The 103104-nt window shown below is 42.6% G+C and overlaps 3 protein-coding genes across 5 annotated transcripts in view; 2 read left to right on the plus strand and 1 right to left on the minus strand.

Annotated features, from left to right (window-relative positions):
• The window catches only part of rgs7a (regulator of G protein signaling 7a), a 94030-nt gene extending 93043 nt beyond the window's left edge, over positions 1–987 (minus strand). Inside the window, exon 1 of the mRNA XM_080450187.1 lies at positions 874–987. Within this exon, the coding sequence (XP_080306313.1) occupies positions 874–951 (78 nt within the window). The 5' untranslated portion in view covers positions 952–987. The remainder of the gene's footprint in view (positions 1–873) is intronic.
• A 7343-nt stretch (positions 988–8330) lies between these two features.
• On the plus strand, positions 8331–11823 carry LOC308101078 (ubiquitin-conjugating enzyme E2 D4-like). Its single transcript, XM_080450398.1, has 7 exons — positions 8331–8486; positions 9276–9339; positions 9560–9591; positions 10326–10403; positions 10538–10643; positions 10758–10851; positions 10944–11823. The coding sequence occupies exons 1-7, from the start codon at positions 8463–8465 to the stop codon at positions 10987–10989; spliced, it is 444 nt and encodes a 147-aa protein (XP_080306524.1). The 5' UTR covers positions 8331–8462; the 3' UTR covers positions 10990–11823.
• Positions 11824–13473: 1650 nt separating this feature from the next.
• On the plus strand, positions 13474–98152 carry bicc1a (BicC family RNA binding protein 1a). 3 transcript variants are annotated; one of them, XM_080449886.1, is made up of 23 exons: positions 13474–13916; positions 34626–34672; positions 45942–46011; positions 61621–61700; positions 62917–63075; positions 65914–65967; positions 71647–71829; positions 74968–75219; positions 77257–77388; positions 79046–79259; positions 79645–79722; positions 80934–81095; positions 82890–83086; positions 83992–84133; positions 85583–85728; positions 86362–86387; positions 87379–87526; positions 87644–87683; positions 88743–88897; positions 89452–89605; positions 90573–90742; positions 91804–91903; positions 94709–98152. In XM_080449886.1, exons 1-23 carry the CDS (start codon positions 13724–13726, stop codon positions 94846–94848), a joined length of 3042 nt encoding a protein of 1013 aa, XP_080306012.1. In that variant the 5' UTR covers positions 13474–13723; the 3' UTR covers positions 94849–98152. The 3 variants fall into 3 exon arrangements, with proteins under 3 accessions (XP_080306012.1, XP_080306011.1, XP_080306013.1); XM_080449885.1 differs by lacking the exon at positions 86362–86387 and having other exon boundaries at positions 85583–85760; XM_080449887.1 differs by lacking the exons at positions 79645–79722; positions 86362–86387 and having other exon boundaries at positions 85583–85760.
• Positions 98153–103104: the final 4952 nt, after the last annotated feature.

Genomic DNA, 103104 nt, shown 5'->3' on the forward strand with positions numbered 1-103104 from the left:
TTCAAACCCCTGTAACTCATTTTGCATCCATTAATGTCAAATGGTTAAAACCTTATCCTGAAACATGCTTGAAATAGCATTCGGGGTGTGTGTTTGCACGCTCGTGTGTGTGTGTGTGTGTGTGTGTGTGTGTGTGTGTGTGTGTGTGTGTGTGTGTGTGTGTGTGTGTGTGTGTGGGAAGGGGGGGGAGGTCGGGGGGTGCTGTACTTTTGCATTTCATGAATGTTGTAATGCACATATTTTTTCCACTCACACAAAGCTCACATTGCATTGCATTGTATGGTACATGAACACTAACTGCCGTTCAGTCATACACTTTCATCAAGATAAACCATTTTTGCAATGATATTGCATTACATTTGCCGGTGTGTGTCCTGTGATACAACAGATTTATCTGCGCAAGCATGACACAGAATCTGTGAGATCACAAACCCCCCCTGAAGCAGAGCCTAAAATTTACAGTAAAACACACAGTTAACCCTTCAAGGGCATAACTTAAGATACACAGATATAACATAATACAATCCACAGAAATCCATACAATTAACATACTGACATAGTGAAGCACTAAATACCACAAGGAGGAGGAGGCTGGGGAGGCAGAGGTTTGATCACTGACAAGCTACAGAAGAGGTGCTATGACCTATGCTGCTGAGCGTGTAGTATGGAGAGTGGCCGGTGTTCTGCTTAAGAAAGATCGCCTAGAATGAGTGTGTATGTGCTAGCGAATGAGATTAGAGGGTGACTAATGAGCGTGGGGAGTAGCCTGACTGCCTGAACTTTAACGATGCTCGATTCTACGCACCTCTCGTCTTTATGGACAACAAACACATAGAGGGTTTGACCCCAGAAATGTCTGATTCATTTACTTACCTTTCTGTACACTAACATGTTGGGTGACTCATCAGCTACCCCGTTGGTACCCTGTCCAACAGTGTTGGTCTGTGCCATGATCCAGAAGTTTAATCTGCTGCAGCAAATATCAGGTGCTCCTATGGACAGTAGGGACACATCCAAAAATCAGACAAATAATACAACTTCAACATGAATTGCCCCAATTTTGCCAAGAACTTGGCCTGGCGGCAAAGAAGATCAACGCTCAACACATTTGACATTTCCATGCTGTGCACGGACATGCCATGTTCCAGTCTGTGCACACATGTTCACACATCTGCCAAGGTCTGTGCAAGGACATTATTTTGAAACAAGGTGCAAAAAGGGGGCTGGCACCTCAAATGGATACAGGCACCTTGTCGGATCCAGTTATTAGCAATGAATGAACTACACACGGAATAGTCTATGGCGGGATTAGGACTGTTTTAATATTAGCTATTGTACAAGCAATGGCTGTTACAAAGTGTAGAGGTATGTTGTTTATTACCATTTTCTCTGTTGGATTCCGCATGTCAAAATAGCGGCTGTTAAATCCAGAGCTAAGCATGCAGGGTCATCTCCTTGGATCAGTGAGAATATCCACAATTTTAAAAGACAATGTAGGAGTGCTGAACGTAGGTGGAGGAACACAGGGCTTCAGTTTCACTAGTAGGCTACTAACAACCGTTGAAGGTCTTAATGGACTCTTACAATAAGTTAGTTAAGAATATGCGAGCTATAAGTATTTTTCTGTTCTAATTTGTCCCAATATTTATATGGTCCTAGATTTGTCTCTTAACCACTTATACTTCACTGACCGTGACCAGGGTCTCCCAGGGGTGTGTACTTGGCCCCCTTTTCCCCCGTCTATTGAAATCTTTTCACCGAAAATAGCCGATCTACAAGCTCACAACAGTGAGTTTGTAGATCTGCTATTTTTTGCAGAATATTTGCCTCTTTTCTCCAAGCGTTCACCTATTATGTCATGCTCAGGGTTGTGGTTAAATTCAATTTTAATTTTAATGTGTGTACATCTTCAAGTGAATATGTCTTCAGTGTTGATCCTTTTTTTTTACTTTAGGCTGACAGGATCTCTGCTCCGATATCATTCACTGAAACCTTCTTCTTGCCCTGTTGATATTATACCCCTCAACATTTCATGCACATGTGTTGTGTATTCTGGCAGCTGGGAAAGACAATATTACCTATTTGGAAAACACACACGCACACACGCACGCACGCACGCACGCACGCACGCACGCGCACACACACACATTCTGTCAGGGTTTTGACAACACCATAAGAACAAACAATCTTTTAATGAATTCTGACACTGGTGATGGGTCCATAATTGTGTTGTTGGATTGAGTGCAGCATTTGACTAAACCTCTCCAGCCTGTACCCAGTCTGAGGTCCACAGGCAGGATCGGAACCAGCTGGTTGTTCCTGAGTAGAGGCTGGAGACAAAGGGTGTTTTTGTTTTGTTGTAAAGCACTTTGTATTATTATCCTCATTATTATTATTATCATCACAAAGGATTCAAAACCAAGCTTGATTTCCATGGCCCCAACTAAGAACTTTGGGGGAGAGGTATTGACAAGGCAAGGTGAGGAGGACCCAGACACTAAAACAACAAATACCTCAAATGAACACAAAACCCCTCCAGCAGACACACTCATCCAGGATGCAGTGCAGAAGAGTATGCATTCAGTTGAAGGTGCACACACAGTCAAAGCCTGTAAGACGCTGGAAGTGTAAGGAATTTTATATAATATGTTATCCTATAGGTACCTAATCATCCTGTCTTCACTTCATGCCACCACAGGACATTCTCACAAGGATTATCATACAACACTGAATAGCCTGTATAGCCTAAAACGGATACCTGATAGGTGCACTAGAGACATCTGGGCTATAATGTCCAAAATGTAAAAAAAATAAATCAAATCAAATCAAACATTTTAGAAAAATGAAGTAATGTAAAGTAGGTACACATGATGTGAACATGCACAGTAGGCTACATCATTATCAGACACAAATGTATCCTTCAACTTCTTGTTTATGCCCCAAAATGGTTTTGTAGCAATTTGTAACAATTGTAGAAATATTAGAGTCTAATATTTCTACAAATGCTTAAACATTCGACAATTAAGGTCCGATGATTAGACCTTAATTGTCGAATGTATGTATGTAATGTCTAATCATGTATACTTTACTTTAAAACATTTTCTAAATGTTTTATTTTTTAACATTTTGGACAAAATAGCCAATTTTACATCGAGGTGCCCAGATGTCCCTAGTGCCCACCTATCCTGTTACCCTGCAAACAGCGAAGTCATCTCACCTTCTCGTTCTCGACATGAGCACTACAACACACGTTTTTTTTGTTTTCCCATCCGCGCGGCTCTATCATTTCAGCACCATGGACAGCTCAGCTGCGGTATACAGCAAAACGCCCGCACTCGTATAGTAGCCTAATCAATCGCTCCCGTCCGTCGCCAGCATGCAACACTACAGCAATGTCGTTCATTGATGATTTACCTGAAAGAAATGCCCGCAGCCCACGATCGGACTCCTGATTCCTTCCTTGCAGAACAGTTGTGTGTGCCTTGCGTGCGCTACGTCAACTGGCAGACATAGGAATGTGAGGTTAAGTCATTTGCAATTGCAACGAGAAGAAGCAATAAGCATTCGATGCAGACTTCACTTGGTACTGTTCTCTCCTCCTCCCCCTGGTAAAATGATGCTCAAAAGCTCGGGAGCGCGGCACTCGGTGTGTGTGTGGACGCGCAAAGGTTTAAGCTATACGACCTGTTTGGGTAACATGCCGTCAAAACTTCTTCTTCTTATGAATTCAATAATGCTGTTGTGACGGTTCTGAGGCCTGGGGGCTTGTTCGGCGTAATTCAATCGACGAATCTAAACCTTTATTTATGCAGGGAAGCCTTGTTGTTACGCTGATCATATTGAGAAATAACCCCCAACGATTGGACCTTGATGCGAAGCGGTTTGATTGATTGATTGAATACTTTATTAACAGTTTGCAAAAACGCACAGAAAGTACAGTTTAATTCAAGGTCTGCTAAAAGGATTAAACCCAAGAAAGCACTATGGCTTGTTTCCATTGGGGTCCATGTGTATTCAATAATTCATCGACACATTTAATGACATTTACAATATACAATATGCAAAAACATCATATGAATGAGTAAATCAAAAACAATTGGGGGGGGTTTTCTGGTCCTGATAGTGAAGGGGTTTATTTCTCAATAATGACCAGCTGCCCGTCGATTATACCGTTTATTAAAGGGCTACTTGATAAATAAATTAATACATTTATTGACCCAAAAGTAAAACACAATGTGTAGTGATTGTAGTGAAGATTTGATTTCTTACGTAATGAAAGTAGGCTGATAGGCTAGTCCATTCATTTATGCCAGGTGCGTCAAGTGCAACATGGTCGACTACTCGGCTTGGAAAACACCTGTAGGAACTATAAAGTGTTCAAATACACTATGAATCTAATATTCTGTTACTGCATTGTCTACATTTCTCACCTCAAATGTTTTCAAAAACATTCTTCAGTGTAGGCCTACTGCTGTTAGCTGTAATTTAAAATAGCCTGTGTCTATTTTACATGTTACTGGATAGGCTACCAATCAGAATAAAGCATTCAACCAAGTCAAATTACAATTAATAGGTTGACAGCAAAATAAAAAAAACAATCCAATACAAAAATACTGTGAATTGAAATGGATGAGGGCACTGTGGTTGATGTGTGTTGACAGTTAAGTGCCTTTCATGTCATGTCATGTCATGTCATGTCATGTCATGCCATGGCATGGCATGGCATGGCATGGCATGGCATGGCATGGCATGGCATGGCATGGCATATGCCATGCCATGCAATAACATGCCATAATATCTGGACTGCCATGCAAACTGACTAAAAGCCACCCATATGCAGCAGTGGCTGAGACACCAGTGTTATTTTTACTGTGTTCTGGTGTATTAATTTCCTGTTATTGCCCCAAATTGTAGTTTGTAGCTTGCGTAGTTAAATTATGAAAAAGTTACACACAACACAAATATGAATGTAGTTGAACTACCAGCAAGCTACAGCAAAATGTAGTTAAACTATGTAGTTCAACTACATGTGGTTTAATGCTCCCCAACACGGCTTGTGTCTCTGGCTTGTTACACTGTGTTGAGCCAGAAGAATATTTAATGAAGTAAGAGCATAGGAGTTACAAAAAGGCGAGTGTCCACTATTAGGCTATATAATATTATGAAGAAAAATAATAAACCTGCACACTCATCTGCTCCAATGTAATTTAACGTTTCGAGCCAAGACTCTTCATCGGGTCAAACTCTGCGTTTGACCCCGATGAAGAGCCTTGGCTCGAAACGTTGTCATTAAATCAGGCTACATTGGAGCAGATGAGGGTGCGGTTTATTCTTTTTCTTCATGATACTTTCCAACCAAGTGATGTGCATTTTCTATTCGTTTTTATATGATATTATGATATACATTCTATATAATGTGTAAAAGCGTGAGAAACCATTTTTCTTAACACATTATTGGAGTTAGATGTCACTTCTCCTGGCTGTCATCCACAAATGCAAGCCCTTGACAGAATTTAGATGATATTGATGTAGCCCAGATAGAAGATTTAAATTTAAATAACTAAAATGATGTACAAAATGTGGGTTGGGAAGAGGGTGTGTTGAGGGCTGTAATGTTTATGTGCTTTGTTTGTTTTGTTATATGTTGGTGACTGTGTTTTGTTAACTGTATGTCAGTGGTTCTCAAACTTTTTCATGTCAAGGACCCCCAAATGAATATGCATTTTGCCACGGACCCACATCTGAAAAGATGTTGTGCCAGGGACCCCCATACAAGATTTGTGTTGTCAAATATGTTTCTCATTTTTCCAAGATTTTATGAAAATAGCAGATATACAAGCTCACAACGCATCGCAATGTGTTATGAGCTTGTTGGCTATTTTCAAATAGCCGATGTACATATGGTTCAAGTGGTTAAACTGATTTTCATGCTATATTTACTAATTTTGCTGGGGAGTGGGGACCCCATGGAACCTCCTGAAACCCTCTCAATGACCCCTGGGGGTCCCAGGGCTTTGAGACACTGCTGTATATTTGGTTGCCTTGTATTTGGAAAAAAGAAAAGGGAAAAAATGAGAAAATTATTTTGGTGGTATTTGGTTGCAATTATGCAAATGTTTTGTGTGCATAAGTGTCAACCTGGCTGGCAACCTTTCCTGACACAATGTTATGCATTGTCCTTTTAGAACAGAAGTGTCAAAAACATTCTACTATGCAGAAGTCTGTGTCACACAAACAGTATAATTTACCCTGTTTGACTAGTGTCATGTCCAACCATCTGTGTAGGCAAGTGTGTCCAAAACTGTGGTGATTTTTAAAAGCCTCTTATGCGTGCCAGCCAGATTAATTAGACCAGTGATATGTAATCATGTTGGTTTCTTCTCCCTTTGACCTCTGTTAATCAAATTGAATTTAGCTCATCAAACTGGTGTGCTATGATGTATAGCTTCAAGGATGGGCTTAAAATAAAAATGCTTGGCAGATGTGAAAATCCAATTAGCAGGCATGGTGATAGAAATTGGTTAACTACACAACCATCACAGCAGGTGTTAAGAGTTAAAAATTTCAGTTTTCTGTATAAGATATTTGCTCACTAATGTCAGAAGGGAAGGGAGTTATATGTATCCGCCAGACTGAAGTGAAGTCACTTTAGCAAGACAAATATACCATCATTTTGTGCTACAGTAAATGTGTCATCCTACTCACTGTGACCTCTTTTAACTCACTGCTGACCCCTCAAAGTGCTCCTCTATTACACACCCTCCTTAAGTCCAATAATAACCACTACAGGGAACCCAGTCCATGTATTTTAATGCCTTTCCTTCTAGATGATGGCAGTTACAGCACACAATGCAGTATTGACAACCAATCAGTAGGGAGCTTTTAGATATTGAATGTATCATAAGTGGAGTTCCGAGTGAGGCTTGGACAATTCAGCCAAGGAGGGCTCTGGGAACTATACAGTCCAGTGAGTCCATGTGGACTTCACATACAGTACAGTACCAATCCAATATTGAATGGTCAGGTCAGATCTATCCCTTATGTCAAATAGCAGCTAGCAATTTCAGGAGGTTTCATTAGTACATTTTCAATGAGGTGAGGTGATCTGAGGCAATCTCTGAATGTGGCGGTGAACAATATAGCCCTTACATACATGTGTTATAATGAAAGACTTGAAAATGTGCTGCATTTGTGCATTGTGCAATTGGTAATAATACTGTGGGTGGACTTACCCGGTAAGTATAGGCTATCAGAGGGATTTGTCATTATTAATTAATTATTCAATTATTAATTTCAATGGTAAGCCTGTAGTACATACATTAATATTAGAGTTCATTAAAATACCAATCACACACACACACACACACACACACACACACACACACACACACACACACACACACACACACACACACACACACACACACACACACACTCACACTCACACTCACACACACATATATGTTATTTTCTTTTACTTTTTTTAAGATACTGTCTGATAGCATTCAATTTTGGAGATAAACATTCATTATTCTGATTCAGTAAAAGTAGCACTATAAAATTGATGCTCACTTGCCTATACAGTAATTTCTGTGTCCATAAAGTAAAACTGCATTCCGTCAAACGTTGCCAGCAAGCTGCAGGCTACATCCGATCATATTTCTACCTTTATCCAAATTTCGTAGCAGTAGGCTTGTAGTAATGAAGTAGAAGTTGTTTGTTTGTGCTCCATGTGGCTTTCCTGAGGTGGAGGTGGAGGAATAAAACTGAGTGATCAAGAACAGCAGAGCCCTCTGGTGGTTTTATACTGCCGTCTGTGCCTTTCTTTCTTTCTTTTTTAAATCAGTGGTTCTCAACCTTTTCAGGCCGCTATGGGCGCTACCCCCCAAAAATATCATATTTGAACTCCCCCCCCCCCCAATTTGACTCAGTTCCACAGATAAATATTGTGAAAATAGCAGATCTACAAGCGTTGTGTGCTTGTATATCAGCTATTTTCACAAATGTATATATTAGGCTGACAATTTTCTATAGTATTGTTTGTTGATTACTTGTGATGCAGTAATGATCTTTTTTCATTTCATTTCTTTTTCCTTTTTGTTCTGGCATTAAAAAGGTCTTAAAAGTCCTTAAATTGTCACTTTACTGTCATCTGGGGACCCCCCAATAAAAATAAATCACGTGGGGACCCCCCTGGGCTCTATGGGTCCCGACCCACTGGTTGAGAACCACTGTTTTTAAAAGATGAACTGTCCCTTTAAATGCCGGAAACGCACTAGAAAACTCCATATCCCACAATGCTCCGCGCGCGCTCCGTCGTCGAACAAATAGCGGAAACAAAAGAAATCACCGATTTCTCAAAACAAAACAACACCGAGCCGAGTCCAAAAATTCAAGTAAAGCGGTGACTGACAGCTGTCAAACCTCACACTACAACTACGTACAATTCGACGGGGGCTGACATGGCTTTGAAAAGAATACAGAAGGTAAGTGTATTCCGTTTTTTAACGTAATGTAGCGTAATGTTGGGCTGACGGGAAAAAAACACAGACACACAGTAGCATCGTAATCATAAGTCCTTCGGTTAATGTTAAGCTAACTGGTTGTTTATCACAAGTTGGTAACATTTTGTACATGTTGACAACATCGGTTGACTTTAATGTACTTAATGAAACGCTGTTGCCATTTGTGACGATTAAAGAGCCAGCTAACTTTGGGCGTATTGGCTACCACACAAGATAGGCCCCTGAATCAAAGGTTTCTGGAATGGGCTGTTTGTGTGTTATACGCTTCCACTCTGTTTAACATTACATGTTGTTGTAACGCCCTGAAAGCATGAAGACACATGAAACACCCAGTGATACAACAAACACACTACAGCTATTAAACCACAAAAAAACTAAAACAAAAAACAACCCATCAGTGGGGACATATCATATGTTTTTTATTCAAAGAGTTATTCAAATAGCTCTTGATATAACTCTAGACAACAGTTATGAGATTATGAGAATTGTGGGCTTGAAATAGATTTATGTTGCTAGTATTTTTTTAATTGGCGTGAAGCAATTCCAAGTGGAATATTTTCCATCCACAAATCAAACTCTTTTAATAATGTATATAACCTTAATTTATGTTCTAAACATTAGATGGGATGCTCATTCAGAATACTTAATGCCGTAGTTCATATATTACTTCACACAACAGAGCTGGACAGTGTGTGATATGTGTATTCCACACATTTCTAATTTGTTATTCTGTTTGTTTGACATTAACAGGAGCTACATGATTTGCAAAGGGACCCGCCAGCTCAGTGTTCAGCTGGTCCAGTCGGAGAGGACTGTAAGTCGGTTCTTTGAATGATGGAGCCCGTGAGAATACTAAGACTGATTGTGTGGAAATTATGACACGGAAAGGAAATGCCAATGTTTGTCTGTAGACCTCACATTTTGCTTATTGTTCACCTAATTCGGGCATTTTGCTGCTGAAGCAGTGTTGTCTTAAAAGATAGATTTATCTGAAGCTTAAACAGTCATTGTATTTTTCTCCTTTCTTTCTGCAGTATTTCACTGGCAAGCTACCATCATGGGACCGGTGAGCCCTTTTTCTGGATTTTTGTTTTGTTCCAAGTTGCTTCTGGAGCTTTTAGACAATAGTGTTTTATTTTGACTGACAGCTACCCTACCTGTGCTGCGCAGAGAGCATAGAGTGGTGCAGTCTATCTGAGTGATTACAAGCTCAAGCCTGTAGCATCACAAAGACACTTATCACTCAACTTTCTGTCTACAGTTCCAGTCTTGTACCTTTTTTAGTATAGTTCCAATAGAAGTGCCCAGTAGTTCCTCAACTCTAGGCTTCATTTGTCCCCTTGTGTAATGTCCTCTAATATAAACTAGTGACCGGCAAATAAGTCTTTTTGTCATTTTATGCTTTATTTCAAATAGGGTAGTTTAGAGCGGTGGTTCTCAACCTTCACATTTGAACTGGGGACCCCCCTGACAATACTTGGAATTGGAGTTGAGGCATTACATTTTGTTTGACTCGGTTCCACAGATAAATATTACTTGTATAAATTACCATTATAAATATACCCTGTATAGACTTATACTGTGTGAAGTTTTGAAACCAAGGGCAGAGAGACGACAGACAAAACGGGAGTTGGATTCGAACTTGGGTCTCCATGCTCACAAGGAGCATATAATCTATGCGATAACTGGCTGAGCCACAAAGCGCCCTGGCAAATAACATTTTTAATCTGGTAGCTTATTTATTGTGTGTGGTTCCATCAGCCCTGTAGAGTTGATTTCACAAATGCACTTCTCTTCCAGACCGACAGCCCGTATCAAGGAGGGGTGTTCTTCCTTGCTATCCACTTCCCCACTGACTATCCCTTTAAACCGCCAAAGGTGACACCATTTACATCACAGATTATGATTGGCCAGAGAAAAAAGTTTGCACAAATTCTCATTAGACATATGCCTTTCTTTCCGTTTTAATCATTTTTACTTTTGTCCCATTTAATGTCATGTTCTGTCCACAGGTAGCCTTCACGACACGAATCTATCACCCAAACATAAACAGCAATGGTAGCATCTGCCTCGACATCTTAAGGTCACAGTGGTCACCTGCACTTACAATATCAAAGGGTAACGAAACACGATCTGTGCTACGTTGTTCAGCATGTGGTTTAAAACATTCAAGAGTGTTTTGAATTTATATACAAAGGATTATGTGATTATGATTGATCTTTATTTTTCCAGTGTTATTATCCATATGCTCTTTGCTATGCGATCCAAACCCAGATGACCCTCTTGTCCCAGACATTGCACACATCTATAAATCTGACAAACAAAAGTGAGTATGTAAGCATGAAGATTATGCCATTTGAACCTTTATTCAGTGATCTAGTCCTCTAAAATGTTTCTCCCACTACCTCCCCTCTCCAGGTACAACAGATTAGCCAGAGAATGGACTCAAAAGTACGCAATGTGAACGACTGTGAAGACTTGGCAATAATGGAAATGGTTTGGGCGCATATCTTGCTGGACTTCTCCAAAATACTGCAGTACTGTTGCATCTTCTCCAACACTGGTTCTAGATAACGTGTTTTTTTTTATATGGGAAGCACTTTCTCTACCCAGACTGAACTGATTTTATCCTTGAATTCATTGTTTTCCTCTTTTGCCTTTGGTTTGGTATTATTATTATTGCTATTATTATTAATTATTATTGGTGAGATGCCCTGCAAAAAAGAGACCAATTGTGATTTAATTTTCCAAAGTTATACTTTCCCCCCTCCATGTTAGAGATTTATATTGTATGGTATAAAACTATACAGAATCTATTTTTATTATTTTGCATTAAAAAGCCAGTCAAAAATGTTATCTGTGATTGTATATAAGTGAAATGTGTTATATTACTTGCCTGCCTACATAATTACAATTTATCATGAAAAAAATAGATGCTCTTTCAGTATAGATTGTATTTAATATCCATCTACCTTTTTAGAAGTACAGAAGGGTAGTATTCTTAAATGCAGAGAGAGAATGCAGTGGTTTATTTCAGAACATTAGTTTACTGGTGATTCTGGGATCCTGAAATCTTGTGATGATCAGGGATTGTCTCACTGCTTATTTGTTTGGCCACTAGATGGCAGCATTTGTTCTTCACAACCTGAGATTTTACAGTATGGAAGCAGCTTATTTTCTCAAATTCTACCAACTTCTTGTACTTATCTGGGACCCTCAGGTAGTGGTGGAATTCTGTGTAATTTCTCTAAACAAGTTTGTTTACATCTGGATTAAACGCCTTTTTGCTTTAGTCATGTTTTTGAGTGCAAACCTTCAAACTGGTTGTACTGTGTTTACCTATTTCAATGTGACATAATTCCAAGATCCTCAAAAAGACAACCACCAGGATTAGTTTAAATATATTTGGGGAATTGTTCTGATACTGTACATGTATGCTATCAAATCTTGCATTTGAGAATTAAACAAAAGTGTCAGGTACATGGCAGTTCCCACCAATGATGCCAGATTCAGAATTGTTAGAACTCATGATATAACTTTGAGAAGTCCAGTATTATTATAGCAAAATTGATTAAATTGCGATTAGAAGAGACAAAAGACCCTAAATAACGCTGTGTGTGAGCTAAAGGAGTCTGATATAACTTGTACTAATAGGACCACACAATGCAAGATATATGTAGAGACCTTTATTGATTCTGTTGGGGAAATTAAGTTTTATGTCAATAATGTTCTGTTTATAGATTATAATTAACCAAAATAAGCTATCATTCCAAAATATCGGCCTGAATAGGCCCGGGAACTGAAATTGCTTGAATATCAAGAGTGTGTCTTTAATTTACTTTGGATGAACTTGTGAGCACTTCATTTAGTTTCCCTTTCCTGTATTGCTTCCCATAGTCGCCTACAGGAAGTGTATTACTTCCTCAATAAAAACAATACATTTGTTTGGCAGTTAGATTATGAGAAGGGCAACGTGCTCAACCACCTCACATTAATATTGTTAGTTGGGTGCCTTCAACCAAAGTATTTGTCACAAAAAAATTAAGAATAAGTTCACACTCACAAAATGTGTCCATTTGGCATTGTGATAAATTACTTAAATAAAGAGATGGCACACAACCCATACATATAGTTCCACTCAAACACAAAGTGAATGGACAGTTACAAAGTACATTTACATGAGTTGGGTACTGTATGAGTATTTGTCTTTTTTGATACTTATGAGTTATGACTTTCACTCTACATTGTAAAGACAAATATTGAACCTTTGACTTCACTATACATTTCTAGGAAGGTAAAAAGTACATTATAAATGAACCACTAAAGCCCTATTTCAAATGTAGTAAAAATAGCACAACTACAAGGTCACAATGCATCGTGATGTGAAGCGATGAGAGCTTGCAGATCTGTTATTTTCACAATTTATATTTTGAAAATGAATGGAAAATCTTGTACAGCAATGTGTTCATTTACTTTGTAATTTGTACTTTTAAATACTTAAGTATTTTTAAAAGCAAGTACTCCAGTAGCCTACTTTAACTCAAGTACAAGTTCTTTGACTGAGCAACATGACTAATATTTGACTAGGCATGAGTATGTATGGGGTCCACCGGTCCAGGGACCCTCAGGGTTCCTTTAGGGAACCCTGAGGGTCCAAATGTGCCCTTACAAGTCTGTAACTCAAAACAAGTTTGTAAACAGAGTTATGGGGGTCCTTGAAATTCAAAAGTTTGAGAACCACTGATCTATATAGTATAGATTCTATGCTTTTGACACCACTGGTCTATTGTTTGTAGCCTTCACAGAAACCAGGGGGAGGTAGATGCTAAGGGGAAAAAATGAGATTTGGGAGGAGCCCCTTTTTTTTTGCACGATGACACGTGAAACTTTCCCGAGGAGTTGGTTGGTATGTTTTAAGTGCAGTTGCTTTGTGTGAGCTGCTCTGAAGACTCAGCAGAGAACTTAGAGAGAGCGAGTCTGCCTATTTTTAGAGCTCTGCTCGATGGGGAAAACAGAGGGGCTTGAAGAAACGGTTGGGGAAGAAGGTCTTACTGCGGCCGAAATGAGCACGAACAACACTGGAAAGTGACGGAACAAAAGTTAACGCAGAAAAAGTTTTACTAAAAGTTTTAACACTTACATAGCTCCAATCAAGCTTTACAACGCAGTGGCCACTGGAAAGGTTGCTGTGCAGCGCCATGGCTGCCCAATGCGACCCTCTGAGCGGATACTTGCAGCAGTCGGACCAGGGCTCCAACAGCGGACGCAGCACCGACTCACCCGTCCCGGGATCCGAGGATGACCTGAGTGGACCTCATCCGTTACCGGACCCCGAGTGGACCGAGGAGAGGTTCCGCGTGGACCGTAAGAAACTGGAAGTCATGCTACTTGGTAAATAATTATGATCATTTTTCATTCCATGATTGAATCACGCCTTTTTGTAAAAAAATATAAAAATAAAAAGGAAGAAAAGTAAAAAAGTTAACGTCCTAAATCAGGAACTTTTATTTTATTTTTTTTCTGGAAGGATTCGAACGATGCGGATGCATGATCACGACGTATAATGTCGTGATCATGCATCCAACTTGCCCTTCCAGTTCTCTCGAACTGTGTCATTTTGTACTGGTTGTTGTTGTTTAATGTTTACTGAGAATGTGTGCTTAGTTTCACGATAAATAAGCGAAATGGAGATAAAAGTAGGCTAATCCAATTAGGTCAATTGAGTAGCTACTGCAATTGAGCTCCCTAATTAGTTTAGGCGCCTAAATAAATGCCCTGTCACAGCAAGTTTAACCTTTGAGACGTTTATGGCGATTATAGTCAATTTCAGAGTTTGTGATCCATATATATATTAAAGGCTGAATTGAAATCGAATGTTGGATGGGCTGACGGGGTCAATCAAAGCCATAGGACCAGCATGCATCATCTAAGGTGCGAAGGTAGTAACTTGAGTTGACCGAAAGGGGGAGCTATACTTAAAGTGCCCGCCTGAAATGAGAGTAACAAAACCTGCTGTAGTGTCCTAGGTCAGTGGTTCTCAACCTGTGCCCCCCCCCCCCCCCACAGGATTGGGGGGGAGGGGTCCCCTGATGATAGTTAAGTGACAATTAAAGTTAAGTGACTTTTAATATCTAATACCTAAAAATTTGAAATTAAATGAAAAAAGACCATTACTGCATCAAAAGTAATAAACAAACTATTCTAAAGAAACTGGTCAATGGCCAAATTGTCTAATAATATAAGAAAGAGGGGGGAAAAAATGAAAATAGCCGATCTTCAAGCTCACAGCGTTGTGATCTTGTAGAGCTGCTATTTTCACAATATTTATCTGTGGAACCGAGTCAAACAAAATGTAATGCCTGCATTCCAAGTGATAGTCACGGTGGGGGGTCCCCAGTTCAAATATGATTATCTTGGGGGGGTCGCGGCCTGAAAAGGTTGAGAACCACTGGGCCAGGTTACCTCATACTTCAATTTGCTGTGATCCAACAAGTTCACAGCAAACCCTGCACCGATATGTGGCTAGATAGATTAGTGGGTAATTTGTTCTTTTTTCTTCACTCGGAGAACAATATAATTGCTGAAACCATCCCAGTTTGAGCCAACACTAAGGGTTGGGGTTTTTTTTGTCCAAAAAATGAGGCAATAATCTGTTAATAACCCAGTTATTACTCAATTTATGTGCAACTCTACTTGTTGAGTCTGTCTTTTGTTTTGTTCCAACTTCTGAGGTGGAGATAAAGCTGTATCTCTCTCTTCCCTCACGCATATCTCTTCCCTCACACGCATGTTGCATTGAACAGTTAAACAAAATTATGTCAGACTTGAAAAGAGAGACCAGGAAGTCTCCAAGGAAGGGTCCCTTGTAACTGAGACATTGAGGTCATTTATCAGATACCCCAAAACATCAGAGTGCAAAGAGGAGTTTTTTTTAATGTTACGTAAGGGTGAATTCTTTATCAATCCCACAGGAAAACAGTGAGTCGCCATCAGCTGTAGGGGCAGCTAAACCGGGCCTGGCAGGAACATGAACAATCTGTTATGAAGATATGATGAAACAAGCAGGATATGAAATCTTTAAATTAGTCTACTACAAGAAAACAAGTTGTCACAGTAACACACATCACTTTGGATAGGCTGTTTCCTGTCCATTAAAGAGAGAATATGTATTAAACCCAATTCTCTCAAACTTTCCATCATTGTCAACACCTTTACAAAACCGTGTTGATTAGATTGGCTCTACTTTTTATTTATGTATCTTGCTCGAGGTCCTATGACCACGTTTATGTGTAAAGCGCATGATAGCCCCCAGATGTAGGCCAACGTATATGTGGGCGCTTTACTCACCGATGACTACAGAAACGGAGTCCAAGCTACTAGCGAGTTTTCCTTTCAAATTTGGTAAATGTGTTTCTCCTTTAGAGAGATCTTCAGCTAGCAGCTGGATTGTAAGTTACTTTACCACCCCCCCCCCCACACACACACACACACACACACACACACACACACACACATGCTCTCACACACACTCACACACACACACACACACACACACACACACACACACACACACACACACACACACACACACACACACACACACACACAGATGCACCAATATAGAGTTCCCCTTGAGCATGTCCTGGTTGTGGGCCCGGTGCTGCCTCGCTTCTCAGTACATTCCTCAAAGCTCCATGTCATCTCTGCCTCTTCCAGGAAAACAACTTAACCAGAGACCGGCCCTAAAACCAAGTCTCCCGGACATACCATGCGCCACGTCACTTTGTGTGTGTGTGTGTGTGTGTGTGTGTGTGTGAGACTACAGTAGATGTGCGTGGCATGCTCATTTATATTTCCTATCCAAAATGCAGCACTTTTTTGCTTTTGGGTTGGTTTGAGCAACAGTTTGTTTAGTTTCGTCTTCCATCTCTTAAACATCTTGTTTCCTGATGGTGGCTTTATGAGATCATGGCTGACGTTGTTCGTGTTGACATTTCAACTGGAGTGTGGAGCAGAAGTTGCTGCCGTGTTCTCCTGACACCTGGCCTTTCTGGTCAGTCCTAGGTTCAGGGTGAGAGAACGCATAATCTCAACCGTGAAACAGCTTCCACCCTTGACCCCTAGTCTTCTGAAAGGTTCCAGAATGTGTCTGATTGCATCCCTTAGTTTCAGCTTGTATAAATTGACATTGATTGAAGTTCCTAGAAACATACTCAGTGTGGTCCTAGCATGTGTACCGTTTCTCAGTAATCCTATTCAACCTTGAATGTTGAATCCAGTTTGACCCCGGTGTTGACTGGAATGTGTGCTGCTCCTCACATTTAGCCGTTCTCTTGTCGGGTTGCAACTATCGATTATTCTATCGATTAATCTAATAATCGAGAAGTGTTTTTTTATACATCAATTTGACACAGAACAATTCGAATAGATTTTTTAAATAATAAATGCATTTTATTATAATTTCTTTCTAAATCAATGAAACTGATTATCCACCTAAGCCCTATTTTATACTTGCATTTGGTGCATAAAAATAGTGAAAATAGCCGATCTACAACCTCACAACACATTGTGACTTGTTGTGAGCCTGTAAATTTACCATTTTAAAAACTTTCCAAAAATAAATTACATTTTTCTAAATGTTTGGAAATATTACGATTGCCGATTATTTTATTTAAATTCATTATTTTTTTATAATTGATTAAACCAATTAGTTCAATTGACTGTTGCACCCCTACACTCACATTTCATTGGTGGCTATGATTCATGCACAATGTTCCTATTGGCTGCCATCAAGTCATTGCTGCAACATCTGGCTGTGTTTTTACTGGATAAGACATGGATTTTGATGTGGGACGTCATGTCCTGAAAGCCAATGTGTGTTAGGTCCATAGTGAAATCATTGTGGCGGAACTTCGGTATATTTGTATTTTATATTTTATTGTCTGTGACGGTATCGCTGGCCCTCTGCCTTGGAAAATTGAGTAACCTTGACCTCCGGTAAAAGGCCAAGGGTGGTATCATGGTGAAATCACTTCAAAAACAACAATGGCTGCCCTCCCTTTTCCCTGTTTTCAGGTGGTATGTAACTATGTCTGCAGTAGAGCACACTTTCAGGTGGAGCTCCAGAATAAACAGTGTAAAGTTTATTTTTTCTTTTTTTTGCAAAGGCAGACATAAACATTAATATGAATAATGTAATTGGAAAGTCATAAAAGCCCTGGCTTTGTTGAAACATTTTTCATAGCTACCTTTCTTAAGACCCATTATTTAAGCAAATTATCCTTTAGGAAACTGATGAGGCATCAAGGCAAGGTGACAGATGAGCTCTTGTCTGTTTTGCTGTGCACACTCGCTTTCTCATTATGAATATGAATCACACATCAGAGGATTCCATGTGAAAGATGGAAAATGTCTGGACTAAAGAAATTGTATCCTCCTTGTAAATATATCTGCTTGTACAGTTTGTGAAGTCTATGGCCGTAATAGCTGTGATTTGATATTTGATATTTGAACTGTCGTTTTTTCTTCTTCTTTTTCTTCAACTTCTTTTTGGGATTATAGAGATCGGAGAAAACATGAGCTGTAAAGTTTACAAAAGCAAATGGTGACTATAATAGATGTCATGTGTGACTCTTTAGTACTTCACCACATCAGAAGGAAGTCCCACTCAAAATCTTGTTTGGATCAGACATAATTTTCCTTCCAGTTCCCTGGCATTATTTGCATCAGAAGAGAATGGAAATTATTAAATGATTAGATTAGGAAAGATGCCTTTACAATCACTAACATTGAAGTGAAATCAAGGCTTCTAAGCTTAGATCAGCTCAATGTTTATAAGGTGACAACAAAATTGTGCAGCCCTGACATTGTGCTAGGTTTACTGTTGGACTGTTGGCACAGTAGAATAGAATTCTTAATTCTACGGCCTGGAGACCTTGGCTCATGCAAGAAAGCCTGAAAGAAAGTTTTATGTGTACACACACACTGCACAGTAAAAGAACTCCCATTCCTTTTTACATCCATTATGAAGTTAAGAGATTGAGGCTGGTGTGGGAAAATAGTAACATTTTCTGCTATACTTGTTATCCAAAGTGTGTGTGTGTGTGTGTGTGTGTGTGGGGGGGGGGGGGTGAGAGTGAGTGAGTGAGCTTGTGCCGTTTCCATGGATTTTAAGCACACATTACGTATTTTATAAGGGTTTATTTGGAGTTGCAAAACCTTTGGTCAAAGGTGTCCCTGTTCACAGAATACATTTTGAGAGTTCACAGTTTGTGTAGCCTCCTGGTGGGCCTGTGTGAGTATACAGTATATCCCAACAACATGTTTGCTGACTAACTGCTGCAATAACCTACAATTAGGTTAAGTGAATCTTTTTTTCTTCTTTTTTTTCATTGAAGTGATTTGTGTTCCTTCTTTCAATACCACAGACCATTATTGGCTAGCTTTGTCCTGTACCAGAAAAAACTATTTCCCCAAGGCAGCTGGCAAGAAGCAAGTTTCACAGAGGTGTTATTTAGGCAAGCATTTTCAATATAGAGTGCCAGTGTTTTCAATCAAATAGACGATGCTAGAGACCACTCAATATCCTTAACTGTGCAATGCCAACAAAGCTACAACGGTTATAGCCAGGGTTCGATTTACCACGGACGGTAGACGTCACAAACACGAGTCAACATGCCCATACATGGAGTCTGGTGGACGTCACAAACGTAACATGTACTGATGTCAAACACAACAGAAAAATCTTTGCCTAACAAACAATGCAGATTTGCACATGTGGCCCCTAGGGGCCCCTGATCAGCCGAGTGACGTAGATGTAGTAAATTAGAAGCCCTCACAAGATAAGTCAAAACACAATAAAACACTGGCTGATAATTCAGCAGTCTGAAAGCAGGATACATGTCATTAAGTCAACATTAGAGGCTTTTATCCTTAGACAAACTATCAGTACTTATCCGCCTGCATGCAGTACTTCTTCCTCAAATATGCTTTAACCCATTCAATCCGGGTAACGCATCTCGTGTCATTTTAGAGCGCACCGCTCATAGCGCGGCACCATGTGCCGTGCTATGAGCTTGTAGATCTGCTATTTATGAAAGATCTTGAAGATTTGTGCAAATCTTTGAATATATATACTTTTAAAAAGGGAACATTTGTTACTCAACTCTTTGCTTCTGGGGGAAAATGGAACAAAATATTTGACAAATGTTCGCTTTAAAAATATATATATTTAAAGATTTGCACAAATTGTCTTGATTTAAAAAAAATTGCAGATCTACAAGCTTGTAGTGCGGCACTCGGTGCCACACTATGAGCTTGTAGATCTGCTATTTTTAAATAGCCAAAGAAATCTAAACATGACACGGATTCTTTACCGGTCTAAATGGGTTAAGATTTTGTGTTGAGCAGAAGTGCAGCACACCTGTTGGTCCTGTAAACTAGGTCAAACCAATTAAGCTCTGCAGTGTGCTCATACAGGCATACAGGTGCACACTGAAAGATGATGTTCAGCGTTTTGAAGCAGTGTTCTCTCCTCGCATGGTGGCTTGCTACTGGTTGTGAGTGAATGTTTATAGATTATTTTATTCCTGCGTCATTTCTTTTACCTGCCCCAGGCATTCGGGCATCCATAAATGTTGGACCATAAGCAGAGATAAAACATACCCACACTTGTGAGAAAAATGAATGACCAGAGAGGGCTAACAAAAGCAGAGACATCTCCTCATCTCACCCAAGAAATTGAACCCTGGTATATAGCTATGACACATCACTGTGCCACCATATTATTTCAATGTAGAAACTTGCCCAAGAAAATAGTGAAAATAGCCGATCTACAAGCTCACATCGTGTTGTGAGCTTATATCTGCTATTTTCACTTAGTTTGAAAAGTAATCAAATATTTTTTTAATGTTCATTGTTCGACTACAAATTTAACATGCCCAAAATAGGGATGTCAGGTTTAAAGTGGTTAATAATGAATGTATTGTTGCTGACAAGAAAACACTGTCTATAACATTATGTCTAATGTAGATGGATGGCCGTGGATTGAGATACACTCAGCGGCAGTGCTGATCTAAGATCTGATAAATCTGCAAAGAAGCATTCGGTGGTGGAGAAATCATGCGTAAAATAATTTAATTTGAGGTTAAATGGGAACGCTAGGGGGTGTTAATTGCCATCCCCTGGGACCCCAAATGACACCCCTGCATGCAACCCTCAGATAGAAACTGTGCATTACCTCAGTATCTGCTGCATGCCCATATGATGAAAGGGAGTGTAAGAGCGTGTGTGAGGGCCCCAACCTCCTTTTCCTCCTCTTCCTCTTGGGTGCTGAGTAAGACCCTCAGACAGGAAGTGAATGTCTTGTGGGGAATGTGCTGCAGGCTTTCTCTCTCCTTCTCCTTCTTCTCCCCCTCTCTCACTCCCTATGCTGTGGTAGAACACTGCTCTGTTGTTCAGACTTCCAGCAGATCCACTCTGTAGCAGTTGGAGTTTCCCTTCATCCTTGGCCTATCCTGACCGAAGAGCTAGTACTAGTACTACTAACCCAACAAGACTTGTTATAACCAGACTTTCCAGATGGAAAATGGTTGAATACCTTCTCAATATTAATTGTGAGGAGTGCTTGGTTCCCCTAACCATGGCAACTTGGCAAGAAATCCCACATAACAAGAACAATAGTGTCGGTGAATTTAGGGTCGCACAATTACATTGCAAAAACGCTAAAAGGAAAATTATTACCAACTACTACAATTTCCTGAATTGCAACAGGCTGTTTTCCCCACCCTACCCACCACTAACTGGGGTCATCAAACGGTAAATTTAGGTCAAGCAGTCATGCAGGCAGTCACTTTGATATGCATCTTCTATAGCGATTGTAAATGAGTGGAGCCTATGTGTACAATGGTATTTCAATGGGGTGTATTAGCTGCTAAGCGTAGCACACACAACATGCCAATTTAACTGTGCTGGCTTTGACCTATATTGCCTTTTGTGCATACTACCACCACCACCAGAGGAGGCCTTGCCTCCATTGTTAATGTTGTTTTCGTTGTTAGACATTTTCAAAAATTGTTACATTAATGCCTTGTCAACATTATGGTGATGGAATTCATGCAACACTTTTTAATACGATTTTTTTTTAAATGTCAACTTTGGTAATTGCTATTTTATGGGGTTATTAAAAAAAAATTGTTACTGCCTGCCTTTCATACATCTTTTGGTGCCTTGCAAGCTAAATGTAAGAACCATTAGCTACCTTGTGTGATAGTTGCCAGTTAATGGAACCGGCACTTATTGTGTTGAGCTATAACTGTAAGGCTTTATTAGGACTTAGAATGTTTCTGAAATGTAAGATGTAAGCTGCTGTTATTTGTTTGAGCTAAATGTATTTGGTTGGATCTTCTCCCTGTTCATTACATCATTAGTTTAGAAAACACCTGCTTGTTGAACAAACGAAAACAAGAAGATGATGTGAATCCAGACAAAGTCCAGCACAGTAGGCTATGGAGCCACTGCGACCCGAGGAATATAATTTGATTACAAATTTCGGGATAACACGTGCGGTGGGTCTGTACAGATTCTGTGCTTATTTTTATAGAGGAGAACTGTTCCAACAAGATATTCTTGTGCTGGACAGAATCTGTGCTCTGGCCTACAAGTCCAGTTGCTTTGTGGGGAAAAGCTTTCATTTTATTTATACTGTACCCATATCTATTTCAGTATACTGTAACATGCAGATAATAAAAGTCATGTGAATGTTTGTCAGTCGTGTGCCGGTCTAATCTTTGGTCAATTTACATGTCAACTTTAGTAGCATTCGCTGGACACTCGTAGATTAGCCCCTCCCCTTTCCTTTCTTCCAGGTTCTACTGAAACATGCTGATACAATTAAACAGTTCTATTTGACTTTTGCTTACACATTGAATTCCTTCATCCTGGGCATGATGAAGCTTTCAGGAGCTCTAATATAATTGAGCTCTGGTCGGTGGAAAAACCTGTGATTCATTACTCAAGAAAATAAAACCTGGAGTCATATTTCAATGAACCAACTGGAGCTGCAGTGCTCTGACCAATTTCTCTGCTTCTGGAACTGTAAATGGGCTGAAATGAATACCTGTTTTTCTATTTCCCTCAAAGCTCTTTTCTTCAGTCCTTTTCAAAGTGCAGATTTACATTCTGTCTGGTTTGCGGTTGCTATTTTAGAAATGTTTTAGGGGGACACCCCCCCTTCTCTCCCGCACACGGGCACGCTCACCACTCTATACGTGCATACACATACAGTACAGTCGCATGTGCATGTGCACACACTCCACACGCACACTCGCCAGCCCTTCCCGCTCCCTCAAGAGCTTTGAGTGTTTATCTTTGGAGGGCCTCGGTTTTCGGTTTGTTGTTCTCTCTTTTCATTCAACATCCAGTACAATCTGCCTTTTCTCCACTTGTCCTGATTGGAGAAAATGCTTTTTTATTAGAGTACCTTTTGGATCGCGGCCCGGCCATTGCTTGAATATTCTCCACTCGGATAGAGAAGGAGAACAGAAAAAAGAAAAAAGAAACCTCATCTTATTTAGTTTGGGCTGAGAGGGCCGGACGGCGGTCAAAAAAAAAAGAAGACCTTAATTGAATTATGTGCATTTCCCATGAGCGCTTGTGTGTAATCTTTTTTCTTCTTCTTCATATAAAAAAAAAAAAAAATCCTATTAGACGTGTCAGTGGAAGGAATTCGTATTGCGAAGTAAAGCACAGGTTTGTGGGAAAGGTTTAGAATGAAGATATACAGTACCAGGATTGAATCGCTGATGAATAGTACACAACATGAATAATAGTGATCAGTGTTTACAGCGCATGTGCGGTAAGACTCCCTAAGCTCTGAGGGGGATCTCATCTCACACAGTAGATACCACTACCAGGTACCAAGAATGTACTGCCATTGTGTAATACCTCTTTTGAACCGTACTTAATCCTTTTTTCTAACAGGAGCATGTCATTATTCCTGCTAGAGGTATGATTTCCATAAATTAATTAATCCATAATTTGAAAATATACACTACCTAAGAATCCCAATTCTGGTTGTTAGCAATGTGTAAAAAAACATGTGTCTTTTAAGAACTGATAGTGATACGTTTACAGTAGTGGTGTATATGGACATATTCAAACATATATATATAGTTAACCGCTATACCCCATTTTATACTTTGTCATACAATGGTGTCACACAGCCGAAATAGCCAATCTACAAGCTCACAAGACTGTGAGTTCATTCTCTTAAGGGGCTGTCTCATCCTTTTGAACTCATGGTGAGTGAGCCTAGTGACTCGTCTCTGCCGTGCTTTCCCCTTTGTCTGCTGGACAGCAACATCTGGGATGCTGTTTATTTACTTGATATCACAGTTGCCAGGCAACCCTGCAGGCGTCGAGATGAGAAGCCATTTTGGAGAGGACAAATTATGCTGTGGAAAGAAACATGAAGACAGGTGTTGATTTTGTGTAACCCCCTGCCACAGAAATTGCGTCGAGTTTAATCAGGTTTTCAAGTGTTAATGGAAAGTCCCCCTTGAAATCAACATAAGATTGACATTGCTACTTATTTTCACTTTGGTTAGGTTTGAATAGATTTAGTTATTGTTGTCCATGTGGACTGGACATTGATAAATGGGGGGGGGGGGGGGGGCTAGTTACACAAGCAACAACTCTATGAGGTGGGGTGACCACAATGATGAAAAGAATATCAAGATCTTAAAACACATTGCAAAGAAAATGAAAGCCATTTATTAGCCAAAAACATGCTTTGCCTGGTGTGTCCCTTAGTCTTAACAGAGACACAGGTACTATATAACGGGTCAGTAGGCCAAAAAATCTGGAAGTTCTGGTGTCAGCGCTGATACAGTAAGCGGACGCTCCGACTTCCCCAATCCTTCCGTAGTGATTAGATATCATTGTAGTCTCACAGAAGCAGTTCAAGTGTTACTCTTTGGTGACTGAAGCCTTTTGCCATGATGCCATATTGCTTTATCCCATTCAATCCGGTCATTTTAAGATTTCTTTGGCTATTCAAAAATAGCAGATCTACAAGCTCAAGCTAAGAGCTTGTAGATCTGCTATTTTTGTAAAATCGTTATAATTTGTGCAAATCTTTGAATATATATTTTTTAAAGCAAACATTTGTAAAATATTTTGTTCCAGGGACACCCCGAAACAAAGATCTGAGTTACAATTGTTTGCTTTTATATATATATTCAAAGATTTGCTCAAATGTTCATGATAAAAAAAAAATAGCAGATCTACAAGCTCATGAGCTTGTAGATCTGCTATTTTGTTAATAGCCAAAGAAATCTAGAATGACAGCGATGCGTTCCCGCATTGAATGGGTTAGTATGCCAGGGCAGTGTACAATGGAAGACACTGAAGTGTTAGCTTGTGTTTTCATTTTGGTCTCAAATGTAATCGGTCTCATCAGATGAAAGGCGATACACATAGGCAGAAACATCCCTTCTGTCCACCAGGTAGGTTTGATTGGTGAGGACAGCCATGACATTGAATAACCCATGTTTAGGATGGTATTGATACTGTATGACCTCTGAGGCCCAGTTTGTTGTTTGCTATCCATAATTTAAAAAAGGGAACAAACAAACATGTTTTTTTGTTTGGCTGCTGCTATGCATTAAAAGAAGCATGTCAATTTATATCGTGAGAGCGGATGTTCCCTTTTTTTGATTATGCATTTAAGAATCTGCATCCGTAATTAATCTAAGTGTTGTGAGTTGAGCGTGCCAATCTTTTGGACTGCTTTGAGATCCAAACATCTGCGTTAGATATTTGGCCTACGATTTGTCATTATTGTATGGGTGTGTTTGCATGCATTAATTGCCTGCATTTGCATAGTGGTATCTATTTGTGTTTATTGTTATTGCAGTCTCATCTCATGAGGAAATGTCTCAAGCCTCACCAGTTACTTCATCCCAATTTAACAAACTCAAAACAGAAATCAATGAGTTCAAAAACTGTAGTTACATTTTGACTAAATGTTTGGGGAAAAAATAGCTTATTAAAGAAACCTATATATCAGGAAGATTATCCCACTATAAAATGAGGAAACCTCTGCCCTCCCTTCTCTCTGTCTGTCCTCATCCATTTTTCTCCCCAGTGGGTTGTCCAATCAATCTGAACTTACACATTGGCATATGAATGGAGTGAGGAATCCATTTCTTTTGACTGGTGACTCGGAGCAGTGCCATGGATAATTGATTGGCAGGTGTTTCGTATTGTCTAGTTGTGCTCTCCTCTTAACTTAAGTAGTATGCCTATGTACCTAGGCTCAGGGACACACACACACACCCACACCCACACATGGCAAGTAGTAGAGCCAAGGCTGGGCTGCATGTAACCTTTAATTACAAAACGGTCTGATTGTGTTGGCAACAACCCACAGTCACACTCAGCTTGCTGACATGACCATATGCACTTACAGTATGTGTGTGGCTGTTCATTTTTCTCCTCAGTGAGTTGATACCTTAAAATTCACTAAAGCTGATTTTCTGCAAATAGTTTGTGTGTGTGCACTGCACATCCCTGGGTATAATGGAGTAGTTTGTTGTTACTAATGAACATTGGCTTGTATCCACAGATATTGGTGATTGTAGATTTAAGTTTGTTGTTCAGATGGGATGCGTTACTGTATCAGTCACAAGAGCATTATGTCATGGTCATATTCTGTGAATGAGTCATAGTACTAGTCTATCACATCATTTCTTGATATTTTGAGTTTTCTTGATATACCTTCTGTGATAGCATATCAGCAGGCCATTCAGTTCATTTGTTTTAATGTCAAACAGAAATATCGCGACACGTTGTGTGATTGTAGACCTGCTATTTTAGCTATTTGTCCCCGCCACTGTTTTTTTTTTTTTACAAATAGAGTCCTGTTGGTATCGGTATTTTTTAACAGTGTATGTGAGGGGAGTGTGTTAGTGTTTAACTTTTTATGACTCCTGAGGCCGAGTCATTAGCTCTGTGTTGAATCAGCTGAGAGCTGCACCACAGAGCTCTGCAAAGCACCATGGGGAAAGAGGCTGCTGTGAGGACAACATCCTGCATGCCTTTTCCCTCCACTTAATAGGAAGTGTAGTTCCTCCAAACTAGTTGTAGTCCTTCCAAAACAGGCCAGAGGGCCTACAGTATATCTCAAATTTGGCTCCAACATTAAGGCAACTTGCTGTCGTTCAGTAATTGCGTGCATGGAAAGGTTGGGTTGCGATTTTGGAAACTTGGAAATGCATACAAGAGGCTTTGATTGAAAAAAGATGCCACACCATTTGCCAGTCCAGGCAGAGTTGAAATATGCTGACAGTGATTTCCTTTTCCGGGTGATATATTGCTTCTTGGCAATTTGACTGTCATAAGTACTCATTTGTCTTCGTATTAATTCACAATGGCTCCTTTATTTCTCTTAAAGAAAACAGTCATAATTTCTTACAGAATCCTATCCTGATCGCTGGCAGGAGAGTAAAAGAGTTTGAATATTGGCTCATTTTAATGCTTGTTTCACTTATAGTCCTCACCTTCTGTGCGCTCCACTAGCTCTTAGTCCCCTTGTCATTATTGCTAGTCCACAGGGATTTGTCAAAGCAGGCGCTGTGATTTTTAGAGATTTAACTCGTGCCTTTGGGGTTTCTCTGTGTTCTTCATGCTCTAAAAAGCCTCTGTCTTCATGCAAATCCTTTGGTATGAATTGTTTTGTTTTTCGATACTTACACTGTGGCATAAGTCATGGGGGTACCAGATGTGCATAGACACTCACTGCCCATATCCTTTGGTGGTTGTGGATGGATTGTGCTGTGTTTGAAGGATGTGAGCCATGAGCCACGCTGTCACACATCAGATAGGTCACTGTGATTTGCTAGCCTTGCTAGAATTAATCCTCTTTTAACGATCACCATATAAGGCCAAGTCATATAGACTAGGGTTTGTCTGTATATACTGTATGTGACTGTTCCCATAAAAAGGAGACTAATCACAGTTCATGCTACATGACGTCATGAAACAGAACAGTCTCCAGCCATAATGAATAGTCTGCACCAGGAAATGCTGGTAAAACAAAAGTGAATCGCAAAAGAATGACAATTTGATTGTAGATGAAAATCTATGCACATAAAGCCATAATTTCATTCTCTTTCTGTGAATCTTAGTCACTCTAACATGGTTAATGTGAAGCACTTTTGTTATTGGTGAAGTAAATCGCTATTTCCATTTGGCCAACGCATAGACCACCACACTAGTGCCCACAAGCAACCAGCTTTTGTATAATGCCACTGAACGCCGCAGTATGATTTGTATGGATTTGTTCACAAACTGCACACAGTAGTAACTGTAGTATCGATAGTTTAAGATTGGACAGGAAGGACATGATCATTATTAGATTTCTATGTCATTAACTTTTTTACTGGTCCATTCAAGTTGTATATTTCGCAAGAAGTTCAAACATTTTACTTTACCATTGTATTGTCTGTTGTTTCACATCAGGCCCAGTATCTCTTTTCTCTGAATCTTTTCTCTGAATGTGGTTAACTATGGAACGAAGCCATCATCCTAGTGCTCCAACCCTGTTTACATTCCTTGGCCCCCCCCCCCCATTCCTTGTCCCCCCCCCCCCCCCCCCAACAATACTGAATTTCCCACTCTGAGTTACTCTATCCACAACATAATGGATACCAGAGCCCAATTAATCCACCAGTGCTAGACATCCTTCATGCTCTCCAGGCAGCGTAACTTTACGTGCTGTCATTTCATTTCAGTGCATGCCGTGGTGTGGAGTTTTTTTGGCCAGCTGAATTATTGCCTTTAGCGCATTACCAGCGCAATGCTAATGGGTGTGTGGGTCTGATTAACTGCATCCCTCTTGTTTATTTTGTATCATTAATGGAGACGTCAGAGATCACCACTCATAAGTCAACGTCACGTTATTCGCTCCATTATCTCGGCGAAAAATGTCTGCGGACAGTATTGATTGCGACATCTGATGTGTGCTAAGAGGTCTCCGTGTTGTAATTCCTCCGTGATCCTTTTACAATCTGCTATGCTGGAAGGAAGCAAGGAAGGAAGGAGCACTATGCTGTCCTCATATAACCTGCAGCTCATTTCATCCATGCACTCATTTGTTAGTAACTTATTTTCCACTGCCATTCTAAAGCCTTGCATTTTGTCACTTGGAAATCTCTTTTTCAAGTGACAAACACACGACACGGCCATATGACAAAGTGTAAAATAGGCTTAACACTTCAAGATATTCTTCATGTCATCTAACTCCATGATATTTATCAGTATAGATAAATGAGAAGAAAAAAAATTAAAACAAAATTGAATTTATTTTAAAGGTTCTTTCGCATGAAGAGTTTGTGTGATAAATTCACCCGAAATTGTATTTTAGAGTTGTTTGTGGGTGTACATTGATACAGAGCGTGCATTACACGCCGATAAAGCGAGTAAGCAACAAAATGTTCTTCCCCAAACAACGTTGATTTTTCACTGTGAATAAAAGCATTAACCTGTATGACTGACTGACTGAGACATCAACTGTATGAATAATTTGATGCGAAATATTTGCAGATGAATTTTTGATCTTTTTTTCCTGTCACGCTTCTGGTGTGTAAAGACCTTAAGTATCAGAGGACAACGGCGAAATTACCCTGCCATAAGAGTGCAACAATTCAATTGACGTCATTGCATTACAATTGTTTTGATTCAGATGGCGTCTTTGTGAAGCTGTGAGGTCTTGGTAGTATATCGTCATGGTTGGCTGATGCCTGTTGTACCGTGGAGACCTGGAGCTAGTGCTGCGTTTGTAGGAGTGGATCTCTGGTGTCCTCCCCGTAACCGTAGCTTAATGTACCCCAGAGCTCACGGGACGCCCTAATAATGTACACCCCCCCAGTCTGCTTCCCCCTCCCTGGTTCTCCCACGGCCGGTCTGCACGCCACGCATCGGCCAACAGGATGTTTTGCTCTCTCAGTGCTGCTGCATGATCCTCGTGTTTTCACTCACACCGTGCAACAGATTCCTCTGAATCCCCAGCCCCAGATGCTCACATACTGTACATACAGAAATCTGTGTTGTGATTTGTGTTCTTTTTTCACTGTTAAATTGTGTTTACTTATTGTTGATTTGTATGTAAAGGAGCAGTAAGTGATATTCTATAGAGTGTTTGTTCAGTTAGAGGGGTCTCCCTGTCTCTCCAGCTCATTAGTTAACAGAAAATGCAGTTTCAGTTTGGGATACCAATTTTATCCAGTCAGGAGAGAGAAGTGATGACACAGAGACATGAGGAGACAACATTTTAACTGGAACACAATAATATTGAAGGTGATAAATGGGTACTCTCTTCTGATTGGGTGAAAATGGCAACCCAACTGAAAATGTGTTTCTGTTTATTAGAGCTGGAGCGATGGGGAGACCCCTGTTATTGAACAAACACTCTATAGTTATAGTAATGATGATTACTATCTAAATATAAAGTTTTAACATTTACACAAAAAACGTTTTGTTTTTTAATCAAAAAGTATCACACTATCTTTAACACTAATTGAACTGCTAATTCTTCCCAAACTATTTAGGCATTTAGCTGAATTATAGTTACTTAGAACAAGGGAAAGTGCAGCTCAAGTGCAAAAATACACAGCAAAATGAGCATTTAACTCAAAGAGTGTATAAATGTTTTTAATGGATCTATACTTATTTAACCACATGAACCCTAGTGTTCCTATTATAAGGCGAACATTCAGCAAAGATAGCAGATCTACAAGCTCACATTGCAGCCTTGTATAGGCTATTTTTGGTGAGATTTGGTGTAGGGGGGAAAAAGGAGGGAACCATGTATAGACTTCTAGGGGACCCCTGTCAACCAAGTATATTGAGTTTAAGAAGTGGTAAATTAACACTCAAGATGTACTGTGTAGTGACAAAAGCTGAGAAAATATGTAAAACAAAGTCTGACAAACTGGTTTTCTCTTTCTTTTTTTTATGGCCACATTCATACTTACTGCCCTGCTGGTGGTGGTTGCTCCGTTTTTGTGCTCGGTTTCAAACCATCTCAAATGTCACAAATGTAGTAGCTATACATCTGTCTCTGTGCAGGCACACATCCTGCTACAAGTAGAGTGGAGTGTTTTCTATTTTGTGTGCCTTGCATCATTTCATGCCTAGTCCAGTAAATGTTTTTCTTTCCCTCCGTGCATAATGAGAGGTCCCCGTCATATAGCCAGCCAGGAGCTGTACAAGCTGATGACAGCTCAAATGATAGATTGATGAATTATATGGTGGGTAGAATTCAAAGGCACACAGCTTTCTGGGCATATTTCTGGTCCTATTGTGTTCATGCATTCAGGGGGATGTTTGACATTAGCATTTTAATTTTACCAACTTCTTTTGCACTTTATTCCTGTCTGTTTCTAATTTAGGTCTGGCAGCAGAGAGACATTCTTTGAGGGATGTAGTTTTGTTGAGTTTTTATACAAACACAGAGGTTGGACAGAAAGAGATTGTATGTCTGTGTGTTTTAGTGGAGCAATATTCATTCTAATATGACTTTGGATGTTCCCAGATTCATTTATGTTCCTTTGGGTATCTCACACTTAAAGCTTCTAATGAAAAACCCATGAGAAAAGACACAGGAGAAGAGAAAGTGGTTTTGCGAGCCGAGGCAGAGTCTATGGGATATTGCTGCGTTCATCGTTTGTGATTGTTTTGGTTCTTAACAGGAAACAGTTGTAACAAGTGCTTTCCTAATCCCTTATTGCTCCTGGCCACCCAGGAACCAGATACTTAAATCAGGACTGTTCTCTCCGTCCTTATCATTCCACTTCAATGCTGGATGGATGATATTATCTAAAACCCGAACCTGAGTTATAAATACTTCCACTTCCTATCACCACCACATCAGCCTGCTCCTTTTCATTTCTTAACTTAACAACATTCCTTTGTGTGACTCCTTTTAAGACATGAAGATTTTCTGACCGCTATTGATTAGGTGTGATAAATAAAACTTGCATACTTACCTCAGTTCAGTCTGAGAGTAACAACAATGGCTACCGCCATTGTTGTTACTGTAAGTTACTCCACCATGTTCAAACCTTGCTCCCAGTACAGTGCAAGCTGACCTTGGACTGGCCAGTGTTTACTATCTCCTTTGCTTTTAAATATTTCCTGTCAATTCCATTTGATTTCCCCAAATGGTTTAACACTTTATGTGTGCCTGCTGGAGAAAATGTTGCCTAAACACAAAAATCATCATTGTGAGTGACGTCCAGTATTCTGTTATTAATTTGGAAGTGTCACAATTAGGAAAAAACAACCGTAGCTCTCATGTGAACACATCTCTATAAATTGTTTCCTTTCATGCATCGCTGCTCTACAAAGCAGTAAGCTTGTGAAAACTGGATTTGACATAAAGTGAGTTTAGCAGCACAATGGAATACCACCCATGACTTTAGATACTGCGTTTGTGTCAAAGTATCTGGTAACGATGTGTTGATTTCAGCATGCTGTTGTCCGTAATGAGGATGTGCAACACATTGAGAAGCACAAGCAATGATGGAAGGCTGACGGTACTGTAGCAGGCTGGAATTCTTCTGTCATTCCTCTGCTGTCCAAGATAAGTGTTAGGCCGTTTACGCTAGTATTACACTTGGAAAACGTTGAAACATTGTTCTAATACACAACGTTCTCAAGACTTAGCCCCAGCTACTCCCATTCTAAACAATGATCCACATGGAGATAATAATTTGTTTCCATTGTCGGTATGGAAGGGAGGGGGCCCTGTTTGAGCTTGGCGTAGACTGTAGTGTTATGATGTGAAATGTACTGGCCTTTACCGTGGGTAAGGCAGGCCCTCATGTGAAACAGCTGTGGAGTAGGAAGGGGCTGGTTTGGGAGCCTGTACACGATTATGTGTTTAACGTGCACAATCTAGGCATTACTACATCACTAGGGGCCTTGCCGTCTTGTCTGTTTTGCAAAAGAAAACCAGTGGTCATTAATTTGCTGTGTTTGAAACTTTTAAAACACGGTGTTGATGGGAAAAGTCATAACAATGCATTTCACACCCAGGGTTCACATAATTGTTGTCATACAGAACTGTGTGCCCTAAGACTGGCAACATATGCTCTTCCTATACAGAGCCTTTTTAATGATAAATATGACAAATTTTTATTTAGCAAGCATTACATTATGGGAAAAAAATTACGTTTATTTATTCAACTTCAGATGTGTAAAAAAAAAAAAAATGTCATGATTTTGCCATCATTGACCACTGGGCTCCAGAACATTCTCAGACTGTCTGACACCATATCAGCTGTCAGTTACTGTAAAGACAAAACCAATACAACTGTAAAGCTTACATTTGTACTGTATATCCCAACGATGTCTTGAACGAAATTGTATAGTATGTTGTACAGTTTATGTTGCTGAATTCATTAACCCATTAAAACCGGGAAAGCATCTGTGATTTTAGATTTTAGCTATCTATATATAGAAACATAAGTTTTTCAGAAAACTCTTAGGATTTAGAATACTGGTTTAGAACAACGGTTCTCAAAAATAGCAGATATACAAGCTCAAAGTGTGTCACTTCGGGCCGTGCTGCGAGCTTGCATATCTGCTATTTTAGAAAAATCTTGAAAGTGTTCGAAAAATGTCGAATCATTTAGATTTTTTTTAACACCTCCTCAATTCTGGGGTGGTCCCTGGCACAAAACATTTTCAGATGGGGGTCCGCGGCCAAATACATTTTGGGGGTCCTTGGCACGGAGAAGCTTGAGAACTAGGAAGGAACTACAGATTTAGAAGTGTAGAATCGGCCTCAGGTCTTAATGGGGTAAAACCACACCAAATAGGGTCTACAAGCTCACTTGTGACCTCATTAAAGAATGATCGATATTCCTTCATCATAGTGGTAGCGCAAAGTATCATTCTACTGTATGCTTGTATAGATTTCAACCAACATTAATACGTTTCCACCCAACTCATCTAGGCCATTAATCACTCTAAAAGCTGATATGTCTTGGTCATTTAAAAAGCATAATTAAAAGCATTGTTCTCTGAAACATGGTGGGGCTTTTGGTCCACCTAATCATAACATCACATTCTTGTCATTACGCCGAGACCAGTATTTATTTATGACAGTAAGAGCCATACCAGCTCCGCTGCTGACCCAGATTTGCTCAGAGCATTAAAACCATCTTGAGTACACTGACTGAAATGCATCATTACCATCCCAGCACACACTAGCTTTCCCAAATGAACACTAGAATTCTCCTCGGAGTACAGTTATGTATTTAACATCACGAGAGCTGCCTGCCGCAGTCCAAAGAACTTGCAGATGTGACGGGTGAGACAAAGCCTTGACTCGCTGTGATGGTTGGCTCGCTGTCCCTGTTCGACTTACTATACCAGATGAGGGAGCTCCATGTTTTTCTCTCTCTTTCCCTGGAAAGTTACTTTAAAACGACAGAGGCCTCGTAGTCTGCTCAATGTCAGTCAGGTGCCTGGTCCTGTAGCTCTGTTGAGTTCATGTGAGCCCTACTATTATCCAAAACTCAATTTATGCTCCATTGCATGATGGTGTCGCTGGCTGAAAAGAACAGATCTTCAGGCTCACAATGTGTCACAATGCGACATCGTGCAACAAAGTATAAATTATCCAATACAGACACTAATGTTTTTTATTTAAAAAGAAGTGCAGTAGCATTCAAAAGAGGTGAAAATCACGTCCGAATGTGGTATGATCATCACCCATTAACAGCTACCAAAAACTGTTTTCACTGGATCCGTCAATTTATTGCATTGAAGCTGTAACCCAAGCAAAGGGATTACAGAAAATCACAAAAAAAGGAGTGATATCAATAGACGAGGCCAACCACAACACCCTAAGGAATGGTGATCCACAAAGCTCCGGTCATAATAATGTGAAGATCGTAATACCCTGACACTTCCTGGACCCGAGCATGATTTTTGGCTTTGTTACTGTTACACTGTATGTTTAACATTGAACGGCTCCATGTGGTTATACTGTACATTGTTTTTCATTTTCTTTTTCTGTCTCTCTTACAGCTGCCTCTGAGGGTCGAGTTAATGGCGGAGAGGATTTCTTTCAGAAGGTGAGTGCATGGTGTGCTGTCGGACTGTGCTTGCAATCGCTTTGGGATAATGTTCTAAGCCAGTGGTTCCCAACCTTTATTGCTCGAGACCCAAAAGAGAAATTTGATGTCTCCCCGGGACCCAAACTAGTGAAAATTACTATTTTCACGACCTCATAAACATTTATTTATTTATAGAATTTCTTAGATTTTTTGGAAGTTTCAGAAATTCTCTGCATTTTTTTATGTAACTTTCTATTTAATTTCTGAACGTGTTTTTCTTATTTTTGAAAATGTTTTAATAATAATTACACATTTTCTGTAGTAAAAGAAAAAAAAACGGGGGATAAAGTATATTTACTCGTGACCCATAAAAATGGGACCGTGACCCACAAAAGGGTCCTGACCCACTGTTTGTGAAACGGTGTTCTAACCCACTGAGAAGAGAACTTGGCTCCAGACAGTTGTAAGGGAGCAGATGTCAGCTGTGTCTCCAGTTGGTCATAATTGCGGATCAAAACGTAAGAGAAATGCATTGGAATGGTACCGATGTAAAACCTGACCATGCAATGCATCTGACGAGCACTTTTGACCTCAGTGCCTGTTTCAGCTCGTCATTGTATAGAATAGATCTTCTGTACAATTAAAGTTTAGTCTTTTATTTCCCAGGGAAAGAACAGGAAAGCGTTTATATGCCAAGCGCTGTCTCACCAAATAGTCTTTGTTGCAAATATAATGAGGATTGGCTGGTCGATACACTCAAAAACTACTGTAGAGCAAAGAGGTTGGTTTTGCGGTAAGAAGCCTCCTGGATCTGATATGGCCTTTGAGGTCGCTTTTTTTTCTTCCCCAGAACATTTTTTCTTTAAGACAGAGAAGCATATAATATTCGTCATTTATCAAGGGATTGTACATTATACTGATTTTATGCCCACAAAAACTCCAAGCAGTAGGATTGACATCTCGTGTGGCTTCTCAGTAACTGATGAGCATTGTGGTGTATTTTCCCCTCATCTTTTTTTTATTTCAAACCATCGTGTGCGATAGATGCAAGCAAAGACAACATGTGCAAGTCTCATTATGCAGCCAATATTTGTATATTGGCTAGGTTATGTACTTTTTAAGGAGAAGTTCACCCAAATAATTACTTAACATCTATTGTTTACTCACCCTGTGATGTCTTGAATACAAGGAGAATTTTCGTTTCTATAACATTCCTTTACGGTGAATTGAATTAAAGTTCATTAAAAAGTAAAATTTCTGCAACATAAAGTGATGTTTTAAAAGTAGTGATATTCTACTGGATAGAAGACACTTGGGATCACACTGTGAGTGTTGTTTTGGACTTTATAATCCAATTGTTGATATAGTTTTGCTGCTGTTAATCTTGGCCTCAATTTACTTCAAATAAGCAAGTATTTTCTTTGTTTTTAGAAGGAATGTTATACAAACAAATTCTCCTTGTATTCAAGACATCACGGGTTGAGTAAACGTTAGAAATAAAGTCTTTTTTGGGTGCATTACCATTGTTATCCAAAATACTGCTTTAATTAAGTGCTGTACTGTACAGTATGTCTTCAAGTTTCATTTCAAAATGCAACATGTGCGCACACCAATAAGAATCGTACCATAACCTGCATTTTAAGTGTTGGCATGAATTTAGACTCATGCATACGCATGAGTCTTCTGCGTGTGTAGAAAGTAGATGTGGTTGTTATCTTTTTTCTTTTGTGTCATGTGATCAGAGATCATTTTCAAGGTTTTCCGTGAGACATAATTGAACTTTGATGCCAGTTATTACGTACAGTAGGTGTCTTGATAATTATGTGAAAGTAAACGCCCTTGTGTCTGTGCTCACTGGCTCCTGTTTAAAATCTGGTTTCCTGGATAAGCTTGAACTCCCTCTATACTGTAGTCTGTTAATGGACTGTAATGAAATGAATGATGGACAGTGGTTTGTTATAGCATTCTCCTTTTGTCTATTTTCCGTCTCTATTTTCTGTTAGGAGGTCAGGAAGCTGAGTTGAAATGTCAAAGAGAGAGGCAATTTAACTGTCCCCGTCTCCCCGTAGTCGTGCTCAAAAACCAAGAAATGCGAACCAGGCGCCATCAAATTCCACTCGCCGGGATTTTAAACATGAACTCTGGATGTGTTTGGTCTCGGCCTCTTGCTTTGGTTTGGGGAAAACAGTGGTGTTTAAAGCTTAAGATATCCGCTGACAGTATCGAGCTCACTCAACATAGTCAGCTGACACAGTGTAGTCAGCACTGGTGCTTTGGCTTGGCTAGTGATGGTTTCAAAGCCTCCGAATTGGATACTTTCACAGCTCTTTTGTAAGGATGGTGCTTATTAGAGGTTAAATTGTCAATAATTATACATTATAGTGCAGCTGTTATGCTTGGCAGCCTGGGAAGCGCTGCGCTGAAGTCATGTTTTTATTGTAGAATTTCCGTCTGGTTAACTCTGTATAGCTGCCCTCTGATAGCATGATCACCATACACACCCAGTTTAAGACGGGAAAACACACCCTGACATCAGGATCTGAGGGGATCATTTCAAAAGTAAATGGATGAGGTGTGCAGAGTGCCTTGAAGTTGACGAAAGTGGAAACTTTTAGTTGGTCGCCTTCCTATACTTTCACATGCGCACAGGCACACACACACACACACACACACACACACACACACACTTATTGAGACTAATTTATTACATTCTAAACACTGCAAATCCCTCCCTCCCCCCACATACTGTATAAGCAAACATATGATCATCTGTGAAGCTGTACACAAGCATACATAACATTTTCAGACTTTACAAGACTTTATTTGACTGTTGGCCCACTATTGCTTCTAGTCAAAGATGTGGAGTGCAGCAGTTGACTATTGAGAGTGAAAACAAAACAATCCACCGCTCTCTCTCCCTGGCCTGGTCTCTGTGGTCAATCAACCCTCTTACTCACTGTCTGTTTGACTTCCTTTGAGTCCAGAGCAACGTTTTTATAATGGAGAGCAGGCAGTCCGCCCTCCTTGTCAAACACTTTCTTTAGTCACTGAAAAAGCAGCAGGGCTTGCCTTGCAGACAAAGTGGGATCACAATGCTGAAAGCGGCGCTGCTGAGAAATGAACCAAACGTCAATCCCCGTGGCCCACAGAATCTCCCTCTTCCCGTACATGTTCCTCTCCTTCCTCTGTCTTTGTCTCTCTCACGCTCTCCTCTTTGCCTCTTTCATGAACTCCCCCCCCCCCCCCCACACACACACACACACACTGTTTTCTTATTGTCTTCTCTCTTAGACTATTGAGCAGTTAATGTACAGAACAGGGGATTTTTCAGCTGACACCAAAAAAAACCTTGGACCAATGAATGCAGTTTAGCTTTCGGGCTTCTAAATCCTGAGTTATGTGTAGTTGTGCACGCCACGGGTGTCATGCACTGGAAATAGCCAATCTACATGCTCACAACGCGTTGCAGCGGGACACGCTGTGAGCTTGTACACTGGATCAGCTATTTTCGGTGCATGACACTCACGCGCAACTAAGTATAATTCAGGTGTAACTGTTGGAGTGGGATAACATGGCATGCACCATTGGGCCGTGAGCCTGTGATGATCTGAAAAAAGGGACATTTTAGAGCAGATAGCAATGGACCACAGAGAAGCTTTGGAAAAACATTGAGGTGACAGATGCTTTTGGGCCCCAGAGCCAGCACCCTTCAATCGCCCCCCCACCATCCATTACTCCTTCCCCAGGGTTGTGGTTCTGTAAATAATGCCAGGCTTGATATACAACTGCCAATGCACTCAGATCTCAGCCCAGACAAAAACTGCTTCATTAGTTAAGAAGCCCTGAATTACCATCTACAATTTGTCCCTGAGATGGAGCAAAGAGGAAACCGTTTAACTGCCATGGTCGTATGTTTGGTTTGCCAGAAAATTAAAGACGGTGAGAGGAAGGAGAAAGTAGCAAATTCTGTAAAAGATTGGATAAATATAGTGCTATCACAGCAGAACACATAAACAGATATGTCTGTTTAAAGTTTAGTGGTTGCATGTACTGTAAAGCAGTTCCTCATGTCCATGCAGAGTATCCTCTTCCTGATGCGTTTAAACGGTAGGATGTTTTTACGCAGGTGACCTTGTAACGCAGGTTACTCTCTCTCAGCCCTGTGCACACGGTTAGCTCTGCCCTAAGGTAGAGAGGTCTACACCCCACAGCCACAGGGCTCATGGTGGGAGTTGAAATCCCGTGGGGATGGACATGGCTTATTGTGCTGCTCCCATTTCTGCCTTTTCTTCACAGGCCATCTCTCAACTCAATGCAGAACACTGCACGCGCACACACACACACACACACACACACACACACACGCATGCACTCGCGCATGCACTCGCGCATGCATATCCCAGCTGAATCAACAGCTGCACCATTGCAGGACAGGACAGGAAGCAGGTCTTACTCCTGCCATGTTGTTTGCTGTTGTGCCCCCCCCCCCCCCCTACACGCACACATGCACACAGAGTCACGTGTGTGCAACATATGTGCCATTTTTCATGACACGGGTCTTAATGACATCCTGTTTGATTTGAGTTACAGCCTTGCACATGTCTACCTGCACCTAGCACCTCACTATGAACCAAACATCTCCTCCCCCCCCAAGGTCTAGCTGGCCATGAAACGGATCACAATCATAGACCTGCATATATATATATTCATATGCATTTATTCCTTTCAAAACAGGGCAGATTGGAAGAGAAAAGGCAGAATGGAACGTTAAATGTATAGTTAACCTAATTTGTGCAATTATCTTGACCTATTTGAAAGGTATTTGACGGCCTCTTCATAAAAATAAACGCCATCCACCCTTTAAAATGGTGTGTGGTCTGCCAGAAATCACTCCCATCTGCGAGTTCCTGCCAAAAACAGCATCGCTGGACAGGAAACAAGTTCCACTGAACAAAACCCTATAGAAAAAAGTGAAGAGGGCGGCAGGAATAAGTTAAGACTCTTTAAGAAAATATAATTGCGTTTACCTGTATCAATATACGGCTGTCATTTTCAGCGTAAGCACCATTATTCCACCTACTGTATGCTTGCGTACGTTCCGCTCTGCTTCGTATTAACTGCATTTCCATATTCCTTCTTGGACAGGATTGGAAATAATTGGATCTAGAAATGTATGCTGGTCCGGTTTGATATAATTCTTCCTTTGCTTTATGGCTAACACTTGTTGCATAATTTCATCAACAATGTATTTTTTTTAAATATTGTGCCGTAACGTGGGCTTTTGTTGTTGTTTTGTCTAATTTTTGAGGGTCCTTATTACAGTATATATTTGCCACAGTGTTTTTTTAATGAAACTCCTCTGAGAGTTAGAGAATTCATTTTGCCCGAATAACAACCTTTCAGAGAATTGAGCTAAACGCCATTGTGACATAAAACAGAAACCTCTGCTATGGGCCCATGAGACTTATTAAAAAAAATAAAAAATCGGGGAGGTGAGGGAGAAAATTGTGGGAGGGGGTGTAAAGGAATTCCTCGACATCACTAGGAACATAATGTTCCAGAAATGTGGTGTTTTTGGATCATGCAGCTGACGGAGTCAACATGTGACTTTGGTTGATGGACGGAGGGAAAATCAGATTTAGCTACAGGGGGTCATTTTGATATATTGTACTGTATGATGCTCTCATAGATTCCTCAATACTGAAGACAGGGGGAGGGGACGACATGATGTAGATTGCAATCTCTCCTGTCTAGGACTAGCACTAAACTCAGGAAAACGGGGCTTATCAGATGTTGGTTTGGAGCCTAGATTTTGCTTGTGTGAAAAGCCATACAGACTAGAGTCAGTAGGCCTGGTACACACTGGTGTACTGTCTGTGGATGCTTAACCACTTCCTTGTACAATGATATGTGAAAATAGCCGATCTACAACTCGGAACACCTCACATTAGTGCTGCTATTTTCAGTGTGTTGTTAGGTTCTGGGGAAATGATCATATAAGATTTTGGAAATATCTTCCTTCCTCTATAAAGAGGTTCAAAGTGGTTAAAGCCTAATTTGTACAAAGTTATCAGCAAAAATGTGCCATATGACAAAATTGACTTTTCCGTTGATAAATTAGACTTGAAAATGCTAGTGACTGACGATACTAGTGATCACATTCATACAAAATGCTTCATTTATAAGGTTCCTGGTTCGGTCCATGGCTCCTCCTGTGTTAAGAGTCAAAGTATGGGCGCAGTGGTAAAGTCACTGCCCACCACCACGGAGGTTGTGGGTTCGAATCCACCGTGGGGCATCCGGCTTTGTCGTGCGTTTACACAAACACAATTGGCCCGTGTTCGGGGTAGGGAAGCCGGGCGGGGAGGGTGATATCGGTCATTGCACGTACTCCTACGGGCTAGGGCGGCACCTGTCAGTGGAGAGTGTTGAGCGGGAGGAGTAGGACGAAGGCTCTACGTCCTCCTGGTGGGGGCTCCTCACTGGCAGGTGGTGAGTCAGTAGGATACGACAGCAGTGACAACACAGAGATGTGTGTGGGGAGGAATTAATTGGCATACTGTAACAACTACATTGGGGAGAAAAAGGGGTACAAATATAATTGGCTACTCTAAATCAAATAAAAAAATCACACCCAGTGTGAAGAGAGTGGTGCCTTTGAATTAGTGTAACTGGTTGCATCCTTGTGTTGCAATCAGCTGCAGCTGTTGAGGCCGTGCTCAAACGGACGGACGGACGGACCCACACACACACGGTCAAGTGTAGGAGTGGCTGGCACCACTCAAAATTAAAAAGACACTGAACCCCTATCTGCTCTAGATGAGCGTGCCAGTGTGTACGGGTGAATGTGAAGCGCTTTGGATAAAGGCGCTATACTGTACCATTTTTAAGTCTGAAAGAGAGGTGGCCATATTCTCCCTGTATCCAAAATATGATGTTGCTGTGTGTTACTCAGTAGAAACCAGGAGTGACTACAGTAACACAGTCGAGGGATTGTATGACAATGACTCCTTGGCACGATTCTAAGGTGCCATTAGAGAAAGATAATGCCCCAAGACCTGCATCAAGGGCCAACATCTGATGAGCGAAGAGGAACTCTACAGACACATTTCTTATACAAATGTGTTTTGCAATGAATATTTGGCTGACCGCACTCTTTTATGAGTTCCAGTGAGGAATGCAAACAACATTTTTTGTTTTGTTTAAAAGGACAGAGAATTCAAACTCATTGTTTTTGGTTGTAAATGTTCTACACCAGCAAATCTAAAAACAAAACTGCACTTACAGGTGGCTTTAATAAGGTCAGTGCTCCTTACCTAATGCTGCTTTCCAGTGTTAAGATATTATTTTGTGGTCAGCATTTACGGTTGATTATATCAGGGGTTCCCCATTGCTTTACATGCCAAGCACCCCCAAACAGCTATAGCAGCTGGTTTCAGCCCACAGCACTTATTGCGAAATGGCTTAAAAGAAAATGGCCAAAAGAGCAAATTGTGAGCTTACAACATGTTGCATCACGATGGATTGTGAGCTTGTAGATCTGATTTTTGAAAATGTTTGAAAATAACGTGACAATAATGCCCCCCCGGCGGCACCAGGCCATGGCCTTCACTTTGAAAACCTGTGGATTATATAGTATGTTTTAGAAACCCAGTGAGGCTTGAAGGGCCTTCCACTCAACCATCATGGTCTCAAAGAGTCTGTAGCAGCAGAAGAAAAGAGAGAAGTGTAGCTATAGGCACAGATGAGGTCGTCCAGACCAGCTTTCAGCCCCACAGGAGCTCCACCCGTCAGAATGACTTGCAGCCGATACCAAACACACCAGGGCACTTCCAGAGGAATTTAAGCATTTCCCTTGGTGATTCATGCATCGATTTCACGCGGAATACAGGGTGTTGTCTTGACTGATGTGGTTGCTTTTGCCTTCGTTTCATAGCCACAAGCCAACACAAATATTAATGTGAAACACTTTTGCTTTTTGTAATAGTCCCAAATCCCAATGCAGTGTCTGTGGCAATAGTGGATTGCTGTAGCACTGCATATTTATGCTTTTAAATCAGGTTATTGGATGAAGTGCACAAAAGACGAGCGCAAAGCGGTCTGTTTATATGCGTGTTATGTGTAGAGGATATGTATGAATGTACTGTATGTCACTGTCTGCCTAGTTGTCCACCAGAGAGTACTGATAATGCAAAAACAAACTTGGACTTATACACAGCCATGCGTTTCAACTTTGCACAACACCAGGCAAGCCTTTTTGGTGGAGAAAGTTCACTTGGTAGAGTGTCTCTCTCGGTCATATTCGCCCATGTGAGTTTTACGTGACTCCTTGCATAACACTTTGGACTCCCGGGGTTACTTAAGCAGCGGCCGCAGCTCATATAATGGGGCTAAAGTGGTCCTAGGGTCCCCCAGCTCACGTGGCTGAGACGGCCAGACCTCTCATTTCTCCTCCACCCTAAAAACACGAACCCCTGGTATGCGTTAAAACAAACATGCACGATAGGACCTCTGTGAAAACATGTAAAGTGAAGGACAAGGACAGATCCATCTGGACTTATTTTCTGGGCCGCCTGACTTGTTCTTCAATAAGAGGAGATTTGAAGACAGACTTTTTTCCCCTTTCACTAACACAAACCCACTGCAAAAACTTACCAGCTTAATCATATTATAATTTGCATTCAGGCTTGAAAGATACTGTAGTAAAATGCATTAAATAGTCTGCGTTGGCAGACGTTTTGGCTGGTTTCAAGAATTTTCATATTTTTTAAATGCATTTACTTGAAACAAATGAAATGATGAGTTACGTGATTACTTCTTAAAACAACTGATTATCATGAAAAAGTAAAAAATGTCTTCAAACCAGCTAAATGTTCTGCTAATGCAGTAAGATAATTTGACTAGAATATCTTGAAACAAGCCCACCACTTGCAACAATGCAAGTAATAGTAATCACTTGAGCTCGTCAGTTTTTACAGGTTGGTAAGGCAGAGCAGACGGCTGATGTTCCCCAGGGGCTCAGTCTGGTTGATTCCTGCTCAGTGTTCGGTAAGCCGGACCAGGGTGAGTCTGGTGATGGAGGAAACGGTAGGGGAGGTGGGATGTGTATAGTAGAACCACTGAACAGAATGCCCTCGTCCTGTTGGACAAGGGCTTTTGATCAAACAGCCTTGAGTGTGTGTGCGTGCGCACACTGCTGCCCCATGTATTTTTAACCTTTGAACATATGCTCCTGGTTACGACGAGTAGACTTGTCAAAAGGTTTTCTCGTTGATCGCTGCTGACACTTTTCACGTGTGCCAAAGCCAAGTGGACTCAGTGGATTTTTCAGGTTTCATTTTTTTTGTTGCAGGGAACAGTATGGGGTTGGGGGTGTCTAGGAGAAATAAAACAATGTCTGGATGCATTATATAAGCTTGTGTTAGAAAGCATGTTTAAACTGGACTGAAACCTTTCTCCAACACTTTGACTTCTCTGGGTCTCCTTGCATTACACGGCTGACCTGCACCCTCTTTTTGCCCGTATGTGTTTTCAGAGTGCAAGGCCTTTTGTGTATAATCACTGATGGCTGAAGACTGTATTTCATAGCCATGCTCCAAAGACAGCATAGTGCGAGGGGTTTCAGTGTCCTGGTAGAAGCAATGAGGCATTGTCCGCAGTTTAGACGAAGCCAAAGCCACATTCAGACATGGAAGATTCACCGCAGGCTTATGATTAACGCTGTCCAATGCTTAACCATCACGAAGCACCCAAATTCATTCATATGATACTGCGGTATTACATTGCTGGGAGTTGTGTTGAGGTGCTTGTGTTTAATGTTTAATTGGCTTAACCACCTAAACCCTGCCCCAAGGGCCTATTCCTTGTTCCCTCCTCTTTTCTCTCTACAAAAATAGCCAATCTACAGGCTCAGAACGTGTTGCAATTTTCAACTAATTTTGGATATTATGACATGCTCAGAATAGCGACAACTAGCTAGGGGTTCATGACAGACTGCAGTTGGCATTGTTGGCATTATCACCTATTAACTCTTTCAGTGCCAAGAGTATTTTCATAAAGTACTCCCAAACTGCCAGGAATTTGCGTTTTTTTTTATTTTTAAATTTTGTAATTTTTCATTCAAATAAATGATCTGATTGGGGTTTTAAACCCATAATACAGTTCTACCAGTAGAGAGCAACAAATCGACACATTGATGATCTCGCTGGCTCACTCACCCCCTCCCAAACAGGCTCACGTCATATCCGGTCCTAACCGGATGTTGACATTTTGACAATCGTTGATCAGGCTAAATTACGATGCGATACACGACTACGATGACTGATCGTCACCCAGACCAAAGAGAGTAGACGTGGACCTCTCCGTTCGCTTTTTATACCGTGTGAAAAACCGTGACTTTCCCTATTCTGGCCGAAAATCACCGGAGAAAAACAACGTGACCCGGAAATGAATTTTTTTTTTTACATCCGGCTCCGGGTGAGTCTGATGTAGTCAGGAAGCGAAAGTGATCATGAAAAATATACAGAATAGCGCGACCACAGTCAAAAGTAAAAACTCGGGATTTCTCGTGCTGGCACTGAGGGTACTCGGGAAAAACTCGGGATATGTCGGGGCGTGGCACTGAGAGAGTTAAGAGCAATACATCTAATGAAAGCTTTGTCTTCATAGTTACTATATACAGTATCCACTTGTTTTATAAGCCACATCTGTACTACACTAAGCCCATAACTGTAGGCGTGTCATTTACATTCACAACCGCGCTTTGGTTGACAGGTTGACGGCCCATTGATGACGTTAACGTCTGGATCAAATGGAGCAGTGAGGGATGCTTGCCAATAAAAGCATCATAACTTTCCCTTTTTTACGACTAACTGTTGTACAGTACAGGTAGACACTGGAATTGGACAATAAAAACTATCTGTCATGCCACTAGCTAATCTAGTCTGCCATTTCTGCAGAGCACCTGCTTATGTTTGGGTGAGATTTTAGGTGCCGTGTGGGAGGATTGGGTCAAATAAATAATCCAATTAACAAAATGTTACTTTAATTTAATTACTGACAATCAGAAATTATGTTCAATTAGAAGCTTGAATCGAACAATGAAGGTGAAGCTGAGATTTAGGTCAAGAGTCTATAATAAGTACAATTTTCAGTAATCTATGTGGTGATATATTGCCTAAATGTCACATAACCTATATTTAAAACCAATAATCACATTTGCAGTGGAATGGCACATTTGCACTGCAAGTCACTGCAACCAATGACTAATGACCCTTCTTTGTTCCAGGTCATGGATGAGACCAAAACGCAGATTGCATGGCCCTCCAAACTGAAGATCGGAGCCAAGTCCAAAAAAGGTGAAATTTTTTTCTAATGTGTATAGGCAGTGCTCCGAATGACTGCCCCAATTTGCATAAGCTTTTCTGTATAGCCTGCATTTGACTCCAATGCTTCTCACTCCATTTCACAGTACACAAGACAAGTACTTTGGTCTGGGGAAAGATGTGGCAATAATTCCTAAAAAAAGAAAGAAAAAGGGAATCTTGAACAACTTTGTCTCGCTTGTTCGCCCTCCGTCTGAGTCAGTTTAATGATTAAGAACCTGTGTTATTTTAACCAGAAGAATGTTCTCATTGACGTAATTAGCGACAGCAAGGACGTATTTCAAGGCCACGCTAGCATTCACCTCTCAAAACTCAATCGAAATGTTTGAATGTTTATGAAGATGAAAGCTTGCATACTTCTCATTCCTCACTGGTTCAGTAATTTTATCTGCGTTTGTGATTCTCTCTGGGGGTTGGGGGGGGGTGGGGGGGAGGTGTGAGCAGTGGGCTGTGGGAGTTGTTGGAATTTCTCTGGACTTGTGTATTTAATAGCCAAGTTGTTTCAGCATTCTTCTGCCAATAAAATACTATCGAAGCTATTTAAGGCTCTTCCGGGAAGGGGGGGGGGGTTCGTTGCTGTGCCCGCACCCTCGCTGTTGTCCCCAGGAGAATTGCCAATATGCATTTTTCGAACCACATGTGGAAATCCAGTTGTGTTATGTAACTTCCTGAATCCATACCAGAAAGTTGACAGGCATACATTGGAATTTTGTTGCACCAGTTTTCCTCTCAAAAGCAGTCAACCACACATCTCCACCTAGAGCATCACTAAGCAGCTACCCGCCCCCCACCAACTATGTGTTCATTCACAAAACCTGCAAACCGCCAGAAATGCTGTTCCGTGTGTGAGCGAGACTATTTAAAAATCTGACCTATGATTTGTCGGCCGTCAAGACTCTCTCCCGTCTTGCGTAAACCGAGAGGAGCGGAGGGGAAGAATGTTAGCTAATCACTTGCAGTTATCTTACAGGCGAATGTGTGTGCTGCATTCTTTTGCGTTCCAGAGAAGAAACACATGTGTATGTGACCATGTGGTCCGTAACAACCTGGGGTCATGGGATGATAGTAGGAAAAGAGAGAGAGAGGGAGGGTGGGAAACAGAGGTAAGGAGAACTAGAGGTTACGAATGTAACCCCGGTTTTAGTAGGTTCGGAGTTTACTACTCACTATGGGATATCAGCGCCCTCAGGCGATGACACAGAGCAACACACACGCTCCCGACGCCAATACTGATTGGCTAAGGGTATGTCACGAGTCCGGAAGACCCGGGAGTATAAAGCTCCCTCGTGACGTAGGCTCTTCCTCTTAACATTCTCCTCTCTGCATGCCAAATGCGCACAGAAAGGGGTGTCTGGTGAGTAGTAAACTCCGAACCTACTAAAACCGGGGTTACATTCGTAACCTCTAGTTTTACCACGGTTCTCCGTTTACTACTCACTATGGGATTCATAAACCCCCCTTGAGGTAATGAGCCACACAACCCTGACAACCCCGCACGTCCCTCAGCTCCTAGGTCACGTCCCCCCTGGACGTGACCTATGGCCCCATGGGCGCCCCCAACCCACCGGGCTGGGATGCGGGATAGATAATCAAGCTAGGCCCTGACAGACTCCAGAGTCCGCCTATTTACTAACAGGCAGACACAAGCCTGCCTCATAACTCAATATGAGGAACAGGGCCCCATCTCCTGGGAGCCAGCCCAGCTGGTCCCACGGAAACCCCAGAGGAAGTCGAGAAATAGGGAGAAAGCCCCAAGCCTACTCCCTTCCCTCCACTGGCCTGGAGGCAGCCGCTACGCCTAGGACCGCGCGCGCCAAGGATGACGCCGCCACGTCCAGGCTGTAGAAAACCGCAAAAGTCGATTGGGACGACCCATTTTGCGGCTGCACAGATCTCCTGGATCGAAGCTCCCCTGTAGAGAGCCCAGGATGTAGCCATGCCTCTAGTAGAGTGAGCCCTCAGACCCTCTGACAGGGGCACCACTACTCACATAAGCCAACCTAATGGCATCTCGGATCCATCTAGAAAACGTTGCCTTATTGACCGCCTTCCTCCGAACCCCAAGGCCCAAAAGAGACAAGGAGCTACGTCGATGAGCGATTGGCCGCTGTCTTCTGACAATAGAGCTTCAACTCTCACCGGACAGAACAATGCAACCGCCTATCCTCCGCCGAAACGAAGGGAGGCGGATGGAAGGCTACCAACTCACCCGGATCCGGGGCCACCCCGGTCCTGGTAACGAACGTCAGGTTAGGTTTAAGCAAAACCCTCCTGTCATTGTTAAAACACTTCATGCACTCCGGACTCATCAAGAGTGCATGCATGTCACTGACCCGTTTAGCCGTAGACAGGGCCACCAAGAGGACCGTTTTGAGACTAAAGATCCTCAGATCCACAGACTCAAAAGGCTCGAACGATGGACAGCATAGTGCCTCCAGCACAACCGTCAGATCCCAGGCTGGGAACAGTGGCCTGTTACCCGGCCTGGCTCTCCTGGCGCCGCACAAAACCGGCGCACCAAGGGGTGCTGGCCCACCGTCTTGCCATCGAAACTCCGTGGCAAGCGAAATGGCCGCCCCAAAACACCTTCACTGTTGAGAAGGATAAATCCCGATCTAGCCTTCTCTGCAGAAAGTAAGAATGCTACACATCGAGGCCTGGAAAGCCACCACCACTGGTGACTGTTCCAACCCCCATCTGACCTCGTAAGCATTCCTCGTGGACACGGCCCTTGCGCCCTGGATGGTAGCCATCACGTCAGGGGGAAGGCCACACGAGCTCAAATTCACCCTCTCACGGGCCAGACCCATAGGTCTAGGTCCTGAGGGCGTCCCCCCTCCCTGCCGCAGCAAGTCCCTGCCGACAAGGAGGGCCCAAGGCACGTCGTGAAGGAGAGGAGTTATCTCCTGACCTCTACGTGTCCCATGCTGGGGCCACCAGCAACATCAACAACCCTCGGAGCCTGACCCTCCCCCACATGGGGAGGATCAGCTCTATTGGTGGGAAAGCATAAAGCAGTTCGTTCAGGAGGCTCGGCACCTGGAACGCCTGAATGGACGCGAGACGTGAGTCGCATCACAGCGCCATCTCGCATGCCAATCCGTCCAACACCAGGGAGGCCAAACCTTCCTGCTTGTTGACATAGCACATGGTCGCGGTGTTGTATGTTCTGATCGAGACAGAACAACCCGGAAACCGAGCACCGAACTGTTTGAGAGCGAGGAAAAACCCCGTGAGGCTGGCGTCCGTGGTGATGACCTTCTGTGATATCACAGCGCCTATACTGACCCCTTGGGACAGAAAAGCCACCTGCGACCACGATCCGAGTGTCTCCACGACACCCTGGAACACCACCACTAGCTGAAAGCCTGAGGTGAGTGGGATCCGAAGAGCCCGCTGCCACCTCTATACAGGTCTCATGTAGAACCTGCCCAAGCGGATTAAGTGAATGACTGAAGCCATGAGACTCACCGCCTGCATGCCTAGTTTGTAAGTGACTTGACGCCCTACGCGAAAAGACCTCACACAAGCTAAGACGCTGTCCAACCTGCCCTTGGACAGCCGCGTTCTGAGTGTGTTCGAGTCCAGCGAGATCCCCCAGAAGGTGGTCCGCTGAGATGGAACCAGAACGCTCTTCTGGACGTTGACTGTGAACATAGCGACGTCAGGTGGGAGAGGGCCACGGCCGTGTGCCGTGCCACCACCTCCTCTGAGCCAGCAATTAACCAGTCGTCGAAGTTAAGTCGACAGACCGATCCCCTGTCGCCGCAGTGGAGCTATGGCCGCATTGGTACACAGCACGAGCACCCGCAGGCTCAATGACATACCAAAGGGAAAAACCGTGTACTCGTACACTCCCCTTTGTAGCCGAAGTGCAGGAATTCTCTGTGTGGAGGCCAGACTGGAACGTGGAGGCAAGCAACCTAGAGGTTGATGCCCGCCCATCAGTGCCCCTGATGTACCGTTTTGCAACAGCTTTTACGGTCGTCAACAAAGAAATGGATACTTGTTGAGGCCCTTCAGATTCAGAAAGGGCCGTACGCCCCCCCCCCTTTTTCTCACCAGAAAAAGCTTTGAACAGAAACCCAGTCGGTTCTGATTCGTAGATATTTCTCTGGTAACGCTCATGCTCAAGAGAGAGAGAGAGAACCTCCTCACTTAAGAGTCATGGCTGCTTTTATCTTCCGCCTGAGATAGACACACTCGTCTGACCTAGGAAGTAACACAAGGCATGTGGAAAACACACCAGTTCAACCACAATGTGTTGTTGTTGTTCAGGGGAGCCTGGCCAGTACAACCACAGTGTGTCACTGCCGTACTGAGCTTAACCAGTAAAACACAGTGCAACGCTGATGTACTGGGATAAAACAGATTCGGATTGCAACCCTCCCAAAAGCTGCTCACCGAGTGAGTGAGTCGGGAGGAGGCGCTGCTGTTATCAGTCCCGTGGGCAACGTGCACATTTCCACGGGGACCGATGACGTCGCCACGCGGTCCAGCGGACTCGTACTGTGGCGTCCATTAGAGACCGTTAGTGTCTGCCATGCTGTGAACAGGCCTGTCAGGCACAAAGGGCTCATAGAGGAGGCCATCGACGCCCAGGGACCCCCTGGGACCCCTAGCGTCGTGACCTCCTGACCGGGGCTGGATTACGTGCTTGTGTATTTTAAGACATTTTCAAAGGAACAAAATAAAGCACAGAGACAGTGTAAAACAACATAAAAAGTTTAACATACTCTTATGAAAACCCTTTATGTGTGTCTCAAAGCACTCAATGAACCTGAGCCTCCATCGTGGTAGTGTAGACAAAGGGCTAACTAGCTTAGTTTGTAAGCTTAGCCTGGTCTAGTCTAGCCTAGCTACAGGTCGCGTTTAGCCTTTAGCTGCTACCTGTAGCTGTTTGGCTAACCAAGAACGAAGGAGAGCTATGGTCACCACGTGTTGTTTTAGGGGACTGGCTAAGCGCTGCACCAAAACAACACTGCTCTTTAACTGTGTCGATGTTAGTGAGGCTAGTCAGCCGCTAAGTGAAACAACATCAGCCTGACTCTATGGGCTCATAGAGGAGGCCTTCGACGCCCAGGGACCCCCTGGGACCCCTAGCGTCGTGACCTCCTGGCCGGGGCTGGATAATGTGCTTGTGTATTTTAGTACATTTTTAATGCAACAAAATAAAGCACAAAGACAGTGTAAAACAACATAAACAGTTTAACATACTCTTATGAAAACCCTTTATGTTTGTCTCAAGGCACCCAGTGAACCTGAGCCTCCATCGTGGTAGTGTAGACAAAGGGCTAACTAGCTTAGCCTGTAAGCTTAGCCTGGTCTAGTCTAGCCTAGCTACAGGTCGCCTTTAGCCTTTAGCTGCTACCTGTAGTTGTTTGGCTAACCAAGAACGAAGGAGAGCTATGGTCACCACGTGTTGTTTTAGGGGACTGTCTAAGCACTGCACCAAAACAACACTGCTCTTTAACTGTGTCGATGTTAGTGAGGCTAGTCAGCCACTAAGTGAAACAACAGCAGTCTGACTGGAGGCTATGCCAACCTAGCATACCATAGCTAGTAATAGTCACGGTAACTCACCATGAGTGAAGAGACGTTGACATCCGTTTCCATGGAAACAGGTGACGTCGGCACCTAACCCACAGGGCCCGTGCAAGCGTGGGGGTCACGTGACTGAGTACGGAAGCATTCCACGCTGCTCCCTTGGTGTTTACAAAGTCCGTCGCCATCTTGTCTAGGCTTCTTGGCCTGGCTAAAGGAAGCGACGGAGCCACCTCCACCGAAGGAAGCACTCTGTCGCCCTCCAGAGGCTGGCGTGACACGGTGCTTGGCAGGTTGTAAATATTGGGGTGACCTTCGACCCGCGCCGCCATCTTGCAAACCTTCCTTCCCACAGTGGGCCTCTGGCGCCCTCTGCCGGATGGATGGTAGAATTGGAAAATTCTGGCGTGACCCATGTACACTGGCGTATATAAATAGCAATGGGTTTATTACCTTTGTCTTGTTTATAGCATGCACAGTATTCATCCCAGCAGCGTTTGGAAAGTCACCAAGGGACTTTCCAAGCGCTTTGGGCTTATAAGGGGTGGTTATCAACACGGGGACCACCTAGTGATCCCTATGCATCGATGCACCCCGACAGTTGTTGAAAACAGGCAGAGAAGTATCCCATTATTGTCTATCATGCTGTGAAAGCAGGCCTGATAGGCACAATGGGCTTATAGAGGAGGGCATCGACGCCCGGGGACCCCCAGGGACCCCTAGCGTCGTGACCTCCTGACCGGGGCTGGAAGTGTGCTTGTGTATTTTGGGAAATTTTAATGGAACAGAATAAAACACGGAAACAGCATAAACAGTTCAACATACTCTTATGAAAACCCTTTATGTGTCTCAAAGCACCCGATTGTAGCCTCGTTCTTCGTGGTACAGACGCCGGCTCTGAAGAGGCTAACGAGCTGGTGTTGTCCTAGCAAGCTAAGCTAGAACAGCGCTGCTAACCAACCTGTTGCTTAGTGAGGCTAGCCATTCGTTGAAACCAGCCGCCACAGGTTCGAGGATCTCTTCCTCGGTGGCTGCGGGAGGTTCTCCCCGTCCGGGGCTCGTCGTGGACACCTCCTGGGTGTCCTGGTACGACGGGAGCTCCAGGAAATCTTCCCCGTCCTCCGCCATGTCGTCATCGTGAAGAGCCATCGACTCCTCGCTGGCAGGGGGGGAGGGAGGGCCGCTGCTAGCATGCTGCGGTGGGGACAAGCCCCCATCGCAGCAGCAGCGGCGGGAGGTGGCGTCAGCGTCGTGGACGCTTGACGCTCTAGTCTTGGCATCGGCACCGGTGGGGGTCCCATGAGCCGGGGGGCCGCTTGTGCTGCCCGACTGGGGTCCCCGGTCCGGTGGCGGTGGAGGTCTCACCGTTATCTCGTCTAGTCCAGCCGACCAGGGTCCTAGCCCTGACGAGCCGAGCGTCAAGTTGAGAAACGGTTAACCTCGTGCAGTTAGGGCACGCATCTGTCTCACCCGGGTGGGTCCTGGCGCAGAACGCGTGATCGACCCCCAAGCAGTGGATGAAGACGCGGTGGGGGTCGTCTGCGGCGATGAGGGGGTCGCATTCCGCGAACCCGCAACTCCTCGGTGGTTCCATCTTGGTCCTCGGTCTGGGAAAACAACAGGCTAAAGCCTAGCCAGTAGCGTAGCCTAGTAGCTGCTAGTATTAGCCTAGCCACTGAATGAATGAATGAGCTAGTAGCTGCTAACCGGTGTTAGCAGCTAACCGGCTTTTCAGCTAACCGGCTTTTCCAGAACAGACCAAGAATTAAGGAAAACTGAGAGGATAGGTAAATAAATAAATACTTAATAATAAGTTCCGGGAGAAAACTTATTTGCAAGGATTTTCCCGTGGGGATATAATCCTTATTCCCGCATTGGGTTAAAGTTGAAAATTTCCTTGCTTTCTTGTGTGTGAATTTCTGCGCATTCGCATGCAGAGTGGAGAAAAGAGAAAGAGCCTACGTCACGAGGGAGCTTTATACTCCCGGGTCTTCCGGACTCGTGACATACCCTTAGCCAATCAGTATTGGCGTCGGGAGCGTGTGTGTTGCTCTGTGTCATCGCCTGAGGGCGCTGATATCCCATAGTGAGTAGTAAACGGAGAACCGTGGTAAAACGTATATTGTCGCTGTCAGGCTGATGTATTTCCAAAATCGTTAATTTTCATGACATGAAAAAAAAACATGTTCCAATGGATCTAATGGAGTTCTGAGATTCACAAGCTCCAATACTTTTCAATGGTTAACCACTTAAAACCTGGCATACCTATTTTGGGCATGTCATTATAGGCAAAAAAAAACACTAAAGTAGCCTATCTACAAGCTCACGACACATTGAAAGCTTGTAGATTGGCTATTTTTGCAGATTTTTGGGTGGTTAAATCATTTTCAAAAGATTTAGATTCAGAGATTTAAATTGTGACCAACTGTATTATTGATCTATTAAAACAAAAAATGAATATGGAGATTCAAGGTTTCAAACCAGTTTACATACACATTTGCCCTCAAAGGACCACAATAGAAATAAGCTCTGTCACTTTTTTGTGTTTTATCCTTTCCACAGATATGTACAAATATCATATTCATGTATGTGCACTTTTGTCAATAAAAACATGAAATGGTCAGCACAGACAACACTGAAAAGAGATACACGTTTCCTTTGCACACTCATCGCTCGTACACTGCTTATCACGACACTTAAGGCACATCTGCTTTGAACTATCGCCATGATCTACCCTTGAAGCATCCAATGGCACAGCTGTTTTGTCAGCGAGGGGGAATAATGGATTATTTTGAGTTATCTTATGTAATCTTTACAGGCGTTATTTTGCCTTGTTTTGATTGTGGTTTTCCTGTGGCGGCAGCCAGGGATCTGTCGCACTCAATAGGATAGGAGCAGATGTGAGAGGGATTCTTATGTGTGCATCCTCTCTTGCCATACTCGTCCTCACTCTATCAAAGTGCCAGGCTCTCTGCTCTATGCATCACCTGCAGTGTCAACTGCTCGAGTGTGATAAGGCCAGTTTTGTGCCTCCAGAGTAGCCCAACATCCATATGCTGTCAAGCAATGTATCATATAAGAGCCATATCGCCAGTACACAGGCCACTGAGGCCAGGCTCATGTTACACACCTTCAGAATAAACTATTTAGCGTAGGCTACTATGTGCCAGTGCTATTTTCTAATGGCAGGTTGAAGAATAGGAAATACACTTTTATTTGTAAAGATAATCCCTTGCTATGACTAAAAGCTATAACTCATTTTAATAGCTATAATACAATGTTACTCTCATGCAGCATTGAAAGTCATTGACCATATTCACGCAGCAGCCGTTTTGCTCTTTCATACTCTGCAGGGAGAGGGAAAACTCACCCTCATGGGGTATATGAAATGAGAGCAAAATTGCCACCATGTGAGCTGACCTTTGTACCTATTTGTAAATTAAGCAAAACTACTACAATGGCATTTTTAAGCCACTGCAAAGGGTTTTAAGGTACATTTAATGTTCTTCAGTAATGATATTCCTTCCCAACCATTGACACAGAGCCACCAAATATTGAACAATTACAAAATGGCCGCGTCTTGTACTGGATTTTAGCCAGTTCCGTTTTAACAACATTCCCGCAGATGTTTTGAATGAGAATTGCCCGGCCAAATGGATTTAATTCCCTGCATTTGTGTGGTATTTTCGGATGTAAGCCTTCGCTGGAAAAATACTTTAGCATTGCCAGTACGGAGATGAGGGTCAAAAGGTTCCTTTTCTGTCAAGTGAAAATGACCAAGTCGTGCGACTGAAAGCTTTCTCCCGGCAGCTGCGTGTCCACCTTGTTATTGTTTGTGTTCATGGATGCGTGTGCCAAATTAAGACTTAAGGTGTTCATTTTCGATTCCACAATCAATCATCTAATGAGAGCGCACATGGCACAGTCCACTTCAAAAATGCGGGGGTGTTCAACATCACGACTCTGCAACGCTCGTTTAGCTTGGCTAATGTTTACCAGATGTGGTGCTCAGGTTAGATTTAGAAAGACGGGGGCTCTGGATGGGTCAGACGCCCCCTGATGGGCAATACGGGCACCACAGGAGGAAGTGGAGGACTTTGTGTTGTCTTCAGCAACAGCTGTATGTTTGGAAACCTTCCTGGAACAAATGCTGTGCCTCCTGAAGGGTCCCTGTCTGCTCTCTTGCTGTTCTTTCTCCTTGTTGTTTTCCCATCTCAGATGGCGCCCACCCTTCTTGTGATGCAACACTGTTTGGATTAAGGAGGGTTTGTCAGAGCTCTTTTTTTTTTTTTTTTTGGTTCTTACGTACATGCTGAAGGCCTGTTGTTCCTCTCTTGTGTGATCTCTCTCTCCGGGTTTCTCTTGTAGGAGGCCCGGCCCCCAAAGTGTCACTGTAACTGCATCCCCTCTAGTTAGCCTGAGACTCTGCAGCTCACACGGTCCCCTCTCCCCATAAAATACAGAGCACTGGGGCTTCTAAACACACTTCCCAGCAACGGCATTCCACAACCGAGCCAACCCAACTCACTGCTCTCTGAAGGGGGACTGGGCTTGGATCGAGGGCTGTCCCTCTCATTTTGCTGCCCTATTGAGAATAGTTTGGTTTGTTTTTTTTGCGAGTATCTTTGATGTGGGCTATTGTGCATGATACAGTGAAAGAAAAAAAAAACGGTTGTAAACTGAGGATCTCTCTCCTCATCACAACGAGGGGTCTTTATTTCACCCTCACAGTTTTAGTTTTCCACTATATTTTATTTATTTTTTCCCCCCAACTCGCACTTTTCCCCTCCCGAGCTCACAAAAAGCCGCAACAGGCAACAATGGGGTTCTCTAAGGTCCTGGTTACATTATAACAATAAATGTGTTGGAGTGAGTTTTGTTTGAGGGCTGTACTGTAAATCTGAGATGCTCGACCTGCGTGTGCTAGGAGGAGCATTCCTGGAAGGAGGCTTAACTGACTTCCTGCTACGGATGGCAAGGGGGATGAGGGCCGTGTGTGTGTGTCTGTGTCTTTATGTTTGTGTCTGCATGTGCGCATGTGTCCTCGTCAGATAAGTGTGCCAGATGCACACTTATCTGACGCTATTCAGACACTACAGGGCTCATGTTAGCCGTGGATGGTTTAGGTATGCAGTGTTTGGTTATTTTAGCTGCAGTTTCGAGGCCAAAGGGGTAGTGTCTGCAAGTGGAGTTTACTCAAATAATTAGTACCTGTACTTCTCGCACAGTCTACTTACTGCATGATCCCCTGATATGTTTACAAATTGGGATATCACAGCCTCGGTTGCAAAGTGAGATCTAGTAATTTCGGTGTCATTTATTTTCAGTTCTAGCGCTTGAGGATTTGGTTGCATGTGTATTTGTAATAGCACAAAGAGAACACACACAGCCAGGCACACACAGGCTCATGTATACATACTGACAAAGAAAGGGAAAGATGAATAGACAGAGCTCATGACATGCTTTACTGCAGTGGTTTTCAACCCTTTTCATATCAAGGCCCATTATTTATTCGGCATTTGAGCCGCGGACCACCATTTGATGAGATTTAGCCTCTCAGACCCAAAATATTTTGTTATCGTTGGATATGATTTTGTCCACAATTCCATGCTGTATTGATATGCCATAGGAGAGATAACCGGTAAACGTTGATCAAAATAACAATTCTTTAAAGACGGAGTGCCGTGATTTTCAGTGCTTTTTTCGCCCCCTAAAACATAATCATCAGGTATTATGGTTATACTGTGTACAGAAATTGTTAAAATTATGTTTTTATGCGGACACGCCTCCAGTTCATTAAGTATACCTGGTTCTCACCTTAGCACCTCCTCCACCACCTTAGCACCACCCACCTGTCCTAGTCCCGCCTCCTCCTCATGCCCACACCTGTTGTGTTATGATAATGAGGGGGAGTGTATATTTTTACTATGACACTAAAGGGCTGTTTTTCTATTGGCACGTTTGACCCTCAAGGTTTCAGCCTCCAGGTAGAAACTCAAAATAATCAGAGAAGACATAAAACACCATAAAACACCACCAGGGGGCTTAATGAAGTTCTATCAACCTCATAGACACATGAAAAACAGAAAAAGTGCAAAACCATGGCACCACCTCTTTAAGTAATGCACATGTTTAACAACAATTTAACTCGTGAGAGCGTAACATGAAAACAAATGGACCCATAAGGGTCCATTTGGTTTCATTTTACACTCTCAAGAGTTAAAGATCTATAAGGGTCCATTTGGTTACCAACTCCATCATTTAGCTGGGGACCACCTGGAACCCCCTCAGGGACCACTGGTGGTCCCCGGACCACTGGTTGAGAACCACTGCTTTACTGTAATGCAATGTGACAGACAAGGAGGTTCTGAGGAATGAAGTGAAAGACAACTTTCTCTATCTTTTATCTAGGCAAATTCACAACGGAGCCATTATCCTGGGACATTTTTAACCCAGTGTTTCTATGCGCTCTGCCCACTGACTGGCTGTCTGATTGTGCTTCTACTCTGCAGCTAGATTGGTTTGTGGCAGACTTTAATGAGTCACCAGACATAAAAGCAGCAATTACTGTCGCGGTGCATCCAGTGATCCACTGCAATTTGTTGACAAAATGCACATAGCTTATGTCACATTTGGTGAAATTATTTTAACTTCTGTCCCACTTTCACATTCCAGCCTCTGCCTCATGTTATGTTTTGTTCTCTCTTTCTATCCCTCTCTCCCCTCTCCCCACTTCCTCTCTGTTTCTCTGCAACTATTGCTCTCTTAAATAAATCTGCACTGCTCAGCCCTGATAAATCACAGTAACTCTCACCTGCCCTCCTTTCAACGCATTATTCTCTTCCTCCACCCCTTCTCTCTCCTCATTCACTCACTCACACACACACACACACACACACACACACACACACACACACACACACACACACACACACACACACACACACACACACACTCTCACTCAGACTCTCTCTCTCTCTCTCTCTCTCTCTCTCTCTCTCTCTCTCTCTCTCTCTCTCTCTCTCTCCTCATGCAAACGGAACTCGTCTCAGTCTAGAGCTATCCAGGCAATTCTTATTCCGCAAGTGATGTTGCCACTTGTTAGGCTGTGAAAGTGTTTTGTAAGTGAAATGTAGTACATTTCATCTGAAGAAAAACCTAATTGTCTGACAGTTTGTGAAATTCTTTAATTAAGTATGGAGAGATTTAACAACAAAAGTCCTGTCTTAACAAATTTCTTTAAACATTTGCAGACCCCTTTTTATTTATTTGGTGGACCCCCTTTGCACGAAGTGGACGGGAAAATGTCACTGTAAATACTTCATGTGGCTGCAGCTATCCCGTGCACTGTCAATTTGAAACTTTATTGATTGGTTGCTGTCACAAGGGGTCAAGAAACAACCAATCATAACTAAGTTTGGTTATTTTATTGCTGACATGGAAATTCAGCAGATAGGCGAGCATCGGCGCCAAGGGCATGATAACCCACATAACGTGTGTGCGTGCGTGCGTGCGTTTGTATATAGAGAGAGTGTGTGTTTTAACAGGTGCAGACATTTGGCTAGTACAGCAGCACATACAAGAAATGTTTCAAATGTCAAATTTCTAGACTCCAGGAGGTCAGTGGACCTTTGTTTGTGAATCAAAGTTCCACAAGGTCTGGAGAGGGTGGTGAAGGAATTAAACTGCAGGTAGTATGAGGACATCGTCGGGTGTGATGCTAACGTTCGCAGATGTTGAGACTGATGTGCTGTTGTTTGAAGTGATACTGTATGTCAGCAGTAGCACTTAGTATGGCACCTCTCAGAGGGCAGACTCTGCAGCAATGGATACCGAATCGATATTGCAATACAAGTTTCCACGTGGTAACTGTGACTCTGTGTTCAGACTTAAACAAAACAGTGCATTCGTATTACCTGATTTATGAGGCCTACTGATGCACATTAGTAATTCATTATAAAGAAACTTACATTGTGTAAATATATTTTTGCTTATCATTTTCCAACTTGTTTGCCTTTATTTTTTCTACAGTTAGACCCCTTTGAAAGCCTTCAATCGTTACAAAAAGCTTTTTCAGCTTCACATTCAAACAGTATAAAATAAAATATTGGTTAAAAATTTTGCTAATACTGATTCTGCATTTTTAAGGCTATACAGCCGATGATGAACAACTTGTGCATCCCTAGATGTGTTGAATACGACATGTTTATACTGTAAGTCATCAATCAGTTCAATGATGGATATAATGTCGGTCTGTACGTAATCCATCCACAAGTCGCTCAGCAATCTTATCAGCCATGATGTTAAAGTGTCAAATGGGCTTATCAGCCAGGATGTTAAACTGTCAAATCTGATTTCATCTCCATAAAGACTCACAAGATGTGTTTGAGTGCATCTTTCAGTGCCCTGCAGTGTTGCCAGATTTTGCGAGAGGAATAAGCAACCAGGTCTATGAAAACAAGCCCAAAAGAAGCGACAATAGGCCAACTTCAGCACTTTAAACGTATATGCATCAGTTGAGAGTTGCTGTAACACCTTAGTTTCACTAAGGGATGAATAAAGTACCTACCTACCTACCTATTTGGGAGTCCTTGACATGAAAACTGGTTTAAACAACATTAGGAAACAAGCCCAAATAAGCAACTACACTTTACAAACAAGCCAATAACCGCCAATAATTTACAAGCAACTTTACAGAAAAACAAGCCCAAAGTCGCTTATGATAAGCAGACATGGCAACACTGGTGCCATGGTGGCGATAATGGGTGAGGTTAAAAAGCCTCTTGTAAGCCTATATTGTATTGGCAGCCCAGCCGTTGGTGTCACAGGTGATGATGTGATGTCTTTTGATCTCATCTTTGTTTTGTCAGAAGCCAAAGAATTATAACCGTGCTGTTTTCCCAGTCAGAAGTCAAAGAATGAACAGTGCTGTTTTTCCCAGCACTGGACAACGTTAGACAGCTGCTCTGTGTTGAATTTCTGTTTGGCGAGTGACACTACTTTAACTTAGCAACGTGTTCAGTGGTGTGACGGGCAAAACAGGACTTTCATCTTTTCCCGTAAATCTGACTTCATATACTTTGTGGAATCAATTCTTTTTTCAGTTGAAAATATATAATTTGTGGCTCACCGGGTAGGAGCGCATACCACATGGATAAGGGCTACAGGTCCTTCTCACAGTTGGGCCCCGTTTCGTGTCCGATCCGGATCAGTTTGCTGTGTGTCATTGTCCCTCTCTACCGCCTTTCTTGTCTCTCTTCCTTGTCATATCTGAATGAAGCATAAAATGCCCAAAATACAGCAAATCTTCCGTCAGGTGATGAAGCCAGGGTCTTGATTTTTGGCAATGGCTCGAGAGCACCAGACCAGCACGAGAATAAGGCGACGAGATCAAATCCATTGCCAATTCCATGCAGCAGTGTTTGAAGCATCCTTTCAGGTCCTTGGGCCTTGAAGTATTGTAGTCGATCAACTGTGCTATTCAAATGTACAGATTCAGTCAAGGGGTGCTGCCGTGTCTCTGACACTGTCGGTCTCTCACTGAACCCATTAAGACCTGAGGCGGTTTCTCGAGTCTTCTAAATCCTGACAGTTTTCTGAAAATTTTCATGTTGCTATGTTATCAGTGGTTCTCAGTCTATTTCATGTCAAGGATCCATAAAATGATATGTATTTGGCCGCAGACCCCCATTTCAAAATATGGTGTTCCAGGGACCTCCAGAAGCAAAGATTTGAGTTACAAATATATACAAAAATATATACATTCAAAGATTTGCACACATTTTCACGCTTTTTCAAAAATAGCAGATCTACAAGCTCATAGTGCACTCGGTGCCGCACTATGAGCTTGTGTATCTACTGTTTTTGAATAGCCAAAGTATAATAAATAATGGTTAAAGTGGTTACACACAGATGTGTTCCCGGTTCGGTTTAATCTTAAATTTTTCTCATATGGTGAACACACACTTGTCACAAATGTCACAAATGATGTGACATTGTTTAACCTCATACCCCTCTTTTACCTTTCCTCTCCTGCAGATCCCCATATCAAGGTGTGTGGAAAGAGGGAGAACGTGAGGGAAGCCAAAGACAGAATCATGTCTGTCCTCGACACAAAGGTACAGTAGTCTCACTGCAAGGCTTAAGTTCAGTCTGAGCTTTATGCCAGTTGTTTTCCAAACCTTTTGTGCCCAAGGCACACCAATGGGCAAGTCAAAATCTCAAGGTACACCTTTATTCATATTTCATAGCGGAAATAGCTATTTTTGCTCATTTAGAAACTGTGTGCAAAGAACATTTTAAATTGAATTCTAAAAATACATCATTTTCACATAGTAAAATGTGTTATAGAATGTGCCTCTGTATTGGGAAATGAGTGTGCAAAAATAGTCATTTGTAATTTGTGGCATTTGATATATTGCAATACTAATGTGTCCACCACTGCATGTGGTGCTGCAGACAGAGTAGTAACTGAAGATGGATGAGCATGCAGGGCCTGTCTCCATAGCAACAGATGACATACTCGGCAGAGCGCACGCTTGCTCCCCCTGTTGGCAGTCAGTCATCAATGCCTTCAAATAATAGCCGGCCTTTCCCTCTCCACACACACAAGGGCAACACATGATTTGCTTTGTTGACAGGGTATTTCATATTGCTTTTGTCATGGAAGGAATGTTCATTTCCCGGCAAATAAGCAATATAAGCAATCAATTAAGGCTTTTTTTAAAATCTCTTTGTTTTTAATTTTTTCAAATAGAAATAGTAAATACTGTGTTTTTGATACTCATCTGCTTCTCTTTTGTCCATAATGAAAGCATCTGAAAGAGTTTATGGGTTGTGTGTTGTTTATGAGGCTCATGCAGAGGACTGATGCTGCATGGAGAAATAGACAAACGCCAATGAGTCTTGTCTAGCTGCTTTGGATTATTTGTGTGTGATCATACAAGCACCACACCTGTCATTTATTGATTGATGACTTATGATGGGAATTATTAACTAATGCATTTAATTCTGGAGAACAATAGTGGCCCCCATCACAACACTCAGGACCCCCACATTAATATGTATTTGGCCGTGGATCACCAGATGTTGTGTCAGGGATCCCCATAGAAGATTTGTGTTGTTAAGATGTTTCGAAAGTAGCTGTTCTACAAGCTCACAGCGCGTTGCATCGTGACACATTGTGAGCTTGTAGATCAGCAATTTTCAAGTAGCCAATGTATATGGGGTTAAAGTAGATTTTGACGCTATATTTACACATTTTGCTTGGGACCCCACTTCGAGAACCACTGTGCTATACAACTTCTATTAATCATCTTCTCTCTCTCTCAGCAGAGCAACAGGGTAACTCTGAAGATGGATGTGTCCCACACGGAGCACTCTCATGTCATCGGTAAAGGGGGAAACAACATCAAGAAGGTGATGGAGGAGACGGGCTGCCACATCCACTTCCCGGACTCCAACAGAAACAACCAGGCGGAGAAAAGCAACCAGGTCAGCATGGAATCAATTGACAATGTAGGCATTTAGCTGACGCTCATAACCAGAGTGACTTAACAAGTGCGAGATCAGCGTAAACGGAGTAAGTTTGAACCCGAGTCAACTAAAAACAAGGTAAATAGTCGTAAAGTAGAGTGTGAAGAGAACAATGTAGCGGCTCAGAGAAACTAGGATACCAGGTAAAGTATGTAGATGAGGTTAGACATGAGGTGTGAGGTGGTGACCCTTCGGTAGGTCCACATTATCAGCCGGTATGTACATGAGATTAGAAATGAAGGTGCAAAAGAGTATCAACGCATTTGTACATGAGATTTGACATAAGGTATGAACGCATTGTCAGGTTCACATAGAATGGGAGCCTTCTTGTACAGTTCCTGGAGGGAGGGAAGCTCACCTCCCATTATGCGCCCGGATGACCGCACCACCCTTATTCAAATTAATAAGGTTGAGATTCACTGTTATAACCCCTTCTAACATACTCAACATGATAAGTTTTCTTGACTCACTGAAGCATAACACCCTTCATAATGTAGGTCAAGCGGACCAGCCCCTCTATTGATCCGTGTATGTGTGTGCACGGGACCCCCTCTTCCTTTGGTGTGTCGCCCAGGTGGCGCTTAAATCCTAACCTTTTAACTTCACAAAAACTATGCCTAAACCTTAACGCTAACCATAACCTCACAAACACTATGCCTAACCCTAACCTCACAGAAACTATGCTTAAACCTAATCTCAAAACTACGTCCACCTGGGCGAAACACAGGGAAAAGAGAGAGTCCAATATGGGCGCACCTCATCCAGTAAATATACCAGCAAGCTCCTTGCTGTCACAGGCTCATTAACCTGAACCAGGCAGGTTGCAGAGAGCAAGTGCAGATTGCACCTGCAGTAATTACCATTAACCTACCTGTATAACTGAGTGTTTCAAAGAGGGGCCATGCTGCCAAGCACCACCCCATTAGACACCAAGTAATGCTGGTTAGTCTACTGTGTGCACATGTATGGAACTGCCCTGTGTAACTCACACCTATATCGTCACTTTTCAGTGAAGAATCTGAATCGGCATTATTATTTATTAGTGAGTGAAATTATTTTCTTTTTTGTGTGCGTTCCATCGTGTTGTAGTTTTCGGGAGAAGAGAGAAGATATAGTAAGAGCAGGAAAGAAGGAAAATAAAAACATGGGATAGAAACCGGTCAAATAATCATAAAGATATACTGTACATATACTTGTGTAGTACTAGCATCAATTCAAAGTGTCAAAACTGAATGCCTTGAATTTTATGTGTATGCGTTCCATGTTAGCGTGGAATTAAGGGGTGGTCTATGACTGAAACAGATGGACCCCCTTGTCGTTTGTTTTGTTTTTTTGTACCAGCTGGTCTCAAACACCAGGGCTTAATTTGAGCTGAAGCTCTGATTAAAGTTGGCCTCAGTCCTGTGTCTGTGGGCCAAGTCGTGGCTTGCTCCTAGTGATGGGCATTGTCGTTCTTTTCAGTGAATGGAATCATTAGAATCAGTTCACTAAAAAGATTTGTCCAAATGATTCCTTCAGTGTTTGGCCGGAGCTCTGTCTGCGTAGTCCCACTCACTGAACTGAAACACAGTAAAACATTCACTTCATCTCGTTCAGGTAGTGAACGAACATTATTTTCTGTTGTCATTCGTTTGCAGCGATACACAGTCACTGAGTGAGAGACCTCCTCCTTCGTCCAGTGAACGAGATCAAAAGCCGTTTCGTTCACTGACTCAAGACATTTCATTTGCAAGGACAAACAGAGCCCGCCATCCTCCTCAAGGCTATCATTGGCTAATAATGGCTTGTATTTCAGTCTAAAGGCGGTTACACACCGGCGAATATGCGAATATACGCAATATTCGGACTCGTTCCGAATAATTAAAAGACGCTTTTTCGCTTCGCTTTTTCGCTTTTTCGCTCCATGTAAGCTTGCATTGACTTTATAAGGTTTTTTTAAAAAACGTATTATTCGCATGAAAAAAATCGCCCCGGTGTGTAAGGACCTTAACGAGTAAAGAAGAACTGTATTTTCAGCCAATAAAAATTGTGCAACTGACTGAGAAATGAAACACTTATATACGTAGCTGAATGGGGTACTCCACAGTCCTAGGTCCGCTAGTATTTCCCTCTACACCAAATCTCTTTGCTGAAAATAGCAGATCTACAGATCATCATAACGTGACATAATGTGAGCTTGTAGATGTTGTTAATCGTTCAAGTGTTAACAGTTCTTTTTAGGTATTGAATTAGTTCAGTTCATTCACCCAGAAGATCAGTTATATCGAGTGAATCGTTCAGCAACAACACATTATGATGAGTAGTCATGGATGAAAAGAAGAGATAGAGAGGAGGAGTGAGAGAAGATCCATTGGCAAGATGTCTAATTAGAACATTTATCTTTCCTTTTCATTTCTGTCGCAATTATTTTAATTGCGACCCTCAAACTGGGATGGATGTGTTGAAATGGCAATTTCTGTAATTGTAGAGGCTGGGGGTTTTTCCATCCTAGTTTTGTAAGTCAATGTCATGCTAAAATCTCCACATTAATTTCTCACCATAATGGTTTTGTGGTTCTTGAGTTAAAAAACATAAGCTATGGAAATTAGTTTGGCAAGTCCCAGTACAGTTTAGTATTTTAAAGATTTGCTTGGGAGGAAGTTTTAAAAACTTTTCCAATTTTCACTCACTTCAGTGTGTTCAAGATTTTAGCCTAGAGCATTGGACAGTTATGTAATGAGAGTTATTATATTTTTTGGACAGGATTGGGGTTCACTTGCTAATATTATGCCAATTGTCATCTCTCCATGTGAACAGGTGTCCATCGCAGGGCAGCCAGGAGGGGTGGAGGCAGCTCGAGCCAAAATAAGGGTAAGTGTCAATTCACAAATGGCAGCCTTGTTTGCCTGCTTGATTTTGTCATTGATTTGTATCAACTCTAATTAGAGTATTTTCTGTCTGTCTTTATAATACAGTAGATTTCCATCTATTGTAGGGTAGGTTTAGGGTTGGTTAGCACTCATCCTCCAGTATTTTTTGTAGCTGCCAGTGATAGTTGCTGGGTCTGTGAATTGGTGATAATAGGGTCATGGCTCATACAACAGAGAAAAGAGAGGAAGTGCAAGGTTGCCATGTCCAATTGGCTTGGAGGAGATTGGACTGACCTCACTCAGACCTATCAGCTCTTCATAGGCTCAGACAGCATTCTATGCCCCAACCTCGCCAGCGCTCCAGAATCCATTTACAGTTTTATGGCCAGACACATCCCCTTCACCACAGTTCCGCTGGACCAGTTTAGGTCTGACTTCCAGTCCTACTGCCAGCCTTAACCCAAAGCTTCAGCTCGATCCTCATTACCTTTTTAGCAGGATGTAATGCCCCAATCCCCAGCTAGCGATTTGCTAGAATTTCCCCTAACAACAGTTAGACTCCAGCCATGGCCCCATTTACAGTGGCATCTCTTAGCCCATTCCCCAGCCTCATCTCCAGCCCCATTTTGAGTCTCGAAACCCCAGCCCAGCCACGAGTCTCGGCCCCAGCTCTGTGGGTGGAGGAGTTTTCCACTCTTGCAAGCCTCCTCAGCCCGGAACTCTCTGCATTTCACCACTGCAACAATCCTCGGTGAACACAAACTTCCAATATGCACTGACCAAAACTAATAAGGCCCAGATGGGGGGGGGGGGGGGTGTGTGTGTGTGTGTGTGTGTGTGTGTGTGTGTGTGTGTGTGTGTGTGTGTGTGGGGGGGGGGGGGGTGGGTGTGTGTGTCAGAGAGAGGGATGGACGGACAGAGGGCGTGTGAAGTGTGAGGTATTGGGGGTGAAAAAAATCGTTTTTGTGGTGCACACTAGGATACCCGTCCGTGCTTAAATCATATTTTCAAAAGCAACAAGTCACAGCCAAATTCATTCACTTCCTTAACTGGAAAACAAAGCAAAACACACAAAAACGGAGCAACTACTGCTGTTGTAGAAAGGGAGCTTATTAAGTAAGCTGTTCAGAACCGCACAGATTGTTCTGCCGTCCAAAGAACACACAGTCAGCGGATGAAGTGGGGTGGATCAAAGCAAAGTTCAACCTGGCCTCTTTTCCCGGACCCAGACTCAGAAGAAGCTGACCCCAGTCCACTTTACCCAGCTACTCATCGGATTATCCTGATGCTGTTCCCCTCCTGTCCGTTTTTACTACACATTCCTTGCTATAGTCGATGCACTCCTAGCTCTTGATATATAATCTGCATCTCTAGCCAGGAAGCCGGTTTCCTTGACTTCAGCAAGGGGTAAGGTGGCTGGGTACAATGTATTTATTAAAAACTCTAGAGCTGTGCATTTGATATGTTGAATGCCATTCCCTGTTTTTTTATTATTATTTTTTTTGGGGGGGGGGGGGGGGGGGGCTTTTTCTGCCTTTATGTGCTCGTATTGAAGAGAGACAGGAAACAGGGAGAGAAACACGGGGAATGACACGCAGCAAAGGCCGCCGGGCTCGGGACTCGAACCCCCGACGCGCTGTCAGGCTACATTGAGCCTAAGTGCCGCCATTCCCTGTTATTCCGCCCTCAGTAAACCCTTCTCCGCCCAGGCCTTCTCACCACTCAACTCTTCCAAGCACCCCCCTACTGCTCTAGCCCGTGCACGAGCCGCTACCGACCCCCCCCCCCACCCCCACCAAACCCCCCGCCAGCACTCACCACTACGCCGGTCGTACCTTTTATCCAAATACCTGGTTGGCCGTGTTCTGGCCCACGCGTTCACTCATCACCCAAGCTGTGTTACTGGACCATGCTGTGGCCAAAACCCCAACGCCCACACTAGACCTGTGCTGTTGAGTGCCTGGGCACTCAGCACTCTCCCCAGTCGCCATGACCACACAAACATGGAGCCTGCAGACTCCACTGCTCAGCGCCAACCAGGCATTGAGCAGCTGCTCCACCAGGCCTGCCGACTTTTATTACAAGAGAACCTATCCCAGAGAAGGCCTATCACTACACTTTCACGCTGAATCGATAAAACGTGTGTGTTCCACTAAACACATTCATTGGTTTTGTTATACCTGTATACTGCGCAGCATGTGCTAAAGATCTTTGAATTTGACTGTTATATTTAAGGAGTTGAATGTGCTTGACGTTTTTAAGAAAGTGCTAAGAAATGCTTCAATGTCTTTTCTGAAGGTTGGGAACTATCATTGTGTCATGCGACCTTGAAACAACCTATCACTGTGAAGCGTAATAAGAAAGATGTGGCCTCTGAATTGGATGGCACTTTACAGAAAATACATGGTTCTGGAAAAAATTACTATGCTTGAAAATGTGCTTAAATTTGACTTTTGCAAAACCTGCATAATAATCACAGTGGATGGAAACCAGTGGGTTATTTAGCACAAGCTTAACAAATGGGATGCTGTGTGAAGGCAGGCTATAGTTTCTACATGGATTTTCTTTAGTGATTATTCTATGAAATAATCTAGAAGTGCTTATTTCTTTGTATACAGTATATCAACGAATACGTGAACATTTTTAATCAACTAAATTGATTAGTCTGATTAACCACTTAAGCCCTATTTTATTGTCCATTGTACAACGGTGTCATGCAAAAATACTATAGCGTTGTCAGATCTGCTCTTTTCAGTATTCTATAAAAATCGATATTTTTTTATAATCAATGAAATCGATTATTTAGTTTGATTAACTAACAACCCCTAGTAGCAAGTGATACCAACTTGTCAGCCATTTAATTCAATTGACACCTGACACTTTTTTTTTCGATAATTTGGGATTACACAGTATTTTAGTTAAAATTGTACACTATCTGAGTTACATATGGATAAATAAAACGGGATTTAACTGTATATAACATTATATCGGGAGCCCAATTTGTAGTCAGCAGAAGGAGTGTTTGTTTTGTGAGTATCTTGTCCTCCTTGGTTTAGGTTAAGGGTATATAACTGTATGTGGTTAATCCTGGGTGGCCCCCCCGACCACATCCTCCTCCATGGCTCCCTTTAAAACCAAGGGTGGTTGGTTTACGGCGGGCTTATCCGCTCGCTGCACTATAGTACAGATGTTGGGATTCCCCCTTTAACCCAGTAAGACCGGGAACACATCTGTGTAACCACTTAATCCATTATTTCATACTTTGGCTATTCAAAAAAATAGCAGATATACAAGCTCATAGTGCAGCACCGAGTGCCGCGCTATGAGCTTGTAGATCTGCTAATTTTTTTTTATCTTGAAAATTAGTGCAAATCTTTGAATTATATATATTTTTTAAGTGAACATTCGTTACTCAAATCTTTGCTTCTGGGGGTCCCTGGAACAAAATATTTTGAGATGGGGGGGTCGGCGGCCAAATACATATAATTTTGGGGGTCCTTGACATGAAAAGGTTTGAGCACCACTGATATAGCAACATAGGTTTTTCAGGATTTAGAAGACTGTTGTAGAATCGGCCTCAGGTCTAAATGGGTTAAGGTTTTCTGCCTATAGTGCGCTCAGAGGGTCCGAGGTATGTTGGCCCTTTTTGGAGGTGCGGAGTCGTATGCGTCGGCGTATAGTAGTGGCTCAAGCGAGGGATTCTCCCGGGACTCCCCTCGGTTGCTTGCAGAGCTGGAACTCATCGGGAGGTGATGAGAGCTCAGGTCCACTGCCTTTTGCCTCGCAGACGTTTTCATTCCTCCCCGTCTCTCTCACTCTTGTGACGGATGAGCTGAAGGTTGTGTGGTTTTTTTTGGTACGTTTTCTTTTTTTTTTACCTTTACATTGAATACACGCAAGGCTTATGTCTTCCAGGTAGACCCTTCTTAAAAAAGCTGAGCTCAGCTTCTCTGTAAATCCACCACCCTATTCATCCTTCATTCAGCGCCCCCGAGCCCCGCTGTTCTGCTTATGCTTTCCGCGTTTCTCCTGCACGCTGACCTAAATTTTCTCGAGCCCTTACAGTGCGAGCGCTGAAACGTGATATGAATGTAGGGCCGAGCACATATGGGACTGATCAGGAATGCATTTCTTTGGTCAGAGCAATTCATGCTGCTTGCCCTTCACTGGCAGCCAAAACCATAGTGGCGCTGTGCCCGAGAGTCAGTGTTTGGATAACACTGTGTCTGTGTGTGTATGCGTGCACAAGTGTGTGTGTGTGTGCTTGCGTGTATGCGTGCATGCATACATGTATTTACTTCTTGGAGAGAGTATTTGTGTGTGTGTGGGCGTACTCTCCTTCCAATTTAACTGCGTATGGGTGTGTACATTGTGTGTGTGCATTCCCTCCCACATGTCTATGTGTGTGTATGAATGTCCCAGAAAGGCCCTCTGGTCTTCATCTCCTCTGAACGACTGGCGCGATCTAAATGCCGTGTTCATTCGAACAACTCTTCTGCCTGTCGCAGTTGTGCGTCTGTAATCACACAGCTTTTGCAGTTTGATGTACAGCCTTGACATTCACATGTGAACATTCCCACACTAAACAGGCCGTGGGACTAATACAGTATACCTTGCAAGTTAGTCTTAGCTTTTCCCAATAGTATCTGTCTCCCAAGTGGCGATGCCATGTCGTTGCGTGTTTCTGGCACCTTGCGTCGATGTGACAGCTCTGGATTTATTTGACTCGACAGGTTTTAAAGACACGTTCTGCTCGCCGCCGAAGGGAGCCGTGTTATGTCTGCACGTGGATACATGGCATGTGTAAAGAAACCTCCCATCACCCTTACCCACATGTGTTTTTACTCTGTTCTCTGAATAGTGTTAATCACAAGCTCGCTATAGGACAAGGTGATACAGGCTACTGGGTGTGTAGCTGTGCTGTCTTATCTGAGCTATCTGTACGGTGTCTGGTTGGGACATCGATGACACAACAGTGAGGTGCCCAGATGTATGTACTTATCAAATCTTATCCGTTTTCTGGCAGCACTAACAGCGTAGTGACAGGAAAGGTACTGATCTTCCACTCTGCGTCATATGGTTCATTCGAGGATAAATTACTCTCACATCCTCATTTTGTTTGTCTCTACCATCCCTCTCTCTACATTTGTCGTTGTCTCTCTCTACTCTCTCCATCTCTTTGTCTATTTCTTTCTTCTGTCACACACACGTCTTTGTCTCTCTGCACACCTCTCTACCTTGATTCAAGAATCAAGAGGGTTTGTTTGTCACTTACTCATACAGGTACAAGCAGCAAAATGTTAAGATGCGTTCCCACCAAAAGATAAAATATCTTTCTAGTTGCATGAATCGCTCCACTTTGGTCGCTCTGGTCAGCGCTGGTTGGGGGGAAGAAAACGTCAAAATCTGTTGGGATTTTACAACTGGAGCCAAGATACCAAGGCGACGGCCCGTTCGCCTCATTTGCGCCGCTCGATGCTCGTTGCGCCAAGTTGGGTCTTTGCATTGACTTTGGATGTAATTTTGCCGCTCGAACAAGTATTTTATCTGTCGGTGCAATACAATACAATACTGTATACACAAGATTACAATAGAGATAATACTGGACAACAAGAAAAATATATGCCACACTAACTGACTGCCTCTCCTTCCTTCTCCCTCCTCCCCTTATTGGCCCCAGGAGCTGCTTCCCCTGGTGCTGTCGTTCGAGCTCCCGGCCATCGTGCAGCCCGACCCTGGTTCCCCCACCGTGCAGCACATCTCCCAGACCTACAACCTCACCGTGTCCTTCAAGCCCCCAACGCGCCTCTACGGGACCACCGGGGTGGTACGCGGCTCGCAGAACAACACCACAGCCGTCAAGGTGAGCAGCGTCTCGTACAGGAAATTAACATGGCAGTCATGTGGTTCAACATCCTTCTTTTTTTCTATCATCTTCTTTCATCTGTGTTGTGGCCTGATTCTTAAACACCAGGCGTGACCGAGGGGTTTTGTGCTGTTGGGGCGTGGACGGTATGAATCCTAAGATAAACCAGACGCTTGGCTTTTTTGGTAGTGAAGTTTTAAGTTATTAAAGCATGATTCATGTGCAGTCACAACCAATATAATCGATTGAATGAGAAGACAGGGCTCCTGACTTCCAAGTTGGGATTCCATTCCTTTCGCTCCTTTCCTCCACCCTTTAGTGTGGCTAGCCGCACACAAGGGAGGCTTCTCCAAACAGCAGCATTTCAAGGCCCACCAACACCGGGCGCTCCTCGCTTCTTTGCAATAACCCACCTCATTACCTCCAGCACCAAGAGAGTGCCGAGAAATGCGGGGTGGCTTGTAACAGATGGGCCGTGAGTTTAGCGCCCCACTGGGAAGTGCTACCTTGAGCGGCACATTTTAACTGATCCCTGTTACTGTGGCTGCACGCCCCGAGGTTCAGTGTCTAATACATGCTGGAGCTGCTGACACAGTAAAATCCTCAGTGTTCATTTATCCATTTGTAACTCAGAGAGCGTACAAATGTAACTACTGTCAATGGACCCTTACGGATCCATTTGGCTACATTTGTAGACACTCGGAGTTAAATGAACACAGAGGATTTTACTGTGTACTGTGCTCAGCTCTTCTGCTGCTTCTGTGTGTGCACGTGCACACACACTTCACTCTGGCATCAGAAGTGTGTATATTTTAAAGCCTGCCCTAGAGCCTTCTCTCTGTGTGCCAACAAAACTCAGACCCCCCTCAAACCCTCCTGTTTAACTACTGACACACCCAGATCTACATGGACCTCCATTGACCTTTGCGAAGCTGTGTGCGTGTGCGTGTGCGTGTGCTCGTGCGCGAGCGTGTGTGTGTGCGTGCGTGCGTGTGTGTGCGTGCGTGCGTGTGTGTGTGTGTGTGCGCGCGTGTGTGCGTGTGCGTGCGTGCGTGATTTCTTGGTTGTGGGTGTGTGTGAGTGAGTGAGTTTGTGGTAGGTCTAAGGGGTCAGTCAGCATTAGGACTCTGGCCAGATCCGGGCTGGAGGGATTAAGAGAGTATGTGTGCTATGTTATGTGGTGATGGGAGACCCTTTGAGGAGTGCCAAAACCACTGTGGATTGCTGCGCTATGCTGGCCTCTGTGTTGTGGACTCTGAAGCTCCTCATACAGTACATACGAAATGGCTCTTTTATTCCAGGCCATGTGATTGCTTGCAGAGGTACAACAGAGACAGCGAGGAATGGAAGCCGTTCTGCCGGCCAGGCCATGGCAGGCGGAAAAAAACCAATACTTTCCACTGGTTTTATAAGAAGCGCTGGTGTTTGTTCGGGAGACATCTGCCCCTATTTTCCCCCATAATTTACTAATTTAAAGTTGAAATGTTGGTATTTTGTGTAGCATTGTGCAGTTTTTGTTAAGTTCTGACATTGAGCAGGGCAGCCAGCCATGGAAATGGTCTGCATTTCTATAGCACATTTATCCCAACATGCTGAGTTTACAATGTGCATTGCATTCACCCATTCACACATCGACTGCAAAGGCAACCTTGAAGGAGCCCAGGATCGAACCAGTTCCCAAACGGCTGCTGTACCTCCTGAGCTACGGCCGCCGTAGTGGGACTGTTTATGTTTGTAATCATGTGAGGGAAATGGCAACAACGCTATGTTAAGCGTTGTTCTCTTTTTTTCAGTGTGCATGTTGCTATGTTCATATAGAAACTATTGTATGTATGACACCTCTGTGTGATACAGAGGTGTCACTGTTCGGTACATTTTAACCCATTAAAACCGGGAAAGTATCTGTGTCACTTTAGATTTTAACCATTAATTTATACTTTGGCTATTCAGAAATAGCAGATTTACAAGCTCATAGCGCGTCACTTTGTGCCGCGCTATGAGCTTGTAGATCTGCTATTTTAGAAAAATCTTGAACATTTGTGCAAATCTTTAAATATATATATTTTCAAAGCGAACATTGTTCGCTTTGAAAATCGTTGCTTTGGTCCCTGGAACAACATATTTTGACATGGGGGTCGGCGGCCAAATACATACAATTTTGGGGGTCCTTGACATGAAGAAGTTTGAGAACCACTGTCATAGAAACATGGGTTTATCTGAAAACTGCTAGGATTCAGAAGACATTTGTAGAATCGGCCACAGGTCTGAATGGGTTAATGCTAAATGCTGCAGGTGCTCCTTGTTTGACACACTGGGGAAGATATCGGCTGATGTAACCTACTCTGGTGTAGAACACGTGACGTACGGCTGTCTTTCTATCCACCAGTCTCATAATTCACAGGGAATGCCAGACGTGCTGATGTTCTGTCTGGTTTCTATCTATGGCATAATTATTGCAACGTGCCTCTCAGCATGCCTCAGCATGGCGGTTGTACTGTAGTGTTCATCTTTTGAGTTGGGAGGGGGCAGACGGCACACTGCATCTTGCCTGACGTCGTTTGGGACTACTTTGTAGAGCAGTGGTTCTCAAACCTTTTCATCTCAAGGACCCCCAAAATTACGCATATTAACCCACGGACCCCCATTGGTGGGATATATGCCAGTTTTTTTTTTGTTTTGTTTTTTATTATCTATAGCAGCGACTCTCAAACATTTTAATTTCAAAGACCCCCGGTTTGATATGAATTAGGCTACGGACCCCCATTTGATACCATTTTGATCCCAAATCTACACTGTAGTATCATCTGTGTTCATTTAACTCTGAGAGTGTACAAATGGAATCCATTTGTACACTCTCAGAGTTACAAACCCATAAGGGTCCATTTGGTTCCCAACTATCAATCATTTGGCTGGGGACCCCCTGGAACCCGCCCAAGGACCACTGGGAGTCCGGGGACCCCACTTTGAGAACCAACGTTGTAGAGCACATCAGTCGAAGTTGATTCTAAAAAAAGCGTGTCGCTCGGCCCGTAGTCTTTGCCAATCCGAAAGCCTCGTACCAAACCAGTTCAATACGATTTGTCACACTTTTATGTTGGGTCACCTATTACATGACTGTCCCTCTTTCTTCTCCAGAGAGGCACAGCCATGCTGCTGGAGCACCTGGCCGGCAGCTTGGCCAGCGCCATCTCGGTCAGCACCCACCTGGACATAGCGCCCCAGCACCACCTCTTCATGATGGGCCGCAACGGCAGCAACATCAAGCACATCACCCAGAGGACGGGGGCACAGATCCACTTCCCAGACCCCAACAGCCCCCAGAAGAAATCCACCGTCTACATCCAAGGAACCATCGAGTCTGTCTGCCTGGCGCGCCAGTACCTCATGGTATGATGTACTCAGTGTGCGTGTGGGGTGTGGGGTGTGTGTGTGTGGCCATTAGTGTGTTTATTTATCGGTATCCACTTGGTAGGGAGCATTAACTTTCACTGCTCAGCGTCATTGGTCTTGTGGGTACAAAACCAGTCCACAAGAAGGGCTAACTTGTATCAACAGTAATCTATACGGGTCGCGTATAGATTTAGATTCCGCGGGGTTTGCGGTGACCATAATGGCCCCTATTGTCTGCGTAACGTCAACATGGTGTGTGTGAATGATGCGTGGGCTCTGAAAAGTTAACCATTGGGTTTTGAAAAGTGAACCATGATTGGCTTTAAGGGTTTTGAATGGCCTTGGGGCACGATTTGCTTGGCCATAATCATGCTGCTGAAATGTCCATATTATAATTTAGATGAATGACGATCTCTATCCTACTCAAGGTTGCCCTGCCTAGATGTACTGTATAGACGTCTCGTGCAAGCGTGCGCATATTTGTGTCAAACTTGACGAGAGCAAAATGAATACTGTCCATAGTTGCGTGGTAGAATGCTGCGTGGTTGTCCCTGTCAGTGATTTATGGGTCAGCACATTAACACTGACGCATCGGGGCCAGGGTTGGGGGGGAAGGGGGGGGGTTAGGCTCCTCGCGTATAGATTTCTGTTTCTTCAAATTGCTGTGCGGTCATTCTCCGCATTGTTGCCCCGGACCGCGGAGACTGTTCTTATCTGAATAACTCACGAGAATAATCAACCATGTGGCTTTCAAAAATGTGTAAAAATGACGGCCGCTTAATTATCGTTGGCCAGAAGCTTCTGCTGAGCTGGTGCATTTAAAACATCACGGCTATAAACATCTTTGGCCCCGGTGGCTGGAGAGCAATAATGTGGGGCAGTAATTCTACTAGGACTGTCTTCTCTTTGTCTGCGGTCTCCCGTTTTTTGGCCCCGAAAGACATTTGGCAAATGCCAAAGTCGTATCAGTAAACATGACTTTCTCCCGTTTTGGTCTGGAAGCGGGACACACAAGAAGGAGGCCTCTCGCTTTCCTGCCTGAGGGAAAAAAAAAAAGAAAAAAATGGAAGTGATGTGCATGAAGAGTAGGAAGGGACAGGAGAGAGTGGAAAAAGGGGGCAGGAATAGTAGAAAGCCAAAGGAGAGGGAAATGCATAGGAGAAGAAAGAAGAGAGTACGGGAACAAAGAGAGGAGATCATATTAGCATAGAGCATTGGTTCTCAAAGTGTGGTCCAGGGACCCCTAGGGGTCATTGGGGGGGTACCAGGGGGTCCCCAGCTAAATTTGGTAATATAGCGTCACAATCATTTTAGCCACTTTAACCATATTTTATACTTTGGCTATTCAAAAATAGCAGATATACAAGCTCATAGCGAGGCACCAAGTGTCGCGCTATGAGCTTGTAGATCTGCTATTTTTGAAAAATCCCTGCCACAAAATATTTTGGGGGTCCTTGACATGAAAAAGTTTGAGAACCACTGGCATAGAGAGGAGAGCATAGGAGCAGACAGAGGGGAGCAGAGAGGAGTGTACACGGACATAGAAGAAGTGGGAGAGAGGTTTTCCAGGAAAGCGTGAAAGGAAAGCAGTAGAAGAGGAGGGCGGCAGGGTCTCTGCCAGACTGGTAGATCATGGTTCCAATCTGTATCCCTGTCAGTACCAGCCTGGCCCTGCTCTCTGCTAATTACACACAACTGACAATCAGAGCGCTGTCCAGCAGCTCTGCCCAAAAATACAGATGTCTGTGGTCCTTGCGGTGGTGATCATGCAAAACAGATTGCTCTTGGAGGAATTTCCCAAGCTGTGTGTGGGGCGCGGGTGAATCCGCATATGAATCTTATTTTTATTTGCACAACCAACATGGAGGTCTGCAAGCGCGACAGCTTCTTGAAGAATCTTGCTGATTTAGGTGTGTGTGTGTCCGTGTGTGTGTGTCTGTGTGTGTGTGTGTCTGTGTGTCTGTGTGTGTGTCTGTGTGTGTGTCTGTGTGTGTGTCTGTATGCGTGTCTGTGCATGCGTTCACGCTTCCACAGGGCTGCCTCCCCCTGGTGCTGATGTTTGACATTAAAGAGGACATCGAGGTGGAGCCCCAGTGTATCACAGCCCTGATGGAACAGCTGGACGTCTTCATCAGTATCAAGCCCAAGCCAAAACAGCCCAGCAAGGTATGGCACCAAGCCCCGCATTCATACGGCACTAAGTGTTCCCAGCTCTCAGCAATGTGAAAATACTGCAGGCTCGTAGATTAGTTTTGTATGATTGTGCGCAAGAGCAGCCAAATGGTATTTTAAGTTGTGGGTCTTCGGAGACAACTTTGGAAAATCACTGCGCGAGTGCATGATTCTGATTTATAAAATCACTGACAGGGCTGCCATGATGTGTTTGTAGTTTGGTAATGTTAACCACAACACAGCCCTGGCGTCCCTATTGTGGGCATGTAATTATAGGCGGTATGTTTTCCAAAATGTTCAAAGAAATATCAAATCTTTTCAACAAAAGAAAAGATTATTTCGCTATTCATCATGAGACAATGTATATATAGGGCTTAAGTGGCTATTGTCCCGTAGTTTGGAAGATATTACAACTTGCTACCTTTTTGAATTTAGGTGCACCTGTGCAATATTCAACGCCCAGCCTATCGCTTGTGGTCCATGGTGCTGCTACACACAATGTTCATCAACGTACGGCTTGGCCTAATCCTGACCACCTTTTACCAGGTGTGGTGTCCCTTGGCCTCGCCCCCCCCCCCCCCGGGCCCTAAGCCCAAACCCAGACAAGCTGGTGTTTAGGTGCCAGGATAAACAGTGACCCATCCCAGAGCTCCTCTAGAAACCCTTCACTTTAACATTTTAATGAGGTGACAGCAGTAATCCAACAGGGCTTTTTCCCAAATGCACGCAGTTTGCCGCCGGGCTCCTGGTGCTTTGGCAAGACCAGTAAAGCAGGGCGTGGAGGCAGAAGCAGGGAGACGGATCGTGACTGGAATTCATTTGGCAAGGGGGTCTGGACCCTGGCAGGATGCAAGGAACCGAGACATGATTTGTGTGTCTTGAGTTCGATTTTCTTTTTATTTGATGTTATTTAGGAAATGGCACAGTTTATGGTAATGCCGGCCTGAAACCGTAGACGGCTTGAGACCCGTCCGAGTTTCCCTCAATTTCTCACGCCATAACTGAATTGGAAGTGGATAATCGGCCACCACTGGAAGATGCATGTTTCTGTCTCGTTTCTTTTCTTTTCTTTTTGTATTATTTTTCTCCCTCTGACCTTGTGTAACAGTAAATATTGCCTCATATTCTCAACACATCTCACATCGCTGAGTGAGATGGCTTTTTATGCAATTGATTAAGAAATGCTTTTACTTTCCCCCCCGTCCCCCCCCCCCGTCTCTCTCCCTCTCGTCTCCTGTCATGGTTCTATGTTTATCCTCCTAATCGGCACAATCCCTCTAACTTCCTTCCTCCCACCCCTTTCTGCTCCTCTTCCCCCCCTTTCACTCCCTGTCTGGAGCTTTCGTTCCCTACCCAATCTACATCTTTCTCCAACTCCTACCTTCATCTCTATCCACCCTCCCTTTTTCTGTTTCTCTGCAACCATTGCTCCCTTATCAATCTACACTGTGTTCAACCTCCCTTGTTTTCTAAAAACAATTCTCATCCCTTGATCAATCGCCTAACTCTTACTTTCTCTCTCTGTCTGTCTCTCGCTCTCTCTGTCTAACTCTCTCTCCATCCATGTCTGTCTGTCTGTCTCTCTCTCTCTCTCTGTCTCTTTCTCTCTATGTCTGTCTCTCTCTGTCTGTCTCTCTCTCTCTCTCTCTAGTCCGTGATAGTCAAGAGTGTGGAGAGGAACGCGGTAAACATGTACGAAGCTCGCAAGTTCCTCCTGGGCCTGGAGAACAACGGGGTGTTACTCTCCTCCTCCCCGTCGTCATCAGTTACCGCCTCCGCCACCACCAATGGCCCTTCCCCGTCCCTCATCTGCCCCGTTGGCCTGGACATCCTGGCCTCAGCTGGCCTGGGGCTCAGCACTCTGGGTAAACTCGTTATTTCTATACTAAATGCAGTTCAGACTGCAGTTCTTTCACATTGGTCACCCTGTCACACTTCTTTGACCTTGCTGCTACATTGTTCAAGAAGAGGGGGAGAGGACAAGGTAGGTTTTTGTGGTAGTTTTTTTTGTTTCGTCCTTCCTAATGACCAAAAAATTAAAGGTTTTTGTGGGAGAACTAATGTCCCCATCCATCAATGTCATGTCCACCTCTCTAGCAGTCACACACTCAGACAAGGAGAATCTTCTGCCTGTGGTGGGAAATGTATTGATGATATCTCCCTGCGAATGTGCCAGACTGTTCTTGAGGCTTGTTAGCGACTGCTTTGCTGTACAATGCACTAATCCTGATTTTCACTGTTCTGACGCAGATCTATTACCAAGCTATGAGTCATGGCACCGACGACTTCAAACGTTGTACAGTACAGAGTTGTTTTCTCTGGGAAAACGTAGGTCATTGTGACAGTATGGATTGCATGCCCAGAAGCCTTTCCCACATGTGCACGTCTTTTGATCAGCCAACCATCAGAATATAACCTCGGTGCAAATTTTATTCGCACTACAGTCAGATTGAATCACGAGTGAACTCACAAGCATATGTATTACTGCAATAAACGGCTGTGTTTGTGGAGGAGTTTACTTGTCTGTCTGTAGAAATGACCTCAATGTGAAGGAGTTCGCCCGGTCCAGCCAAGATCAGCTCTTGTGAAATGTTCTTTTAATGGAGACGTTTCATCCATGGTACTATGTGCCGTAATTTTCATATTGGCTGTCAAAACAATTGTGCCACATTCTCATTTCCAAAACAAAAACGGTAGTTTTACCGCTTCATACTTTAATTCTGGTACAGGAGAGATATTTTGGCATTTGACGTGGTGAAAAGCCTTTTCAATGAAGTATTGAGTGATGCGTCGCCAGAACAGAAAATAGTGGGAATTACGGACAGAATGTGCACTCAAGGCTGTAGTGTACTTCGCCAGTAGCCACTATCACAATTTATCTGACCAACATAAGAATAATAAGCAAGCATTAATAATATCCTCCAGTACGTGGAGCATGTAGGCTTATCTTTGAGAAAGTCTGCTAATCTGTGCACAGGCAAACATTGACATTACATCCTAGTACAGTAGAACCAGATTCTCCCTTTTCTTGTTTGAACACTGGGGCCCATGGGCAAAGTTCTGGACAGCCACATCCTGGTCTATAGTAATTGCTACATGCCTCCCTCCATCAGATTACAGCCCAGTGTGCCAGAAGAATCTCTAGCCTTATTCCTGGAGCCAAACTAGCCCCTTGTTAAACCCACAGACCTGCTTCTTTCTGTTTTCATACACAGTGTTTGGGCTGAGACACCGAGCAGCCACATAGTTGGTTTACTCAATAATATGGTGTCATTGAGTACGAGGAGATACAGGATATGTACTTTTTATGCCCGTGGCCTCGTAGATTTCAGGAATTTCTTCCTCCCATTTGCTGTCTGGTCGATGGCAATATGATGACATTCCAGTAAAATAGCTGGAGAGCCAGAGTGTGTAAATGTAACATGTGTTTAGCTTGAAAAATGGCCCCGCTCTTTGACAGGACCACCGTTGATCTCGTACTCTCTCTCTCTTTGCCGCCTCCCGTGCTCTCCCTCTCTCCTCCCTCTCCTCCCCTCCAGGTCTCCTGGGTGCGACGGCGGCCCACTCCCTGAGCAACTCCCCTGCCCCGAACTCCGTCCTCAACAGCTTGAACTCCTCCATGAATCCCCTGCAGACGGCCAGTCCCAACACCCAGACGCCTCCCCCTTCCCTCTGGCCCAGTTCCCTCACCAGCACCCAAGGTCTGTCTGTGACGGACACCACTAGTGTCTACCGCTGGCATTGGCCTGACTGGGTTTCTCTAAGAACATCTTGGCACTAAGATGGGTTTGGGAAAGCCCATGCAGCCCTAAGAAACCCCAGTGTTACTGTAACTGAACTCCGTTGGCCCTATATTACACCCATTGCAATACGGCGCAAAAGCGCACGCAAAGTGTCATTGCTGCGGTTGAGCTTTCCACGCCCAGTGCCGATGTTGTATGACTACCAAATGTACTTGGGCATATCTGTGCACCCATGGGCATGTTGGTCTTGAAATGAGGTGTAGTCTGGTGCACTGTTGGCGCATTGCTATCTTTGCAATAGCGATTGAACCAGCTCTGACCTGGTCTAAAGTCTAGCGCTGTATTCCCCTGCTATTTAAAGAACACATTAGTAGATTGACCCAATTTATATAGACGGGTTCTCAAAGCACGCACGCTGCATGCAATCAAAATCCATCTGAAGTCGACACAGCACACGCTCAACATGGTAGATGACATTGCTGAGAGACTCAGCATTGAGGTTCAAAAAATAATTTGTGATCCGGGTGAGATTATTATCCATGTATTGCATCGGCACTGACCAGTTTGCCGTGCTATGGGGCACCAAAAACATACATCATTTCCGTGCTCAGAAATGGCAGATAAACCATTTTCAAGCACTTGATTTGTCATTATTCCTATTAATTCAAAAAATATCACTATTAAAAAAAAAGTTTAAAAGTAGCCGCTGCTGTGTGTCTTTGCACTGAGAGTAGTGAGGAGACAGAGGGTCAGTTTGGTTCGATCTGTACACTCTTTGGAGCTAAATTAACACTTAATACTGTGCAGGTACAACATTCACTGACATACCTGTGTTTATATACATAAGTTATAGAAATAGTATTAAATAGATTAAAGGGCGATTTACTGTATCTCTGTTTTTTATTTTTTTACTGAAACAGGTTGTTCTATTGTGAGGAAAAATTAGACACTTCCCATTCTGTGTCTCAAGGTTCTGGAAAACTCCACCAGCCTCCCTAAAATGACACACTTTATGTAGAACAATAGCATTCAGGTTCAAAATGAAAGATTTTGCCCTTGAATTTTTTTTTCCTGTTATTATTCCAAAAACATATGCTTGCATGATGAAGAATGTTAGGTATCATAAACTGGAGCTTTGAACGCATCATTTAAACCAAATGGTCATAATATATTATTGCAACATAATTTTTTTTTTAATGGGTCCATGACTCATGAGGCCTGTGGACTTTTTGGGTGGCAAATACACAGTATGTAAGGGGAACAATTCCTGTCAACCACTGTGGAGACAAGGGGTTTCAATCCACCACGGTGCCTCCGGCCTGGCCCGGGCTGCGCAACAAACACAATTTGCTGTGTTCGAGGGTGGGAAGCTGGATGGGATAGGCGAACTCTGTCGCTGCACTAGTAGTTGGTCAGGGCACATATTCAGTGGGGAGCTGAACTGGAAGGAATTGTATGACCCTCCCTCCACATGCATTATGCCCACACGGTGAAACTCCTCACTGTTAGGTGAAAAGAAGCAGATTGACAACATCACTTGTCTCAGAGGAGAGGAGACACATGCTTGTCTACAGCCAGTAGGGGTCAGCAGCGACAAGGGACTCTAGTACAAGGAGACAATTGACAGAAACAACTAAAATTAGAGGAAAAAGTTGTGAAAATATAAAAAGATTTGGAAAAAATAAAACGCGTATCGAAGATAGTTCAGCCTAGATCAGATTTGCTAACAGTTTGATCCCTCTGCGTTGTCAGGCTTTTCATCTCAGCTGATGCTGCACCCTGCTGCACAGGCCACTCTGAGCAGCATCCTGCTGTCAGGGGTCCAGGGAATGCAGGGATACACCCAGAATACACCCTCTCCTCCACCCGGTCTGGCACCCATAGACAAGCAGCCCAATGGGGTCCCTGACTGCGCCAAGGGCCATGGACAACTCAACGGACATGTGAAGGTACAGGCAGAGGCCATCATATAAAGTAATTCACTGTGCACACAAAGACAGTGTGTGTGTGTGCACTGTGCACACAAAGACACAAACTTTTAGTTGGGACCCAAACTTGGGTCACAGGATATATCTATTAGGTTGTGGAATTGTGTACATTAACCTCTTCCAACCTGGCTTCCCCATGTTGGGCATGTCATTATAGACAAAATATTTTAAGGAATTTAAAAAACATATTGATTATTGTGAAAATAGCAGCTCACGATGTGATGGGTTGTGAGCTTGTAGATTGGCTATTTTCATATGACGGCACGCACAACAAAGTATAAAATAGGGCTTACACTAAGTGGCTAACCACTTAAACCCTATACTTAGTTGAGTCTATACTATGCCCCCTCCTCTTTTCACCCGACACTAAATATTTTCACCGAAAGTTAGCCCCAGAATAGGGACGCTAGTGTTCAATGGACACAATGCAAATACTTGAGCCAAGTAATGAAAAAAGACTACCGGTATGTTGATTTTAAACACTACGTTGACTAATCTCTATGTTTTAAATGTAATTTTCTGATGCTGATAATTACATATTGCATTTGGTATGTACTTTTAAGAGCAGGCTTAGTGTGCCTTGAATCTTGAAGCTTTACAGTTACAATAGTTTTTTGTCAGCTGTATCACTTTAGCTTTTTTTTGTGCACTAATGCTTCATGGCTTTCTTCAGCTTTTAATTATTAAAACATGGCGGTTGTCAGCAGTCAAGTACTACAATGGGTTAGGTCCCGACAAGCATGGATCAATATTTCGGTGTCATTGCTGAAAACGTTTGTGTGCACCTTATCTAAAGCAAGAAACTTGCTTTCATGTTTATTTCATATGACCGTGTCTCATGTGCATCTGTATGCATTTGTATCTAGCATCCTAGCTCAGTCTATGGCAGAATATCCACTGCATCTCTGGCAGAAACCGTTTTGAGCCCAACCCAGTGTGACTCCGTCCAGGAGGCCAGTGGACACAACCCATCAGAACCTCGCTCCAGCAAGTCCAACCCAGACGAAGGTATAGTACCCCTCTGACCTGAACCACACAGATAGACCTTGTCAATTCCAGCACTGTTGGCTTTATTGTTTCTGGATGTTTGACATACAGTATTGTCAAAACTGTGTAAAAACTGTGTAGCACATCTTGCCCTACTGTACATTGCAATTAATTCCTAATGCTTACCTGAGAGTGAAACAACATTTTGAACGTGTGGGTATTTTGACTCTGGAAGAGAGTCCTGGACAGTCTATGCATAATTTACTTCAACCCACTGCAGCCAGCCTTTATGTAACCTTTAAAACTACAGTACTTTTAAGTGGCGGAAATGCCCTGAATGAACGTATTCATATTTAGCAATTCTCTGCGCGTGGCACACATAGGTCGGCAGCGGCATCTCTCCCCCTTCTCTGACAGTGTTTATGGGGCTGGAACGGAGACAGATTAACTGCTGGTCGACCAGTGGTTCAGAAAGGCCCTCAATTTCCCCCTGGTTCTTAACACGTGCGGTTTCCCCTCCAACCATTCCCTCTCTCACGCGTCTCACTTTACCGTCGTGTTTTCCTGAGCCAGTCTCCTCTGGTGCGGCGTGTCCCAGTAAGGTTTCCTCTGCCGTCTCCTCCTCCTGACCGCCTCCTGTGTCCCTGAATGTGTTTGGACTGGCTGGGTGCAGCCCGGCACGACTCTCCTCTCCCCTCCCCAGCTCTGCTCTGTTGGGCGAGGGAGGCCGGCAAAGCAGTCCAACATAAAACCAGAGAAAGCATCATTAGTTTGACTGACATCATATTATTTTACGCTAACAGAGGGGGGGGGCACAAGCTACGCTTGCAAATGCACGCTTGCACAAACCCATATGAACACAGAGAAGCTTGTGTATTGGTTTGTAGTTGCACTCATTGCCCCACTCGTCCATGCTCGTGCATTCGGGAATGCCTATGTGCGTGCGCACACACACACACACACAAACAAACGCATACTCAAACGCACACTCACGAATCACGATGTCCTGCACATTCATACACACCATGTACAGTATGAGCAGGTTACTGGCAGGATGAAAGCAGTAAGGGAAAATCCTCTGTAATTGCTGCTTCTCAGTTCTTAATTAATCCAGGTGCCAACTGAGACTTTTCACTTACATGCACACACACACCCGCATACACTTTTACATGCGCACACACACACGTACCACTTTATAGTGAGTGAGTCAGTCGCAGGTGCTGAGAATCGACCGTGCTGAACTACATGCATGGCGTGGAATGGAAAATGAGAAGAAACATGAGAAATATTTTGACCTTGGTTGTCATAACACTGTCACTTCTGAGTGTTTCTTTAAAGACAGTTGTAACCTTTGTGTCTCCGCTTTCCCATTGCTTAAGTGGGTTAGGAGATGAACGCATGAAGTGGAACAAAACAGAATATAATTTTAACATTATGTTAATGTTTTGTTTTCGTTCTTTCTTTCCCCAGGCTCTGACACGTTTGTGGAGGTGGGCATGCCCAGAAGCCCCTCCCACTCGGCCAATGGCAACGAGCTGAAACAGATGCTGGCTTCCTGTAAGACGTCGTCCGGGAAACGACAGGCCGTGGAGCTCCTGCAAGGCACCAAGAATTCCCTTTCCCATCTACAGTATGTTGGAATGAACAGGTCGGTACTAGAACCAGTGGTGGAAGAAGTACTAAAATGTTTTACTTAAGTAAAAGTATCAATACTGCAATGTAGAAAATACTCTGTTACAAGTAAAAGTACAGAATTAAAAATTTACTTGAGTAAAAGTACAAATGTACTGGTATCAAAATGTACTTAAAGTACCAAAAGTAGAAAGTACTCATTATGCAGAATGTCCCATTTCACAAGTTTTCAAATGTATGAAAATCTTAAGAAAATAGTAGATCTACAAGCTCACAATGCCTCGCATCGCAACGCATTGTGAGCTTGTAGATCGGCTATTTTCAAATGGCCGAAATGTATATAGGGCTGACATGGTTAATGTATGTTTTGTATTCATCAAAATCTACAAAGTAATTACCGGTAGTAACTTAAGTTTTCAAATAATTGTAGTGGAATAAAAGTACAATATTTGCCTCTGAGTTGTAGTGGAGTAGAAGAAAAAAAAACTCCAGTAAAGTAAAAATGCCTCAAAATTGTACTCAAGTACAGTACTTGAGTAAATAAATGTACTTTTGTTACTTTACACCACTGACTAAAACAAATACATTATGTTGGAATCAACAGGTCATTACTAGAACATCTACAGTATGTTGGAATGAACAGGTCGGTACTAGAACATCTACTTTATGTTGGAATGAACAGAACTAGAACAAGGTTCTTTGTTGAACATCTTTGGATGTTCATTCTAACTTAATTAGCCAATAAAAACAAATCAAGGCCCTTTGTGGTGAGATTGTTGTCTTTGCAGAGGTCAAGACTTAATGGTCATTGCTGGAAGTTGTGTCTCAAGAGCCAATCACATTGTTGAAACACGAGGCTACAAGTTGTGTTGTAAACTATGCATGTAAAAAAAAAAACTATGTTAGTTTCATCTAACAGTGTTTAATCTATGTATTGAAGTGTCCAAATATTAAGATGACCTTTTAGTTGTTTTTTTAATTTGTTTTTTTCACGCAATGCAGCCAGTTAAATTAAGTGGAATTAAAACGACACTGTAGCATGGTCGCAAGTCTCACAGAGGGGTAACATTAAATGCATGTTTTACTGTATATCTATAGCAGAATACAATGGAACTCTCTTGGAATTTAAATCAATCTCCTGGAGAATCCGATTGCATTGAAGGATTGTGTGAAATACAATTGCTATAAATTATGGATGAAATACTACTATAATCTTATTTGACATTCGATAAGCAGACAAGGCCAGAGACAACCAGTGATCCACACAGAGAAATATGAATTACAGCCCAGTGCCACACTGGGGTTTTATACATTCTGTAGAACTCACTCTACAATGTATAGAGACACAAGCTTTTAAAGAATTGCATGCCATATAAATTGAGCCCTCCAAACTTTCCTTAGACAAACAACCTTGCGTTTAGACAGCCTCATCCTATGCATCCATAACAATCAAATTACCATGGAGGTTGAAATTAAATTTACAGTTACATTAAGTAACGAGAATAAAAAGGAATCTGGCACAGCATGTCACACAGTGCTATTCTTTGCCTGTACTACTTGCCACACGTGAACCATTACTCAAATGTTTAATCCTGACTTTATCTTACAAATGTCCTCACATGCAATCCAAACAGTTCCGACTGCCTCCTGTCAGACCCTGAGTCCAGTCCATCAGACAGTCCTGTGGCAGATAAGAGGGCGCCAGGGAGCGAGCGGGCGGCAGAGAGGGCAGCACAAATGTGTGAGAGAGAGATGATCCAGTCCGCCTTTGCCAACATGCAGGTATACACAGACATAGTATGTAAACACATACACGAGTAAATAGAAATGGACACACTGGTTCTACATTTTATTGGAAGTCAATGATGACAAACTAGAGACTGCCTAATGTCTTTTCAGGCTTTCGACTATGAACAGAAAAAGCTGTTAGCAACCAAAGGTAAGTGCTGATCCGTCTCCTCTATCTCATGACTATTTACCTTTTGCGTAAATCCGTTGTAGTTGTTGGGCATCTTGGTGACTGAAGTGAGATAAAACAAAGATCACAGATTGAATCCTCAATACAGCCAACATCTCTAGCTCAACATCTTGTTTCTAAACACGTTATACCAAAAGTAATGGCTGAAAACATGTTAAAAGACTGAACTGTGCAGTACTGAGTTGTGGAGTTAGACCATTTAAACAGTTTTTCACTGTTTTTGAGTTAATGATTTTTGGGCGGGGCTGAAATCATAGCTTGATGACACACTGTAGCCATATCCCAGTGTGTCACTGTGTTCCGCTGGAGGAGTACAGCTCTCTCTCACACACACACGCACGCGCACACACACACACACACACACACACACACACACACACACACACACACACACACACACACACACACACACACACACACACACACACACACACACACACACACACACACACACACACACACAGCTGGCAGGCAGGCAGACACTCAAAGGAGAAAAGTTCAACTCCTTAGAACCTATAGTTCTATAGCTCCGATTTTTATATAATTAAAAAACGGATCAAGCAATTGTCACCATTCTGAATTTCCAAAAATAGAAAATATGTATTTTGCTTTTTATATGAAATAATTACCAAGGTGCTGACCTCAGAGATCTCATAGCTGACTGCAGCCATGGCTTCAGATCTTTGTTGTATGTGACACTTGAGAGAGACTGCACCTCTCCCTCGAATGGGCATGGTTTCAGTACCATCAGCGTTCAGAGCCGATGATGCTTGTTTTTCAAGATTTTTAAACCAAATTTTACACACTGGCCTTTTTTTGTATTTCAAATTTGGCTTGGTGGTTAAAACACATTATTCTGTGGTGTGACAAACTTAAAATACATATTATTGCTGCTTTACAGGGTATTTTGAGTCATGTGTTGTGTTAAACTGCCCTTGAGAAAGACTGCATGAAATAAAATGTATAGAAATGTTATGAAAAAGCATTGTGTGTGTGTGTGTGTGCGTGTGCATCCTCTAGCCATGCTGAAGAAGCCAGTGGTAACTGAGGTACGAACCCCCACCAACACATGGAGCGGCCTGGGCTTCTCCAAATCCATGCCAGCAGAAACCATTAAGGAGCTCCGCAGGGCCAACCATGTACCCTACAAACCCAGCATGAGCACCACCTTTGAGGTAGTAGAACCCAAGTCCTCATTATGTAGCCAGGACTCTCATTCTATACTATTGAGTATAAGTTATAGTTCTATGCCATTTGAGTGTGAGAGTCTATAAAAATTAATGAATGAGTGTAAGAGTCTATACCAATGGGTATATGAGTCTCTACCAATGGGTATATGAGTCTCTACCAATGAGTGTAAGAGTCTATACCAATGTAAGAGTACCGGTAGTTGGCACAGATTAAGCTCTTAAGTTGGGAGAACCGAATGCCAGCAAGGGACGAATGGGAACCAAAAGGTTGAGGGTACTAGGGGAACTTAAACTGTGTGTGTGCATGCGTGTGCATTTTACTGTGTATACTAAAATGTAACTTGAGTTAAACTATTTAGAATTATCATTATAAAGTCAATAAGTGGCAGTCCCAGATAGCGATCCTAGTGACTGCTTACACAGTAAACCTGTAAAGGTCCATTTGTACACTGATGGAGTTACAAATGGATAAATTAACACTGAGGATTTTACTGTGTCCGTTTTTGGAGTCATCCGTTAATCCGACTGGTCTCCCTCAGGGCTCCCCCCTGTCCATGTCCAACTCCGGCAGCCGAGAATGCCTTGGGAACGGCAGCGACTCAGACAACTGGCGAGACAGGAACGGACTCCTGGTCGGCCATGCTGAATTCCCCATCCCCGTTGGCAGCCCCAAGAGGAAGCAGAACAAATCTGGTCAGCTTATCATCTTTTGCAGTAACTGTATATCTACTGTAGCGGCTGCAAGCATTAGCAAGTACCCGAAGAGCTTTGAGGACCACAGTGACACCCATTATGGATGTGAATTAGTTCATTTTAGTCTTCCAAGTACCATCGATTAACCTGGAAACATCAGCATTATAGCATAATTCTTTGTGACAGAGTAATAAATTAAAACTAAATTAACCACTTTTCTGCCCATAATTACGTGCCCAAAATAGGGCTGCCAAGCTGAAATGTGTTAACATAATGATTGATTGATTACAACAAACCTTTGTAAGTCACTTGAATTCTAAGGGGTAAAAAAATGTAACTTTGGAGAACACACGATCAAGACATTATTGAATTGGTTTGCTGCATTTTCCTCCGCAGCAGTTGAGAAAGCTGCCATTTTAAGTGCAGCTTGCTAATGCTGCTTTGTTGGCAATCTGATACCAGAGAGGTCTCATTGATGAGTTCACCTCAGAGAAAAACACTACCCACTCAATTACACTTTCCAATGTTTCATTTTGAGCACACTGACAGATGCTTCAGTGGCATGGAAGTGTGAAGATCATTCTGACAGTTAATGTGTGGTGTGTGTGTGTGTGTGTGTGTGTGTGTGTGTGTGTGTGCGTGTGCGTGCGTGCGTGCTGCATCCTACACACCTGTACTTGCACTGAAGTTCAAGGAAACTGCTACCATATCAGTGAGGCTACTGAACCTCACTGAGTCTCTAACTGAACCTGTTATTGTCCTTCTCAAAATGTGTATTCATATTATGACAAATATTCTGTGTTGCGTGGTAACAGCTACCAATTTTATATTTATAATATAGACGGACAGACAGACACGCACATAGAGATTCCAGGCTTTAATAGATGAACACAGTATATGTGTTGAAAGATCAAATTTGATCACATACTGTATAATAAATAATAGTTTTGTTTTGTGTTGTTTACAGCTGCAGAGCACTACCTCAGCAGCAGTAACTACATGGACTGCATCTCTTCTGTGACCGGCAGCAATGGATGCAGCCTAAACCTGAATTCATCTCTCAAAGGCTCTGACCTGCCTGAGCTGTTCAGCAAGCTGGGCCTGGGGAAGTACACTGACGTGTTCCAGCAGCAAGAGGTATCAAGCATCACTGAGAACCCACCTCAGTGCCTTAGGCATACCGATATGAAAAATAATGCAAATATTATGATATGTTTTGCCATGGATAGTAGAGCCAGGCCGATGTATCAGCCATTATTTGACTTTTTTTTATGACATTGGTATCGGCAATTATGCAGCTGACGTCTACCCTAATTTGGGCCTGTCATTATACATTACATTACATTACATTACAGTCATTTAGCAGACGCTTTTATCCAAAGCGACTTACAATAAGTGTATTCAACATAGGTAGGGAACGAAAACTACTAATCACCAGAAGTCTTTAGTGCATTTTCTGCAAAAACAAGCAACCAAGAGTATACCTAGCGCTAAGGTAAAAGTGCAATATATCAGCTACCTATTTCGTTAAACAGATGAGACAAAATAGCTAAATCAAATGAGCATGAGCTAAAACAAATAAGTGTATCGACTAAACAAGATCCAATAAACAATACAAAAATAGAAAACAAGCGTTCGTACAACTAGTTAACAAGTAGGTCAGGCAGAGAGGAAGGGTAGTGTTTCCTGAAGAGGTGGGTTTTCAGCCTGTGGCGAAATATGGGCAGTGACTCTGCTGTCCTAACATCAGTGGGAAGTTCATTCCACCACTGTGGGGCCAGAACAGAAAAGAGTCGTGACCGTGTGGATCGGTCAGAAGGACCCTTGAGTGACGAGGCAATCAGTCAATTATAGGCGAAGATTTTCAAAACGTTTCAATAGCCAACTTACAATATCACACTGTATTGCGTTGCGATGCCTTGTGAGCTTGATCAGCTATTTTAGAATTTTCTATTTTTGAAAAACTGAATAGATTTTTCTTTTCTTCTTTTCCTTTTTAACAAAATATTGGTAAAAACATTGGTAATCGGTGGGCTAGGACTCGAGCATCGGTTCTAATGGATAGCTGTCTTAATACAATATTTGCGATAAGGTCTGCCTGTATTATTCAGTTAGGCTTCATCTTTACTAGAGCATTGGCAGTACTTATTGATGGCAGTGTGATGGTAGTGTTGACTGTGGTTGAATGTGGATTCCAGATTGACCTCCAGACGTTCCTAACTCTGACAGACCAGGACCTGAAAGAACTGGGCATCACCACATTTGGAGCCCGGAGGAAAATGCTACTTGCCATCTCAGGTACATTATTATTGTTCAAGTTAAATTCTATGGTGCTCCCATAGTGTAATCTGTAATGAATAGAGTGCCAACCATAATTGCAACGGCCCTGGTTTGATTTCGGTGACCTGTGTTGCTCTCTCCCCTTTCTGTATCTCCATCTGTAAAATCATCTGAAAAGTGTAGGGTTGAATAGCACAGGGAACTAGTTCACCGCAAGTGTAGGTTTTTCTTCCATTTATGGAACATAATCAGAATCAGAACGGAGCAGTAATTGTAGGGAGAGACAAGAGGAGTGGAAATGGTGAAACTAAGACATTTATGATTGATTGATGCTTCACTGCGTCATTGGAGTACTGAAGAAAGTTGAGGCCAGCTCAACTTTGATTTGTAGCACGACACACAGCAATAAGTGTCGGGCATCACTGAGTAGCTTCATGTCACTGGCTTCCATTGAAAATGACTTGTAGCCTGTTGATTTGAAATGTGAGTGCAGCATAAAGGTCGTTACACTGGAGTGTTTATTTTGTGTGTTTAATTTGCATTCATTTAAACTGCTGTTTGTGTCATGAGTACATCCACATAGAACGCACAAATACGTCACCATACACTTATTTTGTATTTGTTAGCCTATGTTTCTGTTGTTTGCTATGCAATTACACATAGGCTGAATACAGTATATTCTGTTTTCTGTCCAACCACCTTACATAACATTGGATATAATTTCACATAGTTTCATCATGATGACGTGCGTAGCCTGCAACAAAAGGATTACAACCTCACTAGTACATTATTGTACAAGGAGATTTCCTTAAAATTAACTTAACATTTACATTCTATATTATGCTGATATTGATTATTTAAGGGGTGTCTTATGCCTAGAATTAGATAAAGAAGTTGTATAGTTAATTTGGTCCCTATTCTCTGTTAGATAAATTATGCATATTGACATACCCTTTTTGTTCGCACAGTATCCCATAAAAGCTAGAACCGCATCTCTGTACTGTTCAAGTACAGAGATGAAAGCAGAAATTCAGAAGAAAATGTATATTCTGGGTAGTTTCTGTACATGTGTAAGAATTGCACAGCCATATCCACATAGAATTATTACACAACCTGGGTTGTCACACAAGCACTACAGCACTCTGAGCTCAACCTCCTCCTTTGGTGTGGGAGGTCATGGCATCAGCTCACTGTTCTCTGTCTTGATAATCACTGCTGCCAGCTAGACCGTGGGCCCTGCCAACTTTCAGATGCAGTGTGAAATTAGCTTATATGGTTTTCATTAATTACTTGTAGAGTATTATATCTGCCACATGCCTGTGTGGCACCCAGTCACATACAGTATCTAGTCCAAGACTTGTCAAAACTGAAGCAGAAGTAATTTATTCTGCCATGTGGATTTGAAAGTCAGAAGAGGCTCTTTTTTTTATCAGCAAACCATAGTAGAGCAGTTCAAGCCGCTGTTTTCTCACTACCATTGCTGTTGTGACTAAGTTATCTTGTAAAAATAACGTTCAGTTTTATGCCCCCAGGAGTAGATGGGAGTTAGACAAATTCTTATCAGATGAGTGCATTGTTATTGATATTGCTCCCCTTGCAGCAGCTGCCTCGTTATATTGACAGACTCCGTTCTTGTTGTTGAATTTAAAATACATGTAATGGTTTTCACAGTTCATTACAAATGTCATTATTTGGACATATTGTGGCGTGAGTTTAGAGTTTGCATAATATTTGTTTTATCATGTTATTGTTGAGATCAGGAGCTTTGAGACATTGATCTGCTGTTAACATTCTGTTCAAAAAGACTAAGAAAATAATTAATCAGAGGCCGGGTTTGACAGCAGGACTGTTGGAGAAATGTTCATGCGTGGCCAACATGGTGATTATTGCGGAAGCAGAGAGGGGGCCTCAGGGCCACAGTTTGGTTCCATTTCTGTGCTGTGTAGCCAGGAACAGGTCAATGCTGATCACTGCTGAAAAGATTTCACACATATTAAAAAACGGAACAACGCTCTCCCTTCTCTCACCACTCACTGTCTCTATATCCTTCATCAAGTCTCAATATCTCCTTTCAAAAAGAGATGGAGTGCCAGTCAATTTGGTCCAGGTTTGCACTTCCAGTATGTATGCCAATGAAAAGAGAAGTTGGAATGAGCTACTGTACCTGTCTCCGATAATCAGACTGAAGGTTTTTGCTGGCAGGGACAGAGACACGGCCATCATGTGAATAATTCACAGATGCGGGGTTGTTGTGTTGACATATTTTCATGAACGTATTTTGACCGGCCTGCAGGGCAATCTGACATGCAAAACCAGGTGGCTACAAAAAAAGACAAAATTGGTTGACGTGAGCCATCCTGTGGCAATTTGATTGCAATTTTCTTGTCTGTGTCAATCGAGTCATACCACAAGGAAAACACAATTAATATGCTCCCTGGTTGTATTTTTTCCAATCACATCTTGGTCCACTATAGTTTACATAACATCATGATTACAGTCAGTCACATCAGAACTGTCAAGAATTCTCTCAACAGAAAACATACTGTGTTTTTGTGGAATTCTTTTTTTATTTTTGGTTTTTTTTTGCCTTTATTATTGATAGGACAGTAGGCTGACAGGAAATGGGGAGAAAGAGATGGGGAGTAACACGCAGAAAAGGCCGTTTGGATTAGGACTCGAACCCGCGACGCACTGTCAGGCTACATTGTAGCCTAGGTGCCCGGACCGCTACGCCAGCGGTCTGGTCCTGTGTAGAATTATTTTATCATGCATCCTGTGACTGAGGGTTTTGCGGTTTTCTTTTCTTTTCTTTTTTTCCTGCAGAGCTAAACAAGAACCGGAGGAAGCTGTTTGAGCCTCAGCCGCCCAATCCCATCAGGTCTTCTTTCCTGGAGGGGGGTGCCAGCGGTCGTCTCTCTCGCCAGTTTCACGCAGACATGGCCAGCATCAGCGGCCGGTGGTAGGAGCCCCCAGACCCTCCATGCTGCCCCAGAACTGTCCGTGATAGAGACCAAGCCTCCAGTGCCTTTCTCTAGACCTCAATAGCCCAGGATTCAACCTGCCCTGGCTAGTTGTGGTCTTCTACCCTCGAGCTGAACCAAGACTTGTTCTACTTGTTGCCAAATGAAAAAAAAAGCCATAGTTTAACCTGAAGTGCCATTAAGGAAGAAGAAGGGATTTCTCAGATATATGAAGTTGATGCAGTGTTCAATGCATCTATCTGAAGCATTTATATGAAGGTTGTTGTACAGTAGTTCTGGAAAAAAGGGTACTGTCCAGTATTTTGTCCACTTTTTTGTTGAAGGGAACAGGCAGAATGATTAGTACAATCGATTTCCACATTGATACAATCTACATTAGTTGTATTCCGTTGTGTCAATGACATGCACTTTAACAATGCTAGACTTTTGTTGTTTAATGTCTGCCGAATTGTCCTGTTTTTTTTTTCTTTTTTGTTTTTTTTCTTTGGTTTTTCTCCTTTATTTGTTTTGATTTTGGTTTATTTGCTGACAAAAAGTTACTGTTAAGACTGGTCAGAAAAGCAAATAAACCTTATGTTTAAAAAAAAACAATGCTATACTTTTGCCTGTGAAAGCCTGATTCCTTAGATTGGAATGATGGTTACCTATGCATTTGTTTTATTAACTCGAAGCACAGATGTATTTTGTACCTAGCCAAATGTAAGCACTTAACCAGTGAGATTAGGGCGTTGTGAAACCAAGCGGAAACCAGGTCATCATACCAAAGCAGTGACATCATCGAACCTTAACATAGACACCAAAAAATATATCATCGTTGACCTTTTGACCTTTGGCTGGCCTCAGTGTTTTGTGATTGGTGGACATTCCTCTGATGTTTTCTGTGTCCAGCAACGGGCTCCTGCAGCTGTCTTGCAGTTAAAACAAAACAAAATCTAATATTTTGTACTCGTGTTACGATTTTTATTTTTGTTTTTATTTTTTATTATAATTTTAGGGGAAGGGGAGGAATGTTTAACGGTAATCAGTTTACATATATATTTTGTATGGTTTCCTTTTTTTTATATGTTCATGAATGAGTTCCTATGATTTGTAATTAGATTATTATTAGTGACTTTGATAGCTTTTTTTTTTTGCCCCATAATCTGTGGAGCCGTTATATGGCTGCGCCATTAGACAGCAGCTGAGCGACGAGGCAATTAGTCCGAGCGCTACAGGCCTCTCTCTCTGATTGTGTCAATAGGCATCTTTCTGTGGTTCTGTTCCTCTTCTGTTTGTTGATAGTATGTGGCCTTTTGTCTTGTTGATGGTATTTGTCAGTGTTGGCCTCTCTGTGGCCCCCTCTGCGTGCATGGAATCTGTGTGTTTGAAACACTTCATCTATGCTAGAACTGAGTGCCTTTTGTCTTCCTCACCTCTCACAGTCTCACTGAGAGTGGGGAAAACATCCCTTTAGAAGTGTTAACCAAGTCCAGCCATCGCGTTTGTTAGTGAAAAGTGCCAACATAAATTACTAGTACTTCAGCAGGGAGTAGTTAATTTACATAGAAAGAATAACATTTGTTCTAAACTTGACTGACATTACTTCCCAGCTTGGAGGTACCATCACAGAATACTCTTAGCCATGTTAGATTCATGTGATAGCGTCTTGAATACGTTTCATTTATGCTTGGTCCACTTAATCAACAGAACCATGCTATTTCAAATGATAAATAGAAGTCTAGAATTTTCTAGTCATTTGTGCAATCTAACATGTGGAAATCTTTGAAAAGATTGAGCTGTGCTTGATGAAGTAAGCAGCAGCAGCAGTGTTTATAGCGTCAAAGCTTGTGCCTGTTCTGGGCTTTTGTTGTATGTTCAGTTTTGAAAAGGAAACATCCTTCCTGAGGGTTCATTAACTTTGGATGACTCCGAAATGTATTTCTTTGTGCAAGCTCTCAAGATTCATCTGTGGATTTAGCTTTGAACTGATCCGTTTCCCCCAAATCCCAAAGAATTTTGAGTGTTCTTAAAGTATCAGCTGCACTTAAGTGAACTGGTCCAAGCATCATCGTGGAATATTAGATTTTATGAAATCTAATTGAATGTCTATGTAGTACAGCAGGAACAAAGACTAATTAGGACGGTAGAAATTACTTATCTTTTTGGTAAATGTGAGTATTATGTGTAGTTAAGTAAGTGGAAGACATTTCTGAGAAGCGTATATGAACACTAATGAATCTGTAACTGTTCTAAGCAATTGCAGTAACAGCCATGAACCATTACACTCACAGAGGGCAGTCAGTCGCTCATCTGTGCAAGCATCAATTCCCCGTTTCAGTGATAACATTTATCACTCGTCCCATAACCACTTCTCATGCTAACCTCTCGTCCGATTTGAGCCATTCTCAATGTGGTTGTCAAGAAAATAACGTTATGTTAAATAATATTGTGACATGGTTGCTATTGCTAACCAGGAATTTGTTTTTCTTAATTTTTTTTCCTTTTAAGTTTTATAGAAAGATGGAGGGGCAGTAGCTAATGTAGAAAGGGATTCTTTATCTTGAGAGGAAACCCAGGGCTTGGTCGCCACCCCACTCATCATGGTACTAAGTGAAAATGTTGGAGCACTGTTTCTCTCAGTGTCATGACTCGTGTTCCTGCCTAGCAGACATTTGTTTTCGTCCGGGCCAAGTGTCACCTTGTTTGGATGTGTTTTGCTCACAGGGCAATATAGGTTCTAGTCTTATCAAGTGAATGTTGTTTAAAACAAAACAGAAAAAATAATAAGATAATTATTGATGCATCTTATTGCAGATTAATGAAGGGTCTTGTTTTGTAGTCAGAAGCGTTTACTGCTTATCTAGTCTATGCCCTTGATTGAATGGAAATTATGTCTTTAATTTGTTGTGTGTTAGTCACACAGTTGTTGTTCCCAAAGGGATTCATTTGTAAGGGTCTACTTTGTACTGCATTAGACCAAATGGTACATTTACGATGAATGTAAACCACTAAGGAACTAATGTAATGCCTATACGACTTTTCGTCTCATGCAGCTGTTTGTGTGTGAGAAAAAGGTACAGTTCTGCTCAAGGTTCCACAGAAGAATTCAAGAGTAAACATTGCATTTCTGGCCATTGCTCTTTTCCACTGTGTCATCTGTTGATGCAACTGTTGTTATTCTAACTGTATTTGTAGTGCAGATATATTCATTGGGAGGAAGTTTTGGTGTAATTGTGAAACGGGCAAAAAAATAAATGTTTGTTCAAACATTGAAATTCTATTACAGTACAAAGTAAATAAATGTATACAGACCATGTTTGTCTTGTTTGACCTTACTACTATATATGTTTATACTTTATATTACCGATATTATTCACTAGATGCACAAGGAACGTTCACCAAGACCATATTGAAGTGACTTTATCCTAGCCTACTATAAGCTGAAGATGTTGCTATTAACCACATGTTTTCTGCTTTCTTTAGAATTGACAGTATACTGTTTTATCATGTATACATATGTCAAACTACCACAGGCAAATGTCCATTACATGTGATGTAATGGACTAAGCTCCATGTGAACATATTGTTAAATAATTGAACAGACCCTGCAAACTCCTCTCATACTCTTTATTATCATTAATAATCCAATCCCACCTGGGTGTGATTGCTGTCAGAGCCTATGAGCCCCCTAATCCACAGAGCCTGGACGTGTCCAATTTTACAGAATTAATCGACTTTAATAGAAACACACCAGGACAGAGAATATTCTGCATACAAGAGAACAATTCTCACACTAAAGTATGATTCTAAAGCATATTTTTCCTTGCTACCTGTCCACTATGACCCTTGTTTCAGAGAGTATTTCAATCTCACCAATGTAAATTGTTCAGTTGTAGTGGGTTGGTTTCCCTCCGGGGTGAAAGATTCAGTCAGCACATACAGTAATCAATTCCCCCTGTAATGAAATCAAGGCTGGGCCAAGAGGTCAGCAGAGAACATTGAAGCGAGGTCACCAACACAACAGTAGCCTGTCAGTCCCTCTGCACTCCCCCCTCACTGCCACAGATTAACTTCTGCCCTCTTTTACTTGCCACAGTGTGTTTCCATTTCACATCTAATAGGGCCGCCTCCACAACACAGCAGTTTTGTCACAGTTGCTGAAATGGAATTCTCAGATGACTATTCCCATGTTCTGTGCTCTGAGCCTCTGACTGCTGACTGCCGGCGCAGTGGTATTTAAAGCCTCAAGGGGGCACTGTCACAACTTCAAATGGGTCTCCTCCACTTATGCATGTGACTGTGAGGCATAGATGGCTAGGGACTAACACATTGCAGGCTTATCTATAATTCACAGAATCTGTCTGTAAGTGTGTCTGTCGCACAGAATCTGTCCCTGGCGTAACAGTTAGTTTCCGGTCTCAAACTTGGCGTGTGTGTCTCATATGAAGAGAGGTGTGCATTTGGTAATTTGATGTGGTCATGTAAAACAACTCAAGTATTTGAATTGATATGATGAGGCAAGAAGAAAGCTTCTCATCCAATGCAAATGAGCGTGTGACAGTAACAGTAGGGCTGTCACGATCATGACATTTTACATGAGGACGATTAATTGTCAAATAATTGCGATTAACAATTTAATTGTGTTTTTGTCGTTGAACACTGGAACATAATGAATGAAAACAATAGTGGAAATAGCGGCTCTAGAAGCTCACAACTGTGAGCTTGTAGATATTGCTATTTCCACTATTTTTGATTTTTTTTTTTATATGAAAGATTTTCAACATGGAAACGACTATGACGATTATGCAAAATAATTGTGATTAGGCGATTATGTAATAATTGTGACAGGCCTAAGTAACAGGTGGTGCCATTGAACTACTGTATGTTCTGTGATGACTCATTATCTTCTCCTCAGTCATAATTTTCAAGTGCAGTTTTCCAAGGCAGAGGACACAAAAACAAACGCCCTCGTGTTTTTATAGCATGACCACACTAGAGGGGATGTAGTCATTCCCCTGGAGGTAGTGAGTGGGAATAAGGTTATGAAAACACGTATTATGGGTTATGCCCCTTGCTAAATACACAGACTTTTTATTAATTATCCAAATAACCAACAAAATGAAAAAAATGCTTAAAACCTTGTTCTGAAAGTGCCTATATTTTACTGTTAATGAACTCATGCACAGGGTGTATTAATTCAATATTCTACAGCAGATTTCGATCTGCCTCCTACCTCAGGAACTAATGCAAATTTGAAAATGGATTGTAATTCATCACAGTAATGACTATGCATAAACCATATTAAGATGACAGGTGACCCCTATGACTAATTTCAAATTTGTGTTGTGCTGTTTGGTACTGGGGACAGTACACGGTAAAATCCTCAGTGTTCATTTATGCATTATGTAACTGAGAGAGTGTACAAATGTAACCAAATCGACCCATAAAGGTCCAATTTTGGTTACATCTGTTGTACAGTTAAATTAACACTGATATTTGTGTGGAAGTCACAGAGGAAAAACTGTGTGGCTATCTCAGAGGCTCTTAATTACTAGTAAACGTGCACTGAGTGAACTCTCCCCTCTGCCTACCTATTTAAAACCCAGTGCTGCTGTTCATGGCAGCATGCACCATTCTGCTGGCCAGGACCTCGCCGAAAGGAAAGGTGTAAATGATAAATGATGGGCGGTGTGACACGTATGCTAAAGTGGCAAATACCTTGAATGTTGGTTCTCATCCAGGATAGAAAAGGCTCCAAACTCTCTGCCTCTCTGTTTCCTGTCTGTGTTTACCTGTGTGTCTGCTTATACAAAAGTACTGTTTTGAATTGCAACTAATACTTATTTCGATTCGTTCCTTCGTTTTAGGTATCCTCTGCAGTTCTACCGGTACATGTGTCGGGGGGCTAAACTGTGTGCCTGTCTTGTTGTTGTTAACTTGTTTTTCAAAGTTTTGAATGCTTTTCAATGTTGAGTCTACAATCTACAGTACATGGTCAACATAATTCCTGAGGCATCACATTCTCATCCCCCAAGGCGTCAAATTTGACCTCCTAAATAATCAAATACAGATGCTTGGTCAAAGCTGAAGCCTTGGACTGAGAATGTGTTGGAGTGAGACATTAGATGATGCTTTTTCCAGACATGTGAACATGTTTCATGCTTTGTGAACACAGCTCTTAGAGGCAGTCTCATGTATTCTTGATCACAGTGGGTCTCAGCTCTGGTCCCGTGGGCCAAGAAGACCACTCATGATTTATCTAATTCTTTAAATGGTTGTACAATTTGGTACAAAGTAAATTTTGTTTAAATGTGTCCCCAGGCTGTATACTCTCAGTCTGGAATATTCCAAAAAGGTTTTTGCAGCATGTGGTGAGTGAATGTGATGTCGGTGAATTAAAAGCCCTATCTACTTTGTCGTACGGTGAAAGCAAAAATAGCTGATCTACAAGCTCACAATGTGATGCATCGTGAGCTTGTAGATCTGCTATTTTGTGAAATTTATAAATCTATTTGCCTATAATGACATGCCCAAAATAGGGATGGGGCTAGGGATGTGCATTTGGACCTTTTTTGGAAAAAGTTTAACCTTTGGACTGTGGACGGTTAACCGTCTATGACGTCTTATCAATAATAAAGTTGCAGTCCTATGTGTGGGCACTTCAAATAGGGCCTAAAACATACATACATTAGGCCTATATCTAATTCTGTAAGGTTGTTTTCTTCTCTTCATTTTTTTTTTTTTTACTAATTTCTAAACGGTTAGTAACACACATCCTGGATAAATGGTTCACCGTTTAACTGTCCCATTATGTTACTCTATGTTGATAGACAGCCATTGAGTGTAATAGATAAGTGGGGACCCAGTATACACCATTCATTATCAATCAAATAGCAGACCACAGTTCATTGCAATTCAATGACATGCTTCATTAAACACATAAAGACAAATGTGTTTGCAGTATACACACCATAGACAGGCATATGAACATAAATACCCCACCTCCCCTTTCCCCCCTCCCTAACACTCTCACACACACAGAGTCAGACGCACGCACGCACGCACGCACGCACGCACGCACGCACGCACGCACGCACGCACGCACGCACGCACGCACGCACGCACGCACGCACGCACGCACGCACGCACGCACGCACGCACGCACGCTGCAAGCACACACACACACACACACACACACACACACACACACACACACACACACACACACACACACACACACACACACACACACACACACACACACACACACACAGCCCTAGGGAAATAGTGGTGTTTTCGGTATACACAGTATAAACGTTTTGCCCTGTGCTCCACACTGCCTTATAACTGCCCTTGTCAATGTCGAAAGATATCTAGGTCCCTAATACATGATGTGTGTGGGTCTCAGAGAGAGAGGGAGAAGGAGGGGGAGAGAGAGAGAGAGAGAGAGAGAGAGAGAGAGAGAGAGAGAGAGAGAGAGAGAGAATTATCTCATCATACATAAAAGCATATTGACCTACCATAATAGTAGAGTGAGATAGGAAATTATAATAATAGATACAGTACAGTGATTACATTCCATATTCTCTGCATGTTTCTCCCTCTCCCTGTCCTTTACATTAAAGGACGTGTGTGTGTGTGTGTGTGTGTGTGTGTGTGTGTGTGTGTGTGTGTGGGTGTGTGTGTGTGTGTGTGTGTGTGTGTGTGTGTGTTTTACCCTCCATCCCTTTATCCCTCTCTCCCTTGTTGTCACCATCCATGTTTTCTTCTCTCAATCCTCCTATAGCTCTACGTCTACTCCCTGCTATCCCTCCATCTGTCACTGTGGACTCACGTGGACCCTGGCCTGAGCTGCTGGCACAGGAGAGTGAGCCAATTCAACTGGACTTCTAATATCATGACACTTAAGCCTGATTTATACTTGGTTGTGCATTGTGTCTTGCACCAAAAATAGCAGATCTACAAGCTTGTAGATTGGCAATAGTATAAGTATAAATCAGGCCTCACACCATGACACGCACCATGACACACACACACACACACACACACACACACACACACACACACACACACACACACACACACACACACACGCTGTGTCATTAGTTATTATTAGAAGAAAGTTTGGTAGGATGTAAAAGGGGAGGTATTATGGAAATTATGTGACAAAGAAAGGGGTCAGAGGGACGTAGGGAGGAAGTGGAAAAAGTGAACACTGTCATAGGAAATGTGAGAAAATAAGGAGTCTAGAAGAGCGGG

The sequence above is a fragment of the Gymnoscopelus braueri genome (assembly GCF_963280865.1).
Source record: "Gymnoscopelus braueri genome assembly, chromosome: 14".
Classification (NCBI taxonomy): Eukaryota; Metazoa; Chordata; class Actinopteri; order Myctophiformes; family Myctophidae; genus Gymnoscopelus; species Gymnoscopelus braueri.

Coding starts and splice junctions, on each gene's coding strand:
- LOC308101078 (XM_080450398.1), top strand. CDS start 8,463: ATGGCTTTGAAAAGAATACAGAAG. Junction 9,340..9,559: donor TGGTCCAGTCGGAGAGGACT/GTAAGTCGGTTC, acceptor TTCTTTCTGCAG/TATTTCACTGGCAAGCTACC. Junction 10,852..10,943: donor TATAAATCTGACAAACAAAA/GTGAGTATGTAA, acceptor TCCCCTCTCCAG/GTACAACAGATTAGCCAGAG.
- bicc1a (XM_080449885.1), top strand. CDS start 13,724: ATGGCTGCCCAATGCGACCCTCTGAGCGGATACTTGCAGCAGTCGGAC. Junction 75,220..77,256: donor TGGCGCGCCAGTACCTCATG/GTATGATGTACT, acceptor ACGCTTCCACAG/GGCTGCCTCCCCCTGGTGCT. Junction 83,087..83,991: donor AACTCAACGGACATGTGAAG/GTACAGGCAGAG, acceptor ATTTGTATCTAG/CATCCTAGCTCAGTCTATGG.